The sequence below is a fragment of the Rhinatrema bivittatum genome, chromosome 2 (assembly GCF_901001135.1).
Source record: "Rhinatrema bivittatum chromosome 2, aRhiBiv1.1, whole genome shotgun sequence".
Classification (NCBI taxonomy): Eukaryota; Metazoa; Chordata; class Amphibia; order Gymnophiona; family Rhinatrematidae; genus Rhinatrema; species Rhinatrema bivittatum.
The window spans coordinates 814,846,648-814,990,826 of NC_042616.1; the positions used below are offsets into that span (position 1 = coordinate 814,846,648).

The 144,179-nt window shown below is 45.8% G+C and overlaps 1 protein-coding gene across 1 annotated transcript; it reads left to right on the plus strand.

Annotated features, from left to right (window-relative positions):
• Positions 1-10,073: 10,073 nt before the first annotated feature.
• EPPK1 (epiplakin 1) lies at positions 10,074-120,764 on the plus strand. Its single transcript, XM_029592255.1, has 4 exons — positions 10,074-10,159; positions 14,005-14,100; positions 51,994-52,095; positions 104,286-120,764. Exon 4 carries the CDS (start codon positions 104,389-104,391, stop codon positions 120,397-120,399), a length of 16,011 nt encoding a protein of 5,336 aa, XP_029448115.1. The 5' UTR covers positions 10,074-10,159; positions 14,005-14,100; positions 51,994-52,095; positions 104,286-104,388; the 3' UTR covers positions 120,400-120,764.
• The last annotated feature ends 23,415 nt before the right edge of the window (positions 120,765-144,179 follow it).

Sequence of the window (144,179 nt, forward strand, 5' to 3'; positions counted from 1 at the left end):
CCAGGCTTTACCCCTCACTCCCCCACAGCTAAGGATCCTCTGTGCTTATCCCAGGCTTTACCCCTCACTCCCTCACAGCTAAGGATCCTCTGTGCTTATCCCAGGCTTTACCTCTCACTCCCTCACAGCTAAGGATCCTCTGTGCTTATCCCAGGCTTTACCCCTCACTCCCCCACAGCTAAGGATCCTCTGTGCTTATCCCAGGCTTTACCCCTCACTCCCCCACAGCTAAGGATCCTCTGTGCTTATCCCAGGCTTCACCCCTCACTCCCTCACAGCTAAGGATCCTCTGTGCTTATCCCAGGCTTCACCCCTCACTCCCTCACAGCTAAGGATCCTCTGTGCTTATCCCAGGCTTTACCTCTCACTCCCCCACAGCTAAGGATCCTCTGTGCTTATCCCAGGCTTTACCCCTCACTCCCCCACAGCTAAGGATCCTCTGTGCTTATCCCAGGCTTTACCCCTCACTCCCTCACAGCTAAGGATCCTCTGTGCTTATCCCAGGCTTCACCCCTCACTCCCTCACAGCTAAGGATCCTCTGTGCTTATCCCAGGCTTCACCCCTCACTCCCTCACAGCTAAGGATCCTCTGTGCTTATCCCAGGCTTTACCTCTCACTCCCCCCACAGCTAAGGATCCCCTGTGCTTATCCCAGGCTTTACCTCTCACTCCCCCACAGCTAAGGATCCTCTGTGCTTATCCCAGGCTTTACCCCTCACCCCCCACAGCTAAGGATCCACTGCACTTATCCAGGCTTTACCCCTCACTCCCCCACAGCTAAGGATCCTCTGTGCTTATCCCAGGCTTTACCCCTCACTCCCCCACAGCTAAGGATCCTCTGTGCTTATCCCAGGCTTTACCCCTCACTCCCCCATAGCTAAGGATCCTCTGTGCTTATCCCAGGCTTTACCCCTCACTCCCCCACAGCTAAGGATCCTCTGTGCATATTCCAGGCTTTACCCCTCACTCCCCCACAGCTAAGGATCCTCTGTGCTTATCCCAGGCTTTACCCCTCACTCCCTCACAGCTAAGGATCCCCTGTGCTTATCCCAGGCTTTACCTCTCACTCCCCCCACAGCTAAGGATCCCCTGTGCTTATCCCAGGCTTTACCCCTCACTCCCCCCACAGCTAAGGATCCCCTGTGCTTATCCCAGGCTTTACCTCTCACTCCCCCACAGCTAAGGATCCTCTGTGCTTATCCCAGGCTTTACCCCTCACTCCCCCATAGCCAAAGATCCTCTGTGCTTATCCCAGGCTTTACCCCTCACTCCCCCACAGCTAAGGATCCTCTGTGCTTATCCCAGGCTTTACCCCTCACTCCCCCTCAGCTAAGGATCCTCTGAGCTTATCCCAGGCTTTACCCCTCACTCCCTCACAGCTAAGGATCCTCTGTGCTTATCCCAGGCTTTACCCCTCACTCCCTCACAGCTAAGGATCCTCTGTGCTTATCCCAGGCTTTACCCCTCACTCCCTCACAGCTAAGGATCCTCTGTGCTTATCCCAGGCTTTACCCCTCACTCCCTCACAGCTAAGGATCCTCTGTGCTTATCCCAGGCTTTACCTCTCACTCCCCCACAGCTAAGGATCCTCTGTGCTTATCCCAGGCTTTACCCCTCACTCCCCCACAGCTAAGGATCCTCTGTGCTTATCCCAGGCTTTACCCCTCACTCCCCCCACAGCTAAGGATCCTCTGTGCTTATCCCAGGCTTTACCCCTCACTCCCCCCCACAGCTAAGGACCCTCTGTGCTTATCCCAGGATTTACCCCTCACTCCTCCACAGCTAAGGATCCTCTGTGCTTATCCCAGGCTTTACCCCTCACTCCCCCCCACAGCTAAGGATCCTCTGTGCTTATCCCAGGCTTTACCCCTCACTCCCTCACAGCTAAGGATCCTCTGTGCTTATCCCAGGCTTTACCCCTCACACCCTCACAGCTAAGGATCCACTGTGCTTATCCCAGACTTTACCCCTCACACCCTCACAGCTAAGGACCCTCTGTGCTTATCCCAGGATTTACCCCTCACTCCTCCACAGCTAAGGATCCTCTGTGCTTATCCCAGGCTTTACCCCTCACACCCTCACAGCTAAGGACCCTCTGTGCTTATCCCAGGATTTACCCCTCACTCCTCCACAGCTAAGGATCCTCTGTGCTTATCCCAGGCTTTACCCCTCACTCCCCCACAGCTAAGGATCCTCTGTGCTTATCCCAGGCTTTACCCCTCACTCCCTCACAGCTAAGGATCCACTGTGCTTATCCCAGGCTTTACCCCTCACTCCCCCACAGCTAAGGATCCTCTGTGCTTATCCCAGGCTTTACCCCTCACTCCCCCACAGCTAAGGATCCTCTGTGCTTATCCCAGGCTTTACCCCTCACTCCCTCACAGCTAAGGATCCTCTGTGCTTATCCCAGGCTTTACCCCTCACTCCCCCTCAACTAAGGATCCTCTGTGCTTCTCCCAGGCTTTACCTCTCACTCCCTCACAACTAAGGATCCTCTGTGCTTATCCAAGGATTTACCCCTCACTCCCACACAGCTAAGGATCCTCTGTGCTTATCCCAAGCTTTACCTCTCACTCCCCCACAGCTAAGGATCCTCTGTGCTTATCCAAGGATTTACCCCTCACTCCCACACAGCTAAGGATCCTCTGTGCTTAGCCCAGGCTTTATTGAATTCTGTTACTGATTTTGCTTCCACGGCCTCCCCTGCAAGGCTGTTCCATGCATTGCTTAATCCCTCTTTGGTGTCAGTTCTTGTCTCATTACACAACTGCTGTTTTAAGCTCATCTTGAAACCCATTTCAAACTCCTGTCAGTGAGGCTTGCATGGCAGGGGCTGCACTGCTCCCTGTTTACCGATAGATATCTGCTTTGATAATTCTGTTTGATTACGTTGCATGATGTAAGACTCAGGTTTATGCAGATGTCAGTTGCAAAGAGTAAACTGATTTCTAATGACTCCTCCGGGCCACTGCTTTAAATGATCCCTCTGGACATTTTGCATAAGCGAATCAATCAGCTGGACTATATTTAAAATGTAAATGCCTGCATAATTTAACGTACTGCTGAACAGAAAAACAGGCCTGTTTTTCAATTTCTTCCCATTTTGACCATGAAAAGGGGGTGAAGAAATGTGTCCCATCTTTTGGGGAGAAATGAAACATGGAGGACGGTGAATAAGGCAGCGGGTGAAAGCTTATGAGCAAAGTTGGGTGAGAGAGAAAGTGAACTGTGTTACTGCCTAAAACATGAAAGCAGCAGAAAGAAAAGCAACCCAGTAGCTCCTTTTTCAGGCTCAGGAGTGTGCAAAGGTGGGAGATTTCAGGAATTTGTGAGGTCCCTTCCTCGGGCAAATAACATTTCTTTTCTAAGGATGAAGCCTTCCAGAAGCTGCAGGGAATCAGAACCGGGGCAGTAGTATATGACCTGTTGCAAAACCATTAGGCAAGATTCTCCGTGCACCTTCTATATTCCCCTCACTTTGCCCAGTCCTCGAATGCAACATGAAGTTGAAGGAGTACCGTAAAGCTGAAATGATGGTCACTGAAAGCTTCATGGTGGGGTTTCTAAGGCCCTAGAACTGGATTGCTGAGCATTCTACCCTGTTCAGAAGGCCCCTGAAGGCCCCTATCGTATCAGTAGGGGCCCACAATAACCAGATTAGGCTTTGTTTCTCTATCCTATTGCCATGGACCCAACCAATGCAACAAGATCTCTAGAGCTGAGTGTAAGGAAGTGTAGGGCGCCTCAGACATATACCTTGCCAAGATCATTGGGCTTTTATGATGGCAGGATTTGAAGTGGTTCTTTTGGGGTGAGGTGTGAGCCCATAACTCATGCCAACCCTCAGAGCTAGTGTCGGGGGGGGCCATTTCTAACTCCAGTCCTTTCACGATTTACGAAAGGTTCAAGAATCCAACAGGTTTTTGGGGTGAGGGAAGAAACTATCATCTGAGAGTCCCATGCCTACCCTTGGCAAGTTGCTGCCTGGTCCTTCCTACAGAGAAAAGAAGCACGTGGAAAGAAAGAGAGAGGGAAAGGAAAAGAAAGAAAATATATCCAAACCTTCTCCCTGCTCAGCAGATGTTTCTTTATTTTCGGAAGCCTCTGAGATGTATCAATTAAACATTTTACTATTTGTTAACTGGCTATGGCATTTTTTTTTATTGGGTCAGCATGATGATGATTATTTTGGCATTGACAGTATACACTGCCTGAGAGCAGAGTACTTTACAACAAATTACGGACAGGTAGAAGGAGTCCATGGGCCAGAGAGCTTACATTCGGAGGTAGTGGGAAGAGGTAAAGTGACCTGCTCAAGGCCATGGCCATAAGTGGGATCTGAGCCCCAGTTTGTCAGCTCTTAGTGTAATCAATCGACCACCCCAAAGCTGCCCTATGTGAGCTTTTCTGACCGCTGTTTCTAAAGTTTTGTTTCCTTTCCTGGCAGTTTCCTCCTGATCCTCTGACCTTCCGGCTCAGTCAGAGCTAGGGGTGGGATCCGGCCCCACAAGCCTTCCTTCAGAACCACCCAGGGATATTTTTTTTTCCACTCTTGCAATCCATCCCAGTCACTGCAGGGACGGCCCTGAGCTGAGGGCCAAGCACCCAAAACCTGCCCTCGTGGGCCACAAATCTAGCCACTAGATGTCGCTGCTACACAATGACTGTGATTCCCTCTCCCCCGGGGAGGCTGTGAGTGCTGTTCTCTGGAGCATCCACAGCTTGCTGAGGGAGCAAACACCCTGAGCCAGGAATCCAACCCACATCGCCACCGAGTCATCAGGCTGGTCTGATTCTGAAGTTAAAGAACTTCCCTGCACCTCCACTGCATCTCGGAGAGCAGCCATTCTAGCAACGAGAGAAGAATCACTATTCACCCCACACCCTCCAGATCCAGTTGCCCCGCACTGCCCATGGCACCGTCGCTGCACCAGGTTTTTCTTTGTAGAAAGGAGCCGTGGAAGAGGAAGGAGTCGGAAAGATGACCTGGGCCGCTCTGAGAACACGGTTCCATGTCAGACCGTGTTGTAAAGAACTCTAAAGTAATTTACACTGGCGTCAGCTAAGTGTTTGAAAAATGTTATTGTGCAATTAAAAAACATGTAAAAAAAAAAGAAGTGTGGTGGGATCATTGGGACCTATGGTTAGAAGTAAGAACCACAAGGCGCAAGACATCCATTAAGATGTTACAAGGTTCATGTTCATGAAGATCTTTCATTTAACTGTTATAAATTATAATATTATTGAAATAGGAGGGATAGAATTTGCTTTTACAACATCAGTAATGAGGTTACACATGACCTGAATCAAGGAGAACCCATCACGATGGCAATGCTGTGAACAGGGCTGCTTCTGAAAGTGTTACCTGGAATCTAGGGAATGACTGCTAGCCAAACGTGCCTCGGAAAGTGGACCCAGCAAACAGAGTGGAGAGACGTATGGAAAACGAAAAATCCAAAGCAATTATTATTATTCATCTGATGGATCAACCTGGAACCATGGGCTGGCATGATGCCATATTGTGTCCTCAATTCCTGTTTCTCATCAGTCTCCAGCTTAAAAAACCCGCAAGATACAAAACAACTTGGAAGGGGTGGGTGTAGATCTTTCTCCATTCTGAATTTCTAGATTGAGATTTATAATTAAGGACATGGAGATAGTCATGATGTAGTGCAAAGTTGTGGTAGACAACTGGATTCTTTGCACGTTTTGCTCCTTTTGATTGGCTCAACAGTCCGAACCCCTGGTTTGCCCACACTGGCCTTGGGTTTGAATCTTCTGTCCAGGGGGGGGGGAGGCAGGGGTCAGGCACATCATGGAGTTGGTGCATTCAAGCTCAGGGGAAGACTGGTGCAACTCTTTTGCTGACCCCTGCCAGTGGAAGAGGCTTAACCTTGGAAAAGACTTTCCTCCAGCCCTCGCCCAGCATGGTCTCCTCCAATGTCGCCTGGTGCTCTCCGGTATCATCATGCATACTACCATCTAGATGCGTGAAATGTGCTCTTTACATTTCTACAATTGTCTCAGACATATTGTTCGAGATCAGGTGATTCGCAAACCAACTAGTAGCGATAAGAGCCAACTTTTCAAAAAGATTGGGAGTGCTAAACTCACCACAAATGGCCCGCTCCCTGCGTACATTGAAGGAGTTTGCTCCAATTTGGGGGTGCTCAAGCGTTCCTCTCTGCACCCAGAGAGCTGGAGCCTATGCTGGCAGTAAACTTCCATGGGAGAGCTGTTGTGCTAGAGGCAGCAGGGAAGTGTAGCTCACTTTTTCCACAGTGTTTTGCTGGTTTAAAATAAAAAATACAAGGGGAGGCAGGGAAGGCAATGAATAGAACAACAAAGGGTGGACAGGTTTTCACCATTTTCATAAGAACATAAGAACATAAGAAAATGCCATACTGGGTCAGAGCAAGGGCCCATCAAGCCCAGCGTCCTGTTTCCAACAGTGGCCAATCCAGGCCATAAGGACCTGGCAAGTACCCAAAAACTAAGCCTATTCCATGTAACCATTGCTAATGGCAGTGGCTATTCTCTAAGTGAACTTAATTAATAGCAGGTAATGGACTTTTCCCTTTTGCTGTGCATATTTCCAAATATTTTCTTTTTTCTATCTAAATAAACAGTGGCTATAGAAAATCTACACTCCCTTGATTATTTTTGACATTGTGTTATGTCAATGCATTAGCCCTGCATGCATTTAAATCACATTTTTTCTCTCATCAACACCCCATACTCCACCATGGGTAGGGGAGCCATATCAGGAAGGAAATTACTGTACACTTATAGACTAGCAGAAGGATTTTGGATTCCTAATGAATTTCACAGGTAGCCAATGAAGGGACACCAACCATGAGAGGAACAGAACTGTTGGAAAAGAAATGCAGAGAGAAGATTAGGGGTGTGGAGGGGGGACCATTTTTATGGTGCAGCCAAGAAGTGAGAAATGCTGGAAAAGCCAGTGGTGGCTATGGAAAGAGAGAGAGGAGCAACTTTTCTGAAGGATATGGAAACACAGGAATGGATATTTCCTCTATTCAGCACAGGGATTCTGCGACCCAGGGAAGGGCCTTATGATGCTAATAATAATATTTATTAAAAAAATGTCAAGATCAGTTATCAACATTACTAAGCTGTTCACAATACATAAAAATATGACACAGATTAAAAACATAAATAACATAAACTGTATAAAACACATAAAACATAAACAAATAAAATAAACATGGTACATAAAACCTATAACTAAAACATAATGAAATGATGTCACTTAACATGTTGTCTCTGCAGGATTACATATATATATTCATTAACCCTTTACAATCTGCGTTAAATATTCATATTCATCTTCATTACAATTTTCATTAACCCTCTAAAACAATTGCTGTTCTATATGAAATCATGTGTTAAAAGCTAGCTGAAAAAAGTATCCCTTGATCATCTTTATAAATTTCAAAAGTGATGACTCAGCCTTACAGTTTCCTGGCAAAGTATTCCTTGTGACCCTGGACACAAAAAAGACACTTGAGAGATTTATCTAGTTTATCTGCTTAAAAGGAAATATATAATAGACCCTGCGATTCCAATCTTAGACTTCTTGTAGGTTGATAAGTTGTAAGTCCTGCATTAAAGGTTGGGTGGAGCAAGTCCATTAAAAACTAGAAGCAAAATTTTGAACTTTATTCACCACACTGGTTCAAGTACATAAGTTATACACATAAGTTATATGCCATAATATTATTTTTTCCATATATTCCTGTTATAATTGTTACCATGTTATATTTGTTACCTTGTTATCATGTTATAATGTAAAATAGGGCATAACTCGCCCTATCCGCCCAGTTACCTGTAAACCGATGTGATATCTCGATTGAATGTCGGTATATAAAATAAATAAATAAATAAATAAATAATATGCTGGTGAATTGAAATTCTGGCAATCATACAGGCTGATGCATTCTGTACCAGCTGCATAGCATGTAAAGTAGACTGTGGCAAACCTATATACAGTGAATTACAGTAGTCCAATATTGAAATTACCATAGTATGCACCATTGTTTTCAGATCCACTTCATCCAGGAAGGGATGTAATCTGCGTAACAAACACGATTTATACAAAGTGCTCTTCACAACCATATTCACAAGTGGCTGCAGACAGTCTGGTGTCCATGATCACACCTAAATTACGTACTTGCTTGGAAATTGAGAAAGATATGCTGTTTACATACGCAGAGTCTGGGATATCTGAAGATGGAAATCTTTCAAGCTATAGAATTTCATTTTTTTTCCCCCCATATTCAGCATTGACCTGTTCTCTGCCAACTGTGTTTTCAGCATTAGTGAGCAAGCAGTCACCTTTCTGATCGCTTCCTCAAATGAATTTTTGATGGGAATAGAAAACTGTACATCATCTGCACAAAGTCAGAGACCGACATCAAGATTAGCTAGAATCTTGTAAAATGGAGAAATACAAATATCAAAAAGAGTCGCCAATATCAGTTTTAAGGGGAAAAGCTACGTCACCAATCCCTATCTGCCTCAAATGCCTCATCATCAAAAAATGATCAACAGTATCAAATACTGCTGTTAAATTAAACAGTTCTAGAAGAAACTCCTGCTGTATGTTATATTATGTGTCTGGGTGTGTGTGTGTGTGCCCCTTCTGTCTATCCATGGCTGTGTGACTGTGTCTTCTCTGTATGTATATAGGTTTCTGTCCCGTGGGTCTATGTAGGATGTGTGCCTGTGTCCTGCCTACGTATATATAGGTTGTGTACCCATGACCCGTTTATATGTATAGTTTTGTCTTTCATGTGCCTCTGTAGGGTTGTGTGTCCATGTCCTGTCTGTATTTAAGTTTGTGTCTTATATATTTATGTATGGCTGTGTGCCCATGTCCTGCCTATATGTATATAGGTTTCTGTCCCATGGCTCTATGTATGGTTGTGTGCCTGTGTCCTGTCTGTTTGTAGATAGGTTTGTCTCTCATATGTCTAGGAATGACTGTGTACCCGTGTCCTGTCTATATGTAGATAGGTTTGTGTCCCAATTGTCTATGTATGGCTGTGTGCCTGTGTCTTGTCTGTATGTATATAGGTTTGTGTCTTATATATTTATGTATGGCTGTGTGCCCATGTCCTGCCTATATGTATATAGGTTTCTGTCCCATGGCTCTATGTATGGTTGTGTGCCTGTGTCCTGTCTGTATGTAGATAGGTTTGTCTCTCATATGTCTCAATAAGACTTGGCTATTTAAACAAGCCTTCCCAGATCCGAATTAAATGATAGCAATTCTATAATTGATAGCAATTTTATAAGAGATAGCAACTTGTATAAGAGACTTCACAATATAATGTAAATAATGTAAATAATATAATCCTAACTGCTCGGCTTTCTTATTCTAACTCTCTTCCCAGTTTAAGACCCTTGTTGTAATGTAACTTTTGATCTCTTTGCACTTGTTTATGTTCTGTTTTTTGTTCTCATCCCTTGTTGCATGTAAACCGGCATGATGTGGTTTTTAATCACGAATGCCGGTATAGAAAAACTCTAAATAAATAAATAAATAAATATGTCTAGGAATGACTGTGTACCCGTGTCCTGTCTATATGTAGATAGCTTTCTGTCCCATGGCTCTATGTATGGTTGTGTACCCGTGTCCTGTCTATATGTAGATAGCTTTCTGTCTCATGGATCTATGTATGGCTGTGTGCTCGTGTTCTGTGTGATTATAGGTTTGTGTCTCATTTTTTGTGTATAGCTGTATGCCCCTGTCCTGTCTATATGTATAGAGGTTTGTGTCACGTGTCTTCATATAGCTGTGTGCCCGTGTCCTGTCTGTATGTGTATATATATATATATATATATATATATATAGGTTTGTGTCCTATGAGTCTATATATGACTGCGTGCCTGTGTTGATTTGCATGCACATAGCTTTTTGTTTCATGTGTATCTCTATGGGTGTGCATGGGTGGGATCCTGGCTGGGAAGTGGCTGGAGGTGGAGAATAAGGAGGGGGGTGGGGAGTGAGCTTAGGGCTCTTGTTATAAGTAAGGTCTGGGAGGTGGGGTTAGTGCCTCAGTCCTGCACAGGAAGAGCAGCAGAGGCAGGGAGGTCTGCACCCGCAGACTCTGGAGAGGGCGGCACCTACCAGGTAAGGCTGGCACTGATAGCGCCGCGCTGTGTGGAGAGAGAGGAGGGTGGCTGGAGCTGTGCATTTCTTTGACTCAGAAGTGCCTGATAAGGTGTCCGCACTTTGTGCAAAGGAATCTCCCGGAGTATTTCCTTCTCCCTCTGCTGCTGGCACTTTCTCTCTCGCCTTGCCTTTGTCCTTCTCATTCTCTCCCCCTCTCATTCTCTCTCTCTCTCTCGCCTTAACTTTCGTTTTCTCTCTCTTCTTCTCCCTCCCAGCTCTCTCTCTCCTGTCTGCCCTAGGTATGCCATGCGTAAACTCTGGATACAGATGTGAAGGGAGCCCCCCGCCCACTGCTTCCCCCTCCAGGACATACTTAGCCCTCCAAATTGCTCAGCTGGTGAAGAGTTGGGCTGTGACCCTGCTGTTTCAGACGTGAAGTGTCAGAGACCAGAAGCGGATGCCTAAGGCACGTTTCAGGGCTTCTGAGAGAAACCCTCCAGCTCACTCACCTAATGATAATCGTTATTATTATTCTTCTGGCACTATGCCTTCTCTCTTCTGGAAGTTTTCCTGTTGTTCAGGCTCCAGGACCATGCTACCAGTCCCCATTTGCCCTACAGATGGCTGCCCTTACCTTTCTGAAGCATTAAAACATTGAAATGTGACTGAACAGCATCATTTCGTTCTCAGTCAGGGGCGGATTGCAGGAAAATATCAGCCCCCGGGGATTTTTTCAAAACTGGCCCATGGGGTATCTGACGTCCTCATGTCAAAACAGACCACAAACATTTAAGAACGTTAAAATATCACTTACATTTGTTCTAATATTTTCCAAATACCACTAGAGTATTTCAAAACGCAGATACATGAAATATCACCCCAAAATTTAAAATAGGATTAAAACATCTCCAGCTCTCCATATCATAAAACAAATAAAGAAATAAATACCAGGATCTTTTGATTTCCACTCACCCAGAGATTGTTGTGGATTTGGGGGAAGGCGGGGCCACACAATCTTTCTCCTCTGTCTCTCCCCTTCACACACATAGGCTTTCTTTCTCTCATACAAGCATGCAGGTGCTCTCTCTGTCACACACATCTGTAGGCTGCCTCTGTCTCTCATACACACATTCAGGCTCACACACAGGCTCTCTTTCTCTCTCAAAACACTCATGCAGTCGCTCTCATACAAATATGCAGGCGTTCTCTCTCACACATATGTAGGCTCTCTGTCTCTCATACACACATTCAGCCTCACACACAGGCACTCTCTCATAACACACATGCAGGCACTCTGTCTCATGCACATATGTAGGTTCTTTCTTTCATACACACATGCAAGTGCTCTCCATCACATACACTCATGCAGATTCTTCCCTCTCTCATGCATACACAGGCACACATGCAGTTTCTCTCATACACACATACACAGGCTCTTTCTTTCATACACACCGATATACTGATGCCCTCTCTCATACACATATACCTTAGGCCTCCTCCTTTCTGCTGGATTTTGGCCATGCCAGCGCTGTTCCTTATTTACTGCCCGAGGGCAGGTGGGAGGAGGTCAATGCTCCTGGTGGCCCTGCAACCCCAGATGCATCATTAGTCCAGCCACATAGGCCTTTCTCTTCGGGCCGCAGCAGGCAGCAGGTAGAGCTCTGTCGCGGCTCTGCCGAGCCCTTTACCCAACCTCGGTGGTTTGAATTCTGTTGTGGTCCTGCTGAGCACATCATCGAGCCATGGAGATTTGAGCTGCATCACGGCCCCGCAAAGCCAATCACTGAGCTGCGTCAAGCCCTGCCGAACCCTTCTTCCAGCCACGGCGAGTTGCGCAATCTGTCGCAGCCCCTCTCAGGAGACCGCTTGACCAGTGCGACCGGCCCACTGAGGGATGCCCGATCCCCCGATAGGCCAATCCGCCTCGGTTCTCAATTATTAAACGCCAACAGAGAGGATCTGGGCAGATAAGGTCCTTCTGGCCCAACCAGTTTCCCCCATTGTGTCAGCACAGATACCATCTCCCTGCCTCACTCTGTGTCTGTCCCAAGCCTACATGGAGTAAGTCACACTTCTGGTTTCCAGCACTTCCGCCGGATTCCCTCATATTACGACTTCTTGTCCTTGACTTGACTTTTATATGGAAAATGCCCTCTTTCTGTACCTTACTGAAAGCTGCTAAGTATTTGAATGCTTCTATCATCTCTCTCCTTTCCTGTTTAGACTGTAGAGGGCACATTTTGCATTTTTCTCATTATTATTTAAGCTATTTGGCCATGCTCACTTTAGATGACTAGAAGTCATCTACTCCCAGAGAGGTAAAGAGGAGAATTAATTTGGATAACTAAAGAAAGAGGAAAGGGAAAGGAAGGGAAGGGTACTAAGGCATGGGAAGAGGTGCAGGGAAAGGATGGGAAGAGAAAAGATGTACAAGAGAATGGGAAAGCATGGGGTTGGAGAAGGAGGTCAGTGGAGGTACAGGGGCTCACAGGGAGCCTAACTTTCAAACCTATCCATGATGCAGCATTTGCATGTGGAAGTGGACACACACACAGAGATTAGTGCCAGTATTTTATAAACTGCACTGCGGGAGCTGCACAGTTTCTAAAATACCGTGTAGTTTGCTCCAAAGGTATACACAAATGCTTCAGTACGCACGGATATCTCCAAGGCATGAAAACAAAACACATCCTTTCTCTGCCTATTTCATAAATATACATGCGCATAAATATATAACAGGTATAGGTAATAACGATTTATACACAGAAGCAGGCATTTTGTAAAGTATGTGTGTATGCCATTTTGAAAATACTTTCTTGCCCAAGCACTTGAAGTCACCAGTTTGCCGATACCTCCTCCAGTTCACCCATTCCGTCTCCAGTTCACCCTAATCCCCCGCCAGTTCACCCAGACATTCCCCCCAAACATTGCAGTCAACAGACAAGAGCGATTTCACTTGCGCGAGTCGATTAGCAGGTGTGCGAATGAGTTCGGTAACGTATGCTCGTAAGCCTCTTACATAATAGCAGCTGCCATGTGTGTACTTCTGAACCCTGCCCAGCATGCCCCAGCCTGCCCTTATTTTCCACTGGTAAAATAGATGCATGAAATGGAAAATATGTGCGCACACTCTCAACATGTATAAAATAACATATCCACAAATACCTGCTGCTTTTACCCGCAAAACCCCTTTGAAAATTTACTTCGAAAGTAAGAAGGAAAATGGTCGTCCCTGTCCAACCGAAATCTGGGTCAGGTATGGTAATTGTCAGCGAGACCTATTCCGTGTGGTCACGTCATGTGACCCAACGATCCCCCTCACTCTTTCCTTAGGCACCGTGTCAGGTTGTGTAGAGCGCGCAGCTTCCTGCAGTTCTTTGCGGGGACAGGGAAAGATTTCCTGGCTGGCGGCCGCAATAGCCTGACACAGTGGGGTAAATTTGTTGCATAAAGTTTACGTTAAATAAGTGCTTGCATTACGCCCGTTTTGGAAAGCCGACTTGCACTCTGAAAATGACCCCACTCCAGCCACTCACAATCAGCCACGTCTGCTAATTTGTAGGCAGTAATTTTGCAGGAAAGTTTACATGCGCACTTCTGAAAATCCAAAGGTTCAACTCCAGCCTCCACTCTTAGTCCGGGTAAACTTATATGCCCACCGAACAGTTTTACCTGCCTATCAGACAGACAATTTTATAACCACAAACTCCACATTCCCCTGGGACGGATGTTTAAAATCCAAGACTGTCCTCAAGTCTTCCCCTCTAGGCACTGGGGTGCAACTCCGCCTTGCAAGTGTGGGTCTGGGAGTCCTGTACAAAAATGCTTTCTTCCAACGCAAGCTCTGATCTCTCTGCTTTCAGCGTGGCATCGGCTCTCTCGCCACTTCCCCGGCTTTCAAGGAACAGCTCCAGCAGCAGCAGCAGCGGCAACTGGAAGACCCCCTGGACATCCTGAAGGTAATAACCGAATCTCAGGGGTCCCCAACCCTGTCCTGGAGACGCACCTAACCGGTCTGCAATGTTTTGTATCAGACTGAACCCCAACCCTGTCCTGGAGACGCACCTAACCGGTCTGCAATGTTTTGTATCAGACTGAACCCCAACCCTGTCCTGGAGACGCACCTAACCGGTCTGCAATGTTTTGTATCAGACTGAACCCCAACCCTGTCCTGGAGACGCACCTAACCGGTCTGCAATGCTTTGTATCAGACTGAACCCTAACCCTGTCCTGGAGACGCACCTGACCGGTCTGCAATGTTTTGTATCAGACTGAACCCCAACCCTGTCCTGGAGACGCACCTAACCGGTCTGCAATGTTTTGTATCAGACTGAACCCCAACCCTGTCCTGGAGACGCACCTAACCGGTCTGCAATGTTTTGTATCAGACTGAACCCCAACCCTGTCCTGGAGACGCACCTAACCGGTCTGCAATGTTTTGTATCAGACTGAACCCCAACCCTGTCCTGGAGACGCACCTAACCGGTCTGCAATGTTTTGTATCAGACTGAACCCCAACCCTGTCCTGGAGACGCACCTAACCGGTCTGCAAAGTTTTGTATCAGACTGAACCCCAACCCTGTCCTGGATACGCACCTGACCGGTCTGCAATGTTTTGTATCAGACTGAACCCCAACCCTGTCCTGGAGACGCACCTGACCGGTCTGCAATGTTTTGTATCAGACTGAACCCCAACCCTGTCCTGGAGACGCACCTGACCGGTCTGCAATGTTTTGTATCAGACTGAACCCCAACCCTGTCCTGGAGACGCACCTGACCGGTCTGCAATGTTTTGTATCAGACTGAACCCCAACCCTGTCCTGGAGACGCACCTGAACGGTCTGCAATGTTTTGTATCAGACTGAACCCCAACCCTGTCCTGGAGACGCACCTAACCGGTCTGCAATGTTTTGTATCAGACTGAACCCCAACCCTGTCCTGGAGACGCACCTGACCGGTCTGCAATGTTTTGTATCAGACTGAACCCCAACCCTGTCCTGGAGACGCACCTGACCGGTCTGCAATGTTTTGTATCAGACTGAACCCCAACCCTGTCCTGGAGACGCACCTGACCGGTCTGCAATGTTTTGTATCAGACTGAACCCCAACCCTGTCCTGGAGACGCACCTGACCGGTCTGCAATGTTTTGTATCAGACTGAACCCCAACCCTGTCCTGGAGACGCACCTGACCGGTCTGCAATGTTTTGTATCAGACTGAACCCCAACCCTGTCCTGGAGACGCACCTGACCGGTCTGCAATGTTTTGTATCAGACTGAACCCCAACCCTGTCCTGGAGACGCACCTGACCGGTCTGCAATGTTTTGTATCAGACTGAACCCCAACCCTGTCCTGGAGACGCACCTTACCGGTCTGCAATGTTTTGTATCAGACTGAACCCCAACCCTGTCCTGGAGACGCACCTAACCGGTCTGCAATGTTTTGTATCAGACTGAACCCCAACCCTGTCCTGGAGACGCACCTGACCGGTCTGCAATGTTTTGTATCAGACTGAACCCCAACCCTGTCCTGGAGACGCACCTGACCGGTCTGCAATGTTTTGTATCAGATCGTTTGTCTGCATGGGAAACCCAGTGTCGATACATCCATCTCATGCATACTCATTGGACCTGTCCTGGAAATTACACCAGTTAGGTCTGTCTCCAGGACGGTGCTGGGAACCAGTGCCATATCTAATGAGTCATGCAGCAGCGGCAGTGCACACCCCTGCTTGGGCTGTGGAGGGTCCTCACTCTCTCTCTCTCTCTCTCTTGCTGTTTCCCTGCTTAAAGGTCCAATGGCATTCACCAACGTTTTTTCTCTCTATTGCTGCCTCTGTGGGTCTTATTCATAGGGCTCCTTTCATTTGATCCTGTTTCATAGCTCATATTTGTATGCTTTTTGAGTGAATAAAGAGTTCTCCCCTTTTTTTTAAAAAATTTTTTTTCTGTGGCCACATTTTAAGGCCAATGCAATAGAGTGCGCCAGCCGAGCTCACCGCTTAACCCGTGGTTGGACACGCGTCCAAAACTCCTTATGCTATAAGGGGATTAGCGTGTCCAAAAGGCACATTCAACCTCCCGCGAAGGTAAGAGCGCTCATTGAATGCAATTTAAAAAAAAAAAAAATGTACACCCAATGTGCACATTTTAACCCTACAAAAATTAACGCCTGCCCGGAGCAGGCGTTAATTTTTGTAGGCTTTTCTGTTCCTTTTTTCGGTTCCTCTGACTTAGATATTGGTGTGATATTAAGTCGGAGCAACCAAAATAGGAAAATGTTTTAAAAAGTGTGCAGCGGTCAGGTTAGGAAAAGGGACGCCTCCATTTTTCTAACCCATGGCTGTGCCAGGTTAGTAAATCGGACACTGGTAAAACTGAGCGTCCATTTCCCTAACCGGCTGACGGCCACCTCACCCGGGCGCCCGCTGCCAAGAAGGTGCTAGGGGTGCGCAATTTTTCTCCTAGCGCCTCCTTTTCACCGTGGCACCCGATTTAAATATTAAACCAGGCACCCAGGAGAGGTGGACCGGCGTGTGCTGAGGGAAGCTGAGCGCCCGTTTAACACGCGCCGATATTGCGTCGGCCTGATTGTGTGTCACTGCGATGCCCGCAAGCGACACCGATGGCTCAGGTTTGTAATGGGCAGGAGGAGCTTGCAAGAGCGGACACCGAATCGGGTCGGGTCCCCTCTAGCATGGCTGCTTCACGAGCTGGCCGACTCTGGCTTGCAACGAGCAGGGGGCAGAGACGTTTACCCAGAGCCGTCTCTGGGTTGGTTTACGGGCTGCTTTCACCTTCCTGAAAAATTACCATAGAAAATTTGAAATCTAAATGGCGGACAGGAATCCCAGCAGGGTCAAAAAGGTGAGCTGGTTTGTCCAGCCGTCCAAGGTTCATAAGTGACACCCAAGGGGCCAGTCGGAAGGAGGGCTGTGGTATCGCTGAACGATGGTGCCCAGAACCCTACCTGGGCTCAGAGACAGGACGCGCAGGCTGGGAGAGAGTCATCAGCAAACAAAACAGGGGGCCAGAATTGTCTGCAGCACTCGATTGCAGGCAATAGAAACGCTGCAGAGCAGAGTTTCTTTTCTGTACATTTTGCCATTTAATCTTACAGCTGCCACATGTCCGCCACACGGCTTTATTATCTGTTTATTTTCTGTAATCTATTAAACCAGCTTCGGTAATATTTTACTTCCTGCCTACACTTTGAGCAAGCACCGGATTTCAGCTGGGGGGGGGGGGAAGGGATAGCCTGGCCCCCTGTCCATCTGGGCAGGCCCGAAGCTGTAGCTGAAAACCTGGACTGTTCACTTTCACCTGCTTACTTGATTGAACTATGTATTTGCTGTTGGTCCATGCATGAGGCATTGTGTCTTGTCATTTTTAAGCAGAGAAGTTTTAGTAAATCTTGTGTGCTGTTTTAATAACTTGGTGTCATTTAGTTAGCTAGAGTTTATATTTTGCTATTCATTTATTGGTATTATTTTCTGTCCTGCTATATTTATTACCATGTAAACCGCCTTCTCCCTGTGTCCCATCCCCTGAATACTCCAGTTTTAGATGTGACAAGTTCTGTGCCCCTATTCCAGTCCTGAGCCCGCCAGTCCTGGAGATGAGACGCTCTATATCCCTGTGCCCATCCCCTGAGCCCTCCAGTCCTAGAGGTGACAGGCTCTGTATCCCTGCCCCCATCCCCTGATACCTCCAGTCCTAGAGGTGACGGGCTCTGTATCCCTGCTCCCGTCCCCTGATCCCTCCAGTCCTAGAGGTGACAGGCTCTGTATCCCTGCTCCCGTCCCCTGATCCCTCCAGTCCTAGAGGTGACAGGCTCTGTATCCCTGATCCCATCCCCTGATCCGTCCAGTCCTAGAGGTGACAGGCTCTGTATCCCTGCTCCCATCCCCTGATCCCTCCAGTCCTAGAGGTGACAGGCTCTGTATCCCTGCTCCCATCCCCTGATCCCTCCAGTCCTAGAGGTGACAGGTTCTGTATCCCTGCTCCCATCCCCTGATCCCTCCAGTCCTAGAGGTGACAGGCTCTGTATCACTGCACCCATCTCCTGATCTCTCCAGTCCTAGAGGTGACAGGCTCTGTATCCCTGCTCCCATCCCCTGATCCCTCCAGTCCTAGAGGTGACAGGCTCTGTGTCCCTGTGCCCATCCCCTGATCCCTCCAGTCCTAGAGGTGACAGGCTCTGTATCCCTGTGCCCATCCCCTGATCCCTCCAGTCCTAGAGGTGACAGGCTCTGTATCCCTGCTCCCATCCCCTGATCCCTCCAGTCCTAGAGGTGACAGGCTCTGTATCCCTGTGCCCATCCCCTGAGCCCTCCAGTCCTAGAGGTGACAGAATCTGAATCCCTGTGCCCATCCCCTGAGCCTTCCAGTTCTCGAGGGGACAGGCTCTGTATCCCTGCTCCCATCCCCTGATCCCTCCAGTCCTAGAGGGGACAGGCTCTGTATCCCTGCACCCATCCCTCCAGTCCTAGAGGTGACAGAATCTGAATCCCTGTGCCCATCCCCTGAGCCCTCCAGTCCTAGAGGTGACAGAATCTGAATCCCTGTGCCCATCCCCTGAGCCTTCCAGTTCTCGAGGGGACAGGCTCTGTATCCCTGCTCCCATCCCCTGATCCCTCCAGTCCTAGAGGGGACAGGCTCTGTATCCCTGCACCCATCCCTCCAGTCCTAGAGGTGACAGGCTCTGTATCCCTGTGCCCATCCCCTGAGCCTTCCAGTCCTAGAGGTGACAGGCTCTGTATCCCTGCTCCCATCCCCTGATCCCTCCAGTCCTAGAGGTGACAGGCTCTGTATCCCTGTGCCCATCCCCTGAGCCTTCCAGTCCTAGAGGTGACAGGCTCTGTATCCCTGCTCCCATCCCCTGAGCCTTCCAGTCCTAGAGGTGACAGGCTCTGTATCCCTGTGCCCATCCTCCAAGTCCTATAATCCTAGAGCTGACAAGCTCTGCATCCCTGTGCCTGATCCCTGAATCCTCCGGTCCTAGAGGTTTTACAGATTTTGCATCCCTGCATCCATCCCCTGATCCTTCCTATCCTAGAGGTGACAGGCTCTGTATCCCTGCTCCCATCCCCTGATCCCTCCAGTCCTAGAGGTGACAGGCTCTGTATCCCTGCTCCCATCCCCTGAGCCCTCCAGTCCTAGAGGTGACAGGCTCTGTATCCCTGCTCCCATCCCCTGATCCCTCCAGTCCTAGAGGTGACAGGCTCTGTATCCCTGCTCCCATCCCCTGATCCCTCCTGTCCTAGAGGTGACAGGCTCTGTATCCCTGCGCTCATCCCCTGATCCCTCCAGTCCTAGAGGTGACAGGCTCTGTATCCCTGCTCCCATCCCCTGATCCCTCCAGTCCTAGAGGTGACAGGCTCTGTATCCCTGCGCTCATCCCCTGATCCCTCCAGTCCTAGAGGTGACAGGCTCTGTATCCCTGCTCCCATTCCCTGATCCCTCCAGTCCTAGAGGTGACAGGCTCTGTATCCCTGCTCCCATCCCCTGATCCCTCCAGTCCTAGAGGTGACAGGCTCTGTATCCCTGCTCCCATCCCCTGATCCCTCCAGTCCTAGAGGTGACAGGCTCTGTATCCCTGCTCCCATTCCCTGATCCCTCCAGTCCTAGAGGTGACAGGCTCTGTATCCCTGCTCCCATCCCCTGATCCCTCCAGTCCTAGAGGTGACAGGCTCTGTATCCCTGCTCCCATCCCCTGAGCCCTCCAGTCCTAGAGGTGACAGGCTCTGTATCCCTGCTCCCATCCCCTGATCCCTCCAGTCCTAGAGGTGACAGGCTCTGTATCCCTGCTCCCATCCCCTGATCCCTCCTGTCCTAGAGGTGACAGGCTCTGTATCCCTGCGCTCATCCCCTGATCCCTCCAGTCCTAGAGGTGACAGGCTCTGTATCCCTGCTCCCATCCCCTGATCCCTCCAGTCCTAGAGGTGACAGGCTCTGTATCCCTGCTCCCATCCCCTGCTCCCTCCTGTCCTAGAGGTGACAGGCTCTGTATCCCTGCTCCCATCCCCTGATCCCTCCAGTCCTAGAGGTGACAGGCTCTGTATCCCTGCTCCCATCCCCTGATCCCTCCAGTCCTAGAGGTGACAGGCTCTGTATCCCTGCGCTCATCCCCTGATCCCTCCAGTCCTAGAGGTGACAGGCTCTGTATCCCTGCTCCCATCCCCTGATCCCTCCAGTCCTAGAGGTGACAGGCTCTGTATCCCTGCTCCCATCCCCTGAGCCCTCCAGTCCTAGAGGTGACAGGCTCTGTATCCCTGCTCCCATCCCCTGAGCCCTCCAGTCCTAGAGGTGACAGGCTCTGTATCCCTGCTCCCATCCCCTGATCCCTCCTGTCCTAGAGGTGACAGGCTCTGTATCCCTGCTCCCATCCCCTGAGCCCTCCAGTCCTAGAGGTGACAGGCTCTGTATCCCTGCTCCCATCCCCTGAGCCCTCCAGTCCTAGAGGTGACAGGCTCTGTATCCCTGCTCCCATCCCCTGCTCCCTCCTGTCCTAGAGGTGACAGGCTCTGTATCCCTGCTCCCATCCCCTGCTCCCATCCCCTGCTCCCTCCTGTCCTAGAGGTGACAGGCTCTGTATCCCTGCCCCCATCCCCTGATCCCTCCAGTCCTAGAGGTGACAGGCTCTGTATCCCTGCTCCCATCCCCTGCTCCCTCCTGTCCTAGAGGTGACAGGCTCTGTATCCCTGCCCCCATCCCCTGATCCCTCCAGTCCTAGAGGTGACAGGCTCTGTATCCCTGCTCCCATCCCCTGCTCCCTCCAGTCCTAGAGGTGACAGGCTCTGTAAGCCTCACAAGTTCTCTAGTAAATTATTTATCTAAACCATCTTCCATTAACAGGAACAGACCATTACCCTCCAAGCCAGTTTAAACTCGGACCTAACAGCACTGTGCTGGTGCTGAATTTTTTTACATATTTTTGAGTGAAGTTGGGTCCTTAGCCATCCAGGGCCTTCTGAAGAAGCGATTTCACCAAACCTCACCCTGGGGCTTGTTCCCCTATATCCACCAATACCAAGGCCCAAAGCATTTCAGCTCTTTAGGTGTGGGTTTTTTTTTTTTAGTTCGCATCAGATGCGGCCCTTCGGGATCCCAAAAACACCATTATCTGCCTGAAAGCTCACCAGACCGAAAGCAGCTTCAGCTGCGTGGATTCGGGAGTCCGGGCTACCCTAACCTCCCGTGCACCAAACCAGATTCCACGACTGGCGGAGGAAACGTGGCAGGCGGGGCTGGGGATGGAGCCAGCCTGGTGGCAGCCAGGTTCCCGGAGGAAGGAGTGAGGGATGTCTTCTGAGTGGCAGAGCTGGTCTTCATCATCCTCCGGCAGGGGATCCTTCCTTGTATCCAGCTTCAGCTCTCTCCGCCTGCAAGCCCAGGGCATTTCTTTCTGCCCGCTCTCCTTCTCCCTCCCTCTCCTCTTTTCCCCTTAGCTTTTAGAGTTACGGGCAATAGCTGGACATTCACTAGGACCCGGTTTTCTTGATGCTCCCCCACCCCTCATGCACACTTGAAAATATGTTTTTTAGGTAATTATTTATATTCCACTTTGTAGGCGCTTCAAAGTGGATTACATTCAAGTGCTGTAGGTATTCACCTGTCCCCAGAGGGCTCACAATCTAAGGGAACGGTGCAGCAAGCTGCGTCAGTACACTAACGCGTGTTATATTGCGTATATCGCACAGTATTCGCAATATTTTGCATCTCCCTGCCCAGATACCATTCCCTATTACAATAACCTTCTTTTGCATGTGATTTGCATGCATGAGTAATGCAAATGCATGCAAAGAAAGTCATTGCTAGTCAAGTTGCTGTAACTATTTTATCCTCATCGAGCGAGAAGGTGGTCAGCGGTGATAAAATAACACCTATGTAAAATGCGTCAGTGGTGAAGCAGGAGGCCCAGGACCCTAACACAGGTCCTGAGGCTCCCACCGCACATCTAAAGTGGCAAGAAAAAAAAATCATGGCAAATGGGGAGGCTGAGTGGGGGTCACTGCTGACCCCTATCTCAACCCATGGCCGCAAGTCGAGGCTGCACTGACTCCCACAAAATGTTTAAAAAAAAAATACGCACAGCGACAGCTCCTGCCCCTTCTGCCCTGCCCAAAGCTAAAACATAAAATAAAGCCCCGGCCCCCTGCAATCATAACCTCCCAAGTGACAGATTCCCTCCTCTGCCACACCGTGCAACTCCCTCCAAGTGACAGCAACTGTCCCCCTGATTGAAAAAATAAAAAGGTCCCAGGCACCCCCTCCCCCCGAAAGAAAAAAAAAGTAGTGTCCCAGCCCACCCCCTCGACCCACTTTCCATACCCCCGAAACCTAAAAACGGCACCAGGTGCACCCTCGCACCTGGCCCGGTCGGCACCATTTTCATACATGTAAAGTAGGAATACAGCATGGATAGCTGTAGAGCGGATCTTCATTAGGAGTCCCATGCAGGCATCACACTGATACATGTAATGCAGGAATACAGCATGGATAGCTGAAGTGTGAATCTTTATCAGAACCCTATGCCGGTATCACACTGATACATGTAATGCAGGAATACAGCATGGATAGCTGAAGTGTGAATCTTCATCAGAACCCTATGCCGGTGTCACACTGATACATGTAAAGCAGGAATACAGCATGGATAGCTGAAGTGTGAATCTTCATCAGAACCCTATGCCGGTGTCACACTGATACATGTAAAGTAGGAATACAGAATGGACAGCTGTAGAGCGGATCTTCATTAGGAGTCCCATGCAGGCATCACACTGATACATGTAAAGCAGGAATACAGCATGGATAGCTGTAGAGCGGATCTTCATTAGGAGTCCCATGCAGGCATCACACTGATACATGTAAAGCAGGAATACAGCATGGATAGCTGAAGTGTGAATCTTTATCAGAACCCTATGCCGGTATCACACTGATACATGTAATGCAGGAATACAGCATGGATAGCTGAAGTGTGAATCTTCATCAGAACCCTATGCCGGTGTCACACTGATACATGTAAAGCAGGAATACAGCATGGATAGCTGAAGTGTGAATCTTCATCAGAACCCTACGCCGGTGTCACACTGATACATGTAAAGCAGGAATACAGCATGGATAGCTGAAGTGTGAATCTTCATCAGAACCCTACGCCGGTGTCACACTGATACATTTAAAGCAGGAATACAGCATGGATAGCTGAAGTGTGAATCTTCATCAGAACCCTATGCCGGTGTCACACTGATACATGTAAAGCAGGAATACAGCATGGATAGCTGAAGTGTGAATCTTCATCAGAACCCTATGCCGGTGTCACACTGATACATGTAAAGCAGGAATACAGCATGGATAGCTGAAGTGTGAATCTTCATCAGAACCCTATGCCGGTGTCACACTGATACATGTAAAGCAGGAATACAGCATGGACAGCTGAAGTGTGAATCTTCATCAGAACCCTACGCCGGTGTCACACTGATACATGTAATGCAGCAATACAGCATGGACAGCTGAAGTGTGAATCTTCATCAGAACCCTACGCCGGTGTCACACTGATACATGTAAAGCAGGAATACAGCATGGATAGCTGAAGTGTGAATCTTCATCAGAACCCTATGCCGGTGTCACACTGATACATGTAAAGCAGGAATACAGCATGGATAGCTGAAGTGTGAATCTTCATCAGAACCCTATGCTGGTGTCACACTGATACATGTAAAGCAGGAATACAGCATGGATAGCTGAAGTGTGAATCTTCATCAGAACCCTACGCCGGTGTCACACTGATACATGTAAAGCAGGAATACAGCATGGACAGCTGAAGTGTGAATCTTCATCAGAACCCTATGCCGGTGTCACACTGATACATGTAAAGAAGGAATACAGCATGGACAGCTGAAGTGTGAATCTTCATCAGAACCCTATGCCGGTGTCACACTGATACATGTAAAGCAGGAATACAGCATGGATAGCTGAAGTGTGAATCTTCATCAGAACCCTATGCCGGTGTCACACTGATACATGTAAAGCAGGAATACAGCATGGATAGCTGTAGAGCAGATCTTCATTAGGAGTCCCATGCAGGCATCACACTGATACATGTAAAGCAGGAATACAGCATGGACAGCTGAAGTGTGAATCTTCATCAGAACCCTATGCCGGTGTCACACTGATACATGTAAAGAAGGAATACAGCATGGATAGCTGAAGTGTGAATCTTCATCAGAACCCTATGCCGGTGTCACACTGATACATGTAAAGCAGGAATACAGCATGGATAGCTGAAGTGTGAATCTTCATCAGAACCCTATGCCGGTGTCACACTGATACATGTAAAGCAGGAATACAGCATGGATAGCTGAAGTGTGAATCTTCATCAGAACCCTATGCCGGTGTCACACTGATACATGTAATGCAGGAATACAGCATGGATAGCTGAAGTGTGAATCTTCATCAGAACCCTATGCCGGTGTCACACTGATACATGTAATGCAGGAATACAGCATGGATAGCTGAAGTGTGAATCTTCATCAGAACCCTATGCCGGTGTCACACTGACACATGTAATGCAGGAATACAGCATGGATAGCTGAAGCGTGAATCTTCATCAGAACCCTATGCCGGTGTCACACTGATACATGTAAAGCAGGAATACAGCATGGACAGCTGAAGCGTGAATCTTCATCAGAACCCTACGCCGGTGTCACACTGATACATGTAATGCAGGAATACAGCATGGATAGCTGAAGTGTGAATCTTCATCAGAACCCTATGCCGGTGTCACACTGATACATGTAATGCAGGAATACAGCATGGATAGCTGAAGTGTGAATCTTCATCAGAACCCTATGCCGGTGTCACACTGATACATGTAAAGCAGGAATACAGCATGTATAGCTGAAGTGTGAATCTTCATCAGAACCCTATGCCGGTGTCACACTGATACATGTAATGCAGGAATACAGCATGGATAGCTGAAGCGTGAATCTTCATCAGAACCCTATGCCGGTGTCACACTGATACATGTAAAGCAGGAATACAGCATGGACAGCTGAAGCGTGAATCTTCATCAGAACCCTACGCCGGTGTCACACTGATACATGTAATGCAGGAATACAGCATGGATAGCTGAAGTGTGAATCTTCATCAGAACCCTATGCCGGTGTCATACTGATACATGTAAAGCAGGAATACAGCATGGATAGCTGAAGTGTGAATCTTTATCAGAACCCTATGCCGGTGTCACACTGATACATGTAAAGCAGGAATACAGCATGGATAGCTGAAGTGTGAATCTTCATCAGAACCCTATGCCGGTGTCACACTGATACATGTAATGCAGGAATACAGCATGGATAGCTGAAGCGTGAATCTTCATCAGAACCCTACGCCGGTGTCACACTGATACATGTAAAGCAGGAATACAGCATGGATAGCTGAAGTGTGAATCTTTATCAGAACCCTATGCCGGTGTCACACTGATACATGTAATGCAGGAATACAGCATGGATAGCTGAAGCGTGAATCTTCATCAGAACCCTACGCCGGTGTCACACTGATACATGTAATGCAGGAATACAGCATGGATAGCTGAAGTGTGAATCTTCATCAGAACCCTACGCCGGTGTCACACTGATACATCAAAAGCAGGAATACAGCATGGATAGCTGAAGCGTGAATCTTCATCAGAACCCTACGCCGGTGTCACACTGATACATGTAATGCAGGAATACAGCATGGATAGCTGAAGTGTGAATCTTCATCAGAACCCTACGCCGGTGTCACACTGATACATGTAATGCAGGAATACAGCATGGATAGCTGAAGCGTGAATCTTCATCAGAACCCTACGCCGGTGTCACACTGATACATCAAAAGCAGGAATACAGCATGGATAGCTGAAGTGTGAATCTTCATCAGAACCCTATGCCGGTGTCACACTGATACATGTAATGCAGGAATACAGCATGGACAGCTGAAGAGCGGATCTTCATCACAGCTCCATATGGGTATCAAAGTGTGATATATAAAGCAGGAATACAGCACAGACAGCTGAAAGAGGCGAGGAGGACTCAGAAAAGGAGATTTTAAAAATAGGAGTGTGGCCAAACAATTTATTCCAATCAATAAAACATAGAAACATAGAAACATAGAAATGAAGGCAGAAGAAGACCAAACGGCCCATCCAGTCTGCCCAGCAAGCTTTGCACATTTTTTTCTCATACTTATCTGTTACTTTTGGCTCTTAGTAACCTTTTGGTTCTAGTTCCCTTCCACCCCCACCATTAATGCAGAGAGCAGTGTTGGAGCTGCATCTATGTGAAATATTTAGCTTAATTAGTTAGGGGTAGTAACCGCCGCAATAAGCAAGCTACACCCATGCTTATTTGTTTTCCCAGACTATGTAATTCAGTCCTTTTTGGTTGTTGTCTGTATATAGATCCTCTTTTCTTCATTCCCCCTGCCGTTGAGGCAGAGAGTTATGCTGGTTATGTGTGAAGCATCAGTCTTTCTCCCCTGCCGTTAAAGCAGAGAGCTATGCTGGATATGCGTGAAGTATCAGTCTTTCTCCCTTGCCATTGAAGCAGAGAGCTATACTGGATATGCATTGAAAGTGAAATATCAGGCTTATTTGGTTTGGGGTAGTAACCGCCGTTACAAGCAAGCTACTCCCTGTTTTTTTGTGAATGCAAATCCTTTTTTCCACATTCATTCACGTCCTCTAGACTTTATGGATCCACAGTGTTTATCCCACGCCCCTTTGAAATCCTTCACAGTTTTGGTCTTCACCACTTCCTCCGGAAAGGCGTTCCAGGCATCCACCACCCTCTCCGTGAAGAAATACTTCCTGACATTGGTTCTGAGTCTTCCTCCCTGGAGCTTCAAATCGTGACCCCTTGTTCTGCTGATTTTTTTCCGACGGAAAATGTTTGTTGTTGTCTTTCGATCATTAAAACCTTTCAAGTATCTGAAAGTCTGTATCATATCACCCCTGCTCCTCCTTTCCTCCAGGGTGTACATATTTAGATTCTTCAATCTCTCCTCCTAAGTCATTCGATGAAGACCTTCTACCTTTTTGGTCAACCCTTCTCTGGACCGCCTCCATCTTGTCTCTGTCTTTTCGGAGATACGGTCTCCAGAACTGAACACAGTACTCCAGGTGAGGCCTCACCCAGGACCTGTACAAGGGGATTATCACTTCCCATTTCTTACTCGATATTCCTCTCTCTATGCAGCCCAGCATTCTTCTGGCTTTAGCTATCGCCTTGTCACATTGTTTTGCCGACTTCAGATCGTTAGACATTATACAATACATAGAAAAAAAGGAGATCCCAAAACAAGACCCAAAATGGAAGCAATACAGGCAAGAATTAAGGCAGGTTTTTAATTTGAAGGCTATGGCTGGTCCTGCAGCTTTAAGAACTGTTTGTTGATGGAGCTGTTGGAACACATTGTCCCAGACAAAAGCAATGAAATCCACATCATAACAGCCCGGGTACAAAATCATCCCAGAGTCTGAGAAACGCTGACAGATCTTCTCTGCGCAAGCTGTTTTAAGAGCCCAGACCTGCCACACCACTCCTGATGGAAGACACTGCCCCCGAGGCTTTGAACTGTTTTTGGAAAGTTGCCTAATCTGCCATGCCCAGATTAGAGGGGGCAGGAATCCACTTTACAGGCAGTGTACAACTTCCTGCAAGAGAGATCTTTCATCTCCCCCTATCTGGTTACCCGAGGCTCCTTCAGACACGGCTGGTACTCCGCCCCAGGTTATCAGTGCTATGGATCTGTTTTATTATCAGTGCTCCATCATGTTAGATCTTCAAAAGCTCCCTTACTATTCTAGGATGGAACCATCTGGCACCAGGGTTTTGTCTACTTGTAGTTTAACTATTTCCATACAAACTGTCTGTATTCTTTTGTACTCTCTGTGGTCCTTCTCTTACCCCTTCTTCAGAGAAAGATGAAAAACATATGTTTAGAATTTCTGCTTTTTCTTCCTCACCATCCATGCCCGCCTTCCTCTACACTTCTGCCCATCCTCCATTTATTTGATTTGTAGTCTGCCTTTTGTAACACTTCAAAGCAGATTACATTCAGGTACTTTCGGTATTTCCCTGTCCCCAGAGGGCTTACAATCAAGCGCAATCATTTACTGAGCATTTTTCTCTTAGACACTAAATAGGAGAAAAGCCTTTTTAAATCGGGCCCTAAGTTTGTACTGGAGATAATGGAAGGTAAAGTGACTTGTTACAAGGAGCAGCGGTGGGATTTGACTCCTGGCCTCCCTGCTCCTCCATTGATGTAGCAGAAAAAGATTTTGGTCACCTGGCTTTGCTGTGGTAGCAGGTGATCCTTGTGCCGTGGACACACGGCACAATCTTTTATTCCACTTTTACCTTTGCCAGCCTAACTATGTTCCCTGTTTTTTTTTTTCATCTTTTCCAGATATTTTTTCCTTTTGTAACCCTTGTACCTTTTGAAAGCTAATTTTTTTTTTTTGCCCTTATCTTTTTCGGTCACCTCCTTTGACCTACATCCTGATCTTTTCCCTCTGACTTTTATTTGCTTTCCTAACACCTTGCCATGCCTCCCTACGGGCCTCCTCATTTAAACAAAATCAGTGCTGGTGAAGCCTTCTGGCCTTCATGTGACCCCCTTCCTGATAATCACTGGCGCTCCGCTGGGCTCCCAGGTAAGACTTTGGAAATGCTGTCCCTGTGGGCAGGCACCAGGTCCAGCATCGAGCCCCTTCCCTTGTGGGTTCCATAAGCCTTGAAGGGAGTCCAGAATCTCTCCATTTCTAACCAGTCCTGCTCCAGTCAGTACGCAGCAGATTTCAATCTTCCCCCTTTCACTCTGTGCCATCAGTTAGATCTCTGTCCAGCTCTGCTGTCTGAGTTGGAGGTCTCTGAAGTCCTCTGATGAAAGTGAAAGCCATTCCACCTTTCCACATTAACCCACAGCAACGCCTCCTTTCCCCCCTACTCCCTGCATTTCAGTTGCTTTAACATTTTTTTTTAAATAAAGTGCTATTCCTTCCTTTCTGCCCTCCCTATGCAGAAGGAATAGGTGGGCATCTAATACAATTTCAAAGCAAGATGACAGGTGTCCGGGTGGAGGTGGATGGCTAAATGCAGACAACCGATAAAAGCAGCTTGCGGCAGTTCAGTTAATTTTCCAGGTGTTGGACAACTAGCTCGCCCCTACACCTTATTTCAGCAGGCATATTTTTGGCTGGAGATGTCGGATGCAGACTGAAAATCCGGCCCGTTTCTGGGTGCAATCTTAAAATCCCATTTGAGCCCTACAGCTGCCAATCTTTGGAACTGCAACTGCCAGTGAGCAGAGCCCTGGCACCCTCCTGCCAGTGGACGGAGTCGGGGAGAGGGCAGTCTCTGCAGGGAATGCAGGGGGGACGCCAGGCCACAGGGGAGCACACACCACGGGAGAAAGCGAACTCGCTGGCAGGTCGGCGGAATCAGAGAACGCCAGCAATGCTTGTGAGCGATGCAGCTGGGAGCCCCTCCACCCTCTCCCTACCAATCCGTATCAGCCCAAGCACATTTAAAATCTGTTACAGTGATAGCCTCCACCATCTCTTCTAGTAGGCCCCATCCATCTTACAATCTGGCCTGCCCGTGCTCATTAACATCCATGGTCCCTCCATGCAGGTCATAACCACCGCTTTGTGCAGGAAATTGCCAGGGCTGCTCTTGGGCTGTAGCTGCCGTCCTGGGCAGGTTACTCCGCTGCTGCTGTGGACCGTACCCACCACTTTATAAAGGTTGCCCAGAGCTTCACTCCCATCTTCTTGCCACTAGGGATCCTCTTTGTATATCCCTACGGTTTTAAAATTCTGTTCCCATTTTCGCCTCTACAACTTCTTCCAAGAGGGCATTGCAGGCATCCACCCCCCTTTCCGTGGAAAAGCATTCTCTAATGTCGTTCATGCAATTCACGTCATTGAGGAAAAGAAAGTTTAGTTGAATGTGTCAGTGAATTGGGCTTAATTCACTGACACATTCAGTGGAGGTGGAGTGGGGTGAAGCAAGGCAAGGGGTAAGAGCTGGGAGTGATGAGCGGGAGAGCCCAAGTGGGAACTCTCTCCTACACATGCACACTCGTGCATATTACGCTACACTGCATCCTATTGCAATGCATCCTATACCAGCCCTACGCCCGGCCCTCACAATAACCTACGCCCCTCGCCCTTATCCTAACACCTCCCCACACAGTAGCTCTCATCACGGAAAATGCCAAACTTCGCCTTACCCTAGTTTATTCTACTAAAAACAGTCCAGTCCATACACCCAAATATATTATTACATTAACTATACTATTCAATTTAGATATGTATATACATTTTTATTATGTAACAAGCCCTATTGGTCACATTATTACCCTGTTACTGCTGCACTTAACAAATATAATCTGCTTAGCTGGTTCTGTTGAACTGTTGTTATAGTTACTCCGTAAAAGCTGTTATATTGGTTACACTGTAAAGCTCTGTTGCTGACTCCATGTTGCCTGTAAACCGATCTGATGTCCAACAACGAATGTCGGTATAGAAAACCCTTAAATAAATAAATAAATAAATGCATATGTATGGAGCCACGCCCAGTAGCAGCAGGGCAGCCAGGTATTTACCTCATGTCTCTTCACCCTTTCCCATCCTCTCTCATGGCCTTTCAATTGCACAAAAATCAAGGCCATGTGGCTGCTCTCCCCTCTGGGGAAGCAGCTCTAACACTCTCAGCTCTGCTTTTTCTTATTAAAATCATGAGAGGTCTAGAACGGGTAGATGTGAATCGGTTATTTACTCTTTCGGATAGTAGAAGGACTAGGGGACACTCCATGAAGTTAGCATGGGGCACATTTAAAACTAATCGGAGAAAGTTCTTTTTTACTCAACGCACAATTAAACTCTGGAATTTGTTGCCAGAGGATGTGGTTCGTGCAGTTAGTATAGCTGTGTTTAAAAAAGGATTGGATAAGTTCTTGGAGGAGAAGTCCATTACCTGCTATTAAGTTCACTTAGAGAATAGCCACTGCCATTAGCAATGGTTACATGGAATAGACTTAGTTTTTGGGTACTTGCCAGGTTCTTATGGCCTGGATTGGCCACTGTTGGAAACAGGATGCGGGGCTTGATGAACCCCTGGTCTGACCCAGCATGGCATGTTCTTATGTTCTTATGTCCTGTTTTCTGTAGAAGAGAAGGGAAGGAGCTGGATTAGGGAGTAGAGTGGCTGTTCTCTGCTCTGTCTTCTCCAGGCTCCACTTCTCGTCTCCTCTTATTTATTTATTTATTTAGAAACTTTTATATACCGGTATTAGTGGGGACATCATACCGGTTCACATATTAACAGAAGGCTTGGAAAATACATATCAACAGGGAAAGAGAACTGAGTGGGGGGTTAACCAAGTGCAGGATGGAAGGATAGATTAAAACAAGAAGTCATAACAAGAAGAATAACAATTTACAAAGTAATTAACTCCTTAATATAAGGAAAGGGCGGTCACCGGGGGGTGGTGAGAGCTATGGTGAAGGTGGGAGGAGACTATTCTGGGTAGGCTTGGTTGTAAATCATTAATACTCTTCCCCGCAGGCTGCCTTTAGGAGAGGGGCTGGATCAGTACAAGCCCTGCTGCTCTGCCTAATAAATCTAAAAAGAAGTGGCAGAACTATGTTCTCCCATAAATTAAGCCCTGTGGGAAGGCGAGATCTGAAAGACATGCAGAAGGGAGGGAGAGAAATGGAAAGACAGAGATTTCATACTGGAGCAGTTCTACCTTGTAGGTATCAGAGCAAACTTCAGGCCACTGTCATGTCTTCAAGCTGAGGCAAGGACTTCAGATATTGTAATTTGCAAAAAGTAGTTCCTAGGGCATGGACATGCATATCTCTCCCCTGTATGTTCTATCTCTCCCTTACTCCATCTTCAATTTCTCTCATCCTCTCTCTAACCTCCCTCACCTTCCCTGTTTTTCACTTGCTAAGAACTGGCAGGTGGGATCATATACACTTCTGGTTTGCTAATTTGACTTTCCACTGTGAGCAGGGGAAGACAATGAAAAGCAAATTGGCCAATCTCTGTGGACCAGGACACCAATGGATCCTTGCATGGGAAGATAATCCTGACAGGAGGGCGTAGTCTGAAAGGCAGTCTCACCCGGGGGCGAGAAGACGGCATGGACCTCTTTGACTGAATCTCCTTCAGAGAGTGTCAGCCTGAGCGGAACTATCACAGCACCTTTAATACCTAATGCGCCCTTGACCTAGTACCTTGGTGACATCAGCAACGGTCAATGAGCTATCACATTATGATGCTCTGCTTCCCCAGCTCAAATTAAACTGCCAATACTAAGAGAGAACTTTCTGGAATGTTTGGGGTTTTGTGTAAAGTTACCAACAAACTCAAAAGTCGTGACATACAAAAAATGAGCCCATTCTGCTTCTGCACCAAGTCAACTCTGCACTTGCAGTTCCAAACAAGAAAAACACATCCCTACAGGACTGCAAGTCCAGAGATTTTCTGAGACAAGACCAGGAAATCTGTAAAACATCAAGCATTATGATTGGTCAGACAGCACTGTGTGATGAGAGGTGAAGGACTGATATGCACAGACCAAGAAGAGACACTTTGGGGTGAGAATGTCTGATGATCTGAGGGTAGCTAAACAATGCGACAAAGCAGTAGCTAAAGCCAGAGTGTTGCATAGAGAGGGGAATAATCAGCAGGAATAAGGAGGTGATAATGCCCTTGTACAGGTCATCGGTTTGCCTTACCTGGAGTACTGTGTTCAGTTCTGGAGATCCCATCTCATTAAGGGTAGAAACAGGACTGAGACAGCCCAGAGAGAGGCACCCGAAATGGTGTGGGGTCTGTAGCAAAAGCCATGAAAGATGAGACTGAAGGACCTGAATATGCATCCCCTAGAGGAGAGGAGAGACAGGGGAAATATGATACAGAATTTTACCTCTCTGAAAAGTATGAATGATTTACAAGAATCAAACATTTCCTGACGGAAAGGAAGCTGTAGAACATGGATATGAACCTTCAAGGGGCAGGACTCAGGAGCAGTATCAGGAAGTACTTCTTCACAAAAAACCTTGGCGGATGCAAGGCATGCAGCCCTCCTGGAAAAGGCGCTGACGATAAGAACGGTAATGGAATTTACAAGGAAGTGGCGTAAACACAGAGAGGATCCTCGTGGCTAAAGGATACAAATGAAGAAATGGAGCTCCCTATGGTGATTGTAGGTGGAATATTCTTGCATTGGGGTAGCTTGCATGGAACGGCAGTTACAACCCTAGACACCTTGCTGCGAAGACTGAACGCACCACCTGGGTCTTCACCTGCCATCATTTACCGTGTTACTGTTAACTGTGTGACACTTCCGAATGTGCCAGGAGCCCCCAAAATGTCGCCTGTGGGTTGGCAAGTGCAGCAGCAGCATCCGCTTTGCCCCAGCCAGACTGTGAAATGTGGCAGCCTTACCCTACTCTCGAGTGGCACCTCCTCATGTCGGCCTTGTGCTGCGCTCCCACGCACACAGTGTGAGGGTGGATTGAGCCCTGTGAGGCCCATCTCGTCCACCCGCTTTACAGCGGGCCCGTAGTATTTATTTATTTATTTATTTATTTTTGGTTTTTATATACCGGAAGTTCCTGTATACAATACATATAACTCCGGTTCACATTTAACAGAAATAACTATCGCCGGGGAAGCGGTTTACATGGAACATATCGAATTAATAAACGGATAATATATAATAAAGTACAATCTATTGGGAAAAACAACTAAGATCAACTTAGAACACAACTTGGAAACATGTAACTGAAGTAATATAAACATTAGATTATTGCTGTAAGGCAAGGATGGTTGTTGTTCTTCTTGCTTTTAGCTCTCTGGGAAAGCTTGACGGAAGAGCCAAGTCTTGAGTTTCACTTTAAAAGTAGTATGGCACGGCTCAAGGCGGAGGTCCGGTGGTAGGGAGTTCCAGAGAGACGGGCCCGCTGTAGATAGAGCACGTTTCCTCAGGGTAGATTTTGCAGGTTGTGTGATCATTCTATTCTGGTATGCCCTTCTGGTTGGTTTTTTAGAAGAGTGTAGTTGAAGCTGGAAAGTTAGGTTGAGTGGGGAGATGTGATGTAGGGCCTTGTGAATCATCATGCAGGTTTTGAACTGAATCCTATATTTGATGGGCAGCCAATGGAGATGCTGGAGGATCGGGGTGATATGGTCCCTTTTTTTGGCATTGGTAAGTATCCTTGCAGTGGCATTCAGTACCATCTGGAGTGGTTTGGTGGTGTATGCTGGAAGGCCCTGCAGGAGTGAATTGCAGTAATCTAATTTAGTGAGAATGATGGCCTGGAGTACTGTGCGGAAATCCCTATAGAGTAGAAGAGGCTTTAGTATGGGATTTTCCTGCAGGCAAGTTTTACCAAGGTCAATAAGGCCCTTTAAAACCAGGATCGGGGAGTGGTAGAGCTTTCCATGCAATGAGACTATTTCTGCTTGGTGTGTTGGTGCTGGGATGCTCTGAGAAGCTGAAAGATTTCAACACACCTCCCCAGGTGCTTACAGGTACAAAGGTCAAATCCTTTACCTCCCTGCACAAAGCTATTGATCCCTGCTCATTCAGGGCGTCCTGGCAACTTGTTCAATAATTACACAAGGAAAAGCGCTATATAGTGGTTTCCCAGCCTGGGTATACATTCATGGTGTCCGGAGAAGCAGGCACCTGAGACTCAGGAGCACATCATGTCAGGAAAGCGGTCCGTCAGGATCTGTCTTCACAAGCGCGGGCAGAGAGGTAGAATGAGGGGGTAGGATCTGTCTGCAGTCCCAGCTCTCCATGTTGTTGCTGCTGAATGAGAGGGCTGAGCTTTCCAGTGCTGGCGGGAATCTGCAGAATTCCTTTGCTTTGTACACGGTGCCCCCCCCCCCCCCCCCCGAGAGAAGGTTTCTACATTCATACAAATGCAGAAATTAGTCAGCTGTAAGGTGCTGTGAAAAGCAGTGACACAAGATTCATTGGCAGGACAATTGTCTATGTGTTGCCAAAGTAATACATAAAAGTGATGGAAAATCAGACGGGGAAAAAATTACAGAAATAATAATACAGAAACTACAGTATCAAGGTGAACTCTCAGCTTTGGGTGCTGTTCCGTATTGTCTCTGGTCAGACCACATTTCTGACCTGGTGGAAGGACCCACCTGGTTTCATGCTGTTCCTCCCCTTTCCCCCCCAGATTATACAGCGTTTTCCTGCTCCTTTTGTGGGAAGTCTCGTTTTTCTCTGTTAGTTTTATGAAATGTGTGTCTCTGATATGTTTGTACTTTGCACAGCACAGGAGGAAATACATTACTCTATTTCTCCAGCATTGCACTGCATAAAGAGTCTGGCTTCTTGGGTTTCAAGTTTAGATTTTGTCTGTGATCACTTATCCTGTGTCAGGTGAGAATCTGTCTCTCCATCCAAGGTGAAGCAGTCTCTTAGCGTGCACTCTCTGTGTCGGGATCTATAGCAGTGCAGCTTGTTCTGTCTTCCAATCAGCACCTCTCAATAGAGGGTGCACTGAAGTTACATTTTCAGTGCTGCGTTCTCATAAGTAGAGCTGTTACTTTTTAGTTCTGGGAGTTAGTGCTGGATTGGAAGGGCAAGTTTGCTACACAGGTGCTGAGTGTGTTTTTCCTAGGGTTTTGCACTCCCTGGGAGTGGAGGGAGTTTGTGTTGCTGTTACTGAGGTGGCACCAGAATCTGAATATTCTTTTTTGCATGGTGAATAGTAAGGGGAAGTGTCCTAATTCTGCTCTGCATCCATTATTAGGGGGTGTTTCTGTGGACATAGAGTGTCTCTTTGCAGAACTGCAGGTGTAGGATTTCTGTTGGGGTACTGGTCCATTCTGTATATCTTGAGGTTAATGATAGACCTCACTCCCATATAAAAGAAATTGGCTGAACGATGCTATCAAATAATTTTAATGGCAGTTTTACTGGGGGTTATATTTTTCAAACCGTCACAAGCTGGGAGCAGTTGCAGCAGCTGTGAACTCTCTAATACCCAGTACTACTGCTCCATTCCCTACTGTCCTGCTGAACAAGGCTAGGACTACAAGAGCTGTGAGCTCCCCTACACCCAACACTCCTGTACTATTCCCTACAGTAACTCCTGCTGGGAGAGGCTGGGACTATAGAAGCTGTGATCACCCCACACCCAATCCACCTGCACCATTTCCTACAGTGACTCCTGCTGGGAGAGGCTGGGCCTGCAGGAGCTGTGATCACCCCCACACCCAGTGCTTCACTACCATTTCCTATAATGCCTCCTCCTGAGAGAGACTGGGACTGCAAAAGCTGTGAACTTCCTCACACCCTGCACTCCTGCAACATTTCTCCACAGTGACTGCTGCTGGGAGAAGCTGGGACAACAGGAGTTGTGCACTCAGTGCTCCTGCACAGCTCCCTTCAATGAGCCCTGGAGAAAAAGAGTGGAATTGCCACAGTGATGACCTTTAAAGTACTTGGCACTCCTGCACCCATCCCCAGCCTTATGTAACCAGCAACGCCTGGGATAACTGAATCTTGGCTGGTTGAGTTACGTCTAGACAAATTATCAGTCTTCATGTGCCCGAGCCTCAGTGTCTGATGTGACTCTCAGCTTTGTCTGCCTTCTCCCCTGGAAGGTCTTTCTACTGTGCCCAGTCAGAGCATTTACTGCAGCAGTGGAGGGAGGGAACGTTGTTGGCGAGGCTTTTGTCTTTGGCTAAGCTTCCAGTAAACATGTGCCTGTTTGTATTGGCAGATCAGAAGGCACTGCTGACTACAGCCATCGCCAGCTCTCTAGTCTCGGGTCCCAATGCAGCCACTTTCAACCCCTACCCTATAGCAATCAAGCAAAGGGCAGGACATTCTCCATGTGGATGTATGTCTGCGAGCCCTAAAACCTGCAGTGATGATTCTGAGCGACAGAGAGAGGATGGCTTGTCGTCTCATGGAACCTCTGACATCTTGCTTTACAGGTCCATCAGCATACATTGATGTAGGATCCCCTCACCAGAAGGTGGTGTCCTCCACAACTGAATCCCATGCAGGTTATCTGTGAGCTCCTGAATGATCCTGCAGCGCTGAAGACAATGTCCTCCACAACCCTATCACCTGGGAATTCCTGTGGGATCTTGCAATGTCTTCCACTATATCTAATGGAGACCTCTGCAAATGTTACTGCGGCTCGTTAATCGCTGAATGCGCCAACGCCAATGTTCTCCTGGTAGAAGCCCAGTGTGGGGAACAAGTGATAGCAGCACACATGCACGGCATGGAGTGCCAGTGGTGTTGGCTGATGCCTTTTCTGTTTACCTCCCAGAGGTTCTGACTATGGATCTGTCATGGCACTACGCCACTTCCTGCACTTTCTCACACAGGTTGCAAAGAAAAACCTTGGTGCAAAATGTGCTGTTTCAAACTGGTTCGGCAAGTGTCAATGTGCACGAGGAGCTGCTGCAGAAGTTTTAAAAAAATTCATTAAATAAGTCCGACCTGCAGGCGCCGTGTGGCGACCTGGGTATGATTCCTGGATCAGGTTTCTGCTCCTCGGGCTGCCTGGGGCTGGGGATGCTGCCGTGGTAGCTCTCACTGCCTCTGAGAGAAGAACGTCTCAGCCGTCGCTCTGTGCTGACAACCAGTGACCACTGTACCCAGGTTCAGAAGGGAAGCTATGCTTTGTGTCTCCTGGTCAAGAGCTGTTGCTGCGATGGCTGTGCTGAGTTAGGACAGATATATAAATATGGGGAGGGGGAGAGAGCGAGGAACAGGGAACTCTGGCGTGTTCTGAATGAAGGCTCGTGGATAAATGTCAAGTCTTCGTCTGTACAGATAGTTCCGTCTGGTTGGTCGACTGATATGTTTACAGTAACTTGCAGGTGCTGTCTGTGTTTGAGTGAACACGGGCTTCGTGACTAAGGTCACTGACCGACCTTGGTCCTTGCATGCTCTGGAATGTGGGGGTGACGGGCACGTTTCCCTTTTTTTTTTTTCTGGGGGATGTTTCAAGGATGTGGAGAAAAGGTCATACCACACGACTGCTGCCACAAAAGCTGCGCTGTGTGTATGAGCCGACCTGCTGATTCCTCCCCCAGACAGCTCAAACAGTGAAAGGTCAAGTGGGAGGGGAAATCTGCTCTGAATACCTGCATTCTAGCTGTGTTACCTGCAGGCACGCGCTCGCCCCTTCCTGTTCTATGGACGCACGCACCATTCAGCCAACTAACTGTTCATGGTAAGAAAAGGCAGGGAATTAAGATTCAGAGATCTTCACTTCATATTGCAGTCATGGTTGGAAATGGAGGTTGACTGAAAAAGTCACAAACGATACCCATTCTGATCCTGGAGAGTGGATTGTGAATCTCTGGACCTATATGTAATGGATCAGTCCAGATGAATGAGGGATGAACACAGATAAAAAGGCATGAACAGATAGGGATAGTCTTATACAATATATAAGGGCTTTTGTAAAACATAAAAAAGTATGGTCCTCTCTCTGTGTTGCGATAAGTGTGTCCCCTTCCTTAGTATCGACCTGACCCTTAAATTTACTGCTTGCGATGGAGAAAAATATATCTATATTGATTTGATCAAAAAGAAGTACACTTTTCTTATGACAGCACAATTTAGAGGCCTGTAGCAATGGACGCCTGATAAAATAAACGTCAACACTGAAATCAGCACCTCCTGTGTCACCCTGGGCGGGCCCGCTATCTCATGGTGCTCCAGCAGTACTACTGGTGGTACCAGACACAGAGAAATGTCTGGGCCTACGTGGATTCCTGCCCCGCCTGTGCACAGCAGAAGCCTTTGGCTGGACAACCCTGGGGGTTGTTACAGCCATTGCCAGCCCCCAGGGAATCCTGGACCCATGTGTCCATCGACTTTGTGGTAGATCTCCCTCTCTCGAATGGCTGCACAATCATTTGGGTTGAGGTTGACCGGTTCTCTAAAATGGCTCATTTCATCTCGCTTCCTGGACTTCCCATGGCCCCGGAATTGGCCTGGGTATTCACAATATCTTCTGCCTGCACACTCTGCCCGATCAGCTATTTATTTATTTATTTACTTGATTTTCTGTACCGATGTTGGTATTTACCTTCGCAACGATTTAGTTTCTTTGTAATTAAAACAATAATAAATATTGCTTCTAACCTTGGGGCTCAGTTTACAGCTAAGTATTGGCGCTCCCTCTGTAAAAAATTTAACATCTCCTTGGACTATACAACAGCATACCATCCCCAAGCTAATGGCCAGTCTCAATGGACCAACCGGACATTAAAAACTTTCCTCAGAGCCTATGCAAGATAACTATGCAAGATAACTGGGTCTCTCTTTCCATGGGTGGAGTTTTCCCACAACTCCCACTTCAGCACTGCCACAGAGTCATCTCCCTTTCAAACTGTTTATGGGAGACAACTGTCACCCCCATTGCCTATCCCATTGACTGTTCCCTTGCCTGCAGCTCAAAACAGACCAGGAGCTCCAACAACTCTGGGTCCACATGGAGGAGATGCTTCAGAAAGTGGCTGAGAGGGCCAGAAAAGCTATGGATACATACAACAGGCCTGTGCCACACTTTAAGCCAGGAGACAAGGTCTGGCTTAGCACCCATCACATTTGACTCCATATGACTTGCCCCCTGCTACATCGGGCCCTTCCCAATCACCTGCCAGTTGGGTCCAGTAACCTACCAGTTGTGCTTACTAGCTACCTTAGGAATCTACAATGTATTCCATGTTTTACTTCTCAAACTTCAGGTTCTCACTTGGCCATCCAGGAAACTACCTGAGCCTCAAGAGGTATCCTCTGAAGAGGATGTTATCTATCAAGTAAAAGAAATCCTGGACATCATACGTAGGGTCAAGATATGGGAGTATTTTATTTCATGGGAAGGATATGGCCTGGAAGAGAATACATGGGAGCCTGCCACCAATATATTGGTGAAGGATTTTCATGCCATGCACCCCAAGAAATCTAAACCTTCAGAGGGGGAAGTTACTGCGTTCGGTAATCCGTAGGATGGGCCCACGAACTGCCACTCTTACCTTCAGCCTCATGACCTCTCCAAATGCCTCCAATGCTGGGGCAGGCACCCAAATGGCCACACAGCTAACCACAGAGTCTGAAAGGCCAACGCAGTGGAAGGGAGTGAGACACTGAGGCCGACTCCAGGCTGTCCTAGGCGCACACGTGCCTGACTTCCTGCAATTTAAAGGGCTCCCCTTCTATTTAAAGCTCTCTTTCCTTGCACTTCCTGCCTTGGTAATAGGTTGACGCTTTAGAAAATTGCATTGCCTCAGAGTTCTTGAGTCCTGACGTCTGTTCCTGGTTCTTGTGTGTTCCTGAATTCCCTTGTCTTGGTCACAGTTCCATTGGCTGTCTGGTTCATCTTGAATTCTTTTCTTCCCGGTTAGTTTTCCTCATCTGTCTTCGTTGTCTCTCCTTGCTCCTGCAACCCTTTTTACTTCTCTTTGTTCCTTATCTCCTTGGATTAGGCTTCTGGCTTGACCTTGGCTTGGACTTTGAAGCTGCTTGACCACCGCCTGTTTACTGTTATTGACTGAACTCCACCTGGCCCGATCTCTGCCTGAACCTTGACCCTGAGAGAATTCTGTCCACCTTGTCCATAGCCTGAACCATCTCTGATTGCCTGCCACCTACCCTGACTGCTGCTTGACCTTACTCCAGTTTCCTCTGTACTGGCCCACATCTTCCACATGATGGATCTTCACCCCCACAGAGGCCTGCGCCTAAGTCCAGCAAGCCCCAGCACCTGAGGGCTCAACTTAAGGGGAAAGAGGCCTAGTATTGTTGAAGCTTCAGTTGGGCCTCTGCTTCAGCCAGCTCCACCTGCCAATGGTGGGAACCTGCAGGTTGCGCCAACTCCCCCTCGGCCCAAAGGTCCACTTCTGCAATAGGGATGAGGAAATATCGGGAGTAAAAGCTCTGCCACATGCTGGGTGCAGGGATTGGTTCTAATTCTCACTGCTGAAGAAGCAACTGGACTTTTAGGTGAAGCTGTGGCAGATCAGATGGATCTGGATTGAGAAATTACAATACAGAAGGGATGGTAGCCTGGTGAAACACAAACAGTATCCAGACTGCACGATCTTGAGGACTCAGAGGTCCTTGGTGATATGATGTCACATTTCTAATAAAGTCCAGATTCTTCCTCGCACTGCAACTGAGAGATAAGGATTGTTCTGAGGAATCAAAAACTGAGCCCAAGTTTGGGTTGGGCCTGTTGCGTGGATTTCAATTGACAGTGTTCCTACTGTCGGGGTCTGGTTGGAAGTGTCTGCTGATGCTGGGCCAGAAGATACAATGTACACAAGAAGAGGACATATCAAACAGTTAATCTCATTGATTAATGTATACCCCAATTACCTATCTAACATTAAAATTCTCTCTAGCACACTCATCCATCACACATACACACACATATAAAACCAATATCCAATATTCATCAATGACATAAGATATTCTTTCTAATATGTATATGTCTAATATTTGATATGTCCTCTTCTCGTGTACATTGTCTATTACAGTAAGGAAGAGGTAGTTTGTTTTTTTGACCCTTCTGTGACTATACCTGGGCCAGAAGAGACGGCAGGTGGTACTGTTGAAAAGAGCAGCAGGAAAGGCTGTAGTAGAATGGACGCTTACACAAGAAGAAAGAATGTCTCAAAGAAAAGGGCTACTAGGGAGCCATCAAAGAGAGTGGACTGCTAAATTCTGATCTTTAATTTCAATGAATGTTTCTCTGATCTTTTTGCCAAATAGATTTTCAACTAAGCAAGGGAGGTCTGCTGGCTTTTCGTGGACATCATAATGTATAAGAACATAAGAAGTTGCATACTGGGACAGACTAAGGGTCCATCAAGCCCAGCATCTTGTTTCTAACAGTGGCCAGTCCAGGTTACAAGTACCTGGCAAGTACCCAAAACATTAAGTAGATCCTATGCTTCTAATGCCAGTAATAACAGAGGCCATTCCCTAAGTCAACTTGATTAATAGCAGTTAATGGACTTCTCCTGCAAGAACTTATCCAAACCTTTTTTAAACCCGGCTACACTAACTGCACTAACCACATCCTCTGGCAACAAATTCCAGAGCTTAATTGTGCGTTGAGTGAAAACATTTTCTTTGATTAGTTTTAAAGGTGGTACTTGCTAACTTCATGGATTGCCTCCTAGTCCTTCTATTATCCGAAAGTGTAAAATAACCAATTCATATCTACTCGTTCAAGACCTCTCATGATTTTAAAGACCTCTATCATATCCCCCCTCAGCCGTCTCTTCTCCAAGCTGAACAGCCCTAACCTCTTCAGCCTTTCCCCATAGGGGAGCTGTTCCATCCCCCTTATCATTTTGGTTGCTCTTCTCTGTACTTTCTCCATCGCAACTATATCTTTTTTGAGATGCGGCGACCAGAATTGTCCACAGTATTCAAGGTGCGGTCTCACCATGGAGCGATACAGAGGCATTATGACATTTTCCGTTTTGTTAACCATTCCCTTCTTAATAATTCCTAACATTCTGTTTGCTTTCTTGACTGCTGCCGCACACAGAGCTGACGATTCCAAAGTATTATCCACTATGATGCCTATTGCCTAGATCTTTTCCCTGGGTGCTAGCTCCTAATATGGAACCTAACATCGTGCAACTACAACATGGATTATTTTTCCCTATATGCAACACCTTGCACTTGTCCACATTAAATTTCATCTGCCATTTGGATGCCCAATCTTCCAATCTCACAAGGTCCTCCTGCAATGTATCACAATCTGCTTGTGATTTAACTACTCTGAATAATTTTGTATCATCTGCAAATTTGATTACCTCACTCGTCATATTCCTTTCGAGATCATTTATAAATATATTGAAAAGCACCGGTCCAAGTACAGATCCCTGAGGCACTCCACTGTTTACCCTTTTCCACTGAGAAAATTGACCATTTAATCCTACTCTCTGTTTCCTATCTTTTAACCAGTTTGTAATCCAGAAAGGACATCGCCTCCCATCCCATGACTTTTTAGTTTTCTTAGAAGCCTCACGAGGGACTTTGCCAAGCGCCTTCTGAAAATCCAAATGCACTACATCTACCGGTTCACCTTTATCCACATCTTTATTAAACCCTTCAAAAAAATGAAGCAGATGTGTGCGGCAAGACTCCCCTTGGGTAAATCCATGTTGACTGTGTCCCATTAAACCATGTCTTTCTATATGCTCTGTGATGTTGATCTTTAGAATAGTTTCAACTATTTTTCCCAGCACTGAAGTCAGGCTCACTGTCTATAGTTTCCCGAATCACCTCTTTTTAAATATTGGTGTTACATTGGCCACCCTCCAGTCTTCAGGTACAATGGATGATTTTAATGATAGTTTACAAATTTTAACTAATAGATCAGAAATTTCATTTTTTAGTTCCTTCAGAACCCTAGGATGCATACCATCCGGTCCAGGTGATTTGCTACTCTTTAGTTTATCAATCTGGCCTACTACATCTTCCAGGTTCACAATGATTTGGTTCAGTTAATCTGACTCATCACTCTTGAAAACCATCTCCGGAATTGGTATCTCCCCAACATCCTCATTAGTAAAAACAGAAGCATAGAATTAATTTCATCATTCTGCAATGGTCTTATCTTCCCTAAGAGCCCCTTTAACTCCTCGGTCATCTAACAGTCCAACTGATTCCCTCACAGTTTTCTTGCTTTAGATATATTTTAAAAAGTTTTTATTATGAGTTTTTGCCTCTACGGCCAACTTCATTTCAAATTCTCTCTTAGCCTGTCTTATCAATGTTTTACACTTAACTTGACAATGCTTATGCTTTTTCCTATTTTCTTCAGATGGATACTTCATCCAATTTTTGGAGGATTTTTTATTTGGCTAAAATAGCCTCTTTCACCTCACCTTTTAATCGAGCCGGTAATCGTTTTGCCTTCCTTCCACCTTTCTTAAAGCATGGAATACATCTGGACTGCGCCTCTAGGATTGTATTTTTAAACAATGTCCATGCCTGTTGAGCACTTAACCTGTGCAGCTGCACCTTTCAGTTTTTGTCTGTTTTCCTCATTTTATCAAAGTTTCCCATTTGAAAATTTAATGTTAGAGTGGTAGATTTACTTATTGTCCCCCTTCCAGTTATGAAGTTCAAGTTTATGCTGACCTCTCTCCTACTACAATTAAAAAACGCCAGGACATGAAACCCATTACTACTATCTTGATTAAAGAAAGCATTAGATACCGCTGGCTTTTTCCGTTTGGCATCAGCTTTACCTTGCAAGGGAAAACATACAAGGCGCAATCTGTGCATGAAGCAGCAGGAATTCTCAAGGAACGTGGATACAGCCTAGCGGAACTGCAGCCATCTTTATCTCCACGTGCTGACCGCAGAGAGGAACCTCGTTGGCAACGGATGGGAAAGGGGGGGAAGAGACTGAGGAGGACCCCTGACCCAGAAATAGTGAAAGGAGCTCCTACTTGAACTAGATTTTCTTGTTCTGCAGAGCTGATTTCTGTCCTTCTTAATGCAATGCTTAGCAGAGTTAGAAGGATTGGTTAAACATTTAACATTTTGTTTTGTTTTACACTGATGCAACCGGGTGGGATAGCGACTGGAAAGCTGTCTTCATTCACCCGTGTTTGGTTGCGGAACCCAAGAGCTGATTGTGGTTCCTATGGGGGAGGGGGGAGGGAGTGGGGTACATGGGGGGGTCTCTTATCTAAGAGTTGTTGGACATGCATTATGTTTGAAGGGCACACAAGTGTTATATTTCGATCTAAGATGAGTCTCACTGAAAGCTCACTGATAGGGGGACTTTACTCCTGACCTTTCTTTCCTAGTTTTTTAAAAATTTTTGGAATACATTTTTTCTAAAATTGCCTATCTAGATGGCTACGTTTAAGGTAATGTCCCTTAATGTTAAAGGGCTAAATACACCCCGCAAGCGTAAATTACTCTATAAGGATCTACAGAGAGCTGGTATAGCTATTGCCTTTATACAGGAGACACACTTAAAGAGGCGCTATGAACATTTAATGCGCTCCGATTCATATCCCCATCAGTTTTGGGCGGCAAGCTCCAAATTGGCCAAGTACGCAGGAGTGGGGATCTTATTTCAAAAGGACTTTGCATTTGAGTTACTTGAATGTATTGCCGACCCTATGGGCAGATATCTTCTGCTTATCATTAACATTGCAGGGGAAAAGTACACGCTACTTAACCTCTACGCTCCTAACGTACAACAATTTAAGTTCTTTGATTCATTAGCGGAGCTGGTCCAAACGAAAAAAGAAGGACAACTTGTTGTGATGGGTGATTGTAACCTACCTCTGCACCCTGTCCAAGACACGTCTGGGGGCCGGTGTTCTACCTCGAAAAAAGATCATAATAGTTTGCTTACGTTTCTATCGCAATTTCAGTTGGTGGACGTGTGGCGATTCTTACATCCATCTCTGAAAGATTTTACTTTTTTTCTCGAATCCCCATAACATATATTCGAGGATAGACTATATTTTTTTGATAAGGGGGTGATACATAACGTGCGTAAAGGAGTTATTGAGACAATCACATGGTCTGATCACTCTCCGGTGTGGGCTGAAATATCTTTCCCCAAATACGATAGAGGCCAATGTTTTTGGAGGTTAAATGATAGCCTTCTTGATAGTGAACCTTTTGTGGCTCAGTGCCGGCAGGTTTTTGCAGATTATACCACCCATAATAAGTCACCCGACCTATCACCTGTAATCTTCTGGGACTGTATGAAAGCGGTGATTAGGGGGACGTTTATAGCTCGCGATACCTTTGTTAAAAAAATGGATATGCGGGAGCGTAAATCCTTAACTGCCAAATTATTGGAGTTGGAGCAACAACATAAACAAGTACCTACAGTGGCTTTACGGGCTGCTCTAGATGATTATAGATCACGAATTGGGGTGTTAGACGCGGCTAAAATTGCATATGAGCTGGAACAAGCAGAACAAGTATACTTCGAGGGGGGCAATAAAGCCGGGAAGTTGCTTGCGAATAAGCTAAGAGCTAAATGCTTACAAAATATTATCACAAAAATTACAGATGAACAGGGTAATATGCTCACCTCTAATGATGCTATTCGTGAGCGCTTCCTTCAATTCTATTCTGGGTTATACTCTCATAATAAAGCTATAGAATCCCGGGAAATTCATTCCTTTTTACAGGGCATTCCCTTACCCACCTTACCTGAGGCAGCATGCGCTATGCTTGATAAAGAAATTTCGGAAGCTGAAGTGATATATGCCATTAAGCAGCTTAAAGCTAATAAAGCACCGGGGTTAGACGGTTTTACGGCCAGATTTTACCAGTGCTTTGTAAGTGACTTAGCCACTCCGCTCACGGTCATGTTTAATGCACTACGAACAGAGGGCACCTTAAATCCCAATTCCAATGAGGCTGGTATAACGGTTATAGCGAAGCCGGGGAGGGACTCCACCAAGTGTGGCTCCTATAGGCCTATAACATTGTTGAATATAGACCTTAAGCTTCTGGCTAAAGTATTGGCAAATCGGCTTAATGGCTATATTGCGCAGCTCATTCACCCGGACCAGGCTGGTTTTATTCCGGGCCAAATGGCATCCGATAATGTCTGGAAGTTACAGAATTCCCTATGGTGGGTAAAGCGTCACAACATCCCTTTTCTTTTTATGGCCATGGACGCTGAAAAGGCTTTTGATTTGGTACATTGGCCCTTTTTATTTCAGGTATTACGAACCATGGGTTTTGGGAATTTTTTTATTAATTGGATCCAAACATTATACGATAGGCCGCAGGCCTGTATTAAGGTGAATGGGGATTACTCCCCGTTCTTTATCGTAGAGCGGGGCACTCGGCAGGGATGCCCGCTCTCACCCCTGCTATTTGCCTTGTTCATCGAACCATTGGCCCAGAAGATTCGGGATTCAAGGGAAGTTATGGGTGTCAGTGTGGGAAAATACTCCTCTAAGTTGGCTATGTTTGCTGATGATGTCATTTTGACCTTAACGGATCCTATGAGATCTTTGCCAGCAGTGGTAGATATTATCAAATCTTATAGCCAAGTGTCAGGGTACTCCATCAATTGGGACAAAACTAAAATTTTAAATATTACTTTAAAAGAAGAGCATGTGAGAGACTTGAAAGCTCGTTTTGCCTTCAGGTGGGCGAAAGAAAAAATTAAATACCTTGGCATATATATAGGGGCCCATAAGGATATCTTTAGTCTTAATTACCCACCTCTTCTTACCAAATTATATAGAGAGATGGAAGAATGGAATCGATACCACATCTCCTGGTTGGGCCGTATAGCCACCTTTAAAATGAATATTTTACCCAGGATTAGTTATCTATTCCAAACCATTCCTTGTATGATTCCTGATGCGACGCTGTTTAAGTGGCAACGCAGAATTATGAAATTCTTGTGGCGGGGAAAGAAACCTAGGGTAGCCCAAAAGGTTCTGTATCAACCCAAGGTTAAGGGAGGTCTCGCAGTACCCAACGTCTTACGATACTATGTAGCGGCTCAATTACGGGCTGTAGTAGACTGGCATAGAATATCTAATCGCAAACCCTGGACTATCTTGGAACAAGAGCTTATAGGGCCGTTCCTGTTGACCAATTTGCTTTGGCAACCCAGTAGATCTTGGCCTAAAATGGATGGCTTACCTACTCCCATACAGTGTACTTTACAACTTTGGCACAAATGGAAGCCTCAAGTAGTGGGGGATAAAACAGGATCTATCCTCTTTTCCCCCTTTTACTCCCAAAATTTTTTAGCGGGAAGGGCAAACCATGTATTTAAAGCAGGGGTCGGGAACCCATGGCTCGCGAGCCAGATATGGCTCTTTTGAGGGCTGCATCTGGCTCGCGGACAAGTGTCGCCACACTTCGCGGTTCCCCGCTGACCCAGCTGCTCCCCGGTCCTCCGCCGCCCGGGCGGAACGCGGCAGGACAGCTGGAGTCAGCGGCACCGGCGTGCTCTCTCCTCCTCCTCCCCCCCCCCCCCACGCGGCCCGGAAGAGGAAGTGGAGAGCATCGGGTGCCTGCGCGGGAAGAAGAGACCACACTAGCGTGGTCTCTTCTTCCACGCAGGCACCCGATGCTCACCACTTCCTCTTCCGGGCCGCGGGGGGGGAGGAGAAGAGAGAGTCAGCGGCACGACTGGAGTCAGCCGGGTGCCTGCGCGGGAGTCATCGGGTGCCTGCGCGGGAGTCATCGGGTGTCAGCCGGGTGCCAGCGCTGGAGTCATCAGGTGCCTGCACGGGAGTCTTCCCGCGCAGGCACCCGATGCTCACCACTTCCTCTTCCGGGCCGCGGGAAGAAGAGAGCACGCCGGTGCGCTCTCTTCTTCCCGCGGCCCGGAAGAGGAAGTGGTGAGCATCGGGTGCCTGCGCGGGAAGAAGAGGCCACGCTGATGTCCGACGGGAAGAAGACTGCAGCGCGGCTCGGAGGAAAATGAAGAGTTTCAACCGCGACCGATGGGACTCCGCCTTCGCCTCCGCGAGGGCTGAAAATGAAGGAGGTTAGCGTTGGGAGGAGGCTGCTGCTGCCGCGCGTTCCCGGGGTGGGGGAGAGAGAGAGTGAATGAGCGAGCAAGCATGTGTGTTTGAGATCCTGTGTGTGTGAGTGAGAGATTGCATGTATGTGAATGATTGAGAGCCTGTACATGTGAAAGAGAGTATGTCTGTGATTGAGAGCCTGCCTGTGAGAGAGAGAGAGAGAGCATGAATGTACGTTTACCATTGGGAACCTGTATGTGTAAGTTTGTGATTGAAAACCTGTTTGTGTGAAAGAGTATGTGTGTATGATTGAGATCCTTTGTGTGTGAGAGAAATCATGTGTATGTATGATTAAGAGCCTGTGTGTACAAGTAAGATAGATATCATGTGTGTCTGTGTCTGATTGACAGCTGGTTTAGGTGATGGAGTATGTGATTGAGAGCCTGTGTTTCAATGAGAGAGAGAGACCATGTGTGTCTGTGTGTGATTGAGAGCTGATTTAGGTGAGGGAGCATGTGAGTATGTGATTGAGAGCCTGTGTGTAAATGAGAGAAAGAGAGGACATGTTTGTAAGCATGTGAATGAGAGTCTGTGTGTGAGAGAAAAAGACAGCATGTATTTATGTGATTGAAAGCCTGTGTGTGTGTGTGTAAGCGTGAAAAGATAGACAGCATATGTGTAAATGTGTAATTAAGAGCCTATATAAGTGAGAGAGAAAAAACATGTGTATATGTGAGTACTGAGAGCATGTGTGTATAGGTGTGTCATTGAGAGCCAGTGTGAGAGAGAGCGCTGGTATGTGACTGAGAGAGGAGAAAGTTCCAAGCAAACCACCCCACCTCCTGCTAATTCAGAACAATCTCAGGACACCTGGATATCAAACGTTCCCAGGTATGCAGAGCAAAAAAAATTTTGTAACCTTATTATTTTTCATTACTGGATCTTTGTGTCTGCTATTTTGAAATATTTTGTTGGTATCTGGAAATGTTTTATATGAGTTTTTAATTATTGGATATTCCACTCATCAGCTGTTTCGAAATATGTTCTTTTTGTTAGTACAGTTTTACTGCTGATGATTTTATATTTCTTGATTTGTTTTATAAGGATGGGTGATGTTTCTTTTTTCCTTTGTTACACTGCATACAGAGACTCTGGCTTGTTGCAGTTTCCAATTCAGTTTTTTCTGCATGCTTCTTGTTATGCGTTTTGGTCTCTTTATTCTATGTTAGGTGAGGGACAGCACGTGATTCAGGTGAAGTTTTCTGCTGGCGTGTTGTTTCTGTGTAGGACTCTATAGCAGCCTGACTTGGTCCGTTTTCCTAATAGGAGATGTATTGGTGTCTTAAGGCCTGGTGTAATATTTTCAGAGACTTATTGTACATTAAAAGTGTGATCTTACATAAAATGCACATATTTACTTGTATTTAGTTTTAAACATATTGTATGGCTCTCATGGAATTACATTTTAAAATATGTGGCGTTTATGGCTCTCTCAGCCAAAAAGGTTCCTGACCCCTGATTTAAAGGTTGGTTAGCTAAAGGTATATACAATTATAGTCATCTTTGGGAGAACCCAACTTGGGTGGAGTTTTCAACTCTGCAGTCCAGATACGACTTACCACAGGGAGAATTATATCATTATCTTCAGTTAAACAGTTATGCCCGAGCCTCCAATATCTCTCAGGATTTGCTCAAACCGATTTCTCTATTTGAGAATTTCTGCAGGTCGGCTGATAAAGTACAAAGCCTGATGTCAAAAATTTATAGATTACTTATTCAGGGCATGAGTGTACAGCCAACATTTATTGCCTCCTGGGAGGTGGATCTTGGATCTCCCCAGGGCATGGATTTTTGGGACGATATATTTGCTAATGGAGGCAAAGGCTTAATATCGGCCATGTTCTTGGAAAATAGTCTTAAACTTCTATATAGGTGGTATTATACCCCCTCTAAGCTGCATAAAATTTACCCAGCAGCTTCAGATAGGTGCTGGAGAGGCTGTGGGGAAAGGAGCTCTTTCTATCATATGTGGTGGGACTGTGCAGCTATCTTCAAGTTGTGGAAGAGTCTGGACAAATGGCTCTTGAATATTTTGCACAAATCTATAACCTTGACTCCTTCAGTAGCTCTACTTAATTCGGAGTATGCTCAGGGAGACACAGCATTGCACCGATTCATTAAACTGGTAGGCACGTCTACCCGCTGCGAGATTGCATTACACTGGAAAGATAAGGGGGTTCCCACTTTGGTACAGGTTCAATCCAGGGTGGCCAAACTATGTAATCTTAGTAAGATAAGGACGCATAGGCGGAAACAATTGGGGGCATTTCAACGTACTTGGACTCCATACTTAAATGGAGACAACAACAGATGCAGACATGATGTATTTCTGTACCATAACATAGAGGCTTACTTACAGCTTACCATATAATTTCAGGCAAGATTTCCTTTGTGCTTCTTTTCTTTTTCCCTTTATTGCGAGATCCCATGGGATGTAGGGGGGAGGGGTTGGGGGGGAGAAATAAATGGGAAACGTAGAGACTGATTGAAAGTTTTCCATGTATTTATTTTATTGTCAATGTTTTCATTGTACTTTCAATGCAGATTGTTGCTGGTTTTGTATTTTTTGTATTACATTTCTCTAATAAAACTTAAATTTCAAAAAAAAAAAAAAAAAAGAATCTCTCACTGGCAGGTAAAAAATCATACATGTGACACTCAATGCAAAAGACTGGAAAGCCCCCCTCTTGCTGCTGGACTGTTGCCTTCATCTTAATTTTATTGAGTTCCTAGTGAAGTTTAGGATGCTAAAGGAGTTGGAATTAGAGTACTTTAAATTTACAGGTGAATTTACTAATTATTCAGCTAGTGCTGATGCAATAGTATGATTTAGATGAGCCTGATTGATTTTTAATGAGAAAGTGTCTCCTGCCTAAAAATCAAGGGTTGAATCCCCTACATGCAATGGGGATTCAAACCGGGACCTAGTTCCACCTGTGCCTTGGAACATGTTGCTTGCTGGCAGCATTACTCTGGTGTGATCTCATCCTAGAAAGATTCTCTCCAGCTGAGGACAAGGGCAGGGCAATCAGGGAAAACAGGTGTCAAAAGCCAGTGTTTACAAAAAGTGAGCCTTTTTGCCTGCGAGAGCTGGAATGGGTGAGCCACAGCTGGCTGGAATCCAGATGCATTTCCTGCTTGGGCGTCTCAGGGCTTTAGCTGATGATCTAAGACTAGCACACTGAGATCATTTAATTCTGTTCAACCCCCTCCCATGACAGGTAAAAAAGGAAACCTCTCCCCTGGAGTGTCATCAGTACATTAAGGAGTGGAAACGTCTTGCCCAACGGCTCTTCTTCTTCCTCCTGAACAGAATCTACACGGTATGTAACTATTTATGACTTATCTCAGTGCTATGGCCTCTTGCCAAATAGCACAGGACTTGCAGCCTAGCGTTTGCCTGGCAGTTGTTCGACAGCTGGAGCATACAGCAGTGAAACCTGGGACTGCAAACAGGTGCTCCCAGATAAAGCAAAAACAATGTGGCAACACATCAGTACCCCTCGGCTAATGTTAGCCCAAGGGGGCAACCTGCCTGCTGGAGTCAAAGTGCCTGGTTTACTGTTTTTCTCCCATAAGTAGACACAGAATGGGAGAAAAGTCTCAGCAAATCAAGCCTGAAGTCCTATTGATAAAATAAAAAAAGGGAGTGTTTCCATCCCAGTACTCACATGCGTTTTGCTTACATCTCAACACTACTTCCCTTGACAAGGCATAAGCAAAACCTGAAATGGGTGATCTGCAGGATCGGTGCAAGGTTTCTGGCTGCTCTGGGTGACTTCGAAATTCAGTTTTCCCCCAAGCCTATGCTAATGATGCCTCCTATAATGCACATTCAGACAGCCCAGATTTGGATTATGGCAGGGACACAGAGGAGTGTGGGGAAGGGGGCGGGGGGGCGGGAAAGGTGCAAGGAAGTAAAACAAGTTAAAGTGTGCACAACACCCTCCTCTTCCCCCCAAAAAAATTACAGAACATAGCAGGAATAAGAGTAGAACACTAATATTGTCAAATATTACAGCTAGAATTTAAAAAATATGTATAAGATCATTTAAATCTTTCCAAAGTCACCTAATCAGATATTTCTGTTCTTAAATCAAAAACTGTTCTTTTTTTCCCACATCATACACGTCTCTCATCTGCTTTCATCTTCTGGCTCCTTCTGACCCCTGCCCTTACTCTGTTTTCTATGTTATGAAAAATGGGGGTGCAATATAAGCCAATTAGCGTTTTAAAACATTCATTGATATCAAAATGGTCTCATATTAAGCTGCTCTTTATAAAATCCTGTTCACACTCCATTCGAGGTGGAGGGACCCAGATTAATAACTCATGCATTGTTATAATCATGTACTCTACATCATATTTTTAAAGTCTTTTTAAATCGCATATAAAACTAATCTCAAAATTTATTTCACAATAAGAAGCCACTCAAATTCTAGAAAGTAACAGCAGGGTTCATATTCAGCCACTCTTCAGCTTAGTTAATTAGCTGGATAAAACTATCTGCTGCAGCAGTCAAAAAAGCAAACAGAATGTTAGGAATTATTAGGAAAATGTCTTAATGCCTCTGTATCGCTCCATGGTGAGACCGCACCTTAAATACTATGTACAATTCTGGTGGCCGAATCTCAAAAAAGATATAGTTGCAATGGAGAAGGTACAGAGAAGGGCAACCAAAATGATAAAGGGGGTGGAACAGCTCCCCTATGAGGAAAGGCTGAAGAGGTTAGGGCTGTTCAGCTTGGAGAAGAGACGGCTGAGGGGGGATATGATAGAAGTCTTTAAGATCATGAGGTCTTGAACAAGTAGATGTGAATCGGTTATTTACACTTTCAGATACTAGGGGGCATTCCATGAAGTTAGCAAGACTAATCGGAGAAAATTCTTTTTCACTCAACGCACAATAAAGCTCTGGAATTTGTTGCCAGAGGATGTGGTTGGTGCAGTTAGTGTTGCTGGGTTCAAAAAAGGATTGGATAAGTTCTTGGAGGAGAAGTCCATTAACTGCTATTAATCAAGTTTACTTAGGGAATAGCCACTGCTATTAATTGCATCAGTAGCATGGCATCTTCTGGTATTTGGGTACTTGCCAGGTTCTTCTGGCCTGGTTTGGCCTCTGTTGGAAACAGGATGCTGGGCTTGATGGACCCTTGGTCTGACCCAGTATGGCATGTTCTTATGTTCTTATCTAGCTAACTTAGCCTGAATATTCAGCAGTGCAGGCATGCCACTGAATATACCCGGCTATCCTACAATTAGCTAGATAAGTTTATCTGGCTAATTCGATTCCCAGAAGGCCCCTAACTTTTCTGGCCAAATTTTAGCCGGATAATATGCTATCCGGCTAGAATTTAGCTGGTTAACTTCACTCCCAAGGATAACAAGGACTTTGCCAAGTCTACATAGGTAATAATGGATTATATACTTTTCCTAGGAACTTGTCCAAATCCCTCTTGAACCCTGCTATGCTAGATGCCGTGACCACATCCTCCGGCAACAGATCCCACAGCTTGATTGCACACTGAGTGGAAAAATACTTTTCCCAATTTGTTTTAAATTAGCTACTTACCAGTTTCTTGGAATGTCCCCCTAGTCTTGGTAGTATCAGAGAGTAAATAACTGTTCCTAATTTACCTGTTCCACTCCACTCATGATTTTATAAACCTCTATCATATCGCCTCTTCTCCAGGCAGAAGAGTCCTAAGCTGTTAGCCTTTTTTCATAGGGGAGCCATCCATCCCCTTTATCATTTTGTCACCATCCTCTATAACTTTTCTAGTTCTACTATTTTGAGATGGGGCAACTGAACTGTACTGAATGTGTGGTCATAACATAGATCTATAGAGGCAATATGATACTGAGTTTTATTCTCCATTCCTTTCTCCATGAACCTCACTACAGATTCTTTGACAAAAAAAATATTTTTGCAGAGAGTTGAGCTTTCCTCCCTTGATAGAAAACCAAGAGGAAACTCCCAAACTCCCACAAAAATATAAGAAAATATGGGAAACAGGTCCACTCGGTCTCTATGAAAAGACTAACAGCTTTTCTATTGGAAAAACTGAGAAGTTGCACCTCTACTCCAAGGCACTAAACTACTGAAGAAAGTCCCCCTTGGTGTCTTGTGGAGACATCTACAAAGGGATGGCCCAAAAACATCAATCAATAAACACTAGACACCTCTGGAAACACCCACTACAGGAAGGCTCCCAACTTTATTCTATGGTGAAGCCTAGTGGCCTTTACAGGTAGATCTGGAAAGGAGCACCCTTACCAGAATCCTCATGTCCCACTTGACGACCCAAAAATTTGGTGCAGATAGGACATCAAACACAGCACAACTTGTATTTTATTACACTGGGCAACAATGAAAGTGTTACTGACCTAAAAAGGTCCTACTCTGTAGTATCTTGATGTGCTGAACACGAATATGACCATGAAAAGTTTTTATTGGCTCTCATTTTGAAGATATTTAATATAGTTCACTTTCTATGTTTAGTCGTGTAAATGTATCCAGTAGGACTGTAAATAAGCCCAGAATGATGTAATATTGCATAATACCATCATGCACACATCATCCAGAGTTTATTACATCATTTCCTGATGCAATGCAGTTCTACTGCCATGCTGCTGCTGAGTAAGCTGACGTCAGCAGTGTACTATATGAAGCCCAGTCAGAAAGGGTGAGCATTTGAAATATTCATGCTGGCTGACTACTGCTGGACACTCCGCAGAGATGCTCCCGAACAGGTGTACAAGAGACAGGCAAAGACATCTAAGACTTAGTCTATGACTTCATTTTTCAAACGGTATTAAGCGTAGGTCTCCTACTATTGGCATACAATTCAAGATGTAATTATATTATTGCATATTACAAAAAAACTAGAGCCAATTTTGCATTTTCACAGTCACATTCATGTTTAGCACATGGAAATTTATAAGAATTGACTAATTTCATTTCCGTAACATGACTTTGTGAAAATTTGTTGCCCAGTGTATTTACTGTTATGTGTTGGTTGATTGTATGTCCATTTCATTTTTACTGAGGTCCATAATAAAAAACAATTAGCTGGCGAATTCAGCAGTAAGCTAAGGGGTCAATTTTAAAAGGAGCGTGTGCGCATCCCTATGTGTGCGGTTCCCGGCACGCATGCACGGACACGCCGATTTTATAACAGGCGCATTTTGCCGCGTGCATGTTATAAAGTACGATCTCTATGCGCACATGCGTGCTGGATTTTAACATGTGTGCGCAGCCCGTGATTCGCGCAGGCAGGGAAGATTTTAAAAAGCAATGCACAGCAACGCGAGTAGGGCTTTCCCCAATTCCCTCCCGGTCCACTCTAATTAAGGAACGGACTGGGAGGGATCTTCCCTATAGTCCTATCTATCTAACCTTCCTACCTTTTCCCCTCTCTTCCCTGACCCCTGCCTATTAGATTTTTTTTATTTTTCACCTAACAGCTCCTTTGGAGCAACAGTAGACGCCATGTGCCGGCTGGCTGCTGGCGCCCGCTTCCCTACTGCCCGGTCCTGCCCCTTTTTTGAGGCCCGACACTTCAGCACACATCAGGAGTTCTGCGCCTGGGCAGGGTCCTTTCGAAAACGTACGCAGGTGGATTTCTGAAAATTAGGGCTTACATGAATATTTGGGCATATAACTGGAATTCTCCTTTGTTTATGTATGTACGTAATGTATATTTTAAATTATGGATGTTTTAACGCTATAATCCGCTCTGAACAAAATTTTGGAGATGCAGAAAATAAGTTTTGTATAAATAAAATACTGTTCTAGTTAGCTAGAACTTATTAGTTAGCTAGAACTTATTAGAACTTATTAGTTCTAGCTAACTAATAAGTTAGGCAGCTTAGAATTTTGCCTAATAAGTTAGGGGTGTTCCAGAGGTGTAACTGGGAAGAGTTATCTGGCCAAGTTAAATGCTAAGTCCAGTATTCAATTAGCTGGATGACTTAGCCAGCTAAGACTGGTCAGATCAAAGAGCTGTCCAAAAGTTAGCCAGCTATAGTTAGCCAGCTAAGTTTAAGATAGCAGGCGATATTCAGTAGTGTGGCTGCACTATTGAATATACCTCCAAAGTTAGCCGGATACGTTTATCTGGCTAACATTGTTATTCAGACTGTGTCTGAATAGAGACCTCTATGGGTTCTTTGTAATCCGCCTAGAACAGAAGTTCTGGAAATAGGCGGAATATACATTATTGTAAATAAATAAATGAACAGTTATTAGGGACACCTGGACATACCAATCTCATAAGCCTTCTTCCCCTTTCGAAAATACGTTAAAAGAGAGAGATCAATAGAAAAATGAATTTACCAGGGGTGAGATTGCCATTATATGTGCTGGGTCCTGGAGTCTGCCCATTCCTGGGAATTTATTTCATGGTGAACAAAGATCAGAAAACAGTTGGTGGTGTTGCCTTTTTATTCCACTAACTTAATAGTTTGCAACTAGCTTTCAGGAACTCTGCTGCCCTCATCAGGATGGTTCACTGTGAGCTAAGGTTGTCATCATTCTCATGAACACATGTATTATTGTTTGGATTTTAACAGCAATCAGACCGATTTAATAAGAGGTGCGGGAGAGCCGGCGCTCTGAGTTGAGCGCCTGCTCTTCCGATGCACGCCCAGGCACCTCTCCTGGGCACGTAATTCTGTATTTAAATTAGGCCCGGCACTAATAAGGAGGCACTAGGGATAATTTTACCTGCGCCGTGTTTTCAAACCCGCTGACAGCCACGGGTTCAGAAAACGGACGACGACAAAATTGAGAGGCCATTTTCAAACCTGCAGACCGGCGGGCAGGGTTTTTTTAAATTTTGTTTTTGTTTTGTTTTGTTTTTTTGGTGCCTCCAACTTAATATCGCTATGATATTAAGTCAGAGCAGGTACAGAAAAGCAGTTTTTTCTGCTTTTCTGTAAACTTTTCCCAGTGCTTTCAAAGTGGGCAGATAATTTCTGAGAGTAAAATATGCGGCTTGGCTGCACATTTTACTTTCAGTATTCCGGGCGAATAACTAATAGGCTCATCAACGTGCATTTGCATGTGATGAGTGCTATTAGTTTCTGGGGGGGGTTGGCCATGTGTTTTCCACGCGCTATTACTCCTTACTGTATAAGGGATAACAGGAGCGCATTGAAAATGCGCATTGAAACGGGTTCAAACAGTGCGCTTACCTGAGTGCACTGTACTGTTTCGGCCTGTAAGTTTATTTTCAAAATTGAGTAGACTCCTCTACCTGCCATGCTATTTATTTATTCAAAAGAACATAATACAAGAAATTGCCATACTTAGTCAGACCGAGGGTCCTTCAATCCTAGTATCTTCCAATTTTTGAAGGATGTTTTTTTGGCTAAAATAGCCTCTTTCACCTCACTTTCAACTATGCCGGTAATCGTTTTGCCTTCCTTCCACCTTTCTTAATGCGCGGAATACATCTGGACTGTGCTTTCAGGATGATATTTTTTAAACAATGTCCAAGCCTGTTGTACACTCTTAACCTTTGCAGCTGCACCTTTCAGTGGTTTTCTACTTTTCTCAAAGTTTCCCTTTAGCATTCTTTAAATTTGATATTAGTCCACTTAAATACAGTGAAGGTGCCCTATCCAGAATGCTCAACTATCTGGCATCTTGTCCAGGCAACAGCTTGGGAATGACAGGCAGGGAGGGGTTGGTCTAGGGAGAAGAGTAGTTTTCTCTGCAATACTTTGTGCTCTGTCCTCTCCAGCTTCACCCCTTCCCCTCCTGAAAGAGACTGGAGGGGAGGGGAGTGGAAATGGCATGGGGGGGGGGGGGGGGAGGGACTGAGTTTGGGAGCAGAATTGCTTTTTTCTGCCATGCTCTGTTCACTTCAGTATTACCCGTTTCCTTCCTGATCCCTGCAAAAAGACAGGAGGGGAAGGATTGAATTAGGAAGCAGAATATTTTTTCTTTGCTGGTTTCAGTGCTCTTGTTCACTCCATCATCACTTTCTCCCATCCTGTTCCCTGCAAAAGACAGCAGGGGAAGGGTTAGATTAGGAAGGAATAGTTTTTCTCTGCTGTGCTCTGTCCGCTCCAGCATCACCCCCTCTCTTCCTGTTCCTTGCATAAGATAGGAGAGGGGAAATGACAGGAAGCAGAGGGCTCTTAGATAGCTGCTCTGTTGGTTCATTGGTACAGCCTGTTTCCCATGCATGCTGGATAATGGGGCTTTTACTGTACATAGAAATAAAGGCCAACAAACAAGCTATAGGTGAGCCCTTTTTGCTGGATTAAAAATACATTTTTTGGAAGTATGCATGGAAGGAATTGCAGGGAGTTACAAATGGGGATAGCTACATTTTGTTACAATCTATTGCGATGTGAGAAAATTTCAAGGAGGAGAGAGAAAGATCAAAGGAAACAAAAGAGCAAAGCTTTTTGCTGTAGGAATATTACATCCGAGGATGATCAAGGAAATGGGAAGTGCGTTTCGGCGTTGCGCGTGTAACTCACAGACTTTATAGTGCACTCATAACAGATAGTATGAGTGTACTTTTAATAACTCAAGTTATGCGCACACAATCCTTTTTTTTACACGTGTTCCATAAAGTTCAGGAATTATGCACATAATTCCAAAACTAATGTACATCCCTAGAAACTAGTGCGTCTACAGAGTCCCAATTCCTGACTCACTGTCATGTCAATTTACAACTGAAAAAATGTAGTTTTGCTCTAGTAAAATAAGTTTCACATGTAACTTGTTTACTGGCTTGTATTTCTTTGTAGCTCACTGGACTAACATGGCGACTGCATGGCTTTATTTAACATTGAAAACAAACAGTATTGTTGGACTCCAGCCTACAAATTACTTGTAGGTCCAGACAACATCATACTGTAACTCATCTTGCACAATTGAAAGCTAGTAGCAAACATATTAACTCAGTTCAACAGCAAGGCATCGCCCTAAAACTTGTTTGTTGACTTTGATTACTGCGTATCTAAGAGGAGTAATACAGCAACCACATTATTTAATAGTGAAAGAATTTGATGTTGAATTTGTGCAATAAGTGATGGAAAAGTTTTGTAATATATATATAGTACATCCTGGCAGTCGAGGATCCTCTATGCTTATATTGATCTCTTGCATTCTGATACAGTATTTGGCCCCATCATCTCTCATGAGGAGGTTGTTCCATTTATCCACCATCCTTTCGGTGAAGAAATATTTCCTTATGTTGTTCCTTGGTCTACTCTCTTTAGAATCTTATACCATGACCTCATCTTCAAGAATCTTTTTTCACTGAAAAATGTTTGCTTCTTGTGCATTTATACCTATGAGGTATTTTAATGCCTGTACTATATAACCCCTTCCCCATCCTCCAACACATATTCTCTTCTAGGGTACACTTATTACAGTATATCGTCTCATCTCATATAGCGTTTGTGAAGACTCTACACCATTTTTTGGTCCTTCTCTGGGCTGCCTCTGCTCTGGCTATATCTCTTTGGACACAAAACTCCTTCTCACCAATTACTTAAAATTCATTATTTATTTATTTATTTATTTTAAGTTTTTCTATACCGGCATTCGCGATAAATATCGCATCATGCCGGTTTACATTTAACAAGTGGATAGGGAACAAAAAGGTAAAAAATAACATTGATCCTAATAATAGTAATAAATAATGATAATAGTAATGATAAAACATTAACACATTAAACAAGAGAAAGGCTAAGGAATGCAGTTACAATAAAACAAGGGAGTAATATAACTTGGTGTTATGTTATGAGTAAAGTCAATAGTGGACCCTTGGGCCGGCTGAGGTGGACAGCGTCCACAGGAGTTAATAAGCCGGGAGGCGGCACTCAGCTGGAGTGGACTGGTGGCGTCTTCACCCTGGAAACCCGAGACCCCCCCCAGGAGGAGCCCGTAGGGGTCCGAGTCGCTGGGACTTAGGAGAATCGTGAAAGAGTCCAAGGTTCGAGGCTGGCAGAAGACAAAGGAGAATCGTGAAGAAGACCAAGGTTCGTGGCTGGCTGAAGACAAAGGAGAATCGTGAAGAAGACCAAGGTTCGTGGCTGGCTGAAGACAAAGGAGAATCGTGAAGAAGACCAAGGTTCGTGGCTGGCTGAAGACAAAGGAGAATCGTGAAGAAGACCAAGGTTCGTGGCTGGCTGAAGACAAAGGAGAATCGTGAAGAAGACCAAGGTTCGTGGCTGGCTGAAGACAAAGGAGAATCGTGAAGAAGACCAAGGTTCGTGGCTGGCTGAAGACAAAGGAGAATCATGAAGAAGACCAAGGTTCGTGGCTGGCTGAAGACAAAGGAGAATCAGGAACCGGAGCTGGAGTCAGGATATGTAGACAGCAAGTGGAGCCCAGAGCTGGAGCCAAGGCACAGCAGGACCAAACGGAACCTGACCTGGAAGCAAGGCACGGCTGGGACAAGCTGGAACCGGAGCTGGAAGCAAGGCACGGCTGGAACAAGCAGGAACCGGAGCTGGAAGCAAGGCACGGCTGGAACAAGCAGGAACCAGAGCTGGAAGCAAGGCACGGCTGGAACAAGCAGGAACCGGAGCTGGAAGCAAGGCACGGCTGGAACAAGCAGGAACCAGAGCTGGAAGCAAGGCACGGCTGGAACAAGCAGGAACCAGAGCTGGAAGCAAGGCACGGCTGGAACAAGCAGGAACCAAGGCTGAAAGCAACGCTGGGAAGCAACTAAGCACTCAGGAGAGCGACCTCGTTGCAAAGGCAAAGCAAGGAAGTCAGACGATGGTTTAAATAGCCAGCCAGCGTCTGACGTCAGGAACAGGGCGGTTCAGCACTTCCGGGTGCTGGACCTTTAAGAGCCCCCTGCTCACGCGCGCGCGTTGCCTGGCAGTGGGAGGAGTCAGAATCGTCCTTCGGCAGCGTCTCCACGTGGAGAGAGACGCTGCCATGCGGCCCTGCAGGCCCCAGGAGCAACGGATTGCAGCGAGACCGGGGGAGGCAGGAGAAAGGTAAGGACCCGGTCGCTAGCCTAGCGACCGGGACTGCAACAGTACCCCCCCCCTTTACGCCCCCTCTTCAGAGGGCTTGGCCTGTCAGGATGGTCCAGATGATATTGCTGCAGAAGAGTCTTGTCCAAGATGTTGCGGGCAGGCTCCCACGTATTGTCTTCGTCTCCACAACCTTCCCAGGCTAGCAAATATTCCCAACGTCTGTTGGCGAAGCGAGCATCCAGGACCTCTCGTACCTGAAACGTAGGATCCTCATCCGTAGTGATGGAAGCGTCCTCAAGAGGCCTGGGGTGGAATCTGGAAAGAATCACTGGTTTAAGAGGGAGACGTGAAAGACATCATGAATGCGTAAAGTGGTTGGGAGTCGTAGACGGTAAGAGACCAGCCCTACCCTCTCTGCAACGCGGAAAGGACCACAGAACTTGGGTGAGAGCTTCTTGGAAGGTTGCCTCAGATGAATGTTCTTTGTACTAAGCCACACTCGATCGCCTGGGAAAAAAGCGAATGCCGGTTTTCGGTGTCGATCATAGTAGCGTTTAGAAGTGCGTGCGACTTTCTGAAGTCGGTGTTGAGTAGAGGACCAAAGTTTACTCAATTGGTCCGCGGTCAATTGAGCAGCTGGTGAGGAGGTTGGTACTGGTAGAGGTAACGGTGGTTTGAGCTGTTTACCGTACACAATTTGAAAAGGGGATTTCCCCGTCGCCGTATGTATTTGATTATTATAGGCGAATTCTGCCCAAGGCAAAAGCTCCACCCAATTATCTTGTTTGTGGTTAATGAACGCTCGTAGGAACAACTTTAATGAACGATTCATGCGTTCGGTTTGCCCATTACTTTGCGGGTGGAAGCGGAGGAGAAACTCAGCTGGATCTTAAATTTTTGCATAAGGCTTTCCAATACCTGGCTGTGAATTGAGGGCCTCTGTCAGATACAATGTCCTGAGGCAGACCATGAATACGGAATACATGGTGTGTGAACAGAGAAGCCAGTTCAGTGGCGGAAGGTAATTTGGGCAAAGGCACAAAGTGAGCCATTTTAGAGAAGCGGTCCACCGTGACCCATACCACAGTCTTGCCTTGCGAAGGCGGGAGTTCCACCATAAAATCAGTAGCAATATGTGTCCAGGGTTCCGTGGGTATAGGTAACGGTTGTAGAAACCCTCTCGGAGGGCCATTAAGCGGTTTCTGCAGGGCGCAAGTGGGGCAAGAATTCACGTAAAGGGAAACATCACGTCGAAGACCAGGCCACCAATAGAAACGATTTATAAGATCCAATGTTCTTAGTCTACCAGCATGTCCCCCGGTCAAGGAGTCATGGCCCCAAGACAAGACTTTCCTCCGAAGCCTCTTAGGAACGGTAGTCTTATTTGAGGAAGCAATGGAAGTGGTAGTTATTTGAACACAGGCAGGATCCAGGATGGTTCGTGGAGAGTCGTCCTCTTCTTCCGGCTGATAGGTACGAGATAGAGCATCGGCTCGAACGTTCTTCTCAGCTGGTCGAAACTTGAGGATGAAATTGAAACGACTGAAGAAGAGTGACCATCTTGCTTGCCGCGAGTTTAGTCGTTGAGCTTGGGCCAAGTACAATAAATTTTTGTGATCAGTGTACACTGTCACCGGATGATTAGCCCCCTCCAGCCATTGCCTCCACTCCTCGAAGGCCAACTTGATGGCTAAGAGTTCTTTGTCTCCGATGCCATAGTTACATTCAGCAGGCGAAAACTTTTTAGAGAAGTAAGAACATGGCATCAATTTGCCCGAAGTATCGTGTTGACTGAGCACCGCTCCAACAGCCAGATTCGAGGCATCGACCTCCAGGATGAAGGGTCGTTGTGGATCTGGGTGTCGTAGGCAGGAAGCGTCTAGGAATGCTTGTTTTAAGTCTTCAAAGGCAGCCGAGGCGGTAGTGGACCAATCGTGAGCGTTAACCCCTTTGCGAGTAAGCGCCGTGAGAGGAGCTACCTTCTGGGAGTAATGTGGTATAAAATGCCTGTAAAAATTGGCGAATCCAAGGAATCGCTGTAGCGCCTTCAGGCCAGACGGGCGAGGCCATTTGACAATGGCCGCCACCTTCTCTGGGTCCATCTGGAAACCGGACGAGGAAACAATATATCCCAAGAACGGAAGCGACTCGCGCTCAAACTGACATTTTTCAAATTTAGCGTATAGATGATTGTCTCTTAGAGCCTGTAAGACCTGTTTGACGTGTTGGCGATGGGAGGAGAGATCTTGGGAATAGATCAGAACGTCATCAAGGTACACTATGACGAAAGAATGAAGCATCTCTCGGAGTACCTCATTCATCAGATTCTGGAAGACAGCAGGGGCATTACATAAGCCGAAAGGCATTACTAAGTATTCGTAATGTCCATCTCGCGTGTTGAACGCTGTCTTCCACTCGTCACCGGGACGAATACGAACCAAATTGTATGCTCCACGTAAATCCAATTTTGTAAAGATCTTGGCCCCCTGAAGTCTATCGAGCAGTTCTGGGATCAGAGGCAAGGGATAGCGATCTTTCTTAGTGATGGAGTTCAGACCTCGATAGTCTATGCACGGCCGGAGGGAGCCATCTTTTTTGGACACAAAAAAGAATCCTGCTCCTGCAGGAGAGTGCGAAGGGCGAATGAACCCTTTGGCAAGATTCTCCGTAATGTAGTCTGACATTGCATGGGTTTCTGGCAGAGAAAGAGGGTATACCCTACCCCGCGGGGGAGTGGAACCAGGTAGTAAATCAATGGCACAGTCGAAGGGCCGATGGCATGGAAGCAGTTCAGCTTTTTGTTTGGAGAACACGTCAGCGTAATCCTGGTACGGCAAAGGAAGGTCCAGGGCAGAGTGAGAGAGTAATATCTCCGGTCTAGGAACGGGATCCAGGCAATTCTGGAAACAGGAAGGACTCCATTGCGCAATTTGGAGAGAGTCCCAATGGATCACCGGAGCATGTTGTTGCAACCAAGGGAGTCCCAGGACCACAGGATGCACCGATTTATCCAGTAGCAAAAAGGAGATTGTCTCAGTGTGAAGCACTCCCGTCCGTAAAGTGAGAGGCATCGTGGTTTCAGAAATGGATCCAGGTAGAGGGGTTCCCCGGATAGAGGTAACCCGTAACGGAGGTATCCGGCACTTAGTAGGTAGTCCTAATTGGTGTACCAGTTCTCTCCAGATAAAGTTCCCTCCGGCTCCGGAATCAATGAAAGCTAGAGTCTGCAAGGAGCCACCTGGATATTCCAGCGTTATAGGAACTGTACATTGAGGAGTAGCACTAACATAGCCTAGGGGAACCTCCTCATCTCTCCCTAGACTCGAGCATTTCCCGGTCTCACAGGACATTGACCCAGGAAATGACCCTTAGTGCCGCAGTATAAGCACAGGCCCAGAGTGCGGCGTCGTGTCTTCTCCTCCTCGGTTAGCGGTGCCCGTCCAAGCTGCATAAGTTCCTCTGAGGAGCTGTGGGAGGCTGATGGTGTCTTGTGAGGTACAGTCAGAGACCTGGAGAAGGAGGGTGCCAATGAGACAGGCCGACGAGGAACTCGACCCTCCTTAGCTCGTTGCTGCAATCGCCGGTCAATCCTCCCGGCCAAGTCTATCACCCCGTTCAGAGTGAGGGGCAGGTCGCGAGCCATCAGCTCGTCTTTGATACGACCTGCAAGACCTTCCAGGAAAATACCCCGCAAACAGTCATCCTGCCAGCCGAGTTCCAGACATTGCTGTTGCTGCTGGATTCTTTGGGCCATGCCAGGGATGGCCTGCATAGAAGCGGAGTCCGCCGAGTCCATGGCCTTTGCAAACTGTTATGTTATGAGTAAAGTCAATAGTGGACCCTTGGGCCGGCTGAGGTGGACAGCGTCCACAGGAGTTAATAAGCCGGGAGGCGGCACTCAGCTGGAGTGGACTGGTGGCGTCTTCACCCTGGAAACCCGAGACCCCCCCAGGAGGAGCCCGTAGGGGTCCGAGTCGCTGGGACTTAGGAGAATCGTGGAAAGAGTCCAAGGTTCGAGGCTGGCAGAAGACAAAGGAGAATCGTGAAGAAGACCAAGGTTCGTGGCTGGCTGAAGACAAAGGAGAATCGTGAAGAAGACCAAGGTTCGTGGCTGGCTGAAGACAAAGGAGAATCGTGAAGAAGACCAAGGTTCGTGGCTGGCTGAAGACAAAGGAGAATCGTGAAGAAGACCAAGGTTCGTGGCTGGCTGAAGACAAAGGAGAATCGTGAAGAAGACCAAGGTTCGTGGCTGGCTGAAGACAAAGGAGAATCATGAAGAAGACCAAGGTTCGTGGCTGGCTGAAGACAAAGGAGAATCAGGAACCGGAGCTGGAGTCAGGATATGTAGACAGCAAGTGGAGCCCAGAGCTGGAGCCAAGGCACAGCAGGACCAAACGGAACCTGACCTGGAAGCAAGGCACGGCTGGGACAAGCTGGAACCGGAGCTGGAAGCAAGGCACGGCTGGAACAAGCAGGAACCGGAGCTGGAAGCAAGGCACGGCTGGAACAAGCAGGAACCAGAGCTGGAAGCAAGGCACGGCTGGAACAAGCAGGAACCGGAGCTGGAAGCAAGGCACGGCTGGAACAAGCAGGAACCAGAGCTGGAAGCAAGGCACGGCTGGAACAAGCAGGAACCAGAGCTGGAAGCAAGGCACGGCTGGAACAAGCAGGAACCAAGGCTGAAAGCAACGCTGGGAAGCAACTAAGCACTCAGGAGAGCGACCTCGTTGCAAAGGCAAAGCAAGGAAGTCAGACGATGGTTTAAATAGCCAGCCAGCGTCTGACGTCAGGAACAGGGCGGTTCAGCACTTCCGGGTGCTGGACCTTTAAGAGCCCCCTGCTCACGCGCGCGCGTTGCCTGGCAGTGGGAGGAGTCAGAATCGTCCTTCGGCAGCGTCTCCACGTGGAGAGAGACGCTGCCATGCGGCCCTGCAGGCCCCAGGAGCAACGGATTGCAGCGAGACCGGGGGAGGCAGGAGAAAGGTAAGGACCCGGTCGCTAGCCTAGCGACCGGGACTGCAACACTTGGAGCATAGAAAAAGAAGCAGGGGATTAAATAGAGAGAGTATATATATATATATATATATATATATATATATATATATATATATATATATATAATATAATAAAATATGAAAAGACTTATTCAACCGAAAAAGAAATAGAATGTGTATTTCATAAAGGAAAATTGGTTCTTACCTGCTAATTTTCGATCCTGTAATACTACAGATCAGTCTGGACAAATGGGTTTTGCATCCCCGCCAGCAGATGGAGTCAGAGAAACAAAACTTTGAAGCACTGCTACATAACTGAGAGTGCCACCTGCAGCTTCTTCAGTACTGACCTGTACCGAAGCCAAGATGTATCCCCAAAACCCCTCTCTTGGGTGAACAGGGAAACCGACTGAGTTGGAAACCTCCAAAAACTGAAGCCCAAAACACTCCCAAAAAAACTAAATCTGAAAAACCCAAACCATGATCAAAAACTGCCCACATACTCTGAAAAGCAAACAATTTGAACCACCGGTTGACAAACAACACAGTCTTTTGGCAGTGACAGGATGGGTCTCTGGACTGAGCAGGTAAAAACCCATTTTCCTTTCCTGAACTTACCCAGATCAGTCCAAGCAAGTGGGATGTACCAAAGCACCCATAGTCTGGGTGGGAACCCGAAAGACCCATACGCAGAACACTCTTACCAAAGGCGCTTCTTCCTGCGCCCGCACATCCAAGTGGTAATGTCTAGTGAAAGTAGTATTGAGATTTTCAGAATAGAAAGCAGACTATTTGCTATGCCACTTCCCTCTAGCAGGCCAATGCAATATAAACGCTCTAAAAATGGACGCTCACATTGAGCGCCCATTTACCTCATGCGCACCCATCCACCTCTCCTGGGCATGCAATGAAATATACTAATGAACTGGCGCGTTAAAAAAGGATGCACTAGGGGAAACTGTGCGTCCCTAGCGTGTCCTTGGCATCGGGCTCCCAGGAGACGTGGTTGCGTGTGGGTTATGAAACGGACACGAAATATAAACATCCGTTTTATCCCACAGCAGCTAACTGACCGGGACAATATATACATAGTCTGGAGCATATTGTGATTCCAGAAATTTATTTTTTCAGGCATGCCTCTTTAATTTTGCATGGTGCTGTTTTCTGCGCTTCCTCCTACTTAGTATTGCAATGATATTAAGTAGGAGTAACCACAGAAAAGCAGTATTTTTTTGTTTATAAGTTGAGCCCTTATTGCGCGGCAAGACTTTACGCCTGTTCTGGGACAGGCATAAAATTTTCCATGTTAAAAAGTGCGCATTAGGCACACGGCGATTTTTTTTAATCGGGGGTAATAGCTAATAGCCTCATCTACATGTGATGAGCGCTATTAGTTATTCACTTGTTTGGTTGCGTGTTTTGGATTCTCTAATCCCATTACTGCATTGGGAGTTATCCTAGAGTGTCCAACCACGCGTCAAGTTGTGCGCTAGTTGAGCACACTATATTGCATTGTCCACTAGGAGTGGCCACAATTGTTTAGTCCAGGGAGTTAGAGAAGTAGGCTTCAGATTTTCAGGACAGGCTGATCTAGACTGGGTTTTACCCTACCACTTGCATGGACTTGTAGTCTTCCATTCTTAGGGCAATCAATAGGGACACCAGAACTACAAGTCTATGCAGGCAATGGGGTGAAACAAGAACTGGGTCAACCTGTCCTGAAAATCTACAACCTGTTGGCAGCTCTACAGAGATGCTCAAAAATATGCAGGTCAGAGTAAGAGTTTGGAGCTGAGAGAAGGAAAAATCCAGTCTTCTGTCTCTTAGGCAGAGGAGGGAGATTAGAGTTTGGAGAGGGAGGAAACAAACCTCCTGTTTCTGGGAGTCCAGGAGTGCATACAGAGGGCGACACAGAAAAAGCCATCTGGTGGTTCCTCTGATACTTCACTAAAATGATTGTTCCTGAAAGATCTAGCTGAGGAGTGAAGCGGATCCCTCCTCCTAAAGGAGTAAATCTCTCACTCTGGGCCTGTCTGTCTATGGGAGAGAGAAGACCATGATCCAAGTTTCAGAGTGGAACAAAGATCTTTGCAGGAGAAGTGAGACGTGTCAGGAAACTAGCCTGGGACCTAACAGTGTGGAAAAGAAATATAAGACCAAGAGTCCATCAAAACCAGTATCCTCTGTCCAACAGTGGCCAATCCTGGTCACAAGTAACTGGCAGGATCACAGATAGTAGATAGACTGCATTCTGCTTATGTTGTGCCCTCTTCCAGGTCATTTATAAATATATTAAAAAGCACCGGTCCCAATACAGATCTCTGAGACACTCCACTGTTTACCTTTCTCCATTGAGAAAACTGACCATTAAGTCTTACTTTCTGTTTCCCATCTTTTAACCAGTTTGCAGTCCACAATAGGCCATTGCCTCTTATCCTATAACTTTTTAATTTTCTCAGAAGTCTCTCATGAGGAACTTTTTCAAACACCTTCTGAAAATCCAAATATATGACATCCACCATTATCCGCATGTTTATTAACCCGCTAAAAATATATAGCAGATTGGTGGTCAAGACGTCCCTTGGGTAAATCCATGTTGGCTGTGTCCCATTAAACCATGTTGTTCTGTATGTTTTGTGATTTTGATCTTTAGAATATTTTCTACAATTTTTCATTTATTGAAGTCAGGTTCACTGGTCTATAGTTTCCTGGATCACCCCTGAACCCTTTTTAAAAATCAGCATTACATTGGCCACCCTCCAATCTTCAGGTACAATAGATGATTTTAATGATAAGTTACAAATTGCTAATAATGAATCTGATATTTCATTTTCTAGTTCTTTCACAACTTAAGGGTGTATATCATCTGGTCCAGGTGATTTGCTACTCTTTAGTTTGTTAATCTGCTTTATTACATCTTCCAGGTTCTGTGATTTGCTTCATTTCTTCTGAATCAGCACCATTAAATACTATTTCCACAACTGCTATCTCCCCAACATCCTCCTCAATAAACACTGAAGCAGAGAATTCATTTAGTTTTCTGCACTGGCCTTATTTATCTTCCCTAAGTGCCCCTTAAACCCCTCAATCATCTAACAGCCTAACCAACTCCCTCACAGCCTTCCTGCTTCGGATGTATTTGAAAAGTTTTTTTTATTTTGAGTTTTTGCCTCTATGGCCAGCTTCTTTTCAAATTCTCATTTTGCATCTAACTTGCCAGTGTTTATGCATTTTCCTATTTTCTTTAGTTGGATCCTCTTTTCATTTTTTGAAAGAAGTTCTTTTGACTAAAATAGCCTATTTCACCTCACCTTTTAACCATGCTGGCAGTTATTTAACCTTCCTGCTGCCTTTTTTTAATATATATCTAGTCCGGACTTGCAAAATGGTATTTTTAAACAATGTCCACATTTGATATAAACTTTTAACTTTTATAGTTGTAGCTTTAAGTTTTTTCCTATTTTCCTCATTTTATCAGTCTCCCTTTTCAAAGTTAAAATCTAGAAGAATAGTTTTTCTTACTGTCCTCCCTCCAGTTATTAAGTCAAATTGTATTCCATTATGTAAACTGTTGCCAAGCGGCCCCACTACAGTTATCTCTTGCACCAAATCCAGCATTCCACTAGAATAGCTCCCCTTCTCATCAGTTCCTGGACCAGCTCCTCCATGAAATAGTCATTTATTTCATCTGGAAACCTTATCTCTCTAGCATGCCCTGATGTGACATTTACCCAGTCAATGTTGGGGTAACTAAAATCTCCCTTTACTGTGCTGCCAAATATGCCATTAGCATTTCATTGTCTGTCTGTCTGCCAGGACAATAGTATATCTGTACCATTAGACTCTTCCCCAACAACATAGAGTTTCTATCCTTAAAGATTCACAATACAGATATTCTCCGTGCAGGATCTTTAGCCTGTTTGACTCCCTAACGTATAGTGCTAACCACACCAAATTGATCCGCTCTATCATTACAATATAATTTGTACCATGTTCTCCACAGCGCCTCCCTCTAGGCTCTCTGCAGTTTCCTCCTCTGTACACTCTGCAGTGGACTGGGATCTCCGCAGCTTCCTCATCTATAAACTCTGAAGCGCCTCCCTCTGGGCTCTCAGCAGTTTCCACCTCTGTACACTCTGGCTACTCGCCCACGCCAGTTGTTGGCTACTCCGCAACCTCACTCACTGGGGTCTCTGCAGTGCCACCCTCTGGGCTCTCCATTGTGCATTTCGCTTGCCTTTCTGAGCTCTCTTTCTCTGGGCTTCTCATGGGAGTTGTCTCATTTCTCCCTGTACTGTTTTGGCATCCTACAGGGTCTTCCTTGGGACCTCCTGTAGCGCCAACTTCCAACTTCTCAATACTGCCTCCTCCTGGGCAGTCTGTGTTGCCCTCTACAGGGTTCTCTGTGACCCCTCTCTCAGGGTTCTTCACTGCCCCCTTCTTGCAGCTTCTCATGGGAGCAGTCTCTGGACTCCTGGTAGTGTTTGGGCACTCTACAGGGTCTTCCTCAGGACCACCTGTAGCGCCATTCTCTGGTCAATCGGTGTTGCAGCCCACTGGTCACTCTGTAATGCCCCTTCCTGGGCACTCTGTGTTGCCACTTCTTGACAAGGCCATAGGGTTCCACTTGAAATAGAAATTGGCCACGGCTCAGTGTGCTTCCTGATTCCATTTTTGCTCAGCCCAGGCCCGCTGACTCCTTGCAAGGCTCTCTTGTAATCTCCTATCTCCCAAGAAAACACAGAGGTAGGCGATCTATGATACCGTCAGGTGAACACAAAAAAAGATGCCTGGATCTTTTTCAACGCTTTATTGGTGCAGAGACGTGTCAAGTAAAATCACCCGACTCAGGCCGAGTTTCGCAGCTTTGCAGCCGCTGCCTCAGGGGCTCCACTACTCCACTATTTCAATCAGTGATGTTGTTTCATCCAATCAATTGTGCTAATATGCCGGCAGTACAAGAACAACTTGTGCACGATGGTTCAAAACGCATGCCGGCATAACAAACAGCAGTCTCCGCTTTCATGACATGAAAGCGGAGACTGCTGTTTGCTGCTGTTTGCTGAAACTCGGCCTGAGTTGGTCGATTTTACTTGACACGTCTCTGCACCAATAAAGCGTTGAAAAAGATCCAGGCATCTCCTATCTCCCTCCTGGAGATTCTGGATCAGTGCTTGCCAGCTTCCTTCAGTCATGCTCTCAGACTGCTGCATTCTGGTGCTGCAGTACCCTGGCTGCTCCACTCCAGGTTTTCTCGTGGCTGCACATCTTCCATGCAGAGTGGCTGGCTTGCTTGAAGAGGACCCTGCCCTGATTCCATTCACCACACTCACAGCCCACTCTGGCAGCTTTTTCAGGGCCAAACCCTGTTCAGCACAGCCCTGCTGCACCAGTGTTCCTTCCTCTTTTCAAGGCAAAAAATGTAAAAAAAAACCCCAAAACAAACAAAAACCCTACCTAACCAGTAATAACTAAATCACTTTTAATCCCTATCTACCTCCAGCCGGGCTTCTCCTTTAGCGGGTACAAACCTACCACTTCCTGGCTGTCCCTGCAACTAGGCCTACTCATAGTTTCCTCTCTACCTCAAACTTTTAAACTTTGTATCTTTTTTCTTCAGTGAAGCTTCTGAGCCACACCCTTTCACAAGCTACCATGCTCTGTGCAACCCTGCACTCTGTACTTTGTTTTTAAAGCCACTATATTTAGAACCACAGGTCCTCTTCACAATTCTTTCTGTACTCCAAACAGACATGTCCCAAGCATGACACAATATGTGGGACCGAGCGGTGATTCCCACAGACTTGGAGAAACAAACTAGTCTGACTCTAGCCTTTCTTAAAACAATTATCTCTATTATAGCTTCACAATCACACAACAGTAGACTGTCTTCCCTTCACAACAATGTACTTACTTACTCATAGTTCAGCTTCGTCTCAGCTCAGATTTTGGACTGCAATATTCTACAGGAGATGCCTTCCTCCTGGAGACCTGGGCCTGGTCTGGTTATCCCCACCTGGATCCTAGCTCTTATTCCCCAGTCTCTGGTTATGCCCTCTGAGCTTCACCTGCCCTGCAGGATCCCGCACATAGTGCATACTCTCCTTAAGGAATTTAAGGTGGACTCCTGGTCCTGCACAGTTAAATAAGGAACACCCTGGTACAACACTGTCATATTGGTTATCCTCTTTACACTGTGTTTCTAAGATGCTAATTATGTCTACCTCTTCATTCAGTGCTATACATTCTTACTCACCCATCTTCTTTTTAGACTTCTGGCATTCATTTCAAGGTGTATTTTTTATTTGTATCTATAGCTTTCTTAATAGTTGACAGGAATAATTTGGAGTAGGACAGAGATGCCCAATAATCCAGGATTCCAAAGGTGTCCAGATGAGAAAAGAAAATAGAAAAGGAGAAAAATTCAAGCATTGGAAAATCAGGTACCAAAAAGAGTCCATGGAAGTTAGGCTGCCCTACACAACAAAGGAAAAGGAATGAGGGGATCCTAGGAGAGTGCACAAGGAAGGATTCAAGGATTAGAACCTCTCTTTCCTCCCCTCCACTCTCCCCAGGTGAAATCTCAGTACCTTTGGAGGATTTTTCCACCTTATAGACTATATAAATTACCACTTTCTAATTTGAACTGTTAGAAAAGATTTTTATTTTTGGAATAGCAAAACATTGCTTGCCATGTCTCTTGCAGCATTTTCAATTTGCAACACCCTGAGCCTTGGAAGTTAACCCTTCGCTAGTTCCCCAGCCACCTTCAAAGAATCCATGCCAGGGTTTAGAAGAGTTAGTCAGAGACTCTTCCTGGTATTGAATGGTGTCTTCCCAACAATGGGAAGTATGAATACCCCTCAAGTCTCTGAAAAACTGTTATCTATTTCAAGAGAGAGAACAAAGGGCTACAAATAAATAGTACATCATAAAATTAACAAATAACAATATACATCATAAGGTTGAACCTACCCTACTCTGATTAAAGCAAGACAGAGCTGCTTTGAGTGCTTTCCCAACCATTCAAACAGCATTAACTAAAAAATGACTCTCTTAATACCCAGTAACCTACCCTACATCTCCAAACAATTAAGAACCCCCCCTCCCCACACACACACACACAACACACACATCCCCAGGTTGCTCTCAAAAGAGTGACCCTCTTTGGGGAGGAGTCAAAGTCATCAGGAGCAGCTCAGCATCCTACACAAACTGACAGCACCAGGCAGGTCACAAAGCAAAGCAGGCGAGACTCAGCAGTGGGTTAGACCAGCAGAGATAGGTCCTCTTGCTCTCTTTAATTTACAATGAAGTGGGTAATCTGTACAACCTGCCTCAGCTAATTATTTTTCCTGCTTTTCTGAGGATAACCTTCTTCTTTCCCAGTACCACCCGCAAAAATGAGCATACTCTTTAAGGGAGCATGCCAAGGGATGCTTTCATTCCAAACGTTTTTGTATCAAATCCATTCCAAATTCTCCTGAAGGTTTTTGCTGCTGCTGCTGCTGCCTCTAGATTCTTTGAGTATTGAACCTCAAACATCTGAAGATTAGGGAAGAGTGGGATGGGAGGGTGCATCCCTCCACACCTGCTAGATGTAGAGCATGTTCCCAAGACCACTCCTGAATTACAATGCAGTGAATGAATGTTTGGGATGTGGAGGGTGTGCTTCCTGTTTTTCATTCTACATTAAGTCACTGTAATTTCAGTGACGTGCCGTGTCAGTCCCTTCACAGCCCTTGGCAAGGTAGAGTGGTGAAGCTGAGGACATGCACATATTTCAGAGACAGAGAGCAGGGAACAATAGCTCATTGTCTACCACTGCTTTCATGTTTGCCGCAGTAGCCAAGGGTTTGCACTCTGAAGTTGACTGAGCCAGACCACGTCCCTCTTAAGGCTGGGCCTCAGCCCTCAGGGTCTCTCTTGAGAATGGAACTGTCACAGAAGATTCTTAGTTGTAGGGAAGAGAAGCCAAAGTTTAAGTAGAGTCTGTGGCATTACAACAGGAGATAATTTGGAAAGAGCAAGTGGGGCTTGTGGTCACTGTGGTCAGGGTTCAGCACTCTCAGCAACACTGTTTAACATCTATATGTTACCCCTATGCCACCTCCTGGCACGACTTGGTATCACACACTACATATATACAGACGACATTCAACTAATTTTACCCATAGACGAAGCAATTGATAGAACGCTAAACCGAGCAATGATGTACCTTGATATAATCAAACAATTACTAAGCCAAATGGAGCTAGTAATAAACATCGAAAAAAAACGGAGTTTATACACCTAGAACGGAAAAACATGGAACTGATTCAAAACCCCATCAAACTTAAAAATGATCAGAAAGTGGATCTAGCCGAGAAAGCTCGAAACCTAGGAGTAATAATTGACACGGAACTTAGCCTTAAACAACACATATCACTTAAAGTTAGAGAAGGCTACGCCAAACTTATGGTCCTCAGGAGGCTAAAACCGCTACTAACCAAAAAACACTTTAGGACAGTTCTTCAAACACTGATTTCACTAGTACAGACTACTGTAACACACTATTTCTAGGATTACCGTACTCGACAATAAGACCACTACAAGTCCTACAGAGAACTCTGCTGCCAGAATACTCACTGGCAAGAGCAAAAGAGATCACATCACTCAAACACTGGCCGAGCTACACTGGTTACCAATAGAGCAGAGAGTGCAATATAAAACATTATGTATAATTCACAAACTAATCAATGAAGAAAAAGCCGACTGGTTAAACACAACGCTTCGCTTACACTTATTCCAGAGAAATCTGAGATCAGCCAATAAAGCTCTACTAATCATCCCCTCGGTAAAGACAGCAAAACTAACACAAGTTAGAGAGCGAGCTGGTCCAACATTATGGAACACATTGCCACTAGAAACAAGATTACAGAGCTTCAAAAAAAGCTTCAAAACATGGCTATTCAGAAAAGCATTTTACAATGAGGATGGAGAATAAGAAACACAGAACAAGGTTACCGAGATGCGTGGTCACACATTCTATTCTTTTCTTTCATCTTTTTATATACTCAAATGATAATGTTAGAGAACTTCAGTTTAAGCACATTCTTGTATGATTTCTCTATTAATCATATAAATGGACTAGATCCATGTCACCTATCTTATAACTTATATTATATAAGCATGTACTGACACTGTAATGGCACTTTCATAGATACATTTTTTTAACCAAACTAAATATATGTGCCTCTATGTAAACTGTTGTGATGGTACATTATTAAACATAGAAATATAGAAACATAGAAATGACGGCAGAAGAAAACCATCGGCCCATCCAGTCTGCCCAGCAAGCTTTTGCACTTTTTTATTTTTTTTTCTCACATACTTATCTGTTTCTCTTGGCTCTTAGTAACCTTTTTTATTCTATTTTCCTTCCACCCCTGCCATTAATGTAGAGAGCAGCGTTGGAACTGCATCTAAGTGAAATAGCTTAATTAGTTAGGGGTATTAACCACCGCAAAAGGCAAGCTACACCCACGCTTATCTGTTTATCCAGACTATGTAATTCAGTCCTTGTTGGTTGTTGCCTGAATATAGATCCACCTTTCTTCATCCCCCCCTGCCGTTGAAGCAGAGAGCCATGCTGGCTATGCATTGAAAGTGAAGTATCAGTCTTGCTCCCACTGAAGTGAAGCTAACTGGCCTATAGTTTCCAGCCTCATCTCTGCTAGCGCTCTTGTGAAAGAGGACACAACTGCACTTCTCCAATCTTAGGGCATCATGCCCACTTCCAGGGATCTATTGAACAGGTCTTTCAGTGCTCCCATCAGCATATCTCTGAGCTCCCTTAGCCCATTGTGTTGCATTGGAGGTAGACCCTTGGGCTGAGGTGGGGTTGACGCAACCCATAAGCGAGGACCTACATGTCCCCACTGTCAGCAGGTGGAGTGGGCTGAAGCTAGAGGCCGCTGGAGCTTCACCTATACCAGCCCTCGTTCCCCTCGGGTTGAGCCTTTGGGTGCCAGGGATGGCAGGACTTAGGTGGGCCTCTAGGTTAGCTAGAGAAGAGTAGTAGTTCAGCCCAGAGACAGCAGTCTGTAGATGGCGTAGTTCTATCCTGGACTGGATTCGGTACGGAGGCTCAGGTGCCAAAGGAACAATGGGGAACCGGAGGCACCCAAGCAAAGGAAGGCCTAAGCCTTGAAAGTCCATGTCCAGAGGCTAGGCGAGGAGAGGCATCACTGACAGGCTAGTTTCAGAGCCGGGGGTGAATGGAGATTCTGGCAAGCAATGTAGAACTCTGGACACGGGAAAGTCTACAGTGTAGTCGTGCGAAGCAAGGATCAGGGCACGCAGAAGGCAGGCGAAGTCAATCCAGGAAGTAGTCAAAGTATGGAGAAGGCAAGCGTAGTCAATCAAGGCAATGGTCAGAGCACAGAGAAGGCAGGCGAGGTCAGGCATAGCAGAGGTTCGGGGCTGGAGAAAAGCTGAAGAGTAGTCAGGCGTAGCGGAGGTCCAGGGCTGGAGAGAAGCTGAAGAGTAGTCAGGCGTAGCGGAGGTCCGGGCTGGAGAGAAGCTGAAGAGTAGTCAGGCATAGCGGAGGTCTGGGGCTGGAGAGAAGCTGAAGAGTAGTCAGACGTAGCGGTGGTCAAATTCAGAAAGTCAATCCAACACATAGACGAATAGGATCTAGGAGAACAGGAACCGGGAACCAGGAAGACAGGAACACAATGATGAGACGATTCAGAAATAGCAATGAGTACTCGGAGTATGAGGAGACCTGTTGCAAAGGCAACGCTATGGAGCGAGGCCTGAGCTTTTATATACTCAGGAGTCTGACGTCAGCATCCGGATCCGCGGCCAGGTTTCCGATGCGGGCCCTTTAAAAGAATCAGTGATGCACGAGCGCCTAGGAAGGGATGCAGCGCTGATGGCGGCATCTCTCCGTGGGCCACGTGGAGAGGCCTGACGAACAGGGACATCTTGGCTAACAACACTGGGTAACGTGGCAGGGCCAGAGGCACCGGAGGGAACCTGAGGTCGGAGCTGGCGGCCCACTGCCACCTGTGAGGAGGAGCTAGCAGCTGGAGTCCATCTGGAAAGGTGAGAGGGCTGCGTGGGGCTGCCGCCGGCAGCACACATAACAGTACTCCCCCCCCCCCCCTTTACCCGGCCCTCCTGGAGGTCGGGGTTTGCCTAGTTGGGCTCGGTGGAAGTTCAGAATGTTTCCAGCTGGCTCCCATTAATTCTCTTCGGGTCCGTATCCCTCCCAAGAAAGGAGGTACTCCCATCAGCGGCCCCTATGACGGACATCTAGGACTTCGTGGACCTTGTACGTCGTGTCGGTTTCCACCACCAAAGGAGGTGGCTCAGGAGCTTTCCGGGCAGGTCAAGACAGAATCACAGGCTTTAAAAGCGATACATGGAATGTATCATGTATCCCCAGTGTAGAGGGCAGCCAGAGCTGGTATGTAACGGGTCCGATGCGTCGGGTAACAGGAAAAGGCCCAATGAATCTGTGAGCAAATCTCTGCAACGGAATTCAGAGTCAGATGTATCTGGTGCTTAACCAGACTTTCTGGCCAGGAAGGCATTCAGGAGCCGAGCGACGTCAACTGTCAGCAGTTCTCTTGGCCTGGGAGGCAGCCTGACACAAGCGAAGATTTGTCTGTTCCCTTAGTGTCTTAAGGGCGTCCACAGTAGCCTGTGCCGCAGGGGATGGCACGGATAGAGGTATGGGTAATGGTGGTCGAGGTTGTTTCCCAGAGATGATTGAAAATGGGGATGTACCAGTAGCCGTAGCGATGTGAGAGTTGTGAGAAAACTCCTTCCAGGATAAGAGGTCTGACCAGTTATCTTGTCGGTCATTGATGTAAGCATGCAGGAAAGCATTCAAAGAGCAGTTCATCCGTTCGGCTTGCCCGTTGGCCTGGGGATGCTAGGAAGTCGTAAGGCTGATGTTAATACCGAATTTTCGGCAGAGTGAGCGCCAATACCTGGCGACGAATTGAGGACCTCGATCTGAAACGATATCCGTGGGTAATCCATGCAATCTGAAAATATGGTGGAGGAACAGTCGCACTAGCTCTGGAGCAGATGGCAGGCCCGGTAGAGGTACAAAATGGGCCATTTTAGAAAAGCGGTCTATGGTAACCCATATTACGGTGTGACCCTTAGAAGGTAGCAGATCCACGATGAAATCCGTAGACAGGTGAGTCCATGTTTCTTCAGGTGCTGGAAGCGGTTGGAGAAGACCCCAAGGTCGCCCGACTGGGGGTTTCTGCTGTGCAAAAACATTACAGGATTCAACACACGCTTTTGCGTCGGAGACCAAGGTAGGCCATCAGAAGAACCGCTGGAGCAGTGCCACAGTTCGTGCTCATCCTGGGTGACCGGCAAATTTGGAATCATGTGCCCAGCGAGGACTCTTTCTCGGAGTCGTCGGGGCACTACCGTTTTTCCAGCAGGAACTGGATGAGTGGCAGACAATGAGATACAAGCCGGGATAATTATATGGGTTGGTCCTTCCGGAATGTCTTCAGGCTCAAAGGATTGTGATAAGGCATCTGCCTGGAGGTTCAAAATCGAATCTAGAGAAGAACAAAGCCCATCGGGCCTGACGGACATTAAGACGTTATGCTTGACTCAAATGTTCCAGATTCTTATGATCAGTGAACACCGTAAATTTATGTTGTGCGCCCTCTAGGCACTCTTTGAGAGCCAACTTTATGGCGAGCAATTCACGGTCCCTGATACTGTAATTTTGCTTTGCCGACGAGAATTTACAGGAGTAAAAGGAACAAGGAACTACAGCACCGGAGGTGGTGCCTTGAATTAGGACTGCCCCAGCCCCAATGGCGGAGGCATCAACTTTGACTAGAAATGAACAAGTCGGATCTGGGTGATGTAGACAGGACCCCTTCTGGAAGGCTTCCTTCAAACGATGGAAGGCGGTAATGGCCTTGGGCGGCCAGTTTCGTGTGTTTTGGCCTTTACGGGTCAAGGCTGTCAGAGGAGCAGCCAGTGTTGAATAATGTGGGATGAAGTGACGATAGTAGTTGAGAAATTCCAAGAAGCGCTGGAGCGCTTTGAGTCACACTGGCTGCGGCCAATCCCGGATTCCCTTTAATCTAGCAGGGTCCATGGAGAAGTCTTGTTGAGAGATTATATAGCCAAGGAAAGGCAAACTGGACTTTTCGAACAGACATTTGTCCAATTTCGCAAACAGATAGTTTTCACGAAAATGCTGGAGGACAGTTCGTACATCGGCACGGTGAGTGTCGAGATCTCTGGAAAAGACAAGAATATCGTCCAGATAAGCCACGACTTTAGTGTATAACAGATCTCTAAAGATTTCGTTCATCATTCGTTGGAATACTGCGGGTGCGTTACAGAGGCCGAAGGGCATCACCAAGCATTCGTAGTGACCGTCCCTGGTGTTAAAAGCAGTTTTCCAAATATCATCAGGGCAAATCCTCACCAGGTTATACGCGCCGCGTAAATCCAGCTTCTTGAAGATGGAGGCACCTTGAAGACTGTCGAATAATTCTGAAATCAACGGTAAGGGATATTTATCCTTGCGGGTTATGGCATTTAGGCCATGGTAGTCAATACATGGCCTAAGTGACCTGTCTTTTTTGGTCACAAAAAAAGAATCTCACCCCAGCAGGTGATGTAGATGGGCGAATAAATCCTTTTGCAAGATTTTCCTGAATGTATTCAGACATTGCCTTCGTCTCAGGTAACGACAAAGGATAGGTGTGCCCAAAAGGAGGTGTGGTTCCAGGGAGGAGGTCAATTGGACAGTCAAATCTTCGGAGAGGTGGAAGGAGGTCGCAGGTAAGCCAGAGGACATAGTAGCCAGGGGAACCATAGGAGATGGTATCACTTTTTGAAGGCAGGTCTGATGGCAAGCGGGACCCCACTCTATTAGTTGCAATGAGGTCCAGTTGAATTGAGGGGAATGCTTCTGTAGCCAGGGGAGTCCAAGGACTATAGGGTGGATAGACTTATCCAAAACTAGTAATTAAAGTTCCTCGATATGTAAAGCCCCAGTATGTAACTGGACAAGCTCTGTAGTCAAGGAAATTTGGCCAGGTTGCAGCTCTCCATAGATAGAAGCAATGCATAAAGACATATCAAGTGAACGGATTTTTATACCCAAAAGCTGTTCAAGATCTTTAAGGATAAAATTATCTCCTGCTCCGGAATTTACCAGAGCAAGAACTGGGAAGGCTCAAGAGTCCCAGATTAAAGTGACCGGTACTGACAATTGAGGGGCCGGAGAGGTTGCACCCAAGTTCAGGACCTCTACTGAACTCAGGCCAAGGAGTTTCCTAGACAGATAGGGCAAGTTTATAGATGGTGGCCATCTGCTCCACAATACAGACACAGGCCGGTTTGTCTCCGCCATAGGCGCTCTTCTGGTGTCAGCTGTCTACGATCCAACTGCATAGGTTCTTCCACTTTGACGACTCTAGTGTCACTGCAGGATGCAGGGTTGGTAACTGGTGGTGAGCAGGAGTGAACCCGCGAAGGCTTCTTGAGCATCCAACTCTCCTGGTGACGTTCTTGAAGATGATGATCAATTCGACCTGCCAAATCTATAAGATCCTCCAGAGAGGAAGGGAGCTCCTGTGCAGCCAACTCATCTTTTAGCTGTGGAGAGAGTCCATCCAGGTAGATAGCTCGGAGGCAGTCTTCCTGCCAAGTGAGCTCGGTAGCCAAAGTCCAAAGCTCAACGATATAATCAAAAAGACTTCTTTGTCCTTAACGGAGATGTAGTAAACTGGTGCTTGCCACAGCATGTCGCCCAGGATCATCAAAGGTCCATCTGAAAACAGCCACAAACTGAGCCAGTTCCTTCAACAAGGAATACGATCGTTCTCACAGGGGAGAAGCCCAGGCCAGCGCTTTCCCTTCAAGGCGGGACAGGATAAATGTGACCTTAGTCCACTCGTCCTGGAAAAAGGAAGGCTGCAGAGCAAATTGCATGAGCATTGGTTTATGAACCCTCTGCAGAGCCGGGAGCCATCATTGAAGCGTGGAGGTGCTGGAAATGCCAACAAGGCTCGGGGCATCGATGGAGATGGCTGTGGAGGAGGAGGAGCATAATTATTCATAAGGGAATCAAGCCGGGCGTGAACTCGATCCATGGAGGAGGCTAGTGCCTCAAGGAATTGCTGCTGTTCTTGTACCTTGGATGCCAGGCCTGGGATGGCCTGGAAGGCACGCGACTCCACCGAGTCCATGGCCTTTGCAACCTGTTTATTTATTTTATTTATTTAACAGCTTTTAATATACCGGTGTTCGTGCGAGCACATCACGCCGGTTTACAATAAACTTGAGAAAGGAGGAAATTACAAAAAACAGGGAGTGGGAGATGGAGCAGGCTCGAAAAGGGGGGGGGGAGAGGGGGGGAGGAAAGGAGGAAGAAGATAGCAGCTGAGAAAGTAAAAGGAACGTAACATTATTTACATGAGAGGCAATAAACGAGGGATAAACATTGTCGCAAAGTTACAGCAGATAATGAAGGATATGTGGATTGTATGGAAGATATATATGGAGGCTTATTTACAGTAGTTATGGCAAGTTATGAGAGGTAACTTATCTAGCATTTGAAAGAAACATATATATATATATAATAGCTTATTTACAGCAGTTAAGGCAGGTAATGAAAGACAATTAATTTTACCTTTTAACATGCAGATTGTACAGGTTGTAAGGTAGAAAGGGTGCGGTAAAGTGTATGGTGGGAGGGGTGGGTGGGGGGTGGGCGGTACTGGGTGGGTTGAGGTGGAGTGTGACTGGGGGGGTTTCAGGGGGGGTTGGCTACTAGGGGTTGGGTTCGGGGTAGGCCTGTCTGAAGAGCCAGGTCTTAATGCCTTTTTTGAAGTTGGGTAGTGAGGGTTCAAGGCGGAGGTGTGTGGGGAGGGAGTTCCAGAGGGCGGGGCCTGCAATGGTGAAGGCTCTTTCTCTGGTGGTGGAGAGGCGGGCTGTTTTGAGGGGGGGGGGTGGAGGGTGCCTGTAGATGTGGATCTTGTCTGGCGGGTTGAGAGGTGGAAGTGGGGCATTTCCTTAAGCCAGGGGGAGTTGTTTTTGTAGAGAGTGTTGTGTAGACTAGTTAGGGTCTTATATTGGGCGCGGAATTGGATGGGCAGCCAGTGCAGGTCTACTACGATGGGTATAATATGCTCTCTTCTACGTGTGTTTGTAAGGATTCGTGCCATGGTGTTCTGAAGAGTTTGAAGTGGTTTGATGGTGGAGTATGGAAGGCCTAGTAGAAGGGCATTGCAGTAGTCCACTTTGGAGAAAATGGTGGACTGTAGGACTAATCTGAAATCTTGAGTATGGAGTAAAGGCTTGAGCTTTTAAGGATCTGGAGTTTGTAGAAGCCTGCTTTAAGAAGGGACTTGATGTGTGGCTTGAAGTTTAGGTATTGGTCAAGTGTGACTCCCAAGTCTCTTACGGAGAGGGGTAGTGTGGGAGAGATGAAGGGGGGCGGTGGTGTGGTGGAAGAGTCGTGTTCAGGTTGCTTGGATATAAAGAGGAGTTCGGTTTTGGTTGTATTGAGAGCAAGGTGAAGGTCGGTTAGTAGGTCGTTGATGGTGACTAGGCAAGAATCCCAGAACAGGATGGTTTCATTGAGTGTTTTCTGAATGGGTATGAGTACTTGTACATCATCAGCGTATAGGAAGAAGTCCAGGCCTAGGTTTGATAGTAAGTTGCAGAGGGGGAGGAGGTATATATTGAAGAGGGTGGAGGATAGGGAGGATCCCTGTGGGACGCCTTGTCTGAGGGGAATGTGACAGGATTCATGGTTATCGAGTTTTATAAGGTATTCTCTGTTCGTAAGGTAAGAGGTGAGCCAGTCTAGTGCTGTGTCGGTAATGCCTATCTCTGTCAAGCGTGTGATAAGGATTTGATGATTGACAGTGTCAAAGGCTGCCGATATATCTAGTAGGGCCAGTAAGAAAGATTTTCCTTGGTCTAGTCCAATGAGTATGGTATCAGTAATGGCTAAGAGGAGATTCTCGGTATTTCGGCCTTTCCGAAATCCGAATTGTGAAGGGTGCAGGAGGCTGTGGTCCTCGAGGTAGTCGGTGAGCTGGGAATTGACTACTTTCTTGAGGACTTTCACAAGGAAGGGAAGGTTGGAGATGGGCCGATAGTTTGCCGGGTCAGAAGGGTCAAGGGAGGGTTTTTTTAGGAGGGGTTTCACAATGGCAAGTTTGAGGGGATCTGGGACTTTGCCGAAGGTGAGGGAGCAGTTAATGATGTTAGCTAGGGGTTTGGCGATAGTGGTGGGAATGGATAGGAGGGTTTTGGAGGGGATTGCGTTGAAGGTGGACCCTTGGGCTGAGGTGGGGTTGAAGCAACCCGTAGGTAATTACTTACGGGTCCCCACCATCAGCAGGAGGAGTGGGCTGAAGCTAGAGGTCACTGGAGCTTCACCTCTACCAGCCCTTGTTCCCCTTGGGTTGAGCCTTTGGGTGCCGGGGCCGGCAGGACTTAGGTGGGCTTCGATGTTAGCTAGAGAAGAGTAGTAGCTCAGCCCAGAGACAACAGTCTGTAGATGGCGAGTTCTATCCTGGACTGGATTCGGTACGGAGGATCAGGTGCCAAAGGAAGAATGGGGAACTGGAGGCACCCAAGCAAAGGAAGGACTAAGCCTTGAAAGTCCACGTCCAGAGGATAGGCGAGGAGAAGCGTCACTGACAGGTTAGGTTCAGAGCCGGTGGTGAATGGAGATTGTGGCAAGCAACTCTGGACACGGGAAAGTCTATAGCGTAGTTGTGCAAAGCAAGTATCAGGGCACGGAAAAAGCAGACGTATTCAATCCAGGCAGTAGTCAAAGTACTGAGAAGGCAAGCGTAGTCAATCAAGGCAATGGTCAGGGCACGGAGAAGGCAGGCATGGTCAATCAAGGCAATGGTCAGGGCACGGAGAAGGCAGGCATGGTCAGGCGTAGCGGAGGTCAGTGGTTGGAGAGCTGAAGAGTAGTCAGGAGTAGCGGAGGTCCGGGGCTGGAGAGAAGCTGAAGAGAATTCAGGCATAGCGGAGGTCCGGGGCTGGAGAGAAGCTGAAGAGTAGTCAGGCGTAGCAGTGGTCAAATCCGGAAAGTCAATCCAACACATAGACGAACAGGAACTAGGAGAACAAGTACTGGGAACCAGGAAGACAGGAACACAACGATGAGACGATTCAGGAATAGCAACGAGTACTCGGATTATGAGCAGACCTGTTGCAAAGACAATGCTATTGGATGAGTCCTGAGCTTTTATACGCTGAGGAGTCTGATGTCAGCATCCGGGTCCATGGCCAGGTTCCCGATGCGGGCCCTTTAAAAGAATCAGTGATGCACGTGCATCTAGGAAGGGGCGCGGCGCTGATGGCGGTGTGTCTCCACGGGCCACACGGAGAGGCCCAATGAACAGGGACATCTTGGCTAGCAACACTGGGTAGCATGGCAGAGCCGGAGGCACCGGAGGGAACCTGAGGTAGGAGTTGGCAGCCCACTGCCGCCAGCGAGGAGGAGCCAGCAGCTGGAGTCCGTCTGGAAAGGTGAAAAGGCCACATTGCGGGCCTGCCGTGGGCGGCACACGTAACACCATGACCTTGTCCACTTTGATTTTTTAAGACCAGTGAGGCTGACTTCAGTGCCAGGAAAAATAGTGGAAACTATTCTCAAGATCAAAATCGTAGAGCATATAGAAAGACATGATTTAATGGAACACAGTCAACATGGATTTACCCAAGGGAAGTCTTGCCTAAATCTTCTTCATTTTTTTGAAGGGGTTAATAAACATGTGGATAAAGGTGAACCGGTAGATGCAGTGTATTTGGATTTTCAGAAGGCGTTTGACAAAGTCCTTCATGAGAGGCTTCTATGAAAACTAAAAAGTCATGGGATAGGTGGCGATGTCCTTTTGTGGATTACAAACTGGTTAAAAGACAGGAAATAGAGAGTAGGATTAAATGGTCAATTTTCTCAGTGGAAAAGGGTAAACAGTGGAGTGCCTCAGGGATCTGTACTTGGACCGGTGCTTTTCAATATATATATAAATGATCTGGAAAGGAATACGACGCGTGAGGTTATCAAATTTGCGGATGATACAAAATTATTCAGAGTACTTAAATCACAAGCAGACTGTGATACATTACAGGAGGACCTTGCAAGACTGAAAGATTGGGTATCCAAATGGCAGACGAAATTTAATGTGGACAAGTGCAAGGTGTTGCATATAGGGAAAAATAACCCTTGCTGTAGTTACACGATGTTAGGTTCCATATTAGGAGCTACCACCCAGGAAAAAGATCTAGGCATCATAGTGGATAATACTTTAAAATCGTCGGCTTAGTGTGCTGCAGCAGTCAAAAAAGCAAATAGAATGTTAGGAATTATTAGGAAGGGAATGGTGAATAGAACTTAAAATGTCATAATGCCTCTATATCGCTCCATGGTGAGACTGCACCTTGAATACTGTGTACAATTCTGGTTACCGCATCTCAAAAAAGATATAGTTGCAATGGAGAAGGTACAGAGAAGGGCAACCAAAATGATAAAGGGGATGGAACAACTCCCCTATGAGGAAAGGCTGAAGAGGTTAGGGCTGTTCAGCTTGGAGAAGAGACGGCCGAGGGGGGATATGATAGAGGTCTTTAAGATCATGAGAGGTCTTGAATGAATAGATGTGACTTGATTATTTACACTTTCGAATAATAGAAGGACTAGGGGGCATTCCAGGAGGTTAGCAAATAACATATTTAAGACTAATCGGAGAAAATTCTTTTCACTCAATGCACAATAAAGCTCTGGAATTTGTTGCCAGAGGATGTGGTTAGTGCAGTTAGTGTAGCTGGGTTCAAAACTGGTTTGGATAAGTTCTTGGAGGAGAAGTCCATTAACGGCTATTAATCAAGTTCACTTAGGGCCTGATTTTAAAAAGCATTTACTCGAGCAAAACTGGTTTTTGCTCGAGTAAATACACTTTACTCAAGTAAGTGGGCTTTTCAAAATTGCTACAATACATGCCATTGAATTGTCCATAGGATTTACTCAAGTAAGTGCACTTTACTCGAGTAAATAGCTTTTGAAAATTGCTACGATAGTATGTCACATTTACATGCGTAACTCCTTTGAAAATGACCCCCTTAGGGAATAGCCACTGCTATTAATTGCATCAGTAGCATGGGATCTTCTTAGTGTTTGGGAAATTGCCAGGTTCTTGTGGCCTGGTTTGGCCTCTGTTGGAAACAGGATGCTGGGCTTGATGGACCCTTGGTCTGACCCAGCATGGCAATTTCTTATGTTCTTATGTTCTTAAGACTTGCCATGATAGGTCAGACAAAGGTCCATCCTGTTTCCAACAGTGGCAAGCCAGGTCACAAATATCTGGCAGGATCCCAAGGGGTAGATAGATTACAAGCTGTGTATCCCAAGAATAAGCAATCAATTTCTGTAACTCTATCTTAATAATGGTTCATGGACTTTTCCTCCGGTAATCTGTCCAAACCTTTTTTAAATGCAGGTACACTAATAGCTTTCACCACATCCTCTGGCAACGAATTCCAGAGCTTAATAATGCATTGAGTAAAAAAATATTTTCTCTTATTATTTTTAAATGTATTACCTAGTGACTTCGTTGTGTGTCCCCTGGTCTTTGTACTTTTCAAAAGAGTAAACAACCGATTAACATTTACTCATTTCATTCCACTCATGATTTTATACACCTCTCTCATATCTCCCCTCAGCCATCTTTTCCCCAAGCTGAACAGCCCTAACCTCTTCAGCCTTTCCTCATAGGGGAATTGTTCCATCCCCTTTATCATTTTGATCGCCCTTCTCTGTACCGTTTCTAATTCTGCTATATCTTTTATGAGATGTTGTGACCAGAACTGAACACAATACTCAAGATGAGGTTGAACCATGGAGCAATACAAAGGCATTATGATATTACCTGTTTTATTCTCCATTCCTTTCCTAATAATCCCTAGCATTTTATTTGCTTTCTTGGCTGCTGCTGCTGCACACTGATTAGACGATTTCAATGTATTTTCAACAATAACACCTTGATTCTTTTCCTGAGTGGTGCATCACTTTGCACTTGTCCACATTAAATTTCATTTGTCATTTGCATGCCCAGTCTCCCAGTTTTGCTATGTCCTCTTGCAATTTCTCACAATCCTCTTGTGAATTAACAACTTTGAATAATTTTGTGTCATTGACAAATCTGATCACCTCACTTGTTGTTCCCATTTCTAGGTCATTTATAAATATATTAAAAAGCAGTGGTCACAGAATAGATCTTTTTCCATTGGGTAAATTTACCATTTAGCCCTACTCTCTGTTTTCTATCTTTTAACAACTGGGAGTCCACAGTAGGACTTTCCCCCTATCTTATGACTTTTTAATTTCCTAAGAAGTCTCTCATGAGGAACTTTATCAAATGCTTTTTTGGAAATCCACTATTTCAACTGGCTCACCTTTATCCACATGTTTATTTACGCCCTCTAAAAAATGTAGCAAATTTGTGAGGCAAGACTTCCCTTGGCTAAATCCATGTTGGCTTTGTCCCATTAAACTATGCTTATCTACATGTTCAGCAATTTTGTTTTTTATAATAGTTCCTGCCATTTTGCCTGGCACAGTTGTCCAACGCACTGGTCTGTAGTTTCCTGGATCACCCCTTGATCCCTTTTTAAAAACTGGCATTACATTAGCAACCCTCCAGTCTTCGGGTACTAATAGTTTATAAATTTCAAATAGCAGGTCTGTAATTTCATTTCTTAGTTCTTTCAGCACTCTGGGATGTATACTATCTGGTCCAGGTGATTTGCTACTCTTTAATTTGTCTATTTATTTATTTAACAGCTTTTCTATACCGATATTAGTAGGCACATCATATCGGTTTACATCAAACAATAGATGGAAAGTACAATGAACAGGGAAGGAGGGGGGGCAACATAAAGCAACATGGTGCAACAGTAGTGCAGCAACTATTTGCCCTATTACATCTTCCAGGTTCACTGAGATTTGTTTCAGTTCCTCTGAATCATCATCTTTGAATATCATTTCTGGCATGGTTATCTCTTACATCTTCCTCAGTGAATACCGAATTAAATAATTCATTTAGTCTCTCTACTATGGCTTTGTCATCCCTAAGTGCCCCTTTTACCCCTTGATCATTTAATGATCAAGAACTTGGCCTTATATACTTCATCTATACAGATGTACAAATTATTATCCCGATCACTGACTCCCTTAATGATGCCCTTAAAACATGGGATACTGCCCTCACCGCCATTAGTAACCTCCTTACTAGCATCAATCTAGCCATTAACCCCGATAAAACAGAACTTATGGTCATTTCCCCACAGAATCACAAAAACACAATTGCTGCCACTCAGACATCATTCACTTCTCCTGACTTCACTAACACTGTTAAAAACCTTGGAGTCAAATTAGACAATCACCTTAATTTTAAAAAACATATCAACAACATTATTAAAGATGGGTTCTTCAAACTACACACTAAAAAAATTAAGACCATTACTCTACCAACACGATTTCCGTACTGTACTGCAATCCCTCATTTTTTCGAAAGTTGATTATTGTAATGCCCTTCTCCTAGGCCTACCCAAAACTACCATTCTACCACTACAAATGCTTCAGAATGCAGCAGCACGCATTCTCACCAACACCAGAAAATCGGAACATATTACTCCCATACTCAGAGATCTGCATTGGCTCCCCATTGCACAGAGAATCATGTTCAAAACCTTATCTCTAATACACAAGACCCTACACAATGAAAACATGACATGGTTCAATAATGAAATGTACTTCCACAAACACTCCAGAACCCCTAGAACACAACATGCAGCCACCCTACACACCCCCACACATAAAACCACCACTCTTGAGTCAACTAGGAAGTGTGCGATAACCATAGCCGGACCGAACTGTTGGAACAATATGACACTGGAGTTACGGCAAGAAACATGCCCAATAAAATTTAAGCAAAAACTGAAAACATGGCTTTTCCTACAGGCTTATACTTAACCCTTACGCTCTCCTCTCTCCCTTACTCCTACAGCCTTGCCCACTAATGTACTTAAATGTACATCCCCTATTTCTTTATCTCCACACCTAACTTTTTGTTGGCAATTATTCATATCGATTGTATATCAATTGTATATAAGACTTCTATCCCATTTCTTTCTCTCACACCCAGCTTTTCTCTTTTCCAATTGTGTTTTTATAAAATTCATTCTATTTATTTATAGACTTATAAATTCAGTGAGATAACAATTTGCTTTGTACCACTATGTTATTTTTCCCCTTTCATTGTTCCACTGTTCTCTCCCCTCCCCCCAGTTAACAAGTTTATTGTAAAGCACTATTGCATATGTTCATTAACAAGTTTATTGTAAAGTTTATTGTTTATTGTAAATGGGGCGGATTTTAAAACGAGCGCGAATAGCCTACTTTTGTTTGCACTCCAGGCGCAAACAAAAGTACGCTAAATCCTGGATCGGCGCGCGCAAGGCTATCGATTTCGTATAGCCGGCGCGCGCCGAGCCGCGCTGCCTACCCCCGTTCCCTCCAAGGCCGCTCCGAAATCGGAGCGGCCTCGGAGGGAACTTTCCTTTGCCCTCCCCTCACCTTCCCCTCCCTTCCCCTACCTAACCCACCCGCCCGGCCCTGTCTAAACCCCCCCTTACCTTTGTCGGGGGATTTACGCCTCCCAGAGGGAGGCGTAAATCCCCGCGCGCGAGCGGGCCTCCTGCGCGGCGGGCCGCGACCTGGGGGCGGGTACGGAGGGCGCGGCCACGCCCCCGGACCGCCCCGGGCCATAGCCACGCCCCCGTACCCGCCCCCAAAACGCTGCCGACACGCCCCCGAAACGCCACGACGACCGGGCCCGCCTCCCCGACACGCCCCCCTCGGAGAACCCCGGGACTTACGCGAGTCCCGGGGCTCTGCGCGCGCCGGGAGGCCTATGTAAAATAGGCTTCCCGGCGCGCAGGGCCCTGCTCGCGTAAATCCGCCCGGTTTTGGGCGGATTTACGCGAGCAGGGCTCTGAAAATCCGCCCCAATGTTTATTGTTTATTGTAAAGCACTGTTGCACATGTTCGTTCTATTTGGCACAGCTGCAATGTTTCTGTTAATTGTGAACCGATGTGAGGTTACTAAACAAATGTCGGTATATAAAAACTGCAAATAAATAAAAATATAAATATAAATAAATAATGGACCACCTGACTCCCTCCCAGGCTTTTTGCCACAAATGTACCTGAAAAAGTTTTTATTTTGAGTTTTTGCTTCTATGGCAAGTTTCTTTTCAAATTCTCCCTTTGCCTTCCTTATCAATGTTTTGCATCTGACTTTCCTGTGCTTATGCTGTTTCCTGTTTTCTTCATTTGGATTCCTTTTCCATTTCTTGAAAGATGTTCTTTTAGATATTACATCCCCTCTCACCTCACCTTTCAACCATGCCAGTAGTCGTGCAGCTTTCTTTCCACCTGCTCTAATGCATGGAATACATCAGATCTGGGCTTCCAAGATGGTATTTTTAAACTATGTCCATGCCTGATCTAAACTCTTAACTTTTGCAGTTGCTCCTTTTTCCTAACCATTTTTTTCCTTGTAGCATAGTCACCTTTTTGACAGTTAAATGCTGTTGCAGTAGATTTTTTTTTGTGCTCCCGCCAGTTAATAAGTCAAATTTGATAATGTTGTGATCACTATTGCCAAGTGGCTCCAACATTGTTACCTCTCACACCAAATTCTATGTTCCACTAAGGATTAGGTCTAAAATAGTTTCTCCTTTTCTTGGTTCTTGTACTGTTGCGACGGCTGGCCACGGACTCCATGGCCGGCCCTGCTCTCCTTCTCGCCGCAACCCTGCCGGCTGCACGCGGCCTCACGGTGCACTGGAGGTGCCACCGCCATCCCCCCTGGGCCTGTCCGGCGGCTGGCGCACCGTCACTGAGGCTGCTGCACTTCCGGGATTTCCCTAGCGCGCGCACACCCCCCTTCTCAGGACTTGAAGGGGCCACGGCACGCTAGGGCTGTCAGCCCGCCCAAATGACATCACTGGTCCAGCCTTATTTAAGGCAAGCTCTGACAGTCAGAGCTTGCCTTTGCAACAGGTTTTCTTCTTGTTGCCTCAGGTTCCCTTGAATGCTGTTCCAGCGTCCCTCTGTTCCAGCGTCCTTCTGTTACAGCGTCCTTCTGTCCCAGCGTCCTTCTGTCTGTCTACGTCTCCTCAGGTAGTACCCTCGGACTGACTCTCTGGTACTGACCTCAGCCTGCTTCTTTGACCATTCTGATTGCTGCCTGGATTCTGACCTCTGCCTACTTTCGTGATCTCCAGAACCTGGTCCCTGCCATTGACCACGTCTCCTTGATTCTGGCTTTGTCCCTTGCTCCCCCTGGGTACATCTCTCTACCTCCTCTCCGGGAGACCCTGCGAGGCCCACCTAAGTTCAAGTGGCCCGGGTCCGTACGGGCTCCACCCAGGAGGACCGCGGGCTTCTAGTGGTGAAGCTTATCCTAGTCTCTGTCTCCTCCTGTGCTCCGCCGTTCTCCACTGCTCCAGGACAAGGGTCCACCTCCAAGTGCAACAGGCTGCAAAGGCCACGGGCTCGGCGGAATCCTCCACTCTGCAGGCCATTCCTGGTCTGGTCTCCAGGGTACAAGAGCAGCAACAATACCTCGAGACCCTGTCTTCCTCCCTGGAATGTCTGCACACCCAATTGGATTCCTATCCCAGGATCATCCAGAAGCTTCAATCAATGCTAGACCAAGTGGTAGCGGATGTGAATCACCTAGCAGTTCGACAAGACTTCCTAAGTCGATTAAACGTTCCACTGCCTACTTCAGCACCACCTACACCGGCACCTGCACCGAACCCCGATGTTGGACGGGCGATCATTTCCATGCCAGCTCACCACATTACTCAGGGGACTCCAAACGATGTCGGGGTTTCCTGAATCAATACCACATGTATTTTACGCTTCAGGCGGTGCTGTCCCCGACTGATCTGGTGAAGACTACCTTTATTTTGTCTCTTTTGGATGGCAAGGCAACTGGTGTAGGCTTCCCCCTTGTGGGAGCGTTCTGATCCCATGCTGACCAATCTTCCGCAATTCAAAGATGCCTGTAAACAAGTCTTTGAGGAGCCAGGCAGACTGCCAACTATGGGATCAGATCTTCTACAGCTACACCTGGGCTCCCATTCCCTTTCCGACTAAGTGATAGAATTCCGTACTCTGGCTATGGAGTTAAACTGGCAAGGACAGTCTGCATGTAATCTTCTTAGAGGGCTTAGCCCCCAGAATAAAAGATGAACTGGTGGCACGAGAGCTTCCTCCTTCTCTCAAAGGCCTTATCGATCTAACAGGGAGGATCGATAGACGTCTCCAGGAACATTCGCAGGGAAAACTGTGCTAATCCGAAGAACCATCTCAGAGATCACTCCCTACTTTCAGGAGCTTCCGGTGAAGAACCTATGCAGCTGGGCTATACCCGTCTTCCAGATGAGGAAAGAGCTTGTCGCTGTCAGTTCGGCCTCTGTCCTTATTGTGGGAACTCGGGCCATCAGTTACCACAGTGCCCTAGGAAGAGCACGACCTCATGCCAAGAAGTTCCTGAAACAATTCCTCTTGGTCTCACCACGACTTCACCATCACCATTGTTTATGTTGTCTGCTTCAGTGGTGACGCCTTCCATCAATTTCTCTACTCAGGTCGTAGTGGACTCCGGCGCAGGAGCAAACTTTATCCAAGGCCTCGTGGACCAGTACCAAATCCCTACATGCCCATTAACTCCACCACTGTTTCTCTCTTCAGTCCACAGGGGCATCCTCCCCGGGGTAATATCTCGGGCCACCCAATCCCTTACTCTGAAGATCGGTCAAGCTCACTCGGAGCTCATTTCTTTTTGTATCCTACCCACAGCGGTAAAACCAGTCATTTTGGGCCTACCATGGCTACGAAAGCATCAGCCCCAGTTCGACTGGGCTGCGGCCGACCTGATCCAGTGGGGACTACAGTGTTCAGTGTCCTGTCTGGATTCGAGTGAACCTCCCCACTCTCTAATCGTGGCTACTGCCCTGCTGAACCTTCCAAGTCCTAGTAGGTGGTCCCAAGAGTCTCAGACCAATCCCAACTTCCTCCACAAGAATCTGCTAAAGACCATCTTTACACAGCAAAGAGAGCAACTGTCACACAGGACGACCGAATACGAAACCCTAGAAAGGGAACACAAGCGAACTGTGAAAGGGTTTGTGTCTTTCCTGGCTTATAAAGAAGAGATTCAGCATTTATGGACCCGGCTATATCCTGAAAATCTGGAGAGAGGCTCCTCCATAGTTTCTTCAATATCATTCAGACCTTCAACTGTTTCTCAGGACCACTCTGAGAGAATTACTCTCCAATGCTCCAAGCTTACTGGCATCTTGCTGGACTTCGGTGCCACTCTCTCCTTCACAAGTATCATCTATCTACAGCAGTACAATAAAGCTTTCCAACATAAGTGTCTGCTATCTGAGTCTAGCCTATCGCTGTGGTAGCCCATGGGGCCCCTCCCCATGGGAGGAGTCATTACCACTGCAACTGAGAGTCCACACTATGCCACAAACCCAACAGATTGCTAACTCCATGGACTCGGCTCAGCTCGCGGCCTTGCAGGCCATTCCTGGCCTAGCCCAGCGGATCACTGAGCAACAAAAGTCTCTGGAAAGCCTAGCTACTACCTTAAATCAGTTGCATGCTCAACTAAATACCTCAAGAAACAAAGATTCAGCTGCAAAAGGAACTCAATAAGATGAATGGTTGAGCAACCGTCATAAATTGCCACAGAGACTTAATGGCTTATATGGTCAAGCCCGTGAAGTACTGGGCTTATCTAATCATTGGTTGCTATGGATACAATATTCTCCAATCAAGGCTGAATCATTTGTGCAGACACTGTGTATAATGTACCAACAAATGTATGCACTTATCTTTAATTTTAGTCCACCAGTAGATAAATGTAATGTTCGGTCCTGAAGTGCTTCCTCCTACACAGCAGTGTTTCGGAGTAACCTACTCCTTCTTCAGGGAGCTCCAGGTGGTGACAAGTTGTCAAAATATTCTGTGTGGACATAATATAGAGTTCTTAAATGCCAAAAGGCTAATAACACACAATGACTCTAGATTGAAAAGAAAGGACTTACTAGGTGGCTTAATTTGGTCAGTCCATTTGTTAAAGTCAACGTCTACTAGAACGCTGCAAACATGATAATGAAAAAACATTATTAAAGGCTTAATCTCAATACTAACTTAAAAAACTTGCTGCGCACCCTATCTATTATTTAGTGGATGAAAGTATAGTGGTCCTTATATGGGAAATGACGTGACTAGGGCGGCCATTTTGGATGTTACATCAAATCAGGGAAAACCATTCGACTTTTTCATTAAGACGTGGTCTAGTCGCCCTAGTCACGTCATTTCCCATATATGGCCCTCACCATATTTGGAGTTTTTGACGTCATTTCCTGCTTCCTCCGGCACACGGAGGAATTCCTTTAAATTTAGCGCTATTTGACCACGTCTTAATGAAAAAGTTGAATGGTTTTCCCTGATTTCATCCCTGGATGAAAGTAACATCCAAAATGGCCGCCCTAGTCACGTCATTTCCCATATAAGGATCTCCCCCGAAGAAGATCCCCATTCAATATGGCTTCCCCGATGACGTGGTTTTACACATCTTTTTCGAAGTACCGTCCTAAGTATTGAACACTCCCCTTGTTCTACACGTCATTTTCCATATATGGCCCTCACCATATTTGGAGTTTTTGACGTCATTTTCTGCTTCCTCCGGCACACGGAGGAATTCCTTTAAATTTAGCGCTATTTGCGCTTGTCAGCCGTCAGTCGCGGCACAAATTCCTAGCGGACGGCACTCTGAATGTGCATGTAAGTACTTTCATCCACTAAATAATAGATAAGGTGCGCAGCAAGTTTTTAAGTTAGTATTGAGATTAAGCCTTTAATAATGTTTTTTATTATCATGTTTGCAGCGTTCTAGTAGACGCTGACTTTAACAAATGGACTGACCAAATCTAGTAAGTCCTTTCTTTTCAATCTAGAGTCATTGTGTGTTATTAGCCTTTTGGCATTTTTTAAGAACTCTATATTATGTCCACACAGAATATTTTGACAACTTGTCATCACCTGGAGCTCCCTGAAGAAGGAGTAGGTTACTCCGAAACACTGCTGTGTAGGAGGAAGCACTTCAGGACCGAACATTACATTTATCTACTGGTGGACTAAAATTAAAGATAAGTGCATACATTTGTTGGTACATTATACACAGTGTCTGCACAAGTGATTCAGCCTTGATTGGAGAATATTGCATCCATAGCAACCAATGATTAGATAAGCCCAGTACTTCACGGGCTTGACCATATAAGCCATTAAGTCTCTGTGGCAATTTATGACGGTTGCTCAACCATTCATCTTATTGAGTTCCTTTTACAGCTGAATCTTTGTTTTTTTGCGATATTAGTTCTTTTTTCAGCTGATTTTTGGGTTAAAAAATTGTGATATTGTCAACTAAATACCTCAGCAGCTCCAGTGAAAGAATTGCTGTCTCCAGCGGTAACCATCAAAACCACTGTACCTTTATCCATGCCTACCCGCTTCACGAGCAAAGCAAGGATGTATGGAGGGTTTGTTAACCAATGCAGCATGCATTTTTCTTTACAGCCTACCCTCTTTCCCACAGAAGCCTCCAAAACCACTTACATCCTATCTTTTCTAGAAGGACGAGCCTTGGCATGGGCTTCACCGTTATGGGAACGTGAAGATCCTATCCTGAATGACCTACCAGGATTTCTAAAACTTTTCAAGTCTGTTTTTGATGACCCGGCTCACCAGACTGTCGCTGGATCTGCTTTGCTCAATCTCCAGCAAGGTAACAAGCCGCTTACAGACTTTGCAATCGAATTCAAGACTTTAGCATCTGAACTACATTAGGACACTGGATGTCTACGTGCCATATTCATGGAGGGCCTCAACTCTCGCTTAAAGGATGAAGTAGTGGCTCGCGATTTGCCCGATACCCTTGAGTCCCTGATGGAACTGGCTGGGAGAATTGACCGCCGCATCCGAGTCCGGACTCAGGAAGCTAAGAGTCCATGAAAATCTACGGTGGGGGCTAACCGTCCTAAACCTGTGCCTATTGCCTCCAGCTTACCATCTGCATCCTTAGAGGAGGAAGAGCCTATGCAACTAGGCCGAAGCCATTTAACTTCCAAGGAGAGATGTTTTCACAAACGCATGGGTTATGCATGTATTGTGGCCAATCGGGCCATGCAGTCTAAACCTGTCCCATCTATCCGGGAAACTGACGGGCCTAGGATCTGCAGGAGGACTTCTCCTGGGCCTCACCTCTTCTACTCCTCCACTATCCTTACCAGTATCTCTGCTCTGTGGAGGCCTTGAATTTCAGACTTTCACTCTGATTGACTCCGGTGCCGGAGGTAATTTTATTTTGAAGCGCTTAGTTGAACATCTATGGATTCCTACCACACCAATAGCTAAGCCACTGCTATTGTCCTCTATCCATGGAGAATCACTTCTTGGAGAAGTTTCATAAAGTTGTCAACTACTGTTGAAGTTAATTGTTCACATTCCTATTAACTGTTGTACGCAAAACCTGTTGCTATTTATTGTTTTCTTACTGTATAACTTGTTACTTGTAAAGCATTGTGCTATGTTATTGTTTTCTGTAAACCGAGGTGATGTAGACCTTTACGTACCGCGGTATATAAAAATCTCAAATAAATAAATAAATAAAATACCCAGGCCATTGGCCTGCGCACTGGAGCTTTACACTCTGAATCCATCTCATTTCTAGTATTGGAAAAAGCCATGCATCTGGTGGTACTGGGGCTGCCTTGGCTTCAAGATCATATGCCACAATTTAATTGGGCCACGTTGGAACTGTCCGGGTGTCATGGTCATGGTCGGTGCCTCGCGGAAGTATCACCGCTCATTTGTATGCCCACTACACCATCATTACCTGGCTTGCCTCCACAATACGCCTCCTTCCAGGATGTTTTCTCAAATCAAGCAGCTGATGTACTTCCACTGCACAGAGTATTTGACTGCACCATAAATCTGAAGCCTAATTCAGAACCTCCCAAAGGAAGACTTTATCCTCTTTCAGTAGCTGAGACTAAAGCTATGTCTACCTACATACAAGAAAACCTACAAAAGGGATTCTTCAGACCCTCCAAATCCCCTGCTGGTGCAGGCTTATTTTTTGCAGGGAAGAAAGATGGCACCTTACACCCCTGCATCGATTACAGGGTCTGAATGAGATTACCATCAAGGACAGGTACCCCCTGCCCTTAATTTCTGAACTGTTCGACAGGCTCCAAGGAGCCAAGATATTCTCCAAATTAGACCTTAAAGGAGCTTACAAATTGGTGCGTATTCGTGAAGGAGACGAATGGAAGACTGCTTGTAACACCGCGATGGACACTTTGAATATCTCGTCATGCCCTTCAGTTTGAGTAACACACCTGCAGTCTTTCAAAATATGATGAATGACATCTTACGGGACTTACTTTATCAATGCGTAGTAGTATATCTCAATGATATATTGATCTTCTCTCAAGATCTGCAAGTTCATCAGGAAGATGTTAAAGTCTTAAGACACCTGTGTGAGTACCACCTATACACAAAGCTTGAAAAGTGCGAATTCCACAAGGAGTCTGTACCCTTCCTAGGATACATTGTTTCTAAGAACTGGTTTCAGATGGACCCCAAGAAATTAGAAAGTATCCGGGATTGGCCCCAACCTACAGGCCTGAAGGCACTGCACCGCTTCTTGGGTTTCACTAACTACTATCGTTCCTTTATCAAAAACTACTCATCATTGACAGTCCCTCTAACAGCTATGACCAGAAAGGGAGCCAATCCCGCCAACTGGTCTCCAAAAGCCATATCAGCCTTTATGATGCTCAAAGACGCTTTTCAAAAGAAGCTGTGCCTCCGCCATCCGGACCCACATCGCCCATTCATCGTCAAGGTCGACACATCGGACGTTGGCGTGGGAGCGGTTCTAAGTCAGTATAGCGAATCTAATGTGCTCCATCCTTGCTCCTTCTTCTCAAGGCGATTCTCGCCTGCCGAAAGAGATTATGGAATCGGAGACAAAGAGCTACTCGCAATCAAGCTGGCTTTTGAAGTGTGGCATCCTTGGCTGGAAGGCGCACAACACCAAATAGTAGTGTACACCGATCACAAGAATCTGGAGTACCTCAGACATGCTCAACGACTCAATCACCATGAAGCAAGATGGTCTCTGTTCTTTAACAGATTTGACTTCCTTCTGAAGTGTCGTCCAGGAGAGAAGAACACTTGGACCGATGCCTTGTCACGATCCTTCTCCCCTCAGGATGTGCCAGATGAACCCCATCATATCATTGATCCCGAAAGAGTGGTCCTCACAGCCACTCATGCGGTACCCGCCGAGAAGACAGTGGTGGCCAGAAATCTAAGGAAGAAGCTGTTGAAGTGGGCACACGATTCCAGTCTGGCAGGCCATCCGGGACAGAGTCATACCCTAGCTATGTTACAAAGGTACTATTGGTGGCCAACCATGAAAAAGGATGTACAAGCTTAGGTGGGTTCCTGTGCTGTGTGTGCCAAGAAAAAACCACCACCCGGGCGTCCTTGGGGTCTGTTACAGCCTCTACCATCACTGGATGAACCCTGGACACATATAGCAACCGATTTCGTGGTAGACCTGCCACCATCCAACGGAAACAACACCATTTGGGTCACTGTTGACCGCTTCTCAAAAATGGCACATTTTGTAGCGTTACCAGGATTACCCTCTGCTACAGAGTTAGCAAAACTCTTCATTAAACACATCTTCTGCCTTCATGGGATGCCTAAGCATATCCTATCCGACAGGAGTGCAATTTACTGCAAAGTTTTGGAGAGCCTTATGTCAAAAATTTGACATCGCCTTGGACTTAACCTCTGCGTACCATCCTCAGTCTAACGGTCAGACTAAGAGAATGAATAGAACGCTGAAACAATTTCTGCGATCCTATGTCAATTCTCGACAGAATGACAGGGTTGAATTCTGCCTTGGGCAGAATTTGCAATCAACTTGCATCCTGCTACTTCGACGGGTCTTCTCCCTTCCAGCTCGTCTACGGAAGACAACCGCTGCCTCCTCTGCCAATTCCATTATCAGTGGCTTCTCCTGCCACACAGACTACTGCAGCAGAGTTTTCCCAACTTTGGAAGCAAACAAAGGAGCTTCTCCTCAAAACAAGACAGAAGGCAAAAAGAACCTACGATGCTCATAATCGAAAGGCACCACAGTTTCAGCCTGGAGACAAAGTCTGGTTAAGTACCAAGTACCTTCACCTAAAACTTCCTTCAGCGCGATTTGCACCTCACTATGTTGGACCCTTTGCTATCCTTCAGCAATTAGGGAATCTGACATACAGTCTAAAACTACCTCCATCAATGAAGATACATACACAATGCATTTCATATCTCTCTGTTAAAACCCGTGATGCTCTCCAAGTTCTCCAAAAAGATCCCAGAACCTATTAGTCTGGACACTGAGGATGACATCGAATATGCCGAGGACGACATCCTGGATGTTCGTAAGAGAGGCAAGACATGGGAGTATCTCATCTCATGGGAGAATTATGGACCAGAAGAGAACTCCTGGGAACCACTGGCCAACATCACAGATAAAGAAATGGTTAATCAATTCCACCTGGCACACCCACGAAAACCCAGACCACCTGGAAGAAGTCTTGGAGGGGGCCCTTTGAAGGGGGTACTGTTGCATCCGTCAGCCGCAGACGGCTGCGACCGCTCTGCCTTACCTCTTTTCTTCCTTTTTCCTCCTCCTTGGGCAAGATGCTGCCTCCAGTGCCGAGTGCCTCCGGTGCCGAGTGCCTCGGGCCTCGGCGTCTCCAGCTCAGCATGGGCGTCCCAGTCCGCCATGCTCCTTCCTGTGGCCTCCTAGGGCGCGCGCGCGCACCTTGCCTACTCTCAAATACACAACATGGCAGGAACCTCGGGGGTGTCCCCACCGCATGACATCAATACCTCTGGGTATTTAAAGCCTCCACTTCGCTACCATCATTGAGTTAGCAAGGACTTTGGTTTAGCTAATCTGACCGCTCTAAGCTGCACGCTTAGATGCCTTTCTACCCTCCGGGGATCTCGCTCCTTACGAAGCTCTAGGCACCCGCTCCTTAGGGGTCTCTTGCTTCCAACCACCCATCGGGGTTTCTACTAACTAGACAGCCGCTCCTCGGAGGTCTCTCTCTTTCTATTTTTATTTCAGGATCATCTGGACTATCAGGTACTCACTCCTTGAGGGCCTACCAGTCAGTGTATCCTGCACCTCGGACCTTCGGTCCCACCATCTCTATTGCCAGGAAGATGTCCGCACTACACTCCTGTGAGTACCTCTACAATCCGGTGCTCCAACTCCACCCACCAGATTCGGCCTTACCCGCACTGCGGGTTCCCACCTATCTTGAACATCTGGGTGAGACTTCTACATCTGAGACTGTCTGAACATACTGGCACCTTGTGGACTTCAGTGCCTTGCCTTCCTGCTTCATACCATCTATCTACAGCAGTACATTAAAGCTTTCCACCTACTATGTGTCTGCTATCTGAGTTTAGCCTATCACTGTGGTTCCCATGGGGCCCCTCCCCATGGGAGGAGTCATCTCCACAGCGACTAAGGGTCCACACGATGCCACAAACACAACAAGATCAAGTCCTCAGGAGGTGATACTGGTTCCGGCTGGTCCTCCGGAGGGTCGGATGGATAACCAGTGGAAGACCCAGGAGATGATGATAATGGAGAGACGACTTGTGAAGACAGAGCCGGTGATGGAGCAGGACCATGAATGGAACTGCGAGCAGGGGACAGTGGTACCTGAGGAATAGGTTCTGTTGCAGGTTGATCTTGATCAGCAACTGTGGACAAGAATTTTGCCAGAATCAGAGATATCTGCGACATCGCCTGTAATGTTAAAGCCCCTTGAGATGGTGCAGACGGCAGAACTATTGATGGTTGAGGATGGCGGTGCCTCGTAGATTCGTCTCTGGGTAAAGGATCCCTGCATGGTTTCTTGAGCAAGGGTTCTTCCTGTTCCAACGAAGATGATGCAGCAGAAGGGGAAGAAAGTGAATCCTCATCTACAATGATGAGTGGAGAAGGTTCCCTGCGTTTCTTATGACCAGATATGTGCTTTTTTGTTTTTTGATGATTCTGAGTCGATGATTGATGAAATGAGTCAGAAGTGCATCAATGCGTCGGTGTGGAATGGGAATGCTTCAATCCCGAAGCATGGACTTTCTTCCGAGCGCCGGGTGCGCCATTTATGTCGATGGCGGTCTACGCACTGACGCAGGTCGACTCAGCAGGTTTCTTCGGAGCTGATGATGTGTCACCTGCTCCGTGAGCCGATGATGACTTTTTTGTCGGCGCCTTCGACGCCAAAGCACCTTCTGAAGCCGCTCGCGGTCTGTCCGACTCTCTCGACGCACGAGGAGGTTCTGGACAGGACCTTGTGGACTCATCCGAGGGGCAAAGGACCCCGATGCAGCCCTCTTCAAATCCTCAATTTTAGCGGCTCTTTGACGCTGTGCCCTGGGCGACATCCATCTGCAGGCAGCACAGGTCGATTGGTTATGCTGGGGCCCCAGGCATAAGTAACAGGAAACATATCTGTCTGTGACAGACATGATCTTACCGCAACTGCAGATTTTAAATCCTGGATGAGGCATTTATTTGAGAATTTGATGAAATACTTTAAGTAATTTGTCCTAACTACTTTACCAGGCTTGTTTTTGACACTTTTTAAGCAATTAAATTTTCCTGTGAAGAAATCACTCGAGGAGACCAAGAGCTCCGTCGCTGTTAGGCTCGCGGAAAAAAACGGGTTGAGGAGACTCTTCACAGGGGAGGGGGAGGTGCCAAGCAGGCACACACTTCAGCAAGATTTAAGACTTTATTTTGAGAGCTCCGCCACCTACAGGTCGGGAGGGACGTCCCAGACAGCATAGCTAATTCATCTGCTATCTACGTGAAAAGGAAAAGGGATCTTCTCAGAGAATCCACTAAGCTGAAAGTTCTCCCTCTGCTCTACCAAGTCCCCTCTGGAACTGGGAGTGTACACAAATGGGCTCACTAAACTGGCAAAAAAAAAAGCAGTTTGGCTGCAGCTCAAGTCAGAACTGCTCAAAATACTTAAATGGGCTTGATAAACTAGTAAAAACTAGCAGCGTGGCCTGCAGCTCAAGTCAGAACTGCTCAACATGCTCTACTAGACCAGACCTGCTGCTTCTGATGATAATGTCCTACCATCTGCTGGAGGCAGAAAGTACTGGTTTCTTTGTGCTGCACATTTAGGTAGTGGCGATGATGTGTGTTCTGTCCCCATCTGCTAGTAGGACATAACCCACTCATCTGGACTGGTGTAGCAGGATGAAATGGAATGCAAAGTTCTACTAGCCATATCCGTTCTGGAGAAAGCTAGCTGTTCTGTAGACTAGGAGTGCTCATATTGGACCATTGAAAAATAAGCAAAGATGGTATAAAATGAGCCCTGAAAACCATATAGATCCCATCTTCAGATCTCAGCTTAGGTTGTTTCCAATATAAAATGATCACCTCCTTACAGGAACAGGTTTAAAACAAGAAGGAAGTGAAGACCTTGTTTATGCATGGATTTTCTAGTGCTTTTCAAATTTGACTGTATTGAAAATGACCTCACCCTTATCAGATCAAGGTAATTTTCAATATAGCAGGAGCCAAAACAGTACTCCCCACCAAGGTTAGACCCAGACGGTGAATTTTCTCAGAAGTTATCCTGTTGCCAGATGAATGGATGGATTGCTGTAACATTTTCAGCCCTAGTTGAAAAGCACTAAAAAAGGGCAAACCAAATTTCCTTAGCTGTTTGTGCCAGGATTCAATCTCCTTAAAAATTTTGCTGCCATCAAATTGCAAGAAAATTTACTTCTTTTAAATTGCAATCTGCAGAGCACTGAACAGAGAAGTTCCTTAAAATAATTGGGCACGATCCAAATATCCAAAGTCAAAATTCACAGAAAGCATGCAATAAATCAGCAAACTCAGTTCATCAGTGCAAGCTAAGCCCAAGCTGTAAAATTCCTGCACAAACCAAATTGCACAAAGTGCACAGTGGGATTCTGATCTAGGTCTTAACCCTGGTGTTAACTTTTTCACTCAAATCTAACATGACATAGAAAAGAATTTTAATTGAAAAATTTTTAGCTGGTTGATTTTTGCAAATATTTTAATAATCTTAATTTTGAATTTATTACATGACGCATAACAATAAATACAGGTTCAGCTAGTAAAGGTTAGGTAGATAAAAAGCCCAAATTTCTCATACTCTAACATTTTTCTTTCTGCAGAATTTAATTTGTAACAGCGTGGTGCCAGTTGCTTACATGATCTTTCTTTTCTTTCTAAAAACAGAAGAACATTGCTTTTTCCGAAGAAGAAGACAGTCAGCAGCAGAAGGGGAAGATACAGAGCTTGACTTCCCCTGTACATAGAGAAACTCCACCATCTCCGAATCATGAAGAAGTCATGCAATAAAAGCACTACATTCACTGTCAAAAGTCATGGACCAGGACATGATCAAGGTCATGGACCCAGTCACAATCAAGCTCACGGACCCTGTCACAGACAAGACCAAGATCACAGACACAGACCTGGACATGATCAAGGTCATGGACCCTGTCATTCCCAAGGTCAGAAACACGGACCTGGTCACGAACCAAGTCATGGACCCTGTCACGACCAAGATCATAGAAAGGGACATGATCAAGGTCACGGACCCGGTCACGGTCATGGTCATGGACACAGTCATGGTCACGGACACAGTTACGATTACGATCATGGGCACAGTCAAGGTCACGGTCACGATCATGATAATAAGTCAGGTCAAAGAGACCATCACCTGCACACTGTGATAACCACCAAGCAAACCTTTTTTGAGATGAAGTCTGGAAGGGTTTCAACCTGTGAGATCTCCCATTATGGTGACGTCAGCATGCTCTCCCCTAGAAAAAGCAACATAGCTGGCTTCTTGCTTGAACCCACCAATGAAAAAGTTAGCATTTACCAAGCTTTCATAAACGAGAAGATAACAGAGGAGACTGCCCTAGCCTTCCTTGAAGCTCAGGTTGTTACTGGTTGCATCATAGATCCAACCAATAACAAAAAGCTCACCGTAGAGGAGGCAGTCCAGAAAGGCATTGTTGGTACCAAGTTTCATCAGAGACTGCTTTCTGCAGAAGAAGCTGTGACTGGTTATAAGGACCAAGGCAAAACAATTTCTCTCTTCCAAGCACTGAAGAAAGGTCTCATTGCCAAAGATAACGGCCTACGGTTTTTGGAAGTTCAAATTGCTACTGGTGGCATTATTGACCCTGTGACAGGCCATCGTTTGTCTCTGCTGGAAGCCTACAAACTTGGCTATCTTGATGAAGAAACATACAAAATGCTTTTTGAATTTAAAAAGACTTCCAAATATTACCTGGATCCCAACACTCAAGAGAACATGACATATCAGCAACTACTGGAAAAATGTGTTATAGACTCAGAAACCAGTCTTTGTTTTTTTCCCTTGCAATCTGCACTGCAAGGTTTGAGGCAGCCCATAACAATGGAACAACTTTTTAAGAATGATATCATTGACCAAGTGTTGTATGATGAGTTCAAGCAAGGCAAAAAAACCCAAGGGCAAATTATAAATCTGGAGCCTGTCAAACAGTACCTTCAAGGCACTGGGAGTATTGGTGGTGTTTATATAGAGAACACCAAGGAGAAACTGAGCATTTATGAAGCCATACAACAGAATCTCCTCAAGGCTGATTCAGCACTTGCTCTCTTAGAAGCACAGGCAGCAACTGGTTTCATCATTGACCCTATAAAAAATGAAAAGTTCTCTGTTGAAAAAGCCATTAAAAATGGACTTGTAGATCTTGAACTGAAAGAAAAGTTACTTGCTGCAGAGAGAGCAGTGATTGGCTTCACTGATCCTTACACAGATAGGAAGATCTCAATTTTTCAAGCTATGAAGAAAGAACTCATTGACTGGAATCATGGCATTTATCTGCTGGAAGCCCAACTTGCAACTGGAGGCATTGTTGATCCACTGCATAGTCACCGTGTCCCTCTGCATGTGGCTTACAAATATGGGTATTTTGATGAAGAAATGAACAAGATCCTCTCTGACCCTTCTGATGATACCAAAGGATTTTTTGATCCTAATACCAATGAAAGAGTCACTTACCAAGAGCTGAAAAAGAGATGCTTCAGTGATTCAGACAGTGGGCTATACTTCCTTCCCCTCAAAACTGTTTTTCAAGCATTGAGAGGAACAGTCACAAGTACTGAACTGCTAGATTCCAAGATCATTGACAAAGACACTTTCAAAGAACTTCAAGAAGGAAAAATATCAATCAAAGAAGTTTCTCAGAGGGAGTCAGTGAAACAGTACCTGGAAGGGACTGGAAGCATTGCTGGTGTTGTCGTACTTCCAAAAAATGCTAACAATAATAAAAAAAGTATCTATCAAGCCCTGAAGGAGCACGTTCTCATGCAAGGAACAGCCACAATGCTCTTAGAAGCCCAAGCAGCCACTGGCTTTCTGATAGATCCTATAAAGAATCTCAAGCTTTCTGTTGATGATGCTGTCAAATTCGGTCTTGTTGGACCAGAGCTTCGTGAGAAACTTCTCTCTGCTGAAAGAGCCGTGACAGGCTATAAAGATCCCTATACAGGAGGCAAGCAATCCCTATTCCAAGCAATTAAGAAAGGCTTCATTGTGAAGAACCATGGTCTCCATCTACTAGAAGCCCAACTTGCTACTGGGGGCATAATTGACCCAGTCCAGAAATATCACGTCCCGTTGGAAACTAGCTACAAAAGTGGCTATTTTGATGAAGAAACTAACCAGATCTTATCAGGGTCGACTTATGACAACAAAGGATTCTTTGATCCAAATTCAAAGGAAAATCTTAGTTACAAGCAGCTAATACAGAGATGTCTCGTTGATCCAGATACAGGGCTCTATCTCCTTCCAGTTATTGACATAAAGGATAAAGATGTAATGACACATTATTTCATAGACTACCATACACAAGAAGAACTGAAGAAAGTAAAGACATCTTTAGCCTTTGGTAAATTTAAAGGGCAGTCAGTCTCACTTTGGACGCTTCTCTTCTCAGACTACTTTAAAGTTGAGCAAAGGAGGTCCCTCATTAAACAATATAAATCAGGGGCCCTTTCAATTGAAGCACTAACCAGTGAAATTACTACAAACATTCAACAAGTTGTCTCTACTACCAAAGTTACTTTTGAAGGCATAAGAGTACCTGTTACTCCTGGTCAGCTGTTAAATTCTGACATAATTAATAAAGATCTGTTTGAAAAGCTACAGCATGGAGAAGCTTCAGCTAAAGATGTTACCAGTCTGGATACAGTCAAGAAATACCTTCAAGGAACTGGAAGTATTAGTGGGCTGTTACTACCAGACTCCCAAGAAAAACTTGGGATTTACCAAGCAAGAAAGAAAGGCTTATTAAGACCAGGTACCGCACTTATCCTTCTGGAGGCTCAAGCTGCAACAGGATTTATTATTGATCCATCTAAAAACAAAAAATATTCAGTAGATGAGGCTCTAAGAGCAAATGTGATTGGCCCAGATCTCTATGAAAAGCTGCTGTCAGCCGAAAAATCTGTAACTGGATACAAAAATCCATATACAGGACAAAGAATTTCCCTTTTCCAAGCAATGAAAATGGGCTTGATTGTAAAGGAACATGGGATTCGACTCCTGGAAGCACAGATTGCCACTGGAGGCATCATTGACCCAGTCAACAGCCATCGCATCCCAGTTGAAATTGCCTACAAGCGTGACTATTTTGATAAAAAAATGAATCTGATCCTATCTGATCCTACTGATGACACCAAGGGGTTCTTTGATCCAAATACCAATGAAAACCTTACTTATCTGCAACTGAAAGAAAAGTGTATAGTTGATTCTGCAACAAAACTCTGCCTGCTACCTCTTATTAGCAAGAAAAGTCAGTTTAGAATTGACAACTACATCAAAGAGTCATTTAGGAATTCGGAGGTCCTTGTTCAGTATGGGCGGTTCCGGGGACAAACAGTCTCTTTGTGGGAACTAATCACCTCTGAATATTTCAGTGAAATGAAAAGAAGAGAGCTGCTTAATCAGTATCGACTGAAAAAGGTTACGTTGGAACAAATCAATATCATCATGAAGGAAGAGATGAAAAAATGGACGGGTATCACTTTCCCAGTGTTAAAGGGTCATGTTACACTCAACCAGCTCCTAGAATCCAAAATTATTGACAAAAACTTGTTTGATCAGGTAATAGAGGGAAAATTGACTTCTGAAGAACTATGTAAAACAGATTCTGTGAAAAAATACTTGTATGGTACAGGCTGCGTTGGTGGCATCATACTTCAGCCTTTAAATCAAAGGATGAATTTCTATGAAGCTATGAAAAAGAATGTTTTAATGCCAGGCACTGCTCTTCCACTGCTCGAAGCTCAGGCAGCAACAGGCTTTATTATAGATCCAGTGAACAACCAAAAATTATCTGTTGATGAAGCAGTAAAGAAAGGGATTATTGGACCTGAGCTCCATGAAAAATTAATGTTTGCTGAAGAAGCTCTCACTGGTTATAAGGACCCATACACAGGAAAGAAGATCTCTCTCTTCCAAGCTATGAAAAAGGGCCTTGTTGATAACAAGCAAGCAGTTCAACTTATAGAAGCCCAAATGGCAACAGGAGGAATCATTGATCCAATCAATGGTTACCACATCCCCACAGAAGTTGCCAATAAGCGCGGTTATTTTGATGAAGAAATGCACAAAACACTTTCCAACCCCACAGATGATACAAAGGCATTCTTTGATCCAAATACTAAAGAGAAGGTAACGTATGCTCAGCTAATTAAGCAATCTCAATATGATAAAAATGAAGGCTTCCATCTGCTGCCCCTGCCACACACTGTTCTTAAAGATCAGGTTGACAGCATGTACACAGATGAGCAAGTAAAACACATCTTTGAGACCACCAGGGTTGAAGAGAAAAAAATCACATTGTGGGAGTTGATCCATTCTGGCTGCTTCACCGAAGAACAGAGGGATGACTTCTTTGCAAAGTACAAATCAAAGGCAGCAACCATTGAGGAGATTATTGCTTTTGCATTACAACTTATTAAAGAAGAAGAAACAAAAAGAAAGGCTCATATCACACTGGAAGGTCTACGAGGAAAAATATCTGCAGTCTGGTTACTAGATTTGGGCATAATTTCTGAAAAGACTTTTGAAGAGCTGATTAAGGGTGTGAAGACAGTAGAAGAAGTGTCAGGAATAGACAGCGTGAAGAAGTATTTGCAGGGAACGGGTTGTATTGCTGGGGTTTTCCTACAGCCCACTAAAGAGAAGATAAGCATTTACCACGCAATGAAGAAGCACTTACTCATGCCTGGTACTGCACTTATGCTATTAGAAGCCCAGATGGCCACCGGATTTTTGATTGATCCTATCCAAAATCAGAAACATGGCATTGAAGGGGCAATGAAAGTAGGCATTGTTGGTCCTGAACTCCATGAAAAGCTTCTTAAGGCAGAAAGTGCTGTGACTGGGTACACAGATCCATATACAGGTAACAAAATCTCCTTATGTCAAGCAATAAACAAAGACCTAGTTCCAAAGAAAGACGGAATTCCCCTGCTGCAAGCTCAGCTAGCCACAGGAGGGATTATTGATCCAGTGCACTGCCACCACGTTCCTCTTCATGCAGCCTACAAGAAAGGACTACTGGATGAAGAAATGAGTCAAAGCCTATTCCATCCCAGTAGTGATGCTAAAAACTTCTTTGACCCAAATACTAAAGAAAATCTTACCTATCAGCAACTGAAGGAACGCTGTTATGTGGACTCTGAAACTGGCCTTTTCCTGCTGACCCTCACAGAAAATCCAGCTTTATACACCAAAGAATACACTATAAATGTTCTGAAATCTGTTACAGTCACTCTCGATGTAGGAAGATTTAAAGGTCAACCAGTATCACTGTGGGATTTACTGAACTCAGAATATATCACCCAGAACAAGCAAAAAGAGTTGCTGGAGATGTATGAATCAAAAAATTCAGATGTGCTTCAGCAAATAATCAGCATTATTACTGCCATAATTGAGGAGACTGAAACAAAAGCCAAGAAAATATCCTTCAAGGGCCTCAGGAAACAGATTTCAGCAAGTGATCTCTTCCAATCAGAGGTAATAGACAAGAACATACTTGATGAACTTAATCAGGGCAAGAAAACTATAGAGGAGGTGACAGAAATTGACAAAGTAAAACAGTATCTTGAAGGAACTAATTGCATAGCTGGAGTCATCATACAATCCAAAAATGAAAAAATGAGTATCTATGAGGCCATGTTTAAACATATTTTGAGACCAGGGACTGCACTGGTGCTTCTGGAAGCACAGGCAGCAACTGGATTTATCATTGACCCAGTAAAGAATAAGAAACTCTCCGTGAATGAGGCTGTATCTGCTGGTGTGGTTGGACAAGAAATATTTGAAAAGCTTCTGTCTGCTGAGCAAGCTATCACAGGCTATCCTGATCCTTCCACAGGGGAAAAAATCTCCCTTTTCCAAGCTATGAACAAAGGTCTCATCCTGAAATGTCATGGTATTCGCTTGTTGGAAGCCCAGATTGCAACTGGTGGCATCATTGACCCAGTGCATAGTCACCGTGTCCCTGTGGAGGTGGCTTACAAGCGGGGATATTTTGACAAAGATATGAACCGTATCCTCTCTGATCCTAATGATGACACCAAAGTATTCTTTGATCCCAACACACATGAAAACTTGACCTACCTACAACTGGTAGACAGGTGTGTGCAAGACCCAGAGACTGGATTGTACATGCTTCAAGTGGTGGCAAAAGGAGAAGATTATTTTTACATTGATGAGACAATAAAACAAGACCTGCGCACCCAAACCATACAAATGCTTGTTGGGAAGTTCAGAAATCAAACCATATCACTTTGGGATATTCTCTCGTCTCACTATATCTCCATGTATAAAAGAAGAGAGCTAGTTAAACAATATAAACAGGGCACTTTAAACACCAAGCAACTCACTTCAATCCTTACTGTCATTATTGAGGAAATGGAAACTAAAAGCCATCTTCTGAAGTTCGAAGGCCTTAGAAAAGAGGTGACAGCCACAGACTTGTTCAATGCCGAGATTATTGATAAGAAGACGCTTGATGAGCTACAAAAGGGCACAAAAACAATTGCAAGTGTGGCCAAGGCCAATGCAGTAAAACGTTACCTGGAAGGAACCAGCAGTATAGCTGGAGTGATTCTGCCAGACACAAAAGAGAAGATGAGCTTTAATGAGGCGATGAAGAAAGGCATTTTACCAATGGATATTGCACTTCCACTTTTGGAAGCACAAGCAGCCACTGGATTCATCATTGAGCCAATAAAAAATGAGAAACTCTCTGTGAATGAAGCTGTTTCCAAAGGAGTAATTGACAAAGGAATTCAAGAAAAGCTTCTGCTCGCAGAGAAAGCAGCAACTGGTTATACAGATCTCAAAACAGGAAACACTATCCCTCTCTTCCAAGCTATACAGCAAGGCTTAATAGAAAAGAATCAAGCAATTCGTCTGCTAGAAGCCCAGATGGCTACTGGAGGCATCATTGATCCAATATATGGTCACCGTGTCCCTCTGGAAGTGGCATACAAAAGAGGCTGTTTTGATGAAGACATGAATATCATGGTCTCTGACCCAGATGATAATAAACAAGGATACGTTGACCCCAACACACAAGAAAAAATCACATACAAAAAGTTAATAGATAGATGTACCAAAGACCCAGACACTGGGCTGTATATGCTACCAGTGGTTAAAACAAAAAAAGATTACTTCTTCTTAGATGAACAAACCAAAAATGTCTTGCTGTCCACAACAGTTAAAATACCAGTAGGAAAATATAAAGGTCAGACTCTTTCTGTGTGGGATCTTATCTGCTCTGAATACACTTCAGAAGAAAAAAGGAAAGAGCTAATCAAAACATACAAAAAAGACATTTTAGCAGTTCAGCGTGATGTTATCAATGTTATCTTAGCAATCATAGATGAAAAAGAAAAATCTCAAAGCAATGTTTGGTTCAAGGGACTAAGACAACAAATTACTGCTTCTGAACTGTTCAGTGCTGAGATTATTAATAAGGATATGCTGGATAAACTGAAACAAGGCAAGCAGACAGTAGATGAAATAACTAAAATGGACTCAGTAAAGAGATACTTAGAAGGAACCGGCTGCATAGCTGGAGTCTATGTACCATCAGAAAAGGAACCATCCAAGAAAGAAAAAATGAGCATCTATGAGGCTATGTTGAAAGGTATTCTGAGACCAAGAACGGCTCTGGTGCTTCTGGAGGCACAGGCTGCCACAGGATTTATTATTGACCCCTTGCAAAATAAAAAACTTTCTGTAGATGAAGCACTAACAAGTAGGGTGATTGGACCTGAACTGCATGGGAAGCTTCTCTCTGCAGAAAGAGGTGTGACTGGTTATATAGATCCTTACACTGGAGAGAAAATCTCCCTTTTCCAAGCCATAGACAGAGACCTGATAGTGAAAGACCACGGTATTCATCTGCTGGAAGCCCAGATTGCAACTGGTGGCATCATTGACCCAGTGCATAGTCACCGTGTCCCTGTGGAAGTAGCTTACAAACGTGGTTATTTCAACGAACAACTGAATCAGATCATCTCTGATCCCACTGATGACACAAAAGGATTCTTTGACCCTAACACTCATGAAAACTTCACTTATATGCAGCTCCTCAAAAGCTGTACAAAAGATCCAGAGACTGGATTATATATGCTTGAAGCTTCGGAGAAAATGAATCCCCACCTCCAGATCCCTGAAAGACTACAAACCATTCTGCAGGACAAAAAATTTGATATTCCTGTAGGTCATTTCCAAGGACAAAAGCTTTCTGTATGGGAACTTCTCTATTCATTCTACATTCCTGAAGGAAAAAGAAATGAACTCTTAGAGAAATACAAGTCAGGTATTTTGAACTATGAGGATCTTTTAACAATCATCATCACCATCATTAAGGATACAGAAGACAAAAACAAAAAAAGCCAGAAAACAGAGATTATTAGCAAAGAAATAATTACATCACAGTTTGTTGAAAAAGTCCATAAGCAAGAGGATGAAAAAGTCATTGTCTCTTTACAGTCTGCTAGCATTGTTATCACTGTAGGGCCCAGTAAAGGTCAAAAAGGTTCTATATGGGAACTTCTGAACTCAAAATACTTCTCAGAAGAAAAAAGGAAAGAAATATTAGAAAAGTACAAAACTGGAAAAATGGCTTTGGAAGATATTATTAAACTCATCATAACTAGTATTGAGGATACTGAAAGTAAAGCCAGTGCCCCAAACACAGAGGTGTCAAGTAAAGAAGTGACAGCACCAATCTTGAAAAAAGATGAACCCATTCTTCAAGATGGAGAAATAAAGAAAGCCTTGCAATCTATCACTACTGATGAAAGGGTTTCTCTGTGGGATCTTCTCCACTCCAAATATATCATGGAAGAAAAACGAAATGACCTTCTGAAGAAGTATAAATTCAGTGTAGCAGAAATGATTGTGAATATAAACACTGTAGGGGACACTGTAGGTAAGCCTGGAGATGAAGACCTGTTTCACATTGATGAAGAACTTCAAAAAGCCCTAGATAGTCTGACCATTGATGTCACTTTAGGCCAATTCAAGGGTCAAAAACCTTCTCTCTGGAAGCTACTCAACTCTAAATATGTATCTAACGATAAAAAGAAGGAGCTTGTACAGAAATACAAAACAGGGACTTTGACTGCAGACCAACTTATCAAAATTACAACCTTGATCATTGAGGAAACAGAGGACAGATGTAGCAAGCTCAAGTTCAAAGGTTTCAGAAGACAAGTAACAGCATCTGAGCTGCTCAGTTCTAAAATTATTGATCAGACTACTCTCGCTGAACTGACCCAAGGTAGTAAAACTGTAGAAGAGGTAACACAAATGGATTCAGTAAAGAAATACCTTCAAGGATCAAACTGTATAGCTGGAGTGCTTGTACCATCCTTAAAAGACCCATTGGTTAAGGAAAAGATGAGCATCTACAAGGCCATGTGGAAAGGTATTCTGAGACCAGGAACTGCTCTGGTGCTTCTGGAGGCGCAGGCTGCCACAGGATTTATCATTGACCCCTTGCAAAATAAGAAACTTTCAGTAGACGAAGCACTATCAGCTGCGGTAATTGGGCCAGAACTGCACGGGAAGCTTCTCTCTGCAGAAAGAGGTGTGACTGGTTATATCGATCCCTACACTGGAGACAAAATCTCCCTTTTCCAAGCCATGAAAAAGGATCTGATAGTGAAAGATCATGGCATCCGTCTGTTAGAAGCCCAGATTGCAACTGGAGGCATCATTGACCCAGTGCATAGTCACCGTGTCCCTGTGGAAGTAGCTTACAAGCGGGGCTATTTTGATGAAGAAATGAACCGGATCCTCTCTGACCCCTCTGATGACACTAAAGGATTCTTTGACCCTAATACACATGCAAACCTCACTTATTTACAGCTTCTCAAGAGATGTGTTATAGATCCAGACACAGGACTGTATATGCTTGAAGTACAGGACACAAGGACAGCCCGCTTCCAAATAGACAAGAAGAGACAAGCTTCCTTGGAGTTGAAAACTGTTAATGTCACTCTAGGTCATTTCCAAGGACAGACAGTGTCTTTGTGGGAGCTTCTCCATTCTCAATACATTCCTGAGGAACAAAGACAAGATCTTCTAAAGAAGTACCAGTCAGGGACATTAACTGAAGAAGAACTTATAACAATCATCATTACCAGTATTAAGGAAATAGAAGACAAAAAAATCAGTCATGCAAGCAAAGAGATCCAAGCAACCACATTCCACGGGGTTAAGCAGCTTCAGCCAGATGAACAAACTCAAACTACCTTACAGTCTAACTTCATCAGTGTCACTGTAGGAGATTTCAAAGGACTAAAGCTTTCCATATGGGATCTTTTACATTCAAAATATATCCCAGAAGATAAAAGGAAAGAAATACTAGACAAATATAAAACAGGGAAATTGTTTATAGAAGAAATCATCAAAATCATTAATTCTAGCATTGAAGAAGGAGAGGCAAGAGGAGGCAAGAAGGAATTGGAGGTTATAGGTGAAAAGGTGACAGAACATGTGACCACAACTGATAGCGTCTTAAGATCTGACGATCAAATCCACGAAGCTCTAAAGAATATCAGTATTGATGCTACCACTGGTGAATATGAAGGCCAAAAAGTTTCTGTGTGGGAATATCTAAATTCTAAATGCATCTCAGAAGAAAAACGAAAAGATCTATTGAACACCCACAGATTAAGAGTTGCAGAAATTACGCAGGCATCAAAGGTAAAGGAATTAAATCTTACAGATGAACAAATGCAAACCACTTTCCAGTCAACAATCATTGATGTCACTATGGGAAAACTGCAAGGCCAAAAAGTCTCTATCTGGGATATTCTCTACTCTGAATACGTCTCTGAGGAAAAAAGAAGAGATTTGTTGGAAAAGTACAAAACGGGGACTTTGACACAGCAAGAAATGATAAAAATCTTAACCACCATCATTGAGGAAACCGAAGAGAGAAGCAACAAACTTAAGTTCAAAGGACTCCGAAAACAAGTAACAGCATCTGAGCTGTTCGGTTCTGAAATTATTGATAAGACTATTCTATCTCAGCTCACACAGGGTAGTAAAACTGTGGAAGAGGTCACCCAACTGGAATCAGTAAAGAGATACCTTGAAGGAACAAGTTGCATAGCTGGAGTACTTCTACCATCCAAAAGCGATCCATCACAGAAAGATAAAATGAGCATCTATGAGGCCATGTTGAAAAGAATTCTGAGACCAGGAACCGCGCTTGTTCTTCTGGAGGCGCAGGCTGCTACCGGATTTATGATTGACCCCCTGCAAAATAAGAAACTTTCTGTAGATGAAGCATTAGCAGCTGGGTTAATTGGTTCTGAAGTGCATGAAAAGTTACTCTCTGCAGAAAGAGGCGTGACAGGTTACACAGATCCTTATACTGGAGACAAAATCTCCCTTTTCCAAGCCATGAATAAGGATCTTATAGTGAAAGACCATGGTATTCGTCTACTGGAAGCTCAGATTGCGACTGGAGGCATCATTGATCCAGTACATAGTCACCGTGTCCCTGTAGAAGTAGCGTATAAACGAGGGTATTTTGACAAAGAAATGAATCAGATCCTTTCTGACCCTACTGATGACACAAAAGGATTCTTTGACCCCAATACTCATGAAAACCTCACTTACATGCAGCTCCTTACGAGATGTATTAAAGACCCAGAAACTGGATTGTGCATGCTTGAAGTTCTGGAGAAAGGGACTTCCTATCTACAAAAAGTACAAACAACGCTACAGTCTAAAACAGTTGATGTCACTGTAGGCCAATTCCAAGGTCAGAACGTTTCAGTGTGGGAACTTCTTTACTCCTGGTACATCTCTGAAGAAAAAAGAAAGGAACTCTTAGAGAAGTATAAGTCAGGGTCTTTGAGCATTGAGGAATTTATAACAATTATTATCACCATTATTAAGGAAACAGAAGATAAAAGCAAAGGCGGTGAAAATGTAGATGTTACTTGCAAACAGGCAACCACGACCAAAGCTGAAGTGTTGGGAAAAGAGGCAATCCCCTGCCAAACAGATAAAACACAAGCTACCCTGGAATCCACAACATTTACCCTTACTCTGGGGGCCTTTCAAGGTCAGACAATGTCTTTGTGGGAACTTCTCCATTCAAAGTACATCTCTGAAGAGAAAAGAAAGGAACTCTTAGAGAAGTACAAATCAGGGACTTTGACTCTACAAGAAATGATAAAAATCTTAACCACCATCATTGAGGAAACCGAAGAGAGAAGCAACAAACTTAAGTTCAAAGGACTCCGGAAACAAGTAACAGCATCTGAGCTGTTCAGTTCTGAAATTATTGATAAGACTATTCTATCTCAGCTCACACAGGGTAGTAAAACTGTGGAAGAGGTCACCCAATTTGAATCAGTAAAGAGATATCTTGAAGGAACAAGTTGCATAGCTGGAGTACTTCTACCATCCAAAAGCGATCCATCACAGAGAGATAAAATGAGCATCTATGAGGCCATGTTGAAAGGAATTCTGAGACCAGGAACTGCACTTGTTCTTCTGGAGGCGCAGGCTGCTACTGGATTTATGATTGACCCCCTGCAAAATAAGAAACTTTCTGTAGATGAAGCATTAGCAGCTGGGCTAATTGGTTCTGAAGTGCATGGAAAGCTACTCTCTGCGGAAAGAGGCGTGACAGGTTACACAGATCCTTATTCTGGAGACAAAATCTCCCTTTTCCAAGCCATGAATAAGGATCTGATAGTGAAAGACCATGGTATTCGTCTACTGGAAGCTCAAATTGCAACTGGAGGCATCATTGATCCAGTACATAGTCACCGTGTCCCTGTAGAAGTAGCGTATAAACGAGGGTATTTTGACAAAGAAATGAATCAGATCCTTTCTGACCCTACTGATGACACAAAAGGATTCTTTGACCCCAATACTCATGAAAACCTCACTTACATGCAGCTCCTTAAGAGATGTATTAAAGACCCAGAAACTGGATTGTGCATGCTTGAAGTTCTGGAGAAAGGGACTTCCTATCTACAAAAAGTACAAATAACGCTACAGTCTAAAACAGTTGATGTCACTGTAGGCCAATTCCAAGGTCAGAACGTTTCAGTGTGGGAACTTCTTTACTCCTGGTACATCTCTGAAGAAAAAAGAAAGGAACTCTTAGAGAAGTATAAGTCAGGGTCCTTGAGCATTGAGGAATTTATAACAATTATTATCACCATTATTAAGGAAACAGAAGATAAAAGCAAAGGCGGTGAAAATGTAGATGGTACTTGCAAAAAGGCAACCACGACCAAAGCTGAAGTGTTGGGAAAAGAGGCAATCCCCTGCCAAACAGATAAAACACAAACTACCCTGGAATCCACAACAGTTAACCTTACTCTGGGTGCCTTCCAAGGTCAGACAATGTCTTTGTGGGAACTTCTCCATTCAAAGTACATCTCTGAAGAGAAAAGAAAGGAACTCTTAGAGAAGTACAAATCAGGGACTTTGACTCTACAAGAAATGATAAAAATCTTAACCACCATCATTGAGGAAACCGAAGAGAGAAGCAACAAACTTAAGTTCAAAGGACTCCGGAAACAAGTAACAGCATCTGAGCTGTTCAGTTCTGAAATTATTGATAAGACTATTCTATCTCAGCTCACACAGGGTAGTAAAACTGTGGAAGAGGTCACCCAACTGGAATCAGTAAAGAGATACCTTGAAGGAACAAGTTGCATAGCTGGAGTACTTCTACCATCCAAAAGCGATCCATCACAGAGAGATAAAATGAGCATCTATGAGGCCATGTTAAAAGGAATTCTGAGACCAGGAACTGCACTTGTTCTTCTGGAGGCGCAGGCTGCTACTGGATTTATGATTGATCCCCTGCAAAATAAGAAACTTTCTGTAGATGAAGCATTAGCAGCTGGGTTAATTGGTTCTGAAGTGCATGGAAAGTTACTCTCTGCAGAAAGAGGCGTGACAGGTTACACAGATCCTTATACTGGAGACAAAATCTCCCTTTTCCAAGCCATGAATAAGGATCTGATAGTGAAAGACCATGGTATTCGTCTGCTGGAAGCTCAGATTGCCACTGGAGGCATCATTGATCCAGTACATAGTCACCGTGTCCCTGTAGAAGTAGCGTACAAACGAGGGTATTTTGACAAAGAAATGAATCAGATCCTTTCTGACCCTACTGATGACACAAAAGGATTCTTTGACCCCAATACTCATGAAAACCTCACTTACATGCAGCTCCTTAAGAGATGTATTAAAGACCCAGAAACTGAATTGTGCATGCTTGAAGTTCTGGATAAAGGAACTTCCTATCTACAAAAAGTACAAACAACGCTACAGTCTAAAACAGTTGATGTCACTGTAGGCCAATTCCAAGGTCAGAATGTTTCAGTGTGGGAACTTCTTTACTCCTGGTACATCTCTGAAGAAAAAAGAAAGGAACTCTTAGAGAAGTATAAGTCAGGGTCCTTGAGTATTGAGGAATTTATAACAATTATTATCACCATTATTAAGGAAACAGAAGATAAAAGCAAAGGCGGTGAAAATGTAGATGTTACTTGCAAACAGGCAACCACGACCAAAGCTGAAGTGTTGGTAAAAGAGGCAATCCCCTGCCAAAAAGATAAAACACAAACTATCCTGGAGTCCACAACAGTTACCCTTCCTCTGGGTACCTTTGAAGGCCAGAAAATGTCTTTGTGGGAACTTCTCAATTCAAAATACATCTCTAACGAGAAAAGAGAGGAACTCTTAGAGAAGTACAAGTCAGGGACTTTGAGAATTGAGGAACTTATAACAATTATCATCACCATCATTAAGGATACAGAAAACAAAAGTGAAGACAGTCAGAAAACAAATGTTACTTGCAAACAGATAATCATGACCAAGGTACAAGTTGTGGAAAAAGAGGCAATCCCCTGCCAGACAGACAAAACACAAACTAGCCTGGAGTCCACAACAGTTACCCTTCCTCTAAGTCCCTTGAAAGGGCAGACAATGACTTTATGGGAACTTCTCCATTCAAAGTACATCTCTGAAGAGAAAAGAAAGGAACTCTTAGAGAAGTACAAGTCAGGAACTTTGAGAATTGAGGAGCTTATATCAATTATCATCACCATCATTAAAGATACAGAAGATCAAAGCAAAGGCAGTCAGAAAGCAGATGTTACATGCAAGAAGATAACTATGACCAAGATACAAGTTGTGGAAAAAGAGGCAATCCCCTGCCAGACAGACAAAACACAAAGTAGTCTGGAGTCCACAACAGTTACCCTTACTCTAAGTCCCTTGAAGGAGCAGACAATGACCTTGTGGGAACTTCTCCATTCAAAGTACATCTCTGAAGAGAAAAAACAGGAACTCTTAGAGAAGTACAAGTCAGGAACCTTGAGAATTGAAGAGCTTTTATCAATTATCATCACCATCATTAAGGATACACAAGACAAAAGCAAAGGAAGTCAGAATGCAGATGTTACCTGCAAACTGGTAACCACAACCAAGGTTCAAGTATTGGAAAAAGAGGCAACCTCCTCCTCCTGCCAAACAGATAAAACACAAACTACCCTGGAGTCCACAACAGTTACCCTTTCTCTGGGTCCCTTCCAAGGCCAGACAATGTCTTTGTGGGAACTTCTTAATTCAAAATACATCTCTAAGGAGAAAAGAGAAGAGTTCTTGAAAAAGCACACTTCAGGTACTTTGAGTACTGAGGAACTTATTACAATGATCATCACCATCATTAAGGATACAGAAGACCAAAAGCAAGAGAAATAAATGACACCTCATATTTCACAGATCCTATTCAGTATATGTTTTAATGCTCTTTTGATCTTATATATGAAGCTTACTTTGAACTCTTGCTTTTATGTTGTCTAACAGAAAGTTATGAATGCATAGATATCTTGTGTTTCCTAAGGAAGAAAGCACAGCTGGTTGCTCCTGAGAGTATAAGAAAGTAAATGAGATTTCCCTATTTTTAGTAGGCAGTAATCATTCGCACTCTTTCTGAAGGACTCTTGAAGTTTGCTCTAAGTTAAATAAATGGTATGATTTTAAGGGCTTTGATGCTTACATTTCACTACTGCATGTATCTTTCCTGCAAGCAGAGGGAGAAATAAAGGATAAGTTTTAAAACCTGAGATTGGAAACCACAGTTTATTAATATGGGGTAATTAATTTTTCTCAAGAAAGTTGGCTATCACACATTACCAAATGTATGCACTGCAGTTAGAGAACAACTGCAAATCCATGCTTTTCCCCCAGTGATGGCAGAGCTAACCCACACCAGGAAACCTGGGGAGAGGATGTACTTTTCCTTTCATGACGTCTTTAAAATTCTAAGGTTCTAGCTGGAAAAATTGAACAGTGCAGTTATAAGATGACGTATGTCATCTAGGACAGGCTGAGCCAGGGGTGGACTTTACCCCATTTATCTGTGAGGATTCATCTATGATTTCAAAGCAGGGCTAATTCTTTATACATGCAGTGGGGTAAAACCAAGATTGTTCTGCGTTGTCAAGCCATGTAAGAGTCATTTGGTAAGCCTAAGTAAGGGCATTATTTTACTTGCATTTTATATTTGGGTGACTGGAAGGTGACTTTTGGAATGAACCTGGGTTGTGTGTCTTGCAATGCAAAAGAGGAGTCTGCTGTCTAAAGTTTTCAGATAAGAAGAAGGCCTAGTTTTGTAAAATACCTTTAAATATACTTATTGAAAAGTCAACTGGTTATATTGTTTCCTGAAGAGAACTGGAGGATCACAACAAAATATATCATTATTTGGATAGTTTTTTTTAGAAGAGGCAGCTCAAAATATATTTGGAGATTGGTCCCTATAATTCACTGCAGCTCAGCATTACCATTGGTTCTATTTTTTTAAGGAGAAAAAGACTGGATAATCCATGGACTAAATGGAATCTATAATATCATTGTAAATAAGAGCAAAAAAAAAGCCCAACTTGGCCCATCCAGTCTGCACAATTAAGATTTTTGCACGTTGGTTAGATAAGCATAGAACAACCCTATGCAATCCAGTTCCCACTTCATCCCTTTTCCTTCCACTCCATATCAGTCCCAAGCATTCTCAAAATCTGTTAAAGTACTGGCTTCCCCTGCCATTTCAGACCTTGTCATCTTCTTCTTTGATGCTTAGAAGACCATCACTTAATTCAAAACCCAGTTTCCCCCTTTACTTGTTAGCACCAAGCTTTCTAACAATCTGCACAGCCACCAAATCCAGAAAGGCAAAACTTCCAATCTTCTCATGCTCAAAGAAGTATGGATTTTAACTAGGTCACTCCTTGCAGGATACTCCAATGCCTGGGAAGCCCAATGCAGTTATATTATTGCTGTTAAGGTTATAATTGCCATGCAGGTTACCCAGGTGCCTTCTTAGAAATCTGATGCAATCATACTGTTGCTTTTACCTTAATAGTCCAAAAATCATCAATAAAAGTTTATGCATTGAAAAATATTATAAATAAAATGATAAAAAAAATGTGTGAAATATAGCAAAGCAAGAAAAGGGAACCAGCAAATCATTTGAGATATACCAGCATGCTCATACACTTGTGAGCATAATCAAACCAAATCATATCAATACTTTATGATCTAAATATGCATACCTGTGAGGAGAGAGAAAGGGGAGATATGACAGAGACATTCAAGTTCCTTAGTGATATAAATAATACACAAGAAGTATAGGAAAATTGGTTCTTTCCTGCTAAGTTTCGTTCCTGAAGTACCACGGATCAGTCCAGACAAGTGGGTTTATGCCTCCCTATCAGCAGATGGAGGCAGAGAACAAAGCTTTAAGGCACTGCTACATAACCAAGAGTGCCACCTGCATAAACCTGGGACGAACAGATATTTAAAGGTTGGAGCCCCCTGAAAAAAAAAAACTAGGCCCTCTTAACCTGTCAGAATGCACATCTGAAAACTATATACAGGTCTCATTACTCTGAACATATCACATATCAGCTCAGCAACATCCAGAAGTGAGGAAGTCTTTCGAAATATGAGGACTGGTCTCTGGATTGATCCGTGGTACTTCAGGAATGAAAATTAACAGGTAAGAATCAATTTTCCTTTCCTGTTCGAACCCTGGATCAGTCCAGACAAGAGGGATGTAGCCAAGCCCCTCTATTCTGGGAGGGAACGTGAAAGATCCGCACGAAACACACTTTCCTCAAAAAATGCCTCCTCTGGTGCCCGCACATCCAAGTAGTAATGTTTTGTAAAAGTGTGAAGAGAAGACTACGTCGCTGCATGACAAAACTCCTGCGGAGAAAGCAGTTGACACTCCACCCAAGAAGCTGCTCATGCACTAGTAGAATGCGCTTTCAGAGTCACCGGTATCTGACGACCCTGCAAACATAAGCAGAGCAAATGGTCTCCTTCAGCCACCGAGAAAGGAATATGTAACTTCCAAATACCGCAACTGAGTGGGTCACACATCCAAAAGATGCAAGTCTCTTTCCTGCGGGGAATCCTTAGACCACTCCAGAAAGGCTGGAAACTCCACCGTCCAATTCCCATGAAAAGAGGACACCACCTTCCATAAGAAAGAGGGGACCATACGCAATGTGACCCCGACATTAGAAATATGCAGAAAAGGATCTTTGCACGACAGCATCTTCAATTCCGAAATCCACCTGGAAGAACAAATGGCTACCAGAAACACTGTCTTCAACATCAGGTCCTTCAATGTCGCCCTTATCAAAGGCTCAAAAGGCGCTCCACAGAGTACCCACAAAACCAAATTGAGATTCCAATCTGGACACAGCTTCTGAACCAAAGTCCGCAAATGCTTGACTCCCTTCTGGAAACAAGCCACAACAGGATGAGAGGCCAAAGACCTCCCCCACAACTTGCCCCTAAGGGTACCCAAAGTGGATACCTAAACATGGAGGGAGCTATAGGCCAAACCCTTAGACAAAAACACTCCTGAAAAAAGGCTAAGATCTGAGGAATGTCCACAGATAAAGGATCCATTTTCCAAAGTAGGCACCACGATTCAAAGACCTTCCAGACCCTGGCATAAACCAGAGATGTAGAGGGTCTCCAAGTCCAGAGTAGTGTGGAAACAATTGGTTCTGAATAACCTTTCAACCGCAAACTGCCTCCTCTCAAAAGCCAAGCCGCAAGACCAAAGTGATCCTCCCGATCCAATAATATGGGGGCCCTGCCGAAGCAAGCACAGCAGATAAGCCAGCTTGATGGGACTCTCTACTGCGAGATGCACAAAATCCGCAATCATGGACATCATTCCCGTCAGACCTCAGATTAGTGCAATGCCCCACTATATTTAAAAAAAGACTTAAGACTTGGTTATTCAACCAAGCTTTCTCATAACATCAGTCCGCGGAATTTTCCCTGCCAATGATCCCTTCTTTGGTAACCCCCCAGAGAACTATATAGATCATCTCCAGAACTCTCTATTACCCCCCAAAGAATTCTCAGGTCATCTACGAATCCTTGGCAGTCTAAAATCAAAAACCCAGCCTTATACCTATCACCTGTTTCTTTAGCCTACATTAGGCTCCGTAGCATTTACGTTATGTTATTTACCCCATATATCTGTATCCAAGTTCCATCTACCTGTTCATTGTAAGACATTAACTTGTCATTGTTTCTGTTTAGAATGTAAACCGAATTGATCAGTAATTCTGTTATTGGAAAGTCGGTATATAAAAGTGCTAAATAAATAAATAAATAAATAAATAAATAACGGCCACTCTGGTGCCACTACCACCACTGTCCCTCGATACAACTCTATGCGCCGCAGAATGCGACCGATGAGGGACCATGGAGGAAACACATACAGAAAAATCCCGGTTGGCCAGGGGCAAATTGAAAAACCTCAACATCTTTGCATTGGCCCATGTCGCCATGAAGTCCAACTGGGGAAAACCCCATCTGGCACATATGTGAATTCCAGGCTTCTGGGGACAGTTTCTACTCCCCTGGATCTAGCTACCGCCTGCTGAGGAAATCTGCCTGCATGTTGTCCAGTCCTGCAATGAGTGAGGCTGCAATCTCCTCGAGATGGCATTCCAATCACACAAACAACAGCTGCATCTCCCGGGCCACCGTGGGACTCTTGGTCCCTCTTTGCCGGTTGATGTAAGCCACCATTGTTGTATTGTCCAAAAACACACGAACCATGCATCCTTGGACCATGCGTCCCTGGACCAAAGGCAGGAACACCTCCAGGGCTCTGTACACCACCCTAATCTCCAGATGATTGATCGACCAGGATGGCTCCTCCACTGACCAAAGACCCTGGCCAACTGTCCCAAGCACACCACTCCTCAGCCCTTGAGGCTGGTATCTGTGGTCACCACCACCCAGTTCAAAGCCTTCAAGTCCACTCCTTTTTCCCGGTTGACCCTCGACAGCTACCATGAAAGACTGGACCTGGATTCTTGTAGAAGAGGTAATGGCAGATGATACTCCTCCGACAACGGATTCCACCTGGACAAAAATGCCTTTTTGTAAAGGATGCATATGAGCAAAGGACCAGGGAATCAAATCCAAAGTCAAGGCCTTGGAGCTCAGCACTTACAAGTAATCCCAGACCTTTGGCACCGACAGGCTCAAAGACGCGTCACCTGCACCTTCGACAACCTGTCCGCTGTCAGAAACACTCTGCCCATCTGGGTATCAAAAAGGGCTCCTAGGTACGCCAGCATCTGAGATGGAATCAGGAGACTCTTAGCTACACTGATCACCCAACCCAGAGACCTTAGAGTATCCATCACTCTTTGTAAAGACCAACCGCACTCTTTCTCCATCTTTGCCTGAATCAGCCAATCACCCAGATATGGAAGGGCCAGGATTCCCTCTCGCCTCAAGGCCGCCACCACTACCACCATCACCTTTGAGAAGGTGTGGGGAGCCGTAGCCAACCCGAAAGGAAGGGCTCAAACCTCCGATGTTCCTTTTGAATGGGAATATGTAGATACACTTTGGTCAGGTCCAAAGACTCCAGGAACTCTCCTCTGCGGACCTCTACTATCACTGTACACAAGTGGAACCCTCAAGACTACGTTTACCTTTTGCAAGTCCAGAATGAGTCATAAAGTGCCCTCTTTCTTGGAAGCCACAAAATAAACGGAGTACTTCCCCCACCCTCGCTCATCTGGAAGGACGGGGACTATTGTCCCCAAGCTTAGCAACCTTTGCAGGGTCCCCTCCACCGCTTCTCATTTGTTTTGTGACAAGCAGAGGGACTCCAGAAAATCGTTCCTGACCGAGCATGAAAATTCTAATGTGTAACCATCTCTTACCACTTCCAGGACCCACCGGTCCGAGGTGATCTTGACCCACTCCCCGTAAAAAGCAGGACAACCTGCCCGGTACCACTTCCACCAAGGAGTGGGTGAGCCTGGCATCATTTGGAAGATTTTCCTGCTCTGGTCCCTTGACCGGCTCCATCTTTAGAGGACCTGCGAGAACCCCAAAAGGATTGCTGGTGTTCCGACAACTGTTTTGCCCTTGAACCAGAGGCCCCTTTGCCAGAATGAAATCTCTACAAATCCCAAAACCGGGACCTGGAAGGAAAAATCTTCTTATTGCTCTTTTTATCCTCTGGTAAACGGTTCCCTTTGGACTGCCCCAAATACTTCATCAGCTGATCCAAATCCTCACCAAACAGAAGCCTTCCTTTAAAAAGCAGATTACATAGCTGGGATTTGGGCCACAGGTCCGCCGACAAATTGCGCAACCACAAATGCCTGGGTGCCGCCACTGCCGTGATCATGCTCCTGGCGGATGCACGCAACAAATCATACAGCGCATATGCCACACGGGCTTCTCCTGCCTCCAAGCATGTGGAATGCCCGGACCGAGTGTCCCAGTAGAAGCCGACTCCTGTGTTTTCTGAACCCAGCACAAACGGGCCCGCTGCATCAAGCTGCCACGCACTGAGGCCCATAGGCTCAAGGCAATCACCTCAAACATGTGCTTTAGCTGAATTTAGCTGTCCTGAACATCCTTCAGAACAGCTGAACCTGCTACTGGAACTGAAGTCTTTTTAGCCACCACAGAGACCACCACATCCACCTTAGGAATCTTTAGGCGATCCAGGTTTTCCTCCATCCAAGGACTGAGCTTTGCCAAAGCTCTACCGACCTTCAAGCCTGCTTCCAGGAAATCCCACTCCCGGGTGAACAACTTCTGAATCTTCTTAGGTAAAGGGAAGGCACTGGGAGGACCACGCAGCCCATCCAGAACCAGATTCACTCCCTCATTATCGAACTCTTCCTTTTTTTTTTTTTTTTAATTTATACTTTGTTATTTTCTTCAATGAAGACATCTTGAAAAATTTAAGAAATATGTATCGCAATGGCAATCACTCAATATAACTGTAAATAAAAAAATAAACAATATTGTTTACATATTAACATAACTGAGGGAATAAAGAAAAATGTATATAATCATATCACTAACTAATATACACCCATTAACCTTATGGGTTTTATTAGGCTTGTCAAGTAATGAGAGAAAGGACTAAACCCTTATTTAATGACCTTCTATCTCTATATTCTCGACTTGATTTTTATTCATTAAAAAAGTTTCCAAATTAGCCGGATCTTCAAAACCAAATTTCTTCCCCTGATAATTTACATAACAAACACAGGGAAACCTTAAAAAACAAAATTTGCTCCCAATGCCACCTGGACCGGATGGTATGCATCCTAGGGTTCTGAAGGAACTGAAAAATGAAATTTCTGATCTATTAATTAAAATTTGTAACCTATGATTAAAATCATCCATTGTACCTGAAGACTGGAGGGTGGCCAATGTAACCCCAATATTTAAAAAAGGCTCCAGGGGCGATCCGGGAAACTACAGACCGGTGAGCCTGAATTCAGTGCTGGGAAAAATAGTGGAAACTATTCTCAAGATCAAAATCGTAGAGCCTATAGAAAGACATGGTTTAATGGAACACAGTCAACATGGATTTACCCAAGGGAAGTCTTGCCTAACAAATCTGCTTCATTTTTTTGAAGGGGTTAATAAACATGTGGATAAAGGTGAACCGGTAGATGTAGTGTATCTGGATTTTCAGAAGGTGTTTGACAAAGTCCCTCATGAGAGGCTTCTACGAAAACTAAAAAGTCATGGGATAGGAGGTGATGTCCTTTCGTGGATTACAAACTGGTTAAAAGACAGGAAACTGAGAGTAGGATTAAATGGACAATTTTCTCAATGGAAAAGGGTAAACAGTGGAGTGCCTCAGGGATCTGTACTTGGACCGGTGCTTTTCAATATATATATAAATGATCTGGAAAGGAATACGACGAGTGAAATTATCAAATTTGCGGATGATACAAAATTATTCAGAGTAGTTAAATCACAAGCAGACTGTGATACATTACAGGAGGACCTTGCAAGACTGGAAGATTGGGCATCCAAATGGCAGATGAAATTTAATGTGGACAAGTGCAAGGTGTTGCATATAGGGAAAAATAACCCTTGCTGTAGTTACACGATGTTAGATTCCATATTAGGAGCTACCACCCAGGAAAAAGATCTAGGCATCATAGTGGATAAAACTTTAAAATCGTCGGCTCAGTGTGCTGCAGCAGTCAAAAAAGTAAATAGAATGTTAAGAATTATTAGGAAGGGAATGGTTAATAGAATGGAAAATGTCATAATGCCTCTATATCGCTCCATGGTGAGACCACACCTTGAATACTGTGTACAATTCTGGTCGCCACATCTCAAAAAAGATATAGTTGCGATGGAGAAGGTACAGAGAAGGGCAACCAAAATGATAAAGGGGATGGAACAGCTCCCCTATGAGGAAAGGCTGAAGAGGTTAGGGCTGTTCAGCTTGGAGAAGAGACGGCTGAGGGGGGATATGATAGAGGTCTTTAAGATCATGAGAGGTCTTGAACGAGTAGATGTGACTCGATTATTTACACTTTTGAATAATAGGACTAGGGGGCATTCCATGAAGTTAGCAAGTAACACATTTAAGACCAATCGGAGAAAATTCTTTTTCACTCAGCGCACAATAAAGCTCTGGAATTTGTTGCCAGAGGATGTGGTTAGTGCAGTTAGTGTAGCTGGGTTCAAAAAAGGTTTGGATAAGTTCTTGGAGGAGAAGTCCATTAATGGCTATTAATCAATTTTACTTAGGGAATAGCCATTGCTATTAATTGCATCAGTAGCATGGGATCTTCTTAGTGTTTGGGTAATTGCCAGGTTCTTGTGGCCTGGTTTTGGCCTCTGTTGGAAACAGGATGCTGGGCTTGATGGACCCTTGGTCTGACCCAGCATGGCAATTTCTTATGTTCTTATGTTATAGAGAGGTGCAATTTTCACCGAAAAATCCTTTACAAAATTTCTACCAAAATTTAAAAACCCCAATATAGATTATAATTGCTTCAGTATGGTTGGAGGCTGCAGCTGAAGCAGTTTTTCTTTAAAGCTAGTGGTCAGACCTTTGCCTTCTTTTGTTATTGTGAATCCCAAAAAATCCACTACATGTTTTCCTAAGAGGAAACCTGGCTATATACACAAGCATTCCAAGTGGAAGCCAGTTAGTAACCTATTACAATATGTTATTAATTATGTTTAAATTGTTATTTTACTTTAATTTTTAAGATGTTATGTTATTAGTCATACACTTAGTGTAGTTTTTAATTAGAGTTTTAATGTATATTTAGTTTTAAGTTAGATTTTATGATTCTTTTCAGTGTTTTTATGAATTATTTTATGCTATGTTGAATTTTATTGTATAGAAACATTGTATACCAGTGTGAAGGTTTATACCATCATCGGTCTAGAAAAACCAGGAAATAAATAAATAAATGAATGAATATCCAGCATCTCTTAAATTAACCAGACTTGTGATAAAGTTTCTAAATGCTCAATTTCAGTGTGATCAGTAATATAAATATCATCTACATAAAATGCCACATTAGGAAAGTGTTTTAATAAGTTTGCAACATCTGCTGAAAAAATAGCTGGTGAGTTTTAAAAACCTTGCGGGAGGCACATCCAGACATACTGAGCCCCACCCCATGTAAAGGCTGTTAACTACTAACTGTCAACTGCAATTGGTATAACCCAACACCCATTAGACAAGAAAATGTGGTTTTATAGGTATATCTTGGGAGTTGTAGCAAAATGCTGCTAGAATGACAGTTCTGTACTCCAATTATAGGTGTTACCCTGTTTACCTCTCTATAATCTAAGGTCATTCTCCAGGCCCCATCTGCTTTAAAAACTGGAAAAACACTAGTATTCATAGGACTGAGTTTTGGGATCAAGACGCCCCTGTGTGATTATATCATCAATAAATTTTGGGATAAAAGGTATGGCTAGGTGATTTTACATTGCTTCTGTTTCTTAGGTAATGTTGTGTCCCGCGCCCGCGGCCTTCCGCGGGCACGGCCCCCTACCTCGTCCTCATGACCGGGCCGCCGCTGGCAGCGTCGGGACAGATTACCCGGCGTCCGGGCCTGGTGCCCCCGCGCGTCGGCGCAGGCCTCCGGGCTAGCCGCCAGGCCTGGAGCCGTCCCTGCTCCTCCCTCGCGGCAGCTGCTGCTTTCCTCCACGGTCTGGGATCCAAGATGGCTGCCGCCATCTTAGGTGCGAGGCCACGCCTCCTCCCCAGATTTAAAGGGACCTCATCCCTTTAAGTGTTCTCAGCTAACTCCTATCCACAGGGCCAGAGGAAGTATAAAAGGAGACTTCCTCTGACCATTCCTTGACTTGGCAATGTCTTATGTTGGTCAGGTCTGCTTGCTTCGGTGAGTTCCAGTGTCTTGATTCCTTGTTCCTTTTTGTCTTGGTGTTCCTGTTTCCTGACTTCGGATCGGCTAGCGGTGATTCCTGGTATTGACTTCGGATTGGCAAGCGGTGATTCTCTGGTGTGTGACTTCGGACTGGCAAGTGGTGATCCCTTGGTGTGTGACCTTGGACTGGTAAGCGACGACCCTCTGGCACTTGACCTTGGACTTCTTCCTGACCATCGTCTCCAAGGGCCCACCTAAGTCCCAGCGGCCCGGGTCCCTACAGGCTCCTCCCGGGGGGACCGCGGGCTTCCAGGGCTGAAGCTCCAGTCAGCCCTTGCACCAAACGTCCGTTTCCTTGACCTCTCAAAGGTCCACCTAAGTCCCAGCAGTCCGGGTCCCTACGGGCTCCTCCTGGGGGGACAACGGACTTCCAGTGGCGAAGACACACTTCCGTTCCTCAACGTCACGACTCTTCGTCCGCCTCCACAGTCGTCTCTGTCTACAGTGCCGAGGGTCAGCTGGTCACATCTTATGTTCCTGCCTCGCCTCCTGACGGGAGAACCTACGGATCTCTCTCCAAAGGTATTCCATCCTCCCGTCGGCCCAAGGGTTCACAAGCCTGAGCATAATAGGTAACTCTGTGCCTGTGGCTATATGTATAGGTTCAGTCTTGCGATGTCTACCTGATTTTCCCAGGATTGCCACAAGTCCATATATTGGTAAAGCAGTTCTTTCAGTTTCTGCTTACCATCAGAAGAAAAGTCAGAGTTATTAATCAGTCTTTTAATTTGTTCTTCAACATTAATAAGGGTAATGAATTGTAGCATAGTACCTTTTGTATCTTCTACAATGGAGCATCTTGAAAGGAAATAATAGGTTCTCCTTCATCTATACCTATCAGTTGGATGTTTTCTTCCATCTAAATAACACATGACTAAACAGACATCTGTTAATTGAGTCCTATGTATGGCTGTAATATTCCACTGATCTATAGGGGTATCCTCTTCTACCCAATGGTGGGGAAAAAAAGTAATTTCTGCCATTGTATCACAATGACACAGGTCTGAATGCCTCCCATATTTACAAATAAGCCCAGTGGCCTAACCATGGGAGGGCATGGGTGGACAGTGGCCACCGAACCGGAAGAGGCCTGTTGGATCAATGCCATCATGGGATCCCTTTGTTATGGTTTTGAGGTGTTTGAGTGGATTCTTGGGTACTGCGGTGATGGCCACTCCCACGGGGAGGAGCCCTGTGAGGAACCGCAGTACTAGGCTAGACTCTATACACGCAGACACAGAGAATTTGTATTTATTATACAGCTTGATGGTACTGCCCGGGGAGCGGACAGCAATGAGGTAACCCAGTAGAAGTAGTCCAGGGGTCCTCAACAGAGGAGACCAGTCCCACACTCGAGTAGATGATAGGCAAAGGAAAATTAGTTTCTTACCTGATAATTTTCGTTCCTGTAGTACCACGGATCAGTCCAGGCACCTGGGTTGTGACTCCGCACCAGCAGATGGAGACAGAGAAAAACTTGTCGGGCACCCTACATATAGTAAGGCGCCACCCACAGCCCCTCAGTTTTACGTAATGTCAAAGCCAAACCGAACTGACTAACTAGACCGTCTGTAAAAACTAGACCGTCCTCAAAACGAGCCCATGGAAAATTGCTGGAACAAAGTGTCAGAACCAGAGGCAAACGGATTACGAGTAACATCAACAAATTAGGATCTGAATTCAACCGAGCGGACTTTCCATTTCTTCAGAATAAAACAAAACAGACTACACGGGCTGATCCGTGGTACTACAGGAATGAAAATTATCAGGTAAGAAACTAATTTTCCTTTCCCTGTACGTACCCAGATCAGTCCAGACACCTGGGATGTACCAGAGCTAATTACCGTGGGTGGGACCAGAGAGTCCCGCTCGAAGCACTCTCTCCAAAACCCCCCGGAATCAGCTGCCTGAACATCCAAACGGTAATGTCTAGTGAAAGCATGCAACGCCTTCCAAGTAGCCGCCCTGCAGATTTCCCGCGGTGACACCTGAGCGGCTTCCGCCCATGACGTGGCGTGCGAACGCGTCGAGTGAGCTTAAAGACCCCTAGGCACTGACTTACCCTTCAGGAGATACGCCGATCCGATGGCTTCCTTTAGCCAACGGGCGGCAACCGTAGCTCAAGAAGCTGCAGCCCCTTGCTTGGAACCAGATCCCAAGACAAACAGGTGGTCCGAAAACCCGAAAAGGGTTCGTAAGTTCCAGATAGCTGAGCAGAACACTGCGAACATCGAGTCTTCGTAGATCCTGTGTCTCCTCCCTAGACATCCTCTGTCCGGAAAAACGGGAAGTTCAATCGACTGGTTCCAATGAAATGCCGACCCCACTTTGGGCAGGAAAGAGGGAACCGTCCTTAGAGAAACACCTGAATCCGAGATTCTCAAGAATGGCTCCCTACAGGACAGGGCCTGTAATCCCGAAACACGCCTTGCCGAAGCGATCGCAAGAAGAAATACCGTCTTAAAGTAAGATCCTTTAGAGTCGCCCGCTTCAATGGTCCGAACGGCGCCGCACACAGAGCAGACAGGACCCAATTTAGATTCCAGGACGGGCAAGGGGGCCGAATCGGTGGACGCAAACGCTTAGCTCCTCGAGGGAAACGCTCTACATCTGGGTGGAATGCTAATGACACCCCCTGCACCTTTCCCCTGAGGCACCCAAGTGCCGCTACCTGGACTCTAAGGGTACTACCGGACAGACCTTTCGAGAGACCCTCCTGCAGGAAGGCAAGGACCTCGGGCACGGAAGTTAGGATGGGATTCACCTCGCGAGACCTACACCAATCCTCAACACTGCCCAAACCCGGATATAACAGATCCGCGAACCAAGGACGCCGTGGCCACTCCGGCGCTACTAGAAACCCCTCCAACGAGTGTAACTCTATCCGTCGAAGCATTTCGCCTATGAGGGGCCAGGGAGGAAACACATACAGCAACACGTCGTCTGGCCAAGGAAGTACCAGCGCATCGACGCCTTCTGCCCCTCTCTCTCTCCGCCGGCTGAAAAACCGAGGAGTCTTCGCGTTCTGAGAAGTGGCCATCAGGTCCATGTGTGGGCGACCCCACCTGTCGCAGATGAGATGATAGGCAACGTCCGGTAGTTCCCATTCTCCTGGATCTAGCCGATGGTGGCTGAGGAAATCCGCTTGAACATTGTCGATTCCTGCAATGTGGGATGCCGCAATGTTGCAGAGATTCTGCCCTGCCCAGTGCATCAACCGGTGTGTCTCCTCCGCCACCAGCTGGCTCCTTGTTCCGCCTTGGCGATTGATGTAAGCTATCGTGGTGGCATTGTCGGACAGCACCCGAACCGCTTTTCCCCGATTCAGAGGGTAGAAGGCTTGATGTAAGCTACTGTGGTGGCATTGTCGGACAGTACCCGAACCGCTTTTCCCCGATTCAAAGGGTAGAAGGCTTGCCGAGCTAGCGTCACTGCTCTGGTCTCCAATCGATTGATGGACCACCGTGACTGCTCCTTGGACCATTGTCCCTGTACCGAGCGTCCCAGACAGACTGCTCCCCAACCGGAGAGACTGGCATCCGTCGTAACTACTGTCCAATTGGGCATGAGCAGTGACACCCCGCATGACAGATGGTCGAAGCGGAGCCACCACTGGATACTGGACTGTGCCTGGTCCGTGAGCGGGAGCGGGAGATGAAATTCCTCTGATGCCGGTTTCCAGCGGGATAGTAAAGCTGATTGCAACGGTCGTAGATGAGCGAAAGCCCAGATAACCAAGGCTAGCGTTGACGCCATGGAGCCCAGTACCATGAGATAATCGCACACTAGCGGGCATCTTAGCGACAACCGGCACTTCCCTTGACTCTGCAGTTTGTGTACTCGCTCCTGGGATAGGGAGACCCTGCCTCGCTTCATGTCGAACAGCGCTCCAAGGTACTCCAACTTCTGGATAGGCACCAGCCGGCTTTTGGCCATATTGACCACCCAACCGAGAGACTGCAAGAGTTGTAGGCCCCTGGAGACCGATCGCTGACACTCGGGTTCGGATTTGGCCCGGATGAGCCAATCGTCCAGGAATGGGTGCACCAGGAGTCCCTCCCTCCTGAGCTGGGCCGCTACTACCACCATGACCTTGGGAAGGTGCGTGGAGCCGTGCCGAGCCCGAAGGGAAGAGCTCGGAACTGATAGTGTCTGCCCAGAATACAAAACCTTAGGAATTTGTGGTGGGACTGCTGGATGCCGATGTGTAGGTACGCCTCCGTCAGGTCCAGAGAAGCTAGGAACTCGCCCGGCCAAACCGATGCTACCACCGATCGAATCGTCTCCATCTGGAAGCATGGAATGCGAAGGCACCTGTGGACTCCTTTCAAGTCCAGAATTGGTCTGAACGGGCCCTCTTTCTTTGGCACTATGAAGTAAAAGGAGTAACGACCCTGTCGTTGCTGTGACGGTGGCATGGGAGCGATTGCGCCCAGGCCTTCCAGACGACGGAGAGTATCCCGTACCGCTCTGCGTTTGTCGAGACCCTTGCAAGGCGACACGAGGAACTTGTCCGCTGGAGTTCGTGCAAAATCTAAAGCATAGCCTCGACCTATCACGCTTAGTGCCCACTGGTCCGAAGTTATCTTGGTCCATTCCTCGAGAAAACCGGGTTAGCCTGGCTCCCACGTTTGGCACGACTTCTGGAGGCTGCCGTTAGGAATGGGCCCTCCTCGCTTCGTTGTGCAGACTTAGGTCCTGCTCCAGAGGAGGGACCCCCTTGTCTGCCGAACTTCTTACCTCGAAAAGACTGAGACCACGAGGAAGTCCTAGAAGAGCCGGATCTGTAGGAGCCGGACGATCTCTGCGTCCGCTGGCATGTAGTCCCCCCCGGGAACGGTTCTTCGCGGTGAAGGACGTCCTAGTTCGGGGCCTATCCTCCAGCAGATTGAAAGCCTTGTTCTCTCCAAGAGATAGCATGAAGCTGTCCAGCTGTTTCCCCAACAGCAACCTTCCTTTAAAGGTAACTAGCCCAGGTGGGCTTTGGACGTCCCATCCGCTGCCCAATTCCGCAGGCAGGGGAGACGGCGCGCGGAAACCGCGGACACTGTAGTTCTAGCTGACGTTCGCAACAAGTCATACAGAGCATCCGCTCCGTAAGCAATCGCCGCTTCCAGGTGATCCGCCTGTGCTGATACCTCCTCTGAAAGACCTGCATTCGCCTGAAGCACCGGAGCCCAGCGCAGACTGGCCCGAAGTGCAAAATTACTACAGATCGCCGCCCGGACTCCCAGGGCCGAGACCTCAAAATCTTCTTAAGCTGTACTTCCAGTTTTCTAACCTGAATATCCCGTAGCACTGTAGCTCCTGTCACGGGTATCGTGGATCTCTGCATTACCGCCGACACCGCTGCGTCCACCCCTGGGAGACGAAGAAGTTCCAATGCCTCCTCTGGTAGTGGATACCGCTTGTCCATGGCCTTACTCACCTTCAGGCCCAGCTCCGGAGTATCCCAATCCCGGATAGGATGTCGGGCGCTGAGAAATGAAAAACTGAAAAGCCACCGCTGGACCCGAAAGGCCCAGCAATACCGGGTCCATTTTGGCCCCCGGCTGGGATTCCACCAGTGGAGGATCTACTCCTAGCTCCTTGAGTATGGCAGGCAGGAGGGGAAGCAATTTGTCCCTCCGGAACAAACGCACTACCTTAGGATCATCCCCATCCGCCGCCTGCGGCCTCTTGTCGGATCCCTGTAGGACTGGGCCAGCCTCGTCGAGTCCATCGGCCCCTCCCGGGACCCCTGTGGCCGGCTCCCCGTCCTGTGAGGCTGAAGACTCCGTGTCCGTATCCTGCGGGGCTCCCCGCAGCGGTCGCTTGTTCCTAGGCGGATCCTTTTGGGACCTATCCCGAGCCGTCGTCTTCCGGGACTGGTAGCGACCCTCCGAGACCCCCGCTGTCTTCCTAAACCTCTGCCTGGATCTCTTATATTGAGTAGTTTGCGCCGAAGCATCTCAAAATCCTCCTAAAACGAGGCCTCCGAGTCGGATGAAGCTCCTCCAAGCTCCGGTCCTCAGTCGATCCATTTCCCCCCCCCCCCCCCCCCCCCCGGGGGCTAATTGTTGTGGGGAAAACGCGGGAGGCTGGCCGCCATTACCGGCCGCCTTCCGCATGGCTTCCCTGACTACATTCAAAATGGCCGCCGTTCCCGCGCTGAGCGGGAACAGGACAGCCATGGTACCTTCTCCCATGCCGGCTCGTGGCGGCGAACGCTCGCCGTCCGAGATGCATTCGTGCGCACCCTGTCGCTCGAAACGCGCGGCAGGCCGCTCCCCGCAGACTCCGCCGACCTCGGCGCTACCGGAGAACAAGTACCACACAATAATAAAAACAAAAGCTGCTCGACCCCCCCCCCCCCCCCCTTCCCCTCCGACGAGTCGGCGCGGCGAAAAATAAAGCCTGTTTATTTATTTCCTTTTTTTTTTTTTTTTTTTTCTTAACTGATCGCCGCTGTCCCGGGTCCTGAAATCTTCTGCTCCAGCGGGGGTGAGTGAACCGGGCTCCCCAGTGTCACCCCCGACGCTGCTGCCAGAAACAGGCCGGGTCCTCGACCCTCAGCAGTGGCCTCAACCAGGGGGGGATGGTCCCCTCCGGACCTTCCCAACCCCCCTGGGAAGCTCCAGACCTCAGGAGACTTAGATCTTCTTTCTTCTTTTTTTTTTTTTTTTTTTTACTTATCCCTGACTAACTACTACCCAGGGATCCCAGAGACTGTGGGTGGACCTGCCCCATCTGCTGGAGACAGAGTAAGACTGAGGGGCTGTGGGTGGCGCCTTACTATATGTAGGGAGCCCGACAAGTTTTGCTCTGTCTCCATCTGCTGGTGCGGTCACAACCCAGGTGCCTGGACTGATCCGGGTACGTACAGGGAACGCAGCGTAGCAGAGGAAGGTCCTGGATGAAGACTCCGAGCGCTGAACCTGAAGGTGAGACAGACTGACAGGGTTAGTACTCACTGAAGTAGATAGCTGTATTGATGAAGATCCCGGCAGGCAGAAGTACTTCAGTAGTAGGCACCAGAGTAGGGAGAGCAGGCCCTCGAGGAGCACGTACCCGATATCCCAGATAGGTACCTGAAAGAGAGCATAAGGGCCCCCGAGGAGCGGCTACCCAGGTTAGCGATGAATTACCCCGAAGGGCAGAGAGGACTTCCTGCGGCAGCAAGGAAGCGGCAGAGCTGCTTAGACCAGAGGCAATCCAATCCTTGCTAACTCAGCTTGTTAGCAAACGAAGGGCAGGCTAAATACCAGGATGTGATGATGTCACTCGGAGGGGACGCCCCCGAGGTTCCCGCCATGACATGGATAAACACGTGGGTGGCATGCGCACACGCACCCTAGGAGGCCCTCAGGAAAATCATGGCGAACACCGTTGCCATTGCCGTTCCAGGGACGCCGGAGAGAGCGGCATGAAGACGCAGCAGCAGCCATCTTCCCAAGGCTTGAGGAGAGAGAAGGAAGAAACGTGAGGCACAGAGGTCGAAGCTGTCTGAGACTGACGGATGCAACACCCTTCCCCCATGACGGCGAAGAGGAAGGCCGGAGCTGCAAAGCTGTCACCGGGATCCCATCCCTGCGACGACAAAGAGGAGAGCTGGAACTGCAAAGCTGTCACCGGGATACCATCCCCACAATGGCAAAGAGAAGGGCTGGAGCTGCAGGGCTGTCGCAGGATCCTATCCCCGCAGAGGCAGAAGTAGGACTTTGGCTGTGCCTAATGAAAAGATCCTGCATGTGTGTGGGTGAGAACAGAAGCTTGAATGTGTGTATGTGGGTGAGAATGGGAGCTTGCATGTGTGCATGTCTGGGTGAAAATGGGAGCTTGCATGTGTGTATATCTGGGTGAGAATGTGAGCTCAAATATGTGTATATGTGCGTGAGAATGGAAGCCTGAATGAGTGTATGTGTGGGTGAAAATGGGAGCATGGGTGTGTGTTGGGGGGGGGGTTAGAATGTGAGCCTGAATGTGTGTATGTGGGTGAGAATGGAAACTTGAATGTGTGTATGTGGGTGAGAATGGGAGCCTGTGTGTTCATCTGAGTTTGTATAAGAATGGCAGCCTGGGTGTGGGTCTGTGTGTGCATAAGAATGGGAGCCTGGGGGGGGGGAGGTCTGAGAGAGTGAGAACTTGTGTGTGTGTATGATAAACTTGTGTGTGTGTGTATGATAAAGGTGAACCAGTAGATGTAGTATACTTGGATTTTCAGAAGGCGTTTGACAAAGTTCCTCATGAGAGGCTTCTAGGAAAAGTAAAAAGTCATGGGATAGGTGGCGATGTCCTTTCGTGGACTGCAAACTGGCTAAAAGAAAGGAAACAGAGAGTAGGATTCAATGGTCAATTTTCTCAGTGGAAGGGAGTGGACAGTGGAGTGCCTCAGGGATCTGTATTGGGACCCTTACTTTTCAATATATTTATAAATGATCTGGAAAGAAATACAACGAGTGAGATAATCAAATTTGCAGATGATACAAAATTGTTCAGAGTAGTTAAATCACAAGCAGATTGTGATAAATTGCAGGAAGACCTTGTGAGACTGGAAAATTGGGTATCCAAATGGCAGATGAAATTTAATGTGGATAAGTGCAAGGTGATGCATATAGGGAAAAATAACCCATGCTATAGTTACACAATGTTCGGTTCCATATTAGGTGCTACAACCCATAGTGGATAACACATTGAAATCGTCGGCTCACTGTGCTGCAGCAGTCAAAAAAGCAAACAGAATGTTGGGAATTATTAGGAAGGGAATGGTGAATAAAATGGAAAATGCCATAATGCCTCTGTATCGTTCCATGGTGAGACCGCACCTTGAATACTGTGTACAATTCTGGTCGCCGCATCTCAAAAAAGATATAATTGTGATGGAGAAGGAACAGAGAAGGGCAACCAAAATGATAAGGGGAATGGAACAGCTCCCCTATGAGGAAAGATTAAAGAGGGTAGGACTTTTCAGCTTGGAGAAGAGATGACTGAGGGGGGATATGATAGAGGTGTTTAAAATCATGAGAGGTCTAGAACGGGTAGATGTGAATCAGTTATTTACTCTTTCGGATAATAGAAAGACTAGGGCACTCCATGAAGTTAGCATGTGGCACATTTAAAACTAATCGGAGAAAATTCTTTTTTACTCAACGCAAAATTAAACTCTGGAATTTGTTGCCAGAGGATGTGGTTAGTGCAGTTAGTATAGCTGTGTTTAAAAAAGGATTGGATAAGTTCTTGGAGGAGAAGTCCATTACCTGCTATTAATTAAGTTCACTTAGAGAATAGCCACTGCTATTACTAGCAACAGTAACATGGAATAGACTTAAATTTTGGGTACTTGCCAGGTTCTTATGGCCTGGATTGGCCACTGTTGGAAACAGGATGCTGGGCTTGATGGACCCTTGGTCTGACCCAGTATGGCATGTTCTTATGTTCTTTACAGCATGCAGAATGAGAGTTTGTGTGTGTGAGGGAGTCTGTGAGAGAGAGCATCTGTGTGTGTGAGGAAGGAAGGGAAGAAGACAGTTGGAGGAGACGCTAAAAAGGAATTAGGAAATGGGAGACAAGGGAAAAATGGTAAAAAGAGACCAGGACCAACTGATTAGAAAAATACAAAGATCAAACAATAAAGGTAAAAAAATATATATATTTTGAGATGTTAGCAATCTGAATATGCCATCTTTGGGATTGGGCATTTCTTATATTTTTGTATTTTGCTCTTTCTTCAGTATTCCATTGTTCAAAGTCTAGTTTCTCAGGCTTTCTATTTTGGTTTTGTCTGCGTGTTTCTGTTTCTAATTTGTAGTCTCATATTTCTATATTAGGTAAGGGTCGGTCTCTGTTTTGCCTGTGTGTAACTGAGGTGCAGTATTTCTGCTTGCATGTAGTTTCTCTGTAGGAATTTGTAGCAGTCCAGCTTGTTCTGTTACTCCAGCAGGTGGTGTATTAATGTTCTAGGGCCTGGTGTAGCATTTGCATTGCTGCTTTTTCATAAGATTGCTGTTATTTGAATCCTGAGAGTCATGACTGTATGGAATGGCAAGGTTCTAGATGTCTCTTTTTTTTTTTTTTACAAGAGTTTGTATTACTTCACAAAACAGCAGTGCAGAGATATTTTTTTTTTGCTGAGGTGACATCAGAATTTGAATTTTTTTTTCATGTTAGCTGTAATGTGAATTGTTCTAACTCTGCTCCGCACCTGTTCTGACGATTAATGATATTTTATTGTAGTTATGATGATTTCTGGCTTTCTGTAAAGAGGATTTATGAAAGAATACATTAATTTTGGACTTCCAGTAACGTCATAAAGCTGTGAAGACTTATTTCCCGTCCATAGCATGGCTGAATTAGCCATGCTATAATGGAACTGTCCTCAGGCTTCGGGTTTCAAGCCGTGTGCAAGCGGCAAAATAATGTCCATTACCTGCTATCTGTGCTTAGGCCCAGAGCACGATCAGACGACGTGCCAGCACTGCAGCCGTATGTCGCCTCGAGCGCAACGCTGAAGGGCCGCTAAGATCGGAAAATTGAAAATTTCTATTACGAGCCAGGCTCAAAGGCCCATTTCTCCCCGGGACCGATGCCAATGCACGCCCCCCTCGCAGAAGTGAGTGGCGACCCTGGAACCCAGCATCTCTCAGTCGGGCCGGGGAAAATCTTTTTTTTTTTTTTTAATTTTATTTTTAATGTAATTTAACATAATTACAAGAAACCATCTTGTTTGAAATATGGGTAACGTTACAGTTACAAGTAGAAAAAAAAAAGAAAAATCAAAATTATCAGAAATAAATGATCACATATACCCATGTATTACAAAGGAAAAAAGGGGGAGAAGCCAAGCATTTAGAGCATGTAAACAAGGAAACAATACAAGTAAACCATTGAGCATATTCCCCATTACTCTACCACAACTGGTTACTGAGTGGACTCCATCAACGCCCTTAGCTGTTCTGGTTCTTGGAATACATATTTGGCATTCCTATAATTCACAAGGCATCTACATGGATATCGTAGGAAGAATTGTCCTCCTTTCGCCAGTACATCAGATCTTAATGCCAGAAACGTCTTCCTCCGGCTCTGTGTAGCCCTTGTGAGGTCTGGGAACACCCAGATCTTCTGCCCATAGAATAGCGATATTTCTTGCTCTAAGGAAGAATTTTAATACATTGTCTCTGTCCGATTGAAATGTAAAAGTAACCAATAAAGTTCCTCTTTGAGTTATTTCCATATCTTGTGAATTTTGGAAAAATTCAGACAAATTCAAGTTCAAGTCAATTTCCTTTGCTAGTGTTTCTTCTGTCATGTCGGCCTGCTGAGCTAGATTTTGAGTCCTTCTATTTCCCAAAGGCAAATAGAAAGCTTTGCTCACTATAGGCATACATGTATCTGGCATTTTAAGTGACTGTCGAACATATTCCTTAAACAGATCAATCGGTGCCATCTGTGTTATAACAGGAAAATTTAGAATACTTAAGTTCAATAACCACATGTTATTTTCCAGGTATTCTAGTGTTTTAGTATACATTGATTCAGACTGAATTAAATTGGTTTGTATCTTCTCTATTTTGTTCAATCTTATTTCAGCTTCTGATATTCTTTGTTCTTGGCATTCTATCAGATCAGAATTCTTAAGAGTTTTATTTGTTTCCATTACTACACCCGTCAGCATTGTTACCGCTGCCTCAAGCCTCACTATCGCACTCCAGAGTGTATCCAAAGTAATATTCACAGGTTTTGTAATTTTAATCTTACCACTCTGGGTTTTTGATGTGTCCCCTTCAAATCGTAGACTAACTGCTTCGTGGGCTCCAGAAGATAATTCTCCCAGACCTTCTGGGGTAGAAGTAAACAAGTTTGCCATCTGTTTAGAAGATGGCGTCCTTGCAGCGGCCTGCAGCTCCTCTGCGATTCCAGAAATCTTGCCAATTCTCCCAGCTCTCTCTTCTTCAATTAGTCACATTTCCGTGCTCTCTCGGAGCCTCTCTGTTTCTGGAGCGTCTTCATCCAAGACCTTCATCCTTGGTCGCATTGGAGATGCCTCCACCAACGGGGAGGGGCCCCTTGGGGAACCAATGTGATTGGCTGACACAGTGAGCAGACAGAAAGGACAGTCTTTTATTGTACTGCTGTAGATGATGGTATCCAGGAAGAAAAGGCACAAATCCCAGAGGCACAAATCAACAGGCTCAGTAGTGAATTCTCACCCAGATGGTCATGATAGGCAGAGCACGCAGTGCGGGAGGTGGCGCGGCTGGTGGGTGGAGTTGGAGCAATGGCTCGTAGAGGTATTCACGGAATAGAGGCATCTTCCTGTAGGTGGTTAATTGGGACCGGAGGTCCGTGGTGCAGGATATAGAAGAGAAGGGCCCTTGAGGAGCGAGTACCCAGTAATCCTGATATCCTGAAAGAGATAGAGAGAGAGAGACCCCCAAGGAGCGGTTGTCTGTGTTAGCGAGGACCCCGAAGGGGAACAGAAGCGAAAGACTCCTGAAGGGCGGGTGTCTGGAGCTTCAGAGGATCGAGGCCCTTGAGAATAGCATCTAAGCCGCAACTTAGAGCAGGCAGAGTAGCGAAGCGAAACCTTGCTAACTCGCTGGTATAGCGGAAGTGGAGGCTTGATGTACCCGGAGGTACTGACATCATGCGGTGGGGCCACCCCCGAGGTTCCCGCCATGACGTGTATTTGAGCGTCTGATGTGTGCACACTCTCGCCCTAGGAGGCCACGGGAGTGAGCATGGCGGATGGGGGCTCCCATGCTTGACGGAGGACGTCAAGGCCTGCGGCACTTGGCACTGGAGACAGCCATCTTGCCCAGAGAGAAAGGGGAGAGAAAGAGGTAAGGCAGATAGGTCATAGCCGTCTGCGACCAACGGACGCAACAGTACCCCACTTCAAAGGGCCCCCTCCAAGGCTTCTTCCAGGTGGTCTGGGCTTGCGAGGGTGTGCCAAGTGGACCTGGCGGAGCATCTCTTTATCTGTGATATTGGCCAGTGGCTCCAGGAGTTTTCCTCAGGACCACAGTTCTCCCAAGAAATGAGGTATTCCCAAGTCTTGCTTCTTTTACGTACATCAAGGATGTTGTCTAAGGCAAATTCAATGTCATCTTCTGTATCCAAGCTTGTGGCTCTGGTTCTTTGCAGGAGAACTCGGAAAGTATCACTGGCTTTAGTAGAGATACATGAAATGCATTGAGTATCCTCATTGATGGAGGTAGTTTAAGGATGTAGATCAAGTTTCCTAATCGCCTCAGGATGGCAAAAGGTCGCACAAAACGAGGAGCAAATCTTGTAGATGGTAGCTTGAGTCGGAGGTATTTGGTGCTTAACCAGACCTTATGACCTGGCTGGAACTGAGGTGCCTTTTGATGATGGGCATCATAGGTCTTCTATGCCTTTTGTCCTGCCTTAAAGAGGAGTTCCTTTGTCTGTCTCCAGAGTTGGAACAATTCTGTCTCCAGAGTTGGGACAATTCTGAGCAGCAGGAGAGGCTACCGTCAATGGAATAGGCAGTGGAAGTAAAGGTTGTCTCCCATAGACAAGTTGGAAAGGGGAAGACCCCATTACAGATGCAGGATGGGAATTGATGGCAAATTCTTCCCAAGGCAGTAGTTCAGCCCAGTCATTCTGTCTAGAGTTGACATAGGATCTCAAGAATTGTTTCAGCGTCCTATTCATCCTTTCCGTCTGGCCATTAGACTGAGGATGGTAGGCAGAGGTGAGGTCTAAAGCGATGTCAAACGTCTGACATAATGCTCTCCA

What these genes read in the sequence shown, in the direction of transcription:
- EPPK1 (XM_029592255.1), top strand. Translation starts at nt 104,389, where the DNA reads ATGAAGAAGTCATGCAATAAAAGCACTACATTCACTGTCAAAAGTCAT.